This window comes from Pseudoliparis swirei, chromosome 7 (genome assembly GCF_029220125.1).
Source record: "Pseudoliparis swirei isolate HS2019 ecotype Mariana Trench chromosome 7, NWPU_hadal_v1, whole genome shotgun sequence".
NCBI lineage: Eukaryota > Metazoa > Chordata > Actinopteri > Perciformes > Liparidae > Pseudoliparis > Pseudoliparis swirei.
Genome location: NC_079394.1, coordinates 7693752 through 7837930, shown reverse-complemented (window position 1 = coordinate 7837930; position 144179 = coordinate 7693752). Strand labels below are relative to the sequence as shown.

At 41.5% G+C, this 144179-nt stretch overlaps 5 protein-coding genes across 20 annotated transcripts in view; 1 reads left to right on the top strand and 4 right to left on the bottom strand.

Annotated features, from left to right (window-relative positions):
• ncor2 (nuclear receptor corepressor 2) overlaps positions 1 to 36570 on the bottom strand; it is an 82761-nt gene extending 46191 nt beyond the window's left edge. For all 6 annotated transcript variants that reach the window (XM_056418409.1, XM_056418414.1, XM_056418413.1 and 3 more), the window contains exons 1-6: positions 36361 to 36570; positions 19367 to 19557; positions 18366 to 18481; positions 12468 to 12645; positions 5851 to 6027; positions 2035 to 2148 (exon numbers count right to left, since the gene is read on the bottom strand). In XM_056418409.1, coding sequence (XP_056274384.1) covers positions 2035 to 2148; positions 5851 to 6027; positions 12468 to 12645; positions 18366 to 18481; positions 19367 to 19465 — 684 coding nt within the window. In that variant the 5' untranslated portion in view covers positions 19466 to 19557; positions 36361 to 36570. The remainder of the gene's footprint in view (positions 1 to 2034; positions 2149 to 5850; positions 6028 to 12467; positions 12646 to 18365; positions 18482 to 19366; positions 19558 to 36360) is intronic.
• Positions 36571 to 54594: 18024 nt separating this feature from the next.
• ep400 (E1A binding protein p400) lies at positions 54595 to 88339 on the bottom strand. Of its 5 annotated transcripts, none has more exons than XM_056418404.1 (53): positions 88200 to 88339; positions 85356 to 86695; positions 85132 to 85239; positions 84939 to 85023; positions 82526 to 82920; positions 82115 to 82423; positions 81611 to 81796; positions 81357 to 81497; positions 81176 to 81254; positions 80961 to 80998; positions 80823 to 80880; positions 80647 to 80730; positions 77670 to 77774; positions 77371 to 77555; positions 77113 to 77290; positions 76865 to 77001; positions 76582 to 76751; positions 76116 to 76290; positions 75846 to 75982; positions 74922 to 75108; positions 74598 to 74767; positions 74270 to 74457; positions 72903 to 73184; positions 70743 to 70916; positions 69687 to 69839; positions 69369 to 69439; positions 68937 to 69226; positions 68454 to 68656; positions 67448 to 67617; positions 66959 to 67155; positions 66700 to 66811; positions 66188 to 66478; positions 65989 to 66063; positions 65667 to 65801; positions 65520 to 65564; positions 65171 to 65324; positions 64732 to 64967; positions 64426 to 64599; positions 64296 to 64343; positions 64065 to 64201; positions 63819 to 63875; positions 63646 to 63724; positions 59069 to 59239; positions 58919 to 58964; positions 58730 to 58836; positions 58335 to 58536; positions 58097 to 58239; positions 57660 to 57878; positions 57085 to 57259; positions 56674 to 56810; positions 56303 to 56455; positions 56121 to 56198; positions 54595 to 55741 (listed from the first exon to the last, which is right to left on the bottom strand). In XM_056418404.1, the coding sequence occupies exons 2-53, from the start codon at positions 86670 to 86672 to the stop codon at positions 55433 to 55435; spliced, it is 9255 nt and encodes a 3084-aa protein (XP_056274379.1). In that variant the 5' UTR covers positions 86673 to 86695; positions 88200 to 88339; the 3' UTR covers positions 54595 to 55432. The 5 variants fall into 5 exon arrangements, with proteins under 5 accessions (XP_056274379.1, XP_056274382.1, XP_056274380.1 ...); XM_056418407.1 differs by having other exon boundaries at positions 58112 to 58239; XM_056418405.1 differs by having other exon boundaries at positions 64732 to 64964.
• A 246-nt stretch (positions 88340 to 88585) lies between these two features.
• Positions 88586 to 101541, bottom strand: ulk1a (unc-51 like autophagy activating kinase 1a). 4 transcript variants are annotated; one of them, XM_056418422.1, is made up of 27 exons: positions 101094 to 101541; positions 100920 to 101012; positions 100788 to 100829; positions 99547 to 99579; positions 99399 to 99435; positions 97614 to 97787; positions 97437 to 97510; positions 97256 to 97357; positions 96008 to 96066; positions 94938 to 95020; positions 94797 to 94847; positions 94604 to 94692; positions 94296 to 94452; positions 94145 to 94205; positions 93746 to 93835; positions 93446 to 93574; positions 93212 to 93342; positions 92793 to 92893; positions 92388 to 92509; positions 92048 to 92163; positions 91555 to 91680; positions 91021 to 91175; positions 90662 to 90837; positions 90453 to 90571; positions 90046 to 90203; positions 89820 to 89955; positions 88586 to 89670 (listed from the first exon to the last, which is right to left on the bottom strand). In XM_056418422.1, exons 1-27 carry the CDS (start codon positions 101181 to 101183, stop codon positions 89627 to 89629), a joined length of 2748 nt encoding a protein of 915 aa, XP_056274397.1. In that variant the 5' UTR covers positions 101184 to 101541; the 3' UTR covers positions 88586 to 89626. The 4 variants fall into 4 exon arrangements, 3 of the variants coding, with proteins under 3 accessions (XP_056274397.1, XP_056274398.1, XP_056274399.1); XM_056418423.1 differs by having other exon boundaries at positions 93446 to 93571; XR_008832236.1 differs by lacking the exon at positions 88586 to 89670 and having other exon boundaries at positions 89867 to 89955; positions 90046 to 90132.
• Positions 101542 to 101889: 348 nt separating this feature from the next.
• On the bottom strand, positions 101890 to 133815 carry adgrd1 (adhesion G protein-coupled receptor D1). 3 transcript variants are annotated; one of them, XM_056418425.1, is made up of 26 exons: positions 133561 to 133815; positions 133418 to 133454; positions 132863 to 132979; positions 132077 to 132175; positions 131506 to 131628; positions 131211 to 131387; positions 128758 to 129015; positions 125931 to 125998; positions 125305 to 125454; positions 125115 to 125165; positions 123763 to 123886; positions 123320 to 123427; positions 121986 to 122061; positions 121014 to 121155; positions 110554 to 110627; positions 109938 to 110061; positions 107745 to 107848; positions 107507 to 107618; positions 106960 to 107113; positions 104852 to 104918; positions 104659 to 104725; positions 104385 to 104476; positions 104156 to 104282; positions 104018 to 104059; positions 103705 to 103797; positions 101890 to 103624 (listed from the first exon to the last, which is right to left on the bottom strand). In XM_056418425.1, the coding sequence occupies exons 1-26, from the start codon at positions 133612 to 133614 to the stop codon at positions 103529 to 103531; spliced, it is 2736 nt and encodes a 911-aa protein (XP_056274400.1). In that variant the 5' UTR covers positions 133615 to 133815; the 3' UTR covers positions 101890 to 103528. The 3 variants fall into 3 exon arrangements, with proteins under 3 accessions (XP_056274400.1, XP_056274401.1, XP_056274402.1); XM_056418426.1 differs by having other exon boundaries at positions 123763 to 123883; XM_056418427.1 differs by lacking the exon at positions 132077 to 132175.
• Positions 133816 to 134652: 837 nt separating this feature from the next.
• Positions 134653 to 143763, top strand: stx2b (syntaxin 2b). 2 transcript variants are annotated; one of them, XM_056418431.1, is made up of 11 exons: positions 134653 to 134944; positions 135045 to 135119; positions 135207 to 135306; positions 136067 to 136141; positions 136254 to 136327; positions 136947 to 137055; positions 139215 to 139288; positions 140261 to 140398; positions 141159 to 141269; positions 141433 to 141552; positions 141693 to 141778. In XM_056418431.1, the coding sequence occupies exons 1-10, from the start codon at positions 134912 to 134914 to the stop codon at positions 141526 to 141528; spliced, it is 885 nt and encodes a 294-aa protein (XP_056274406.1). In that variant the 5' UTR covers positions 134653 to 134911; the 3' UTR covers positions 141529 to 141552; positions 141693 to 141778. The 2 variants fall into 2 exon arrangements, with proteins under 2 accessions (XP_056274406.1, XP_056274407.1); XM_056418432.1 differs by lacking the exon at positions 141433 to 141552 and having other exon boundaries at positions 141693 to 143763.
• Positions 143764 to 144179: the final 416 nt, after the last annotated feature.

The following is a 144179-nucleotide window of genomic DNA, read 5'->3' as shown; positions in this document are numbered from 1 at the left end:
AGAGGGGCTTTCTTCTCTTGTGCTTATGTCCATAATAGCGATGGACTTCAGTTGAGCCATCCCCGGGTTTGACAATGGGAATTTGGTAGAAATGCGTCTGAAACCCTGTCTGGGAAAGCTGGTGACACCAGCTCAAAAGAGACATGCTGAGGCTGCATGCCCTGCATGCTGTACCAGACATGCACACATATATATAAATGTACTGTACATATATTTTTTACAAATAAATGCACACAAGAGGTTTGGCATGTCAGTCAAAGCTTGAGACCACTTACACATAATCACTGAATGCACCTGAGGCAGAAAGATGACCGATATAAAAAAGTCCCATAATAAATTCAAAAAGCATTTAAGCCAGATATTCAAAATATGTAAATACATCTCTCTCTCAAGGACGCATATTTAATCTTTGCTCCTGAAATTGGCCAATGGAAAAGGCCTTTTCAGAGGTCTGTTCCCTGTGGCCGTGGCAGTTAAAGTGACACTGAAATAAGCCATTGTTCTTCCTGTCGTATATAAAGCACAAAGAAACTGATCCAGCCATTTGAACAAATGCATCAGACAGATGGGTAACAGGCCATCGTAGCTTCTATCGGATCCATGACAGCCAAAGTGCAATTACTGAATGGCCTCCGTGGGTGAGAGAGCAGTGATCCGTATGATATGGCTAACGGAGATACGTATAGGAGGCTGAATGTAAAGAAAAGTGTCTTAAATCTCATTTACATTTTAATAACCAAGAGTAAATTAAGTCCATGTTATGTTAATTATTTGGAATTAATAAATAAAAGACAACGTTATGGTGACTAAAAGAGGCAATATGACTGCATGAGTAAATGCTCTGCGTCACTGGAGCACTGGGCTCAGCGTGAGTGAAGCTAGAAAAAAGGTGAACAAGCTGGTTCTGTCTAGAGAGAGAGAAATAGAGAGAGAGAGAGAGAGAGATAGTGAGGTTAGGGGGGTAGGCAGTAGGCCAGAGTACATCCTGCCAGTCAGAGGGAAGTGGAAAGTATTACAGAGGTCAAGCTACTTTGTGAAGTAAGCCAGGATGATTTTAGATGAGTATTGAGTAATCTCAGCACTTGTTTGTGGTTGAGCTGACAGTAAGGGTCAAAGTCATGAGGGACACTCCCTGTGCTGTGGGTTTTCACTTGAAAAGCTCTTTTGAGGATATGTTGGTTCTTATCTGGGGACATCTGTGCAGCCGTTAAGAGATTTAGTCTCTTGCTCAAGTACACAGAACAAGGTGACTGTTTGCTTGCCAACGCACAAGCTTTAAACTTGCTTCTCCATGTGCAGCATATTTTCTCGACACTACACTGCTTTGCCGTTGTTTGAAAAGGAGTTGCCTTGAATGTGTCAAGAGACGCTGTTCGACACATTCGAGAGCGCTTTCCATTTTTACTGTGAAGTTGCAACACTACTTTGAGTTTCCCACAGGGGGCTTATTCAAAGACAGTACAGTTGGGCTGTGATAAGTAGGAGAGGAGTTTCCTGCTTTAAATGCCAATTCTAAATAAAACGTGCACCACTAGGGGGACTGAGAGCACTGAGAATCACTCCTTTATGAATAAATAAATAACTCTAATTCTGCACAGAGCACTACTACATATAATGATTTCTAAACTTAACGCTTACGAATAACGTTATTGTACCTCCCAGCTGCTACACATACTGGCACAGCTGATAAAAGACAAAGATGTGTTTGTGTGTGAGATCCATCATGCCTGCTGCAATGCCCTTTAGTAACTTATTCTGTTCGGAAGAGTTCTGCCTGTCCTGACAGGGTGTGAGGCTGAGGTCGGAAGATGAATACTTTGTGGCACTCTCTGCTTTCGTTGACACGGGTTTGTTCAAAAAGGCTCAAAATCAGGTCAGTGAAACACAACATGGGGGGAAAGCTACCAGCCGTCTCTCACTCCGACATTTTCTTGCGGCAATACACTGCATATATGATCAAGTGAAAGTGTCTGGGTCCGAGCTGTGGGCCACAGTTTGAGCATGTGGGGTGGCGCGTATGTGTCATCTACTGACCCTGTTCTCGTCGTAGATGATCTGCACCAGGCTGCGGTGCTTGGCCTCGCTGGGTGGTGGCGAGATGTTTCGCTCTGGCTCGTGTGGCTTTGCAGCCTCCTCCTCCAGCTGTTGCTGTAACACACACACAAACAAACATTCAAGTTAACACTTGACCGAATCCAAAAGGGACTTAATTTTCCTGGAAGACCTGGTGTTCACCAGTTCCTGTTGTGAGGTTAAAGACTGTGTTAGATCAACAGCCCCTCCCCCGGCACTCCAGCAGGGACGAGACCAACTGTCCTATTAGCTGTAATAGCTATTAACTCCCCAGGGCCTTGTTAATCAAAGAGTTACTACAACAGCCTGTAAACAAAGCCAATGCCTGCTGTGTGGCTGGAACCTCCAATGCAAGAGAGAGAGAGAGACCACAAAAGAAAACATAATAGAGGGAAATGTGGGAAATTAACACCAGACAAAAACTGGAAAACAGCAGTGTTCCTCTAATTTACTAGTCACCCTGGAATGAAGCAAAACATTAGTTGGAGGTTGTACCTCAGAAACGGAACTAAAATACTTTCTACTGTGAACAAAACAGAGACAGATAGCAAGCAAGAATGTGTGAGTTGGCAGAGAAAGCTGCTAGGAATTAAAAGAGTGTATCTGGCATGGTTGAGGCATGTCAACCTTCATGTTTCACTGCCATTTGTCTTTGCTTCTATGTCTCTCAATCTTTCCTTGAAAGAGCACGGATAGAAAAGAGGAGATGCTGATCTGACACAAAGCATGTCGAAGGAAAAGTCGCTTGGCTCTCTCAGGATATTTACAACCATTTTGCACCTTTGGCAGATTGGATTGCGAACCAGATGTTGAAACGGTGTTAATGGACCAGTCAGGATCATTAATCCTCAATAAGCCGCATGTGGAAGTAGCCACTTCCTTCCGCTTGTGATAATGGCAGGCGATAATGAGATATTCATTTGAACATTTAAATTATTTATATGTTGGATTTTCAATGGCAACACAGAAAACTTCCTATTTTAACAAATACGGTATAAAATAAGGCGTGCTGTGTGTCTGCAGTTAGCGTATGTACGTAGCGTAGCATATCATACAAGCAAAACCTTTGTCTCACTTATTATTGTTTGTGTTTGTGTATTTTATTCAGTCAATCAAATCAAATACAATACAATATTATTCTATATAATATACAAAAGAGAAAGACTGAAAAGGTATAGGTAGAAGCAAAAAATGCTTATAAATTCCTATCCTAAATTAAAATCAAAATAAATCAGAAAATTTATATAAAATAAAGAAAAAACAACAAACAAAATATATTTATAAATACTACCACATACATCTTCCATATAAATACGTTTTTAATCACATTTATAACTCTCAAGAATTGTTTCATAAATAATTCCCTTGAAAACCAAAAAGGAGTTCACCATTCTTACATCCATTTCAACATTATTCCATAATTGGACCCCTACAACAGAAATATATCTTCTTTTAATCCCTTTTTTAGCCTTTTGTACCGTGAAGTTACAAACATCTCTCAAATCATATTTACACTCATGTATTGAAAATAAACTTTGTACACCGTCTGGCAGTGACTTTGCTTTAGCTCTGTACATCGTCTGCATTATTCAGCAATGAAACTTACAGTGTGTTAGGATCTAAACAGCATCGAGTATACAAAAAACAAGAGTACTGATATGCATTAAATCATATCTCAATTTATTCTGGATATAATACACATCCAAATAAAATAATAAAACCCTGGAGGCAGAGCCCTGTGTTGCTGTGTAGCTCGCATATAGCTGCTCTATAGTTCAGTCAGACCCCTCTATCCCATCTCTTGTCAGGGGATTTAAAAAGGGGGAAAGGCGGCCTCCAGAGGATCCACATGAGTGAAGCAAGATGGATCATCATGTGGCATGAAAGGCCAGGATAAGCATCTGGTGCAGGAAACACAGACATTCCCATAGAGACCCCCCCCCCCCACCTTCTACCCTTTCAGGGTAAAATAAAATAAACCAGCCATCCTAAGCTTGGCTGACATGACACAGGCTGGCGGTAACCTAAGCTCCAACCCCCCCCAATCCACTTACTCTGCCACAACTCATCAAATAAAGTTTTACCGTGCAACTTAATTAGTCCAGATGTTTTAATGCTTGCAGAGAACCGGACTGTAAAAAAGAATATCCATAAAAACACTGTGTAGTGAGGTCGGGTGAGTGGAAGAGTCTTGATGTATGCTTGTAAACAGGAGAGCTCAACCACAAGTTTCAATCCTGACGTTGGCATCCGATAGCAGATTTATTTTGGTTGCTTTTGCAATTTGGGAAAGAACCCAGATTAATTAGACACCATGTCTTTTTTTCCATTAACACAGGGCAACAAACAAAACAACTAGCAGTATCCTCTTTTTTATCTGGTAACCATTGATTTCATCAGGTGAAATGTTGTCGGCAACAATAAGTAGTACAAAAAAGGATAACAATGTGTCTGATCAGTATGATATGTGGATGCCATACTCCACCAGCTGAGTACTTGCAAGTAAAAAAACAAACTGGAATGTTTTTTTGTTATTATTACCAGTAACATGTATTGTGATTATCTACTTACTCTGTGTCCGTCTTCTTTTACCCCAAAATATACTGTATTAGCGTCTGTGTTGTTGTTGTTGTTGTTGTGGGGTACAGTCATTGTTATTATCAATGTAATGTTATCATGGGGAGGGTAAAGGGTTAATGGTGTGTCAATATTAGTGTCTTAATAAATACCCATTGAGTGTGTCTTTCAGTGGTCAAGATAATAAATAATAATCAGTGTGCCATCAATACATTAACCTATTGAATGATGATTTATTTTTGGTAAATGAGTAGATTAACAGAATTTAAACATAACGGCAAGATGGAGGAGGCAGGTGGGTGAAACATAAAAAGAACATAACCATACTGTTTCTTTACTAAACATGACAGGGGACAAAAGGGAGAGCGTGTGGCAGGGATACGAGTGGTTCAGCAGTCACAAAACCTCCACCGTAATCATCCTCCTCCCCCAGGGAAGATGACATTTATAGACGTCTATATTTTTAACCTACTTTTCTCCTAAATGAAAAGCCATGGAGAAGGGAACAAATGGAGTGCAGTCACCTGGAGGAGTGCATGTACAGAATCGTGCTGTTTTCAAGTTCTGTAGCTCAATCACAACGCAGCAAAGACCGTTTCAGACTCTATGACACCGACGGCAACTGTAGTCTGGCAGGGGAAATCGAACTGGAGAGCCACACATGAACACGTCAAACAAGCCAAACACTGCCACTGCCAGTAAGAAAATGCAACAAGGACGCCAGCATTGGCAAACAGTTATACATCTCCAAGCATGACGAATAAAAAATACTTCATAGTGCTTTTAGGCCTGCCTGTTGAAGAAATGTGCGGAACGCACACGCATGACATCACAAAGTGACGCAGACTACTAAACTTTCTTCACTGTTACACATCTCTTCTTGCACAAAATAAGACCTTGTGAGAACGAACGTTTGTTTTACTTAAATCATCTGCTAAAGGGTGGGTCATATTAAGTTGCATGCCAAGCAGTACCAACACATCCATCTAGTGCCACAACAGGTAAAATCTTTGGCAGAAAAAGCATCAATTCCCAAGCCAAATGCATTCACAGCGGAATATTTCCACAAGGAAACATAAATCCATCTTAAAATGAGGGCGTTAAGCAGGAAAACTTGATCGCATCAGTTTGCAATTACTATACACAACACCAGCCCATATAATCTCAAACTTATTACATCATTTGTAAATGTGCACGGACCTGTTTTTTGCGAAGCTTGCAGATCTGCTGCTCCACCATGGTGATCTCCCTGTCTACGCGGTCCATGTTCTGGATCAGCTCCTCCTTGGAGAAGCGAGCCGGCACCAGATCCAAGTCAGGGTCCATATGGACCGGGCTCACAGGGGAGATCGGCTCCAGCTTCCCCATTCCACGGTCCTACAGAAGCACAGCAAAAAGAAAAAGGGACATGCTTAGATATAAAATGTGTGCATCATTTTATGAAAAACTTTATACTAGAGCAAAAGTCAAACGATAAATTCATGTTATTAAATTAGGAAGGGAGCGGGAAGAATGTGGACAAAGATGAGAATGTCAAAAGGGAATTTCGTATGGTCGGAAATGTCGATATCATCGTGGATAACACCAATAATTGAGCCCAGGTTAGTGTAACGTATCTGACATGGAACCAAGAATAACGTTATCTTGCACAGGTTCTCCTGTTAAAAACATCCCTGTGTCTTCCTGTGATTGCATGGCATGAATGTTACTTTACAATAAATCCTCTAAACAGTCTGTGTATCCTGTGGGAAGGTAACACACGCCAGTAACTAGAACGGGCACTCGGTAGAGCGCATACCTTCGCATATCACAAGATTGGGCATTGAATTATGAACATTTTGGCATTAGTTGCATGCCAATTGGATAAAAATTGACCGCGCTATGGTAAAAAGAAGATTTTGACCTTTTCATGACCTTGACCATTGACCCGATCGATCGCAAAATCTAATCAAATGGTCCCCGGATAATAACCAATCATCCCACCAAATTTCATGCGATTCGGTTTAATACTTTTTGAGTTATGAGAGTAACACGCATACAAATAAATAAATAAATACACGGCGATCAAAACATTACCTTCCGCATTTTCAATGCGAAGGTAATTAAGTATTCTGGGTAATGAAAGCCAGCGTAGCGTCTCAGTGTCACTTGACCACACTAATGAAAATGAGGTCACAGCCTTTCTTGCCAGGATTATGTCCAAGAGCTGTGGCAGCTGGCTCCGCTCAAAGAGACTTGGTTTGAAATGTGTTTTTGAGGATGTAGAGGAGAAACATGTGTGCAGATCAAATTCAGGAGGTGCATATTCATCAACTGACCAGCTGTACTGATGAGAGAAAAGATTCATCACACCACAGATTTTTCAAGTACAGTACTCCGAAGTAAGCGTACACATTCTGTGAGTATACACTTATAACATAAACCCTTAGTCGTGTTGGATGATCACTGAAATAGTCAAACAACCTCCCAGGGATGATGGAGAAATATTACTTTTAATGGCTGCTGTGCTCTAGTTCATCACAAAAGCTGCTCAAGTAAAGAAGATTGAATTGTTTCCAGGGAATTGAGATGACGGCAGCAACTAATGATTATTCTTTTATGCCCGATTATCTGCCGATTATTACCTGGATGAATGACTTAATCGTTCAGGTCAAAACAATGTCTGATGGTGAAACGGCATTCAAAAGCCTGATTAAATATCCTTGTGTGGTTCAAATACCATGTGGAAAATGTGATGTAAATAAGGCATCTGTTTGATTCATGCATTAATTTGATGAAGGTTACAGTCTCCTCATCATGCCACAAAGATGTTGTGTTTTTTCGGTCTACAGCTATTTTTTTGTATGTATATTTCAATATACATGTTTACACATTGCAATATATACATACTACATAGGATGGCTTGACTTTGTCTAAAATTCATCCTAGAGTGCAAATAATACCACTATCTTCCTGAAATGTGCTGCAACTCAGCATGCAAGACATTTCTCTCTGGGGATAAAATCATGCCGATGTAAAAACAGGTATAGTTACACAACCTGTGTGCATGTTCATGAGAAATCCCAACATAAGATTTCCCAAAATAATATTGAAAAATACAGTGTCTTTTGAATATTGAGCGGTGGGTTTGTGAGTGTGGAAGGATACGTTCAACTGTGCCGGAGTTGATCTATATTCTTGCCTTCATTGCTGTAGTTGTCTATTGGTGATGTCATTTTGTTTTGTTTTATTATTGCCTCCTTTGTTCTGTTGCGAACTAAAGGATAGTTAAGTGTGTGCAAATGTTTAGAGAGGGTGTATAACCATGGTATGACAAAACTACAAGGTTACAAGTCGTCTGCCTTCTGGTGTTGTGCCCTCCACTGTCCTTTGTTCTTGTCAACAGTACTGCAGCACATCAACAGCTATTACACTTGTGACATAGCGTTCAAAGGCCATTGGCCCGGCACAGCCTACATCGTATATGCCCTCGACGACCCCGGTCCCATTTAGAACCTTCTGCTGCATGACGTCTCGGGCTGTGCATGCAACAGGTTTGTTTTAACCCTCCTGTCGCCTTCGGGTCATTTTGACCCGATTCAATGTTTAATGTCGGTGTTCTTTCGGGAGTCAACAAACAAACATAAAGTACCTCACACTTAAACTTGGAAAACAATATTAATTCTAATAATTTTCTGGAGATTGTAATAGCTGGGGTCATATTGACCTCAAGGGTAAAATATGTTAGTAAATATAAAGGTAACAGGAGGGTGAAACATTGAATCGGGTCAAATTGACCCGAAGGCAACACAAGGGTTAAGTTCCCTCTGGGTGTTGCAGCTTGTCTGTGTACATGTGTTTGGTTTAGTAAAAACTGGCCTATGTGACTTGCAGTCCTGTGTCTAGTGTATGCATTTTACAGTTTAATAAAGCCGTAGATATAACAGTAGGTGTAGAACGCTCTGCCCCGCTCTGTGCTTTGGGTGGAATTACTGGCATTCCTGAATATTTTCCGACACGCTTAAGAGTCGATGTGTTTTTCCTGCACCCTCCATTATTGGTGTGTCTATTTACTATTCCTTGGCTGTCTGCCCCCCATGGCAGTTTGAAGCACTCTGTGTAATGTTAGGAACACTTTCCCATCAGTGGTTCTACACTGGAAGCCAGTCGTTTTGATGTGCAGTTCACACAGTTCTACTCTGTCTTTTGAAATCTAGGTCAGCTCTATTATTTATTAATTGCTGCTTCACAGCTCTGTTATAGTCTTTCCACTGCTGCTCACGGAGCTCCAGCACCGCAGAACCTCCTTATGCAACTTATGGTGTGGTATGTCTAATAAAAGTCCTTTGTTGCTCTGAAGGAGGCTGACAGATTTAATAAAAGGCATAATATTTGAAAAGTGGTCCCCTTGTAGAGATACTGGCATATAACTGACATTACAGAACTAAATTCTATATGTTGTCTTTTTGTCTGAGGCTAAACATACAATTGCTGTCATGGAAATCTGTTGATACAGCAAGCAGGAAAAGTTGTGTTGATAGTGTGTTGCATTGTCTTGCTAATTAAAAACTTGCATAAATCAAGGGTAAATACTAGGGCTGCAACTAACAATTATTTTAATTATCGGTAATATTGATTATTATTTTTTGATTAATCTGATTTTGTTTTTAAACATTTCCAATCCTTTATTCAAAAACAGAACTTTATTCTCCCGACTGTGTGGATCATCCGCACCTGAAAGGGGGTGTGGCTTATCTTTGTTGCTTTTCTCCGTGAAAATGGTCATAATTTCCGCCATCCACCACGGAAGAATGAACCACTATTTCTGCTTTATACTTGAGGAAATCCCACAAATGTCGAAACATTTAACGCCCTCATGTTTGGGTTCATAACATCACCCATAGCCTCACAGCTCGGTGACTTCCGTCTGAATAACTTCAGCTTCCAGCGCTACTCCAGCAGCAGCATCCAGTTAGATTCACCAACGCTGGCGCGTCTCAACGCTGATTGGCTTTCGCAATGCAGCATTATGGTCTTTCCTCTCCCTCCGCTCTGCTCTTTTTCTTTCTTCGGTCAAATTCAATCAGATCGCAAATCCAACACACAATCAAATGTCAGCCCAATGTGTCAGCCCACAGCATTTTAATATCGTCGTTTTATACTTGCCGCCCACAACCAACCCATTCTCAACAAGAGGAAGCTTGAAATATGGAAAATAAAATACCCCAAATAAAATACAAAAATCAAAGATATTAAGAATCAGTTAGTTATTAGATTTTTTTTTTATTCTTCAAAAATGGTAATTTGCTATAGCGCCACTTCAATTAATTAGGCAGGCAGCCCCATTAGGCAGCCCAGTGCGCATATTTGACGTATATATATAACTATAGGTATATGTAACACAAAGAAAAAGAAAAGTCACCAACTCTTAAACTACTCTAAACTTCGGATGTCGTGATATTGATTTTTCACTATCACTGTGCAAATGCAAGCTCATCTCCACATACAGGTATTTCACTGCGTTTCCCTCCCAGCCCAGCAGCGGGCGTGCACACCATATATATATATGCAACACACTATACTTCAAGCATCAAAGCACACGAACAGCGCTGACGTGGCTGATACTCCAGGCCAGCCAGTGGCGCAGCGGCACCAACCCAAATATATTGATGCAACCCGCTGTTTAGAAGAGAAAGTATACTGCTGCTTTTTTGCGCCTGTCTCTCAGTCTGCTCCGCCTGAGACGGTAAGAATTTTCGATCCTCTCTTCTCCGTGTGTGATTGTCACAGTACTACTCAATATATGCACGAGGAGAGCTCCATGCTAATCGACCCTCGTGTCCAGTCATGACACAACACATAAATGGATATATGTTACATAAAACGCGGTGAAAAGAGTGTGAAAAACTGAACAGAGTCACGGTGTGTCTTTGAATTCACGTCACGTTATAATGATGAAGCTTGAAGTTAATATAAAACTTATTACTTCTTCTGAGTTTATCCATTCTTCTTTAATTTTAATAAATATAAGGCTTCAAATATATATTATAATTAAAACATATATACCCAAAATTTACATTTATACCAACCTTATTATTATTCACTGTATTATCTTCATTAGGAGTGAGAATGAGATGGTGTGATTCTTTTTAATTATATAGATTAATCATATTCTGACTAGAGGGGATTTACATTGAGATGTAAAGTGTGCTCATATAAATCACTGCACAAAACAACACAGATGTTTATTATTGCTAACCTAACCTCCGTGTCCCTGCTGTTCATCTCTGCAGACATAGATGGAGATTTTGGACTGCAGTATAATAAAATTATAATTGCCCCAGTTCCTGTGGACTGGGAGTAGAACCATCACCAAGACTGCCCGACCACCTTCATGAGCATCCACTGCACAGTCAATGTAATGGTGTGCGTATTAATTATTAATATTATTGAAATATTTGATTTTTTTTTTTTAAATCTGTAACTTTTAAAAAATTACACTGCAGTCTTGTTATTGGTGGACCAGCTAGGCCCCCAGAATTCCTTTTTTGAGATAGATATCACCATTTCTGAAAAAATCAATTTAAAAAAGAAAAAAATAAATATTATATTATGATATTATTTTTTTTTTATTTAAGCAAAATCTATTTCTTTTAAAAAAAAAATTACACTGCAGTCTTTTGTTGGTGACCTCCTCAGTGAATTATTTTCATGAGATATCACCATGCGGATTTCGAATGAATTCAATTTAAAGTTAGCGAAAAATAAATATTATTAATTTGTTCTTTTTTTTGCTCCGCTCTGAACTCAACTTTTTTTTAATACTCAAATGAATTTCATTAGTGATTCGTGCCAACTATTTTAATAATCGTTTATCGATTCGTTGTTGCAACCAACGATGATTTTAAGAATTCATAAAGATTAATCTGTTGATTCTTTTTCGATGAATCGGACAAAATAATAAAATTAATTAATTTTCAATCCTTTATTCAAAAACAGAACTGACAACAGTTTACTCGCCTGACTATTTGTGGTTTAAAGGCGTCATTCGCGTCTGTGAGGGGGCGTGGCTTAAATCCCACAAGTGCCGTAACATCTATCGCCCTTGTGTTTGGGTTCATAACATCGCCCGTAAGCTCACACAGCTTGATGACTTGCACCAACTTCATCTTAATAACTGCCGATTCCAGCGCTACTAGAGTAGCAGCAGCCAGTTAGATTCACCAACGGCACGACGTCAGTGATGACGGGCGGAGCATCTCTTTGCTGATTGGTTTTCGCAACGCAGCATTATGTTCTTTCCTCTACATTCGCTCTGCTCTTCTTTTTTTGTTGCTCCGCTCTGCGCTCAACTCCTTTAATACTCAAACATCTCCTCGACTTATTGAGTGACGTAATAATCGCGCAACATATCGAATCAATAATGCAATTCGTTGCCAACTATTTCAATAATTGATTTTTATAGATTCATTGTTGCAGCCCTAGCTCATTTATAATAACAATAATAAGGGGAATTTTGGTTCTACAACCTGAAAGTGAAGTACCACTAATTATGTTTTGCGTTTTGTTTAAGTGTGCCTTTTTGTTGAATGTGAAGTGTATGTTTCATGTAAAATACAATGAACATTTGTAAAACAATGAATAAATAAAAAAGTATAAATTCAAAAACATGCATATGTACGGTACACATTGTCCTTTATTATCATCATCATAACACATATACAATTTATACTTTATTGACTTATTCTTAGCCAAATGAAGTACCAATTACATGACAATCAGGCTGTGATTTACTTCACTTGTCACATCATATTCTGTGTTTCATAGTTGTTACTGACCTTTGCCATTTCATCAGCCGCTCCGAGAGGCAATTGTGGCCGGTGGGATGAAGGCCTCATCAGAGACTCTGGGTTCATCTCTAGACGAGGCCTTTTGATCTCCGCATACTCCACCTCTGATTGGCCGCTGGGCTCCGGCAGGTACATGTGCTCATAGCGGATATGCTGTTCTTGTCCCCTGCAAAGTACAGACGCAGCAGATTAGAGAAATGTGCGGAAAGCTACTGTACTTCAATGAATAGTAAGCTACAGGCAGCCTTTATCAATATAGAACTTGTAATATGTTTATAATGTAAAAGTTGATGGAAGAAAATTGCAGGGTAGAAATACTTATTTTAAGATCAATATTTTCCTTTTTATAGTACTGTACTTTCATCAGGTCTTTAAGTCACTAGCGTTGCGGCTGATTCTCTGAATTGCAAAGAAATTTCAAGCAGACATTTGTGTAAGTCAGAAGATGAACCCTAATTAAGTGAACTGACTTTTCCAAGAGCAACGTTTGCTACTACTAATTACCCACTAGTTACAGCTGTACTTCAAAATTAAGGTTAACATGACAATTAGTGTAATCTTAACATACATAAATACAGACATGCATGTTATAATCCATAAATGAACATGGCAACAGGCATGTTAGGGTACCAAAGTTAGCATGGCGTTACATTTTAAGATTATGAAAGCAGAGTTAAATTTGATAATGTCGGAGGGACAGATGAGTCACAAAGAATAAGCAACAGAAGGTCAGGACAATGTGTGAAGTTTGACTGACATGCACTTTTGCCTGAAATACTAGACAATGCCTCAGTATTAGAAAACATACTTCCAAAGCATACTCAAGTGATAGTTACAGAGCTCGAAATACTATGTGCATTTAAACCATAGTTCAGGCAAAATTTGAGCAGCGAATGCAATTCTCAGCACGACATGCACCGGTATACATCATTAAGTACAAAAACAATATGTTGAGCACAGCTCACCAATACCTAAAAAAGTCATTTATTGCACCTTCGTATCCAAGTGGTTATAATGCATGCCACATTAGCACAATTGTTGCATGTGATTCCCACCTCTTCCTCCAATTCTAGTCTGTCCCGAATAATGTCAAATAAAGGAAAACCTAATGCAACAAAAATCGTAACAAAATTATAAATACATATACATTTTTTTTATAGGTTTTTAATTAGTGTTTTTATTTGGATACAATGTTGGTGCTTAAATAATTTAAACCACAATCGTGGTTTCGCCTACAACCCAGGAGTTAGATTTCCTTTGGTTGGATTCGAGCCTCCGTCACTCTTTTCCACGATGACCTGGAGGCGGTTGCGGTGAACCACCAGAGGAAATGTGCCCGACCATGGCAGCCAGCACCAGGGAGAGAGGTCCTACGAGGGGATCCCGCCACACTGAGCGGCCATCTCTAACCCACCAAGTTTAATTCACCGGGCCGACAGCCCGTACCCGACCGGCTGAGAAGGGTACAAATATGCGTCTGTTCATTATGAATCTGTGGCGTTCCACAGGGTCTAGATAACTAATGGGAAACACTGTCTTCTGAACAGGAGACGAGGCGTGGTGCAGGTTTTTGTTAAACATGATGGCCTAACCAAATACCATTAATACAGGCTACATTTTACCACAGAGACCCATTTGTACGAAAGCACAAGACGATACAGTCGGATATCAGGCAGACTTACATTTTTACTCTGGCTTTATTTAACCCTCCTGTTACCTTTATATTTACTAACATATTTTACCCTTGAGGTCAATATGACCCCAGCTATTAAAATCTCCAGAAAATTATTAGAATTAATATTGTTTTCCAAGTTTAAGTGTGAGGTACTTTATGTTTGTTTGTTGACTCCCGAAAGAACACCGACATTAAACATTGAATCGGGTCAAATTGACCCGAAGGCAACACAAGGGTTAAATAGAATCATCATAAAGTAATCACTAAAGACCTTTTTCTTTTTTAATTGGGAACATAATCACTCAGTAGAAAGAACGGGAAGCAAAGAAATTGGAAAAGGTGACTCACTGCAACACTAGCATCGAATGTTTTTTAATTTAGCAGTATATGGTAGAGCTGCTCTTGTGTGGAGTTTTACAGGCATTGCTAGGCAGTCAATAGCTACACACACACAGCCAAAAAAGTGCCGTTTAGATTCGCAGTTGCTATGACACTCCCTATAGCATTCCCTGAACCTAGAAATTAATCTGGCTGAACGGGAATGCTAACATCAAAACAAGCCACCAGAGGAGAGGAACGCAGTATTCTGTAATATGATCCGGCCATGATCCGACGCATGTGCGATGCTAGAATAATCCGCGTTCGGCATGTGTTCGTCATTGGGGTTAGCAACAAGCTACAGTGCACCAGTAAAATGGACCCTTGGTGTGTAGTCAAATGACAGCTTCTGAATTTTTAACTGCACTAGCTACTTAGATTCTGAGACATTTTATTAGCCCACTTGTAAATGGCTCTCTGTTCTTTCTGGGGTAACGGTTTTCTCAAGTCTGCCCTGGAGGCAGATGCCAGAATTTCAGTGACTTTGCTGCCAGTGTCAAAATGGATGTGGCTGCTGAAGAGAAGAGAGAAAACACAACCATAATTGCTGGTCCAGGCCCACAATGGCCTACTGTGCGGTTTCTTTATGTGCCAAAGTGCATGGAGCTCGTCTCTGCCTAGTGGGGCGCTGTAACGATAGAGACCATCCTTGGCTCTATAGAAAAATATACGTCATGTCATATTATGTAATATGCAGGGATAAATATGCATGTTAAAATGTGTCATGGGGTGTTGGTGAGCAAATAAATGGATTGTGGATGGTTATCTGAGTGATTACCGAAATAGTATCTCGAAAAAAAGGGTTCCAACATTAATACCCAGATGGTGTGTGACTCCCCCCGTATAAATTGTTGTCACTCATTCAGTCACACACTTCCTCATCTCCATAGAGGGTTGGCACTTACATAATCACATCAAGCTCTAGACCCCCCCCCCCCCAACCCCTCCTGGTCTTCCCCCCCTCTTTCTTTCCCCCCTTCTCTCTTTCTCGCTCTCTTGTGAGCGTGCAGAATAATCTGATCCCTGGGGAGGATTTGTCTGGAGGATGAGAGACAGATGTGTGTAGAGGTGGGGGTGGAGTGTGTGGAGAGGAGAGGGATGGGGGCAACACAACACCCACCAACAGCTCCATTACTTTCTTACTGGTGTGCGCCCCATTACAACAGGAAACAGAGATCCTGTCTGCGGATAGCAGCAGCAGCCCATTTTTGTGAAAGCACTATGGCATTTGTGCGGCCGCCAATCTCTCCGCTGTTCCCCAGAGGAGGCGGCGCCACAGCTGTGCAAGTTGCAGGGATGGCTAACAGAAAGAGAGGCCTGGCTAACTGCACCACAGCTGGGATGAATGAAGTTGGGTACATGAGGTACAATGGGTGGAGTCCAAAACTAATGCCCTCAACTTTTCCCTTCATACTGCTGAATAAAAACATAATACCAAATAGAAGGGGGAAAAAGCAAGCGACAGAGATCCTTACAACTGCTTAATGGGAGATAATAATCATAATAAATACATGTTTTATTATTATTATTAGATACTGGAATAAATGCACATTATTTCTTTTTTTACAAATGAAAAAACAGGCCTTAAGAAAACCACAAATGTACAAATGTTATCTATGTCATTAAACACACAAAGGGTTGCTAAAATTGCAAAACAGCAATTGAAACATTTCATAATACCTATTTTGTACTATTTGCACAACTATTTGAAAAGACACTGACGTAACTGTGCAAAAATACAAAGGTCTGAACCCTCAGAACACTAATTCAATACACATTTACTACATCAATCAAAACTCAGATAGATGGTCAGGAACAATCACAGCTACAAACTCATTTAGCATGATTGCACCAGATTTGTTTTTTAGCCTACTCGCTGTTCTGGGCAGAAAAGAAACCCAGTTAAGAGCTTTCTCTGTCTCGTTATGCTTGCTCTAAAACGTATTCAGTCCCTTTCTCAAGTAGCTTGGGTGATCTCAGACAGATGGGAAGAGGCGGAGTGACAGAGATATTGCGTGGAGTAAAGAGGAGCATGAAACAAAAAGCTAGCACAGTGGCTCAGCAAGTGTTGTGGTTTCCTGACCTGTAATTAGGGTACATGTGAAGCATTTACTAAACTAGCACACGTTTACCTTTTCTACAGTCCAACACCATTAAAGAGGAGATGGATACATATATACATCATACTGAGAGAAAGAGATAATTATGTCCTAGTTCAGCTTCTACGGCCATGTTAGTGCTTCCATTATCTGTCAGAATGTGACCAACCCTCAGCTTGCTACAAATTGAGGCATGGTGTGAATAGACTGAAGGATTTCCAAGGCTAGAATTCTGCTATTCAGACTTTGAATGCCGGCTTCAGACTGGATAAACTCTCTGAAAGGAATGCTGAAGGCCTGATATATTCAACTGAAAGGACTCCCCTCCCAGACGTCTGCCAACAAGACCAACATATTATTTTACAGTCTCCTCAAAGAAATGTGGGCTAGCTGCCAGTCTCCCCTTTTGATATGATGGGTATTTTTTTATCAACAAAAAGCATCCCCGCTACTTTACTGTAGAAGTCTTACAAGGCATCTGCCTTGCAGAAACAGACTTCATGTACACCGAGGGTGACTGCCAAAGCACAAGTGATTGAATGAAAGGTGTCAGCAAATCAGAAGCTGCTGGGTGGCAGTTGAACAGTGTGGTGTTTATTTCTGTATCAACCCATGACCCAGTGGTGCCACATTATGGGCTATGCTAACCATTATTCAGGACCAACACACAGCTGTGGCCTTTACATTGAAGACATTAATCCCGTCTGATTGACAGTAAAAGACGTCGACACAACACGAAATGGCCACACTCTGTGACAGAGTCATTCTACCAACTACTGTATGCTGCTAAAACTTCTTTTTGTTCCAAAGGCTACACAAATTTGAAATATTTAGAAAGCCAGCGCTTACCCTACATCCGGTACATGTAACAAATACTTAAAGGAAAATCAACCACAAGAAAATAAAATTCTGTACTTTTTGCATATTTAAGATAAACAAGAAAATCTGCCTTGACAAACAAAAAAAAGTGAATTATCCTCTGTACTACATACAAAATGCATGGCATCCACATCAATTATTCAGTGCTCAAGACTCATCCTCGAAAAAAGCATGACTATAAAATAATAAACAACTCTGGTAGATACAAGACCCGAGTCTCCAGAGGGAAAGTGCTATACATACAATGCCTTGCCTGACTTACTGTTAGTCTATACCAGAGATGTTAAACACAACATTACAGAAGAACGGCTTGCGGATCCCATTTACATGAGGATTACACTGGGGTAGGGTTAACAGGCAGAGGCTTGAGCAGAATAATACTGCATACAAATGCAGTCCGGATGACTCTTCCATTGAGCATGCATTGTCCCTCAGGCATCAAGACCTAACTAGGACAAATACATTCAAGGGCATCACTACCATCTTCATGTGAATGGTATATAGTTCTAATAAGCACAGCCAACAACACAATATGCATCCATCTCATCTATAATCCCCAGCAGAAGAAGGTGTTAAATGAGATTGATCATAATATCATGGTGCAATACTTTAGTTAAAGTTCTAGAACGGATATTAGGCTAGCATATTTTTATGTTTACGTGCCATGATACTTTGTTTGTATTGTAAACACTCCTGCCCGAATAAATGTATATGACAAACAGAACCCAGTGCAGCTTGTCATTTAAAAATCACAATGTATATATTAGCACAAGGAATATAAATGTGCCATCTTAAACAACGACAATATGTTGCTTTTGAGAATAAACCTTATAGATATGAGCACGGTGCACCTACCTCTCATTTCCAGGTTGGAACTCCGAAAGTAAAGAGGGTCGACGGCGATGGGGCTGAGCCAGGTGGGAGCTGTAGTCCCTGGCATGATGAGAGTGGTAGTCAACCAGTCCCACTTCCTGGAACACAAACAACAACAACAAGTTGGGTCAGGGATGTTGTATGTGTACATATTGTAAAGAGGCAGATTTGTAATTTGTGATATTGGGCTCTATAAAATAAACTGAATTGAATGATGCATATAACCCAAGTTACTGAAAACATTCGAACATTTCTTCCCATTCCCTGCATGTTTCCAGTATCCAGTCATGTTTTCCTGCTCTTATTTCTCCCTCTCCTCGGCATTTCACACAAATAGAGTAACCCATGCAGCGACTGTAAACTTGTCCCTCTGTAAGTTAAGGATTGTGGGAGACAGCAAGTCAACTAGCGCTCAACTCAACTTTTTAATACTCAAACATCTCCGCGACTTATTGAGTGTCATAATAATCCACGCGACACAACGAATCGGAGTGTATATATTTTCCGTTTCAGTCTGTCATTTTAGTTTGTCATACATTTATATCTACTCGAACCTGGGGGGTGTATGCCTTGGCTTCTCCCACCATACAAGGACAAAAAGACTCTGCAAATGTTGGAGGTCACTGAATTAACTTCTACATCAGCGAGCGAACTCTACTATGAAGCACGGACCGCTTTGCACCATAATAAAATAATTAAGATTATTTGGTGGAAATAATGGGGAAGGCCTTTACTGTCAACTAAAACATCTAATGAGGGACTAGCTCTGTGTGCACAACATTGTAACCTGGGAATGTTTCCGTTAGGAAAAACACCACTGGAGGCCCCTGGGGTCAGACCCTTTCCAGGGGCTTAGAATAATGCTCTGTTTACCCAATATCCAAGCAGACATAGCAAGAGCTACAACTCCAGTAAAAGGGTTTTACTCTTTTTGAGGCACTCCAGGTGGTGCCATTAAACACATTATTTGCCAGGCCCCTTACCGTGTGTGCCCGTTGCAGCGGTAAACTCGCCGGGTTTGGCAGGTGCCGTGTGTCCACAGTCCTCCGGCCCGGCTGCACAGACTGGGGGTGAGAGGACATGCTGGCACAGCCGCTTCCTCTACAGACAGGAAGTGGGTGTGGCTGCAGAGCAGATGCCGTACATTATTGGCTGTTTCGCTTAGCCAGCAAACCTGCAGGGAAATAAAAAAACATGGGAAATGAGAATGAGTATTTGTATCCGAGCAAGCCCTGTGGAATTGCCTTTAACGTGTTTCATACTGACAAAGAACAAGGCATACAATATGCAATATTAAGGACCATTTCCAATTGTTTTGGGCTAACCCCTCCAGAATAGCTAGAGATGAAAATGTGCGTCTGAATCACATCACTTCCCTACCACAGCTGCTCCCTCTTCTATTGCTCCTGGTAAAGGAGTGGGAGTCCATGCACCTGCTGCACTGAACTCCTCCTTCATTGCTCGCTGAATAGTCCACTGTCCTCACACTGAGGACTCAGACAGAAATGAGCCACATCAAGCCAGCCTGTATACCAAAAATACTTTGAGTTTAACGGGGGTTGACAGGCAATATAAATAACTCAATGACAGATGTAGGCCTCGAGTCAGGCACTACAGCAGGGGTCTCTGACAAGTCGCTTGCTACCAGCTTTGGAGTGGCTCGCTAGAGGTTCAAAGAATATGTAAATACGTTTGGAAACACAAAGTCACATTGTAAACGTGTTTAAATGTCTATCCAATCAAATTCAAACAAAACTATTATTAGCCAATTAGCTGTTGATTAAATAAGTTGGAGACCTTTGCATTAGATTTTTACCTCTAGATCATGTTATGCAAACTAGATCTGCCTTATCTACAAGGAGTGTGTCACATGTTTACCAAAAGTGAAGATGGAAGTAAAAACAGGCGTGCTCAGGAAAAAGATATTTATTCTGCACACAGGTAGTGAAGAGGAAAAGAGGTAGGAGTGAAAATAGAGGCAAGAAAAAAGGGCCATAATTCTATTAAAGGGACCATGCAGATTACAGCACAGATGGCAAAACACAGCAATGTCCTGTTGAAATGGGAGATGAGGTTGGGCATGTGAAATGGGAATTACTTTCAAAGGTTCAACCAAATGTTGAGACATCTCTGGTCAGCTGGTTACAGCACCATTCTAGGACAGTAGCAGTAGTGGGTGGACTGGTACTCATAACGTGTCCCTGTGACTCTGGCCAAAAAAGCATAACGACTCTTTGAGCCTCCAACTAATGACGCCCATGTCTCTGTGTGTCTGTGTATTTATGTATGTATGTGTGTATGCATGTATGTATGTAGGCATGTGTGTCATAACCCACGTTTCAGCACTGTGCGAGCCACACAAGAGGCATGGCGGCAAAGATAGGTTTTCAACATGAAACTAGTGAAAATCTTAAGAATCTCAGCATACTTCCCTTTTGTCCACTGAAAGGGAAAGCCACCACTACTGAGACAATGCCCCCCCCAAAAAAAGCCCATGCATTGAATTTTGTAGATGACAGTGAATGACATTGAAAACTAAATACATGATTTAGTAAATGAATAATTCATAGGATATTCACTGAAAGCTTGTTCTAAGATATAGATCTTGTTACATGATCAAAACAATAATTACACAATTTAAAAAAAGACTACCAGAAAGTAATATTCTGTTGCATCATGGTAGAAGATGTTGGACATTTTGCCCAAGTTTCACAGAAAAAACCTAAATAATGCTCGGTTAAAACCTCAGACAACGGTGGTCTATAAAACTGTATAATACTAGCTCCCTGATAGTTCAGCTACCTCTGTTGGTGGCCATAGTTCCTCGTACTCAACCCGGACAGCAATGACGTCTGAACTAGTAGTAAACGATAACTTGTTCTAGCACTATGAACATTATCACTGCAAGGTGTCTACATCGTAGTGTGCCAGTCTCTGTCGTCTGACTCCTTATGCAGTACAAGGAGGGGCACTAGTATCTACCCTTCCTTCCTGCCACACCGTCACAAACACAAAGGGTCACTTGATTACACAAAGGGCTCCATTACGAGAGGCCGAACATGGCTCTGGCTTTAAAGGAACAGAGGAGCTCTGTAAACATAAGCTTAGAGAGTCCATGAGATCAGGAAAACACACCTGACATTTTCACACCGGCAAGAGACGTTGTCTTTGTGTCAGGTAGTCTAAACTGTTGCTCAAAAATGTCCACGGAACTGCTGCACACTTCTAAAAAAAAAAAAAACACACAAAAAAGGATAAACGATACCCACAAAGGGAGGAGCTGAAGTGCTGGAGCAGACCTCACTGCAAGTGAAATACTAGATGAAGAAAATGTGTGAATTGACATTGCATGCAAATATGCTCAGCAAGAAGCAGAAAAAGAGGCCAGCAAACAAAGGGAGGGAGAGATAAGCCGTCCTCCTTGGGAGCCTCTCTTTGAGGACTGTCCATTCAGAGAGATTCCCCTGAGAGGGACCAAAACAAGTCTAAAAGGCAGTCACAAGATCGGCAAAGGACAAAAAACCCGACTCAAGATGAGAGGGCCAACACAATGAGAGAGCGTTGACATAAACTCCGAGGAGAATGGGGCCTTTCCAGACGAGAGGCTAAACACATGCAATGGCACCGTTACAGACACCCACAGGCAAGTCCATGGCGACATGCCAACACTGCGAATGAACTCGGTCACCTCACTCAAACGGGCTTTTCTTCTCCCCTCTCTTTTGCACAGAATGGAGTGGGCCTCAGCCTTTAGCAGTGCAAGCCAGTATTTCATCCTCTTAAACCCCACCCTCCCTCTCCATTTTAGGAATGGCTGTGGAAATACGAGCATGGAGCACACAGACGGCTTCCAGCATGCCAACGAGAGCAGGAGGCCGAGTTCAGTTTTATTCTGCTGACAAATCTCTACGTTGTCTGATTAGCAGACGAGTCGAGCACTAAACGTCGTAGTGCAAGGAAGTGAACAGCTTCTCACACACTATTTGAGCCATTAGAGCATGGCTTGGACCCCGACAACCGAGGGCGTGAGCAGTCCTTCGCCGTAACAGCAATCATTTCCTGTTAATCAAATGCCCATAAAATATGATGCTGTTATTTTCAGGCAGAAAAAAACAAATGAGGGCATGTCGCTGTCAGCACGGGCGTCTGCAATTATAATGACAGCCAGAAGAGATGACGGCGTCAGTCAAAAGCATGGAAATGTTGGGAGACGAGTGAACTGTAATGGGCATACGGCTTGGTCCGGTAACATCAGAAGCCTATAAAAGCAGTGCCCTAGAGCCGAGCTTCAGAGAGGGGGGCTGCTAGGACTCTCAGCCCAGGAATGTGGCACTCTGTCAGGTCTCATAAGGATTTATCTCCCTGGAGCCTCATTACTAAAAGGTCCTGGACAAGAAGCCTCTCGCTCGCTTACCCTTTTACTCGCCCCCCCCCCCACCCTCAAAATACTGATCGTGGCCAATAATCATCAAACTATGTATTTAACAAAAATAAAGTTAATTTTACAGTTTATTGTGCAACACTGCATATTTGTTATGATTCATAGAATACAACAGCAGATTAATTTACTTAACAAATAGAAGATCCGTGTCAACTGGAGGGTTACATTTCCAAGAATTACAAAGAGAAACAACAGGAAAACAAATGCAATTCGGCCTGTAGCAGCACCCCCACAGTGGGACCACAGACTCCAGTATGTTCTCAGTAATTTGCCATTAACAAATAAACAATACAGACTTCAATTCACAAAATAGTGTTCTGGAACATGGTGAGACTTAATGATAAAGTACAGGGTTACGGTCACAAGATTCTGTGGCAACAGTTGTCACGCATTGCACGTTGCTCCCATCCTCCCCGCTTTCCTCAGTACCTCCATGACTCTTTTGTCGTAAAGTATCGCTGTGTTCATAAAGACGTTGAGATGAATGTTGTATCTCGGTTCTAAGGTGGGCAACATAGCGTGAAAGCTCTTCCTCAATGACCGAGTAGGGCCACACATTGTACAAATTGTTACAGGCAATCATAACGTTGAGAATTGAGTTTAAAATGTCACATTATTGAATTTTCTGCATCGAGTTCTAATTGGTCAAGAGGAAGAATCACGATGCAGCTAAGAAACCATTTTTTCCTCCCCCTTTCCATTTCACATTTAAAAGTGACACTAGGTATTGGCACACAAACATAATACGGGAAAAACATTTTCCAACTTACCCGTACCCATTTAGTCTGTGAACATGATCTATGTTGTATTCTATAAGTGACCCTGTGTTTCACTCTGGGTACCATGAACTCAAATAGTTTTCCTTATTGCTTTCTGTGTAATAAAAGCTTATATTTTAAACAGTTGTACTGTAAAAGGCATATTCCTCATGTCCCATATGTTGCGGTGAAAGAAAAACGAGGCTAATCGAAACCAAGCCAAGGAAAGAGGAAGTTACCGTAGAACAGACAATAAATGAGACGGTGAGTCCCAATACCTTCAAATTAATCGTTGGATAACAGCAAAAAGAACAGATCAATGCCCTTTGGTCTTACTTAGCTTTGTCACTCAAAAATAATGTAATAGTGAAGGGAATAAAAAATCTCGAAAAAATCTCATAAATCTAAACTCCAAAAGTGGAAAAAGAGGCAAGCTAACAAAGGTGTTAAACGGGGAAATCAAATGTTCGGTGAAAGAGGCTTTTAAAGGCAGCAGGTTATGTCATTATTGCCCGTGTGGGCAAGCTTGATATTTAGTGCCGTCCCTTGCAGGCAGGTGGCTAAAGCAATGCTATTAGTAACACAGAAAGAACACCTCGAGCTAATCTTGCGTTACCCCTGCTTAACTTTCCGGCAGGATATCAGCGCACGCAACTCACAGCCAGCAGCTGAAGACGCTGGGTGTGAACACCTGCACTCAACTTTGACACAGCTGTAATTTGTGTGACAGAAAGCGATACAATCATTTCCCTAAACCACAACCTGTCACACCTTTAATTTTGAATCTCACCGAACAACACACTTCTCGTCATGTTGGCGATAGTATAAAGAGCAAAGAAACACCTGCCACACCAAACGAGGAGTGATGAACAATACAAGTGATTGTGACACCAAAAATGGAAGGAGTATAAATATATAAACAAAGTTAAATTGCAGAGCATACACCGTTCATTTAGAATAGCTTTAACATCGTCAGACACGCTACCACCAGGGTTGGGTACCGAAAACCAGTGCCAATATAGTACCAGTTTCTATACGACTGGTGCCTATTGGACCAAAACGCAACGCAGATTTCAGTGCTTCTTTTCGATGCCTGAGAAGATTGAAATACTTTTGTGATACTACTCTGACTACGCCCTGGCAGCAGGTAACGATAGCCTGTCGTTTATATAGCTACAGTAGCTATCTAGCCGTCAACCTTTTAAATAGAGAAAAGGCTTAAAGGTAAACGGTCAAAAGTGTGGCTGCATTTAACAAAATGGAAAAAAATAATTGCGTGTCAAGGGGGTGACACTTAAAATGTAATGAAACATCTGGCAACGCATAAAATACACTTAAAAGCAGAGGCATGCAGCGTGTTCGACCGCCTGCATGAGCCCCTGCCACATCAGCGGGGAGTCTGGCGATGAAGAGACCGGTCCCCCTGAAAACATGGAGACCGATGACAACAGCAGCCGTAACTCAGGTTAGTACCGTAACGTTGATTGCAAGTCTTACATTAAAGTACGATTAACTTTATTATTTTGTAAAGTTTCGGTTTAGCACCGGTATCGTCAAAAAACGATACCAATCACTAGCTACCACTGAATCAGAAGACGGATGAATTCAACATTTTCAACAAAAAAATGCTGAGAATTAATAGGGCTGTCTAAAAGATACTGACATGCCGTATTATCGCAATACGTTTTTTCAATGATAATATATTGATATGTCCGCGACTGGTATCATTACTTTCTTTTCAATCCCGTTTAAATGGATTATAAATGTCCTTAAAATTGCCTCAAATATACCGTGTCAAACAACCTCCTCCTCCACTCCCATCGCTCTAGATGTCGTTGCCTATTGCCCTCTTAGGCCAGTCACATGATCCGGCTAATATCACAACATGGCATCTCGCACACAAGTGACGACATACTGTCGAGTCGTGCTCTGGGATCCCATCTTCCAACACGTGATGGATGTATAGCACTGTAGTGCCCCGGATTTACAAAGGAAGTAAAGACGTTTCAAAACCTCCAATTTTGTCCAACATTATACCGCTAAAGACAACAAGAAAATATTCCGGCCTTGAAATCAACTAATACTTGTGTGATATCGAAAAATAAATGTTGGTCGGGCAAAATTACATGGGATATTTCTATTTTGCAACAGATCATATCCATCATTAGCATTCCCTCAGCACTGTAAAAGTGTGTCTGACATTGATGGGGGGGGGACAGAGCACAGATGAACAGGGCCCGTGATTGGCTGGCCTGTACCTCCAGATGTGATCGTCCAGCTGTTTCTAGGCTGGACAGCAAAGCAGCTATCGGATTTCCTGCCCGTCCGCCCTGATGCTGGCCGCCTCAGCGACACTATAAAATAACATAAGCCTTTCCCCTCCCCCACGCTTTTGGCCAACGTAGAACAGAGGCCTTCACTGACTGCACATCAGTCCTGGTTCTTGGTTCCCAGTACATATTTAATGAGAAATATCAACAGACTTCGCCTAAAGTGTTAGTTTTCTTCTGGGTCTTTTAAAAACAGTAGTCCATTGTTATTGCGGATAAAAATATTTGTAAAACTATTTACTTTTTGTTTTTAATTTAGAATCCTAAACCCCTAAGTGGGCTTTCTAACGCCACACAGCTGTAGGTTAAAGGCTCAAATGTACCGTGTTGCCCAATGCGTTTTCCATTTGCAATGGAATGCACAACAAAGATGATAGCCGACGGCGAGGTGACAACATGGGCTGTGCTTCCAAGAGGCAAAGACATAATGTGAAACTGCACTAAATATGGAGAATAATGAATTATCTATGCTGAAAAGGAAGTCAGGGGGCTTTCTGTAACAAACTGCTTTCGCCACATGCTCCATTAAACTATTCACCATAGTTTTCTGGTGGTTTGGGCTACATCTGACGAGGCCGAGTCAAACCTCAAGCCGATATATATTTGTGTCTGTTGCAATTTACTTACGCAAAAGTTATTTTATGTCCGTTACTATTCACACTGATGTATTATATCAACGGTGTTCCAGAAATATCCATTCAGACAGTCAAATAGCTCTTGTACACGTGGTGTATTATTAAATGATGCATAATTGATTAACCTACAAATCTAGATGATTACCTGAATGTTAAACATTTGTTCATCTTTAATCTCCAAAATGACTATCGACACACCATCTTGAATGGCACCCCCAGCACACAATGGGACAGCATCGCTCTGATGCACGGGGTCTCGACTCACAGATCCCTCTCTTCTCGGCTGTCTCCGTTCTTAAAGCCCACCTGACATTCAGCTCACCATGCAGAGGAGCAGGAAATAAAACCGAGTGCACTTGTCTGCTGGGCTGACCTACTTCCTCCTCACTGGTACTCAATTATTCAAGACCTTTGAAATGTTCTTCTCCATGGCAGCATGCAACCCGAGTGCCTCTATTTGGCCCTCATGACAACAGACTCTCAGAGCTTCTATTTATGCATGAGAGGGTTCAAGAGTATGCGTGTACAGTTTGACGGTGTCCATGTGTGTGCAACGCCAAACACTGATGGCTATAAATGCTGCTGTTATTTATACAAACAAATCCAAACTAGATTTGATACACACTGTTTTGAATTATGGACGGAAGAAGATTCAGTGGGGAAAATACAGATTATATATTACAAACCAGACGTCCCACCAGCCACTTGATGGTATGATGCACTCAGGGGACTTATTTGTTCGAAACTGCACCGTCATGGATCCAGTCCCAAATCAAGACAGGAGTCTAGACATGTCACATCAATTCCCACCACAAGCGCACTATAAGCTGTAATTTCACTCTACTTGGGCCATCATACTGGGGATGCACCTCTACTACTTTTCTTTATTACAAGTACTTACATTTTAGCATTTTGTCAATCCAGTGCCAATATGAGACCCTAAAATACCATTACAGATCTAACAACTTATTTATTTTCATGAGATGTTCCTCACTTTCTGAATGTAACAAATACAATATTACATTTTTATATTGCATTTTGAATATTCCCAAAACCAACATATCATAGTTGGCATAAGCGATGTTCCCCTTAAGGGCATCCACATTGTTGTGGCTAACTTCCTTCGCCAACCCCCTTCATTTTAAATTGTCAGCTGGCTGTCAAGTAAGACATGGGAACTCAGCGTGTGTCTCTTCGAGGGTCTTGAGGAGCTGTTGGATTTAATGAACTCCCCACACACCTGTTGACCGGACAGTAGTTCACTTTTCACCGGGCTTACACGACACTGGCAGAAACACAGTATGCCAGGAAGAGTCGCAGCTGACACGATAATGTAGCCGACTTCCTCGGACAGGAGAACCGTTAGCGCAGTGGTCGGGAACCTATGGCTCTTCCGGTGACGGCATATGGCTCCCAGACCATTTTGAGTTGAGAAAAAAAAAAAATCTCCGCCCACCACCCTGTAATTTTCTCGATGGCTCCAGATTACAGCAGATGTAATTTAAGGTCCCTTTTCTTAAAGAGCACGTCTTTGTTCTTTTATTAATGCTAAAATTATACGTTAAAAATACTATATGGCTCTCTGAAATATATTTGGAAATATTTGGCTTTTATGGCTCTCCCAGTCAAAAAGGTTCCTGACCCCTGCGCTAGCGCATACACTGCAGCTGGCAGAATGTGATGCTTTGAACCAGTTTGTGTTTGGTTATCATTGCAGCTGAGTCATTAGATAGATAGATATATACTTTATTAATCCCCAAGGGGAAATTTGTCGTGACAGTAGCAGCAACACACAAGAATAAAAAACAAAACACAAAATATAAGAAACAGGGATGAAAGATATAGAAGTATACAAGTAAGATAAAAGTAAAATACAAAACAAAATATATATGTAAATATACAACACACATGCATACACAACACACAACAACACTGACAAATCAAATACAAAAATATTAAATATAGACAGAGTGCAAAAAGCAAAGTGTGTGTATGAGTGCAGAGCAAATGAAATGAAATGTGTGTGTATGTGTGTAGTGCAAACAAATGAGATGTGTGAAGTGCAGATCAACATAGTGTAAGTATTCAGTTATTGCACTATGATCTGGCAAGAGGTGATCTGTTATAGAGCCTCATAGCCGTCGGCAGGAATGTTCTCCTGTATCTGTCCTTGTGGCAGCGGAGCGTGAGGAGACTAGGCTCAGCTGACGAGAGGCTAACATCCCGTTGCCATAATAGTATCGGGTGTGGTTGTATCGGACCAATACCTACTTCACACGAGTCAGTCACATGACACTCATATTTCTACTGTAAGATCATCAACCCCTTAAGCGTGTGCCCTTGGCTAACCGTACTTACGTGGTTTGCAGAATGTGAAACAAACTATGCTGTAACACATTACTAGAATAAAAAAGGTAGAAAGGTGTGTTTAAATACAGGTGACTGTTTTTAACAAGAACTCCATTTCATAGCAAATTTAACTTAATTTCTAATAACACCAACATGCAATCAAAGGGATAATATAGAAGGCTTTCAAATGACGGTGTTTTGGAGTATGAACAATAATGGATGCAAGTAAAAAATATGTCACCTGTGTTACATATGAGGTCCGGGTCTTGATCATACATTAAAAGATGACATTTAAGATGATCTACAAAACCTCAAACTAACTGAGAAACTCCTTCACCAACTTAAAAAGGTTGTTAGGAAGAAAGAATTTTGCAGTCGACCAGTATTTTAACATTATTTTTATAGACAACTATAGCATAGACTAAAAGATAGTTAAGTAACTGACGATCGTGAGGACAGTCTATTAAAGCACATCAATACAAATGGAAAGGAGAAAGACTTCAGGCTTCAAGAACATGTTATAACACATATTCAAAAGGAGTAGAAACATCCAACGTGACCACAATATGCGAGCAGAGAAAAGTAAATAAACTGTTTCAGACAAAGAAAAGGCTTTAAAATGATCCGTTGTTTCTTCAGGTGGAAAGGTCTCAGAATGTCACGGGGTACAACAGTTAACTTGTGCACATTAAATGTTTCTATTGGAACCGTATTTGTCGATTAAAGGATGTAGTCTGAGAGCTAAAATTAACTAATGAACTCGGGTTGCATTTGCATTCAAGCTCCATTGAGAAAGAAAACAGTATTGGACTTAGCTACGTTATACCACCATCATGATGCGTTCAAATGTAGGCTAATCTATAAATCAATAAAAACAGCGAGGGGGGATTATGACTCCTTTAACATAAACAACATAAACATAAACAAACGATGCAACAATGGTGTATAATACACAAATGAAACTTCTATTGCAAAGTTTCATTAGAGGTATTTAAAAAAAAAAAACTACAATACGTTACTTCCCAATCATTTGAAGTGGTTTTTTTGGGGCAAATAACCAGATAGCAATTAGATTAAGATTTCTTGACAATTTATACAAACTTTGGAAGTTGAAATTGTTTTGTTGAAGCAGTTCCAAAATAGTGGTGATAAAAGTTAGTCTAAAGCCCTGCTGTAAATTATTGTTCTTAAAAATATCAGACTGAATTTTGAATCTGAAATAAATTACAATCTGTACATCTGAGGTTGGAGATGAATTCTGTTTAATGTCAAGAAGCAAAACAACATTTTGACAGACTGCCTTGACTCCTTTTCTGTGATCATAGCTCCAGATAAAAACAAGTGTGCATGGCGCATGTTCAGACAGTTAATGCAATTGCAGTTGACACAGCACCAGGTATCAGTTTAGTCTCTCACACAAGCATACTGTTACTGCAGCTTGACAACAGGACTGGTAAGTCTTTCACACAGGAGGCAAATGCAAGGCCATAAGAAAATAATGTTTAGAGAACAGAGAAAATGCTATTATAAAATACATTTACTCAAAGAAACTGCATTCAGCACTAAAATGAAATGAGATTTAAAAACATGTTCATGAACATCAATATCTGCTCTGCTGTTTCAGTACCATCTCACCTTGTTTTTCTGTTTTCCGACCACTGAGGCTTGTGCAACTTTGCTTTAAAAAAAAAAAAAGATATGTAAAGCAATCGATTTTCAATATGCAGTAGTATGGAAGTCAGATTATGTGAAGTAACAAATTAAACCAGCCTTAGTGCAATCCCAAGTGAGCTGTATTGGTTTAGTGAGATTTGAGTTGGTGGCTCTTGTTTGGAGCGATTTCACACAATTGAGTGACGATGGTTTTGAATTGAATTTTATGCAATAAATTAATAGTCAACTAGTTTCTATCTATAAAACTAGTTTTATTATGATTTGATTTTGTCATGCAGAAAGGTTGAATCCACGACAATGATAACGCTTACACATATTGCAGGGGTAAAATGCATTTTGATTATTGCAAGCATCAAACATTCCTGGAGGGACATATAAATCACCGCGTGTCTTTTTGAGCTCCGAAGAGTGACAGACGCTGAATCCGTCCGACCTATCGACCTCACCAACCCTTCGACTGGCAGCACCAGCCTCTTTGATGAATGCATCCTGAATATTAAAGTGGGAAAGTATAAGAAGTGAGGAAAAAAACCACGAGGCTAATGGCCACTTGCAGGATCTGTATGGGGCCATATGAGAAGGGCACGTTCCTCGAAATAACATGCCGATTGTTTTCCATTTGGCAATCCCAGGAAAAAAAAGTACAACTGTTCAACCTCAGCCCCAGGGCGGCCACTGGAACCGAGGTGGTACTATGTGGTACCAGTTCATTGGCACGTTGGCAGAGTAATTTGAGGCACTGCAATAGACCAACCGTGTCTGATCGTAATATTCCACCACAGAGAGTCAAGCGTAACATTACCCACACACACAACCTACCAGATACAGTCCACTAGTAAGCAAAAAGTGCTAGACAGCTGTTACTCACTCTGCAAGAGGGGAAAGGGTTAAGAAGGAAGAGGGAATGCGCCTGGCAGGCAGTTTCATGGGGACGGCCTTATATTTCCCTCTTTGGTTTCTGCGTGTTAACTCAAGGGTTTATCAAATCAACCGCAGCAATCCAAAGTTGAGTTATTTACGTAGGATCGTTGTTTTATGTGCTGTGATTTCAGTCGGCTTGATATACATTCCAGTGAGAAATGCTGTGAGAAATGCTCATTGGTAGAACAGTGGTTATTTGAATTGCTAAATTAAAAAAAGATCACTGTTGAAGTCCTATCTATAAATAAATTCAGGTTAAGATTTCAATAAAAACTGTATCCAAAACAAAATAATGTGACATCCAAAGGCAACCAGAGTTGGGTTAAAGGCGTTCAGCCGAGTCGACTACAGGCATGTTGGAACAGTTTTTTTAACGCTTCAATTTAATTTTTTTATGTTGAACCATTTCTAATAAACTAGTACATTTCCCCATGGCTTTACCAGAATGCTAGTATCCGTCAGGTGACAAGTGTCATAACATTTGTTTTCTTCCATGGTCTGTTCATTACTTGCCGACAATTGTAAGTAATCACTAGGTCTGCAACTAACGATTATTTTAATAATCAATTAATCTGTTGATTATTTTTTAGATTGATCGATGAAGCGGAGCCACAAAAAAAAGCATTAATTTTCAACCCTTTATTCAAAAACAGAGCTCAGTGCTTTACTCATGCGAGTGTTTAGCCTTTTAGACGGATACCCTTTGTGAATTGTAATGGATGTAATGGTTTTCTTCCCACAATAATGCAATTTGAGGATTCTTCTTACACAGACAATAAATAAGCAAGGACTCTCCCCTTTCCAGTTTCGTAACCGCGTTGCGTTTCATAATATGAGCAGAAATGTAACCACCACTGAAGCGGCCTCCCTGAGGCACCACACTGAGCACAGGATTATCTTTGCCCCCATTACCCCTTTGAATAAGGGAGATACATCTCCTCACTCTCCTTTAACACTTTACAATCCAAACAGCTAAGCGGATGTTGTACTATAAGTGCACAAAACTTATGTCAGCAAAGTCACACCATTAGGATTTATTGGCAGACTTGGTTCTCTCTAGGCTGCCTTGTCAGACACACGTCTCAAGGTACTAGGACTGGGTGAAACACCAGAATACTGTAAATATAGAAGCATAAAAGTATGGTTTTCATTAAACCTACTTCAGTTTTATCACCACCCAGGTGAGTGCACACACTCTTAATGTTGTTTCTGATGTAAACAGCTACCATTACCAGTCGAGTGGAGGCCCCACCTTTCCCTCCTCTGCGTATCTATTGTAATATTTTCTGAAATCATGATCTTAAAAAAGTGGTCGCCCATAGTGATCAATCTAAAAGAGAAACATCACCGAAATCTGCAGATCCACTCGGCTTTAAGGACCTTTGGAGCAAGTATCAGCCGATTATTAACCTACCCGCAACTTCAGTTATGGTTCACTCTCACCGCTGTATTAAAGTTGTTTTGGATTTACGTTCACCAGGTATCCTGGATCATGACTCCAAAGTTAGGATAATGTCGACACTAGAGGTTTGATTGCTAACAAGTTTGCCAGATTAAATTTGATTGCTTTAAAGGCCTGCTGTCCAAGTGCCCAGGAAAAGTCAGTTATTGAAGGTTCATGTTCCAAAAAAGCTCTCAAAAGAAAGCTTTTAGGGTCCGATCACACCAGACACGACTTGTAAAAGCGCAGCCACTTCAAAAACGCCTTGGCCTGTTGAGGGGTCTGTGCGCACAACCGGGCGATAAAACTTCATCTGCAAAATGGATGCAAGCAGACGTCGCGCTCTTGCCCTTGCTGCGTTGTGGGTTCACGAAATTTTACAGCGAATCCGTTACACAAATTGTGTCTCGATGACAAGCGCTTTCAGTTGTAATTAAGCCCGCCTCTTGCTTGATTCGATTGGCTGCTTTGTCTGACGAGCTGTGCGACTCCGCGCCGTGCGTTTAAAATATTTTAACTTTTATGCGGGCCTAAAAAACGCTACAAAAATCCACCGCGCTGCATTTAAAAGGGGCTCCGCGCCGTACCATCACAGGGTTTTTCCTTTGTCAAAATGAGTCTTCGGTGCTCCCAAAAAAATGTCACGGTCTGTGTCACTCTGTCCATTCGCGCACCTCACAGTTGCGTATTGATCAGACAAGAAGACACGCTTATCAACTCGATTACTATTGATCAAAACAGAACGAGGGTTCGACTGTAGCCTACTTGAAACATACTATTGAGAACATATTCGCTGTCATGCACGTGATGAACACAGTTTTTTTTTTTTTTTCATCGCAGACTATTTTTTGCCTTAGGCGCTCGGGATTTGTCATAGGCGTTTGGGGAAACGGCTTAGGCGCGCGCCCAAATTTTCTCTTTGCAGGAAAACCCCTGCATCAGGAAACAATGGTTTTGCTAGCATTTGTGAGTCACGTCTGGTGTGATCGGCCCCTTAATCAACACAAGGCTACTGTTAAAAGCTGGCATGTTGATGTCACTTATCAGACATAAACACCTAATTTATTTTGCGTAATGCGTAGTAGTACGGATACTTGTGCCACGGCCAACCATATTTGAACCTGTGATGTGGGCACAATACAAGTGCACGTGGTCATTTCCTTCTTTGCCAATATGACAAAACGTCCATATTTATGTATTTCACACATGAGTGGCTTTTGTTCATGTTGTTGCTCAAGGCTTCAGGAATGTGAAACTGATTCTTAATAAGAACCCTTATAGAAGTTGGAGGAAGACTTTATTTGTGTTGCAAGGTTTCCCAGTGTTTTATCCTATAGCAGAAGCGGGCCCCATGGCCTGAAACAGAGACCACCTCCACTCACCTGATCAAATTGAATACACTTCTGTGAAATTACACATTTACGGCTTCACTATTGACATTCAGAGCATTATCCAACAGCCATTTGCTATGTAAAGAAATAGTGGCGCAATGTCTACCTAAGCAGAGAGTAAAGTTGCTCTCCCTGTCTGTGTGTTGTTATTTGAGTTTTTGTGGTTTGTTTACATAGCCGGGCTGCCATCTCATGCTCTTTAGAGCGAGCTTCGAAAGATGGCACACAAGGCCCAATTATGAACGGAGGGGTGTCCAGAATGCCAGAGAGCGTACAAACAAAATGAACTATGAAGAATCATAAAGACAATGAGTTTAACTCATAGATATGACAATAGACTAATTGTAAGCCAAAATCCATACATTTGGGAAAGTTAAGTGTCTGCGCACCAAGTTACACAGATTCCGAGGTGCACAGCAAAGTGTTGCGCCCACTTGTCATCGAAGTGATTACTTCATGTGCTGGCGGACTAGCCGCTTTTAACTTTTACACCTAGCATATGCTCGGCTATATTTCTAGGAGCGTGGCTAGGTTCATATGTCATCAACTAAGTAATACGCTTTTGGCAGAAGTATTTTTTTTTTTTCCGGCTTAAACGTTACCCCCTCTGACCCAAAATATGCTTTTGTTTCGACTTAACAAACTAATTGATCAGTGGTTCGGTAGAAAGTGCCAACAAAAGATCAATGAATTCCAGTGCTGTGCTTTTAACTGTTATAAAACACACTATTTGTTCTCAATAGCAGATCAAATGCAGCAACACAATAATCAAATATGTGGATGAAGCTAAAATGAAAGATGTAGTTGCATGCAATACAAATGTATATTCATGTATGGGCACTGAAGACCACATTCGGTTGTCACAATTTAAATCGAGCCACCTAAAATTCCAATGACAGTGATAATAAAACTGTTAAGTGACAACTAAAGCGTAGAATGTATGTGAATACTAACCATGGAGGTGTTTTGGAGATTGGGCAGCTAAAAAACAAAAACAAACATCCGCTTTTTTCCACAACACATGGTTACTTTGTTTATGTCAACAATCACCTCAAGGACAGCATTTCACAATGGTTGGTTGTATAAAAATGGTAACTATTTCTGTAAAGCCGTTCACTAAAAGTTTGACAACAGTTTGATCAGTAAGCAAATGAGACTGCACCTCAGAACAACGCATGCTTACTCGTAGATGACTAACTCTAAAACAGCCCACCGTAAAAAAATTAATTACAATTTGAGAAAGAAACGTGAACACCACGGTTTTGCATGATAGCTTTCCCGTTACCGTCACACAAGCAATGCATCTCTCCGAGACACCATTTAACGTTTCACTAACTCAGATTACGTTTCTTTTAACCCGACATCAGTTTATCACCCATCTGACAACAAAGCAACGCGTTACCAGCTAACGCGAGATTAGTCATCCCCCGAAGTCAACTTTATTTTAAAACATATATAAAAACGCATACATCCGTGTTAAAATATGTGTTAGCAGGCTAACTCGGTTAGCATGATACAACAATATATAATACGATTATTGACACTTACTGAGCAATTGGTATTATGTATTAATACGGGGTATTGGTAGCGTGGTTTGAAACACTGTGTAACTCAATACGTATGACACGATAAATTAAGATAAATAAAATTGACGTTGGCTAGTCTATAGTTATGACAGCTACCTTGGGGAGCTAGCGCCGTTAGCTACTAGCTAGCTTAGCCTAGCCATGTAGCACGTGTTCATGATTTATAAAATAATTAACCAACCGACGACAGCCAGCCGACCATGAATACAGATGGTGTGTGGGGAATGGGTTGGTCGAACGGTTCTTTTAATAACTACGTTCATCAAATGTTCGACGAACAACGTATTGTTCGTTATATTCAATGCAACGTATAGCCTCGAAAAAGGTACATTATGCTATGTAGGTTCCTTCTCCAAAGAATAGCCGGACCCCGTCGTCAAACAACACAGACCCCCCCCCCCCCCCACCCCCCACTCAACCGACGGACAACCAGCAATGGAAGCTAACCAACCTTAGCGGCGGAGCAGGAGATACCATCCGGCGGTGTTATCGAACAGTAGCCGATGTTCCGATCCTCGTCAGTCGATCCAAATTCGCTTAAAGAGCCTCTCGCTTCGTTTGACTGTCTCGCGCCTCAATTAATCCACAGGAAAGAGTACTTTTCGTTTTCATTTGTTCCGCTGGCGGGTTTCAGATATGTCGTGCCTGTTCCTGCACAACACACAGTGGTGTAGCACTATTCTCTCTAAGCCGCCTCTGCTGAGACCACAACGGGGCTGAACCGCCTCTCTCTCTCTCTCTCTCAATAGGTCCGCATGCTCTCTCGCCCCTCCTCTTTACTCAAGGGCTATGCTTTGCTTTTCCCATGCCCGCAACACATGCAGTGCTATAGCACTGTGACGTTCAAGTCAGTGATCGTCATAAGGAACCACAACAAAATATAAATAAACAACAAGTAGTTTTTTCCACCGTTCATCTTTTTCTTTGACTCTCCACCAGCCTACTTGCTACACATAATGTAGCATGTCTGATATGCACTGTATATCGGCACACAACCTTTAAATATCATCCCATATTTATGGATTTACGTAAGTGTATGTATGCCATATACGATTTGATATTGTGAACATGTTACACTACTATTAATTGCTTATCTACACACATTTATTTACAAATATATAGATACATGTAGCATTCATCACCATCAAGGTGTAGGCCTGTTTATAGCGTTCCACAAAACATGTAGATACATGTAACACATACAAGTTGAATCTATCCATCTATCTATCTATATATCTATATATCTATATATCTCTATCATAAATCAAATCTGGCCAGATCCTCCTCCAATTGAATCATTACATTACATTACATGTCATTTGGCTGACGCTTTTATCCAAAGCGACTTACAATACTGTTACATTCATTCACCGGAGACACAGCTACAGGGAGCAACTCAGGGTTAAGTGTCTTGCTCAAGGACACATCGACTAGGGCGGGGATTGAACCTCCAACCCCCTGATTGAAAGACGGACCTGCTACCCACTCAACATCAATAACCCTTGCACGGCTTTCACTATACACTGTATACACTTTTCATTTTCTTTATTATTTTATTTTCCTACATTTAATATGTCCTGCTTTGCTTTTTTAATGTATTGTATATATCGGGCATTTTTTTAGACTTAATATTAATATGAATATGTTTACTTAGTAACTTTGCTTGCTGCTGCTATGCACACATTTCCCTGGATGAACACAGTATCTATCTATCTATCTAAATAGATAGATAGATAGATAGATAAATAGAAAGGTAGATTTATATGTGTGTGTATATATATATATATCTCTAAATATATATCATAGTATAATAGTACAAATAAAAACAAATTTTGAATAATAAATTAAACTCGCTGCAAGTGCCTTGACAAACTGAAAGCCTTTATAAAGCTTTTTTTTTTTTTTTTTTTTTTAAATATTAAAATTAATTTTTTTATGAGAGATATTTTAGAGTTTTCTTAAGCTAAAATATAAATCAAAAATATTAAATAAAAAAAGGCACAATATTTCAGTTGATTGTAAAAAAATCAGAATGCATGACATTTTTTTTTTTTTAATTGCATTACAGAAAATAAAGAACTTTATCACAATATTCTAATTTTCTGAGACAGTCCTGTATATATATATACAGTATGTCTGTCTGTCTCTCTGTCTATCTCTCTCTCTCTCTATCTATTGTTAAAGCTCTCTCTCTCTCTATCTATTTATTGTTAAAGCCCTCTCTCTCTCTCTCTCGCGATCTATCTATCTATCGCTCCATCTCTCTATCTATCTATATATCTATGTATCTTTCTTGGTTTTTCCATCGCCTGGATATATCACTCCATCCTTGCTGCTCAAACATATTTTTGCACATATTGTCATTTTATCAACAGCTTTTATTGTCCCAGTATCTCACACTACATCTTTGAGAACAACACCCTCAGTATTCACTCTCCCTTAAAGCTCCAGTCGGAACTCAGAGGTTTTAGGAGGGGTCAGTTGAAGTGTTGCCACTCCAGGAAGTCTCCATCTGTGCTGCTTGATGCCCGTGGAGAAGTACAAGCTGTGAATACAGCAACTTAACATTGAAGGATAGTATTTGGGAGTTCACAACATCCCATGCTGTGTACATAGTTGATGACTCCGCTAAAGCCAGTGCCTTCTAAAATCTAAATGATCTGTAACATCTTTTGTCTGCTTCACAGCTATACTGGCTTCTAAAACCACCACCCAACCCACACTGCAGCTAGTCACACAAAAAGATTTAGCTTTAAAGTATTTAAGTCAATCATTTCCGAAAGAAACCTGCTGCTACGTAATCTTGGTTTTGGCAAGCTCGGGCAATTAGTTTCACTCAATGTTACGTTATGTGTACTTTTGATTTTGTATTGTATCATTACATTTGAAAAAGGTGTTAGCAATCCGGCACATTTCAGGCAGGCTATATCTGCAACTAACTCTCAGGGGCAGCCTTCCCTGAAGTCAGATGGGATTGTTATTCTTTCCTGTGTTTTTCTTTCTGCTCTGTAGTTTGGGAGACCCCCTCTAACCATCAGGATACCGATCATCTCTTCATTCAGCCATCACAGAGGAGGAAAGAGAGCTGTTTATTTCAGCTGGGCTTTCTGGACCAAGGCGCATGGTGGAATAATCTATTCCCCATCTCCGCAATGCCCAATTTGTCAGCTCACTGATAAAGCACAAATGTTTCGCACTTGCCAGTTTTGATGTCAACAGCTGTGTTTCATCTGCAGCCAGAACCCCTGTAGAGTTAAATGGAGCATCAGATAAAGCACAAATGGCCAAGTGAACTTTCTTGAGATCCTAAAATACATGATACCTGAACAAGGGACTTTTCATGATTGCAACAAATTATTTGGAGCCCACCTGAGGTATCTCCTCTACAAGTTATTAAAACATTACTGTCGAGGATCGTTTCGATAGATCCAGAGTCTACATGAAAGGCAGCACTAAGAGTGACTTCCCCAGCTAAGCAAACATCTGAGATTTCAAAGACTGTCAGTTGATAGATGTTCTGCAGATCGTCATTAATCATAATCTGTTATAAAAGATGAACAACATAAGGAGGAGGCTGGAGGGGAAATCCTCATCAAAACAGCAATCTTAAAAGACGCGGTCTACCAGATTAATGGAACTACTCTTTGTGAATGATCTGCTTTGATTACAAATTAAAATACTCCTTCGCTAGTGCCATCTACCCAAACACATTATTACACTCATTCTTAGTTTTTTATTGTCTTCAGGGATAGTACTTAAGGTGTGTTCAGTTCAACTTAAACTAGTTGGATTCAAGTCAAATTAAATCAAAGTCATATAATGGTGAACATGAAATATCTCGAACTGAAATCATGTGTTTAATTTTTTATGTGATTTTTAGATTAAGCTGATGGATACTATTTGGGAAAGGCTGCTATTTATAACGCTGGTATAATTACATATCAAGTTCTTCCTTTGGCTATGATATACATTTCTAGCTGAGACATAATTCATCTTGCCACATTGCTGGCCTTCATTATTGTCAAAACTGGGCTCGAGTCAAACAGCCAGGGAAAATGATCTGTCTCTAGATATCAGAGAAAGGGAAAGACAGCAAGCAAGGGAGGATTTCTTTTTCCTTTTATAAAAATCTGCTCAACCTTGACAGTATTTTCCTTGTCTCATTCACAAATCAGTCTAGGTATGCAATGCAAAGTCGGGGCTGAACTTTATTCATCGCCACAAGACTTCACTTAACTACCTCCTCCTCGCCACAACAAGGTCGGCACTGAGAGCAGAAATGACAGCATCTCACAGAAGAGTCCAACTACTGCCGGCATTGTTGGAATTCCAGCTTAACTTCCTGATTCTGTCCACACCTGGCTGACTGCCAGCACCCCCCCCCCCCCCATTTCCCTTCTCTTTATTAAGATCATTTGTCGAGTAAATGTTACTGTTGAGACATAATATCAGTCTTTTCCAACCTATCTATCTCTCTATCTATCTCTCTATCTATCTATCTCTCTATCTCTCTCTATCTATCATCTCATTTTTCTATCTATCTATCTTCCCCTTTTCCTTCCTTTTATCAATATCATAAAAAGAGTAAATGTTATTGTTGAGGCATAATCAGTCTTTTCCAACCTATCCATCTCTCTATCTCTCTATCTATCTATCTATCATCTCATCTTTCTATCTATCTATCTTCCCCTTTTCCTTCCTTTTATCAATATCATAAAAATACTAAATGTTATTGTTGAGACTGTCAGTCTTTTCCAACCTATCTATCTCTCTATCTATCTCTCTCTCTCTATCTATCATCTCATCTTTCTATCTATCTATCTTCCCCTTTTCCTTCCCTTTATCAATATCATAAAAAGAGTAAATGTTATTGTTGAGACATAATATCAGTCTTTTCCAACCTCGTGTTTTGTGTCTTTCCTATCTCTCTCTCTCTCTCTCTCTCTCTCTCTCTATCTACCTATCTATATATATCTCTCCATCTTTCTCTCTCTCTCTTTCTCTCTATCATGCTATCTATCTATCGACTGTGGCTCACTGGTGACCAGGATCGTCCTTCAATCAGAGGATCGGCATTTTGATCCCCGTCCAAATGTCGATGTGTCCTTGAGTAAAACACTTGACCCTAAAATTGTTCCTGTATCTGTGCCGACTGTTTAAGAATGTGTATGAATGCTAGTTACTGCTGATGTGCAGGTGGAACCTTAGCCCTTCCCATCAGTGTATGAATGGGTGTGAATGGGTGAATAATGTCATGTAGTGTTAAAGCCCTTCGAGTGGTCGGAAGACGAGAAAAGCGCTCTTTAACTTCAGATCCATTCACCATTTGTCTATCTAAATATCTAAATATATATCTCTGTCTCTGTCTCTCTTTCTCTATCAAGCCAAGCTAACTACCTCCCTGTCTCTCTCGCCCTCTACATGCATTAACATGACGTATAATAAGGCATCTCATGTATTCTCTGTCTTCATGGGGCACATTGTGCCTGAACTTTGTCACTATCTCTGGCTGCTGTGGGCGTGACAGACATATTCACACTGGTTCGCATGTCCAACTGAACCCCTGTAATGAAACTGGCAGTAGCAGAGCATCGGTGTAGCTTAGCTCAGTCAACCATCTGTTAGGTTGTGTGGCTCCATGCAGAGCGAACCAGAATGAACCTTGTATGGACATGTTCCTGCATGACTCCCATGGCATCCATGTTCACCATTTAATGAACAAAAAAACATTCCTGTCATATTCTAATGGAAAAAGCATGCAAGGAGAGTACAAATCACTGCCTTCCATGTCTAATCCAGGTTTCAGTACATAAAATAAATCAATACAGAGACATCATACAGCATATATTATGCATAAACAATTGCCTTTACACATGGAACTCATTTTGGCATTAATAAGGCTTATCAGAAATGTAATATAGCACGTCTGACTTGTTATTTGGTCTCCGATAGCGTGTCACAGCATCTACTGACAGCACGAGCGGTGATACCACTATGCATTATACGGATTAAATGACATTGTGAAGAAAGAGCTAAAGGGTATTAAAGTGGTATTCTGTTGGCTTGGATGTGGGAGTGACGTGAGAGCTTGTTTACCTTTTTTAAAGCAGGAAGTCTGCTTCCCAATAATAGACGCCATAGAACTCATGTTTAAGATAAGAGTTCAACTTCTTTCCAGCAAGGACACATAAGGCATATTTTCTCTTCCTTCAAGGACGAGGCCAGTTATAGCTGCATTTTTCTCGCTCAATGGCTGAGCCATAAGCCCAGAGGTGAATTGCAGCTGCTCAGCCAACTTAAATACGACTCTGCAGGAAGTGCTGAGCTGGATGGACTTTCACTGCTGCGGCTAATGTAAAAATCTCAGCCATTGCTGAGTCCTTCGCCACTTCAGAGCACAACATTATCTATCCAACCCTTTGACCGTCGCATGATAACGTGCTGTCAGTTCTGCTCACATCTTCCCATCCCCATAAACTGGGAATAAGATGTGTGGGAGAATACTAGGTGTTCCTAGAAAATTGGAGGAAGGAAGGAAAGGGATGTATATCGGTTGCCATAGCACTATACAAGGGAGGAAGCAGAAGAATAGTGGCATTTTTACTGGGAGGACTGAAAGGGGAGGGGTTCAGAAGAGTGCAGAACCCCCATAAATAAAGATAATGAAATGGAAGTTGAGTCTGGAAAGAGGTGGAATGGCTGGTCGGGTCTTACCCAGTGTCTGATTTATCCTCAGTGTGAGCACAGCGGGGAGATCCATTACCTCACCTCATCAATAACATCCCATGGACAGGGAAAAAGGCCTGCTTTCCACGCCGACACCCACCCCAGGGACCGCTCAGAAGGCTTACTCAGTTGGGGAGAGGAAGCTGGCCTAATGTAGTCACACATAGAGAGCAAAAATGTCTCTGTTGGGGGATGGGTTGCTTCAGGCTGAGATATGTAGGGGGTAGCTCAACATACAGCACACTACGTACTCAACATATTATATATTGTCGCAACTCACAAGCACACGCACACTCATCTTACAAGCAACTGAAATGGATGCCTTTGCCGTCTCCGACATGGACACCGTGTCTTATTTCTATTCTGTGAGCGGATGGTTGAAAAGATAAGCGTGCATTCTCCGAGTCAGTTGACGCAGGGCCCTATCATAAATGAGAGTGTCAACACACAGAGATCAGTGTCACCTGATTCATGACAAATGTTGCCAATAAACTATAGAACAGTCGAGGTGTACGCACGCCTGAGTTTATGATGCACGATAAACAGAGCAATGATTTAAATGATCCCCGAGAGACTGAAATAATGAAGGTGGCAGGAAATAGTTATCTGATGTAACAGAGAGTGGTGGAATTAAAACGTGGCATGTGATGAAGATAATATGGCTTTGGTATTGTAGACCAGAAATTAGGTGAAATGTCAACAGCTTCTGGTGTACAGAGAGTTGATAACAGTACAGCGATAAGAACAGAGAGCAATAGCAGATACTGTGATTGGAGTAATCTCTGTCACACACTCCCTTTCTTTGTATGTGTGTGTGTGTGTGTTTGAGAATTATCTTTCATGTGCTTTTTCTAGTGAGATCACAGGGTAGTCGCAGCGTCTGTGTCAGGGTTGAGTGAGAGACACCCTGAGGGAAAGGCTTTTCAGCAGCACGGCTGAAAGGAGGAAGCTCGACACTCAAACAAGCCTCAGAAAGTCACAGAATAAAACCCTCATCAATCACTCCTCATTTCTGACTCCCCGTTTTACCCCCAACTGCTCCAGTGTCAGCTACTCAAATGTTAAATTATGATCATGTAATTGAGGATTTGAGCTTCTCTCAGGAATCCAGAAATGCCCTTGGGGATATGCTGGTGTTTGGACTGAGAAAGCACAGTCATTTGAGGTTTATGGAGAGTGATATTTAGTCAATCGAGTCTCTCGCTCCAAAGCTAAGCCTCTAAACTGTGCTCTGTCATATGCGGCTGTCTTCTCCGTGTTATGAGGCAGCATAGTGAGCCTTAGCGGGGACTTTCAGAGTTTAGTTTACTACTCAGTGCAAAAACAGACAATCTGAATACATCAAATACACCTAATAATTTCACTGCCAGCTGTAGGTGACTCAGATAAGCACTTATCATTTATTTAGGTCACATAGCCCACGAGAGACAAACAACCAAAAATACGATAAATAAATTTCCAGACATCCTATCAGATGTTACAGGGCTGTTCAAAGACGTCAAATAACCCTTTTGTCAAACGGATCGAAAAGAAGAAGGTGGTTTCACATGAATCAATTAAAACAAAAGCTACGCAAAAAATCTCTATACGTGAATGTATCTTGGTTATAAAGCCTACAATAACTTAGCTTTTGGTCACTTTGCGGCAGCAGAAACAAGCTGTGAACACAACGTTGTGACTTTGTCCTGTAAATGGATGGTGGACATGTTGTCGCTATTCAACATATGTGGAGCAATAACATCCTGTTTCTGGCCTCCAGGAGGATGTAAATACAGTATTCACTCTCCTTTTATCTTTATACTTGGTCTCTGGTATTTACTCTAAACACACGAGGCAAACACAAAGGCGCGTGATGCCGTATACGTCCTTGAGGAAGAGGAAGATATCCTATTCAGCAGCTTCTGTCTGACTCCGCTGACACCAAGGTCGAAATGTACACAACCCTTCTCAGATGGGAAGGAGGGAAAATAGTCCATCAAACAAGCAGCGGACCAAGCGCCTGCATCCTGGAAAGCGTTGACGCAGGGAAACAGGGTCCTCTGAGAATAGAGGGCGCACTGTAAGCATCGACAACGCTCCCAGAGCAATCACAGTGCATGCTACTTCCCGCCCTGACCTGGCCTTCTGTCCTCCTGCACAGAACCAACAACACTTGAACTGTGTTTTCAGAAAGGACTTCTGACTTCTGCTCTTGTGAATGCTCCCAAAAAAATCTGGAGATGGTATGCCACAGATCTATGTGAAATAAACTATCACAGCTGTCAGATGGCATTCATGTGAGTATGATCAAAAGCTTATTTGGACAGTGTAAAACAGTGTGGTCTTCCATGACAACAACACACATCAGAAGAGTCTATTGTGTTTGACTACGAGGGAAGAAATGCATAAAGGCAGTGGAAAGAGCTGAGTGGTCATTGTGAGAGAGTAACAGAAAAAGAATTTAGCCCTCGACTGCCAAAGCTAGTGAGTCACATCCGATCTGGGAGATTCTTGTCAGATGTGGGAGAGTGGGAGTTATGTGTGGGCTGCAGAAATATGATATATAGCTGTGAACCAGCCTGCAAGTGTTTTCTCTTGAACATTCAGAAATGAATCCATCCACCTTGGAAAGTCCTAAAAGACTTTTCGCACTGAGAAATGCAATGTAAGTAACAGATTTGTAAAGGCTCTTTGTGTGTTTATGTCATGGAGACTATAAAGAAGGGAAACAATATACTGTGTATGCTGAAAAGCTTGTGCGGGATGCATGTTGCCGGTTTTGTTTGACATCGCTCAAGGACAGCGATATCCTCTGCTTGGGCTCCTGTGTCTCTACTGGTGTGTAACTTGACAACAACTACACAAGTAGCTTTGCACTCAGTGACCTTTGCAACAATGTCAAGTGCCTTACATTAATTATCATCTTGATCTCTATGTGCTTTTTGATGTTTCATCTTTTTCTTGTCATTATCTTTTGCTATAAACATCCTCTCTATTCCCACCCACTCACTATCTGTGTCTCCTGGAAGGAACGGCCCTCATTTTGATCCCGGTAATGATTGGTGCCCGGCCAGGTGGCAATAATGTGCCCATTCTACTGTGTTTCCTTCCAGGGGTCAGGGGTGCTGGGTGATTAACACACAGGATGTGACCTTTAATCCACTCGCAGCTCCTCACAGCATTAATCTCCCCCTGCCAGCATTCAGCTCTGATAATGGCATGTTAATTAATGACGCTCTTTTGAGGCGGCGTCAGCCGGCACTGGAAGCTCCAAGGATTTGGTTAAGGCCTCGCACATGTTCTCAAGCATGCAAGTCACCTCCAGAATTTCATATATAGACATGCATACTCAGAGCTTATGATGTGACAACCCACTATTTTTTGCAAATGTCTTTCTCAATGGCAGTCTGTGGGCATAGGATTAAATATCCCATTGTTAATATCTTAATTCTTTATGTCAGTGCTGTAGAGCGAGATGCATACGTTATCTTGTAAATACCGACGTAGCCACGAATGCACGCTTTTGCAATTAAAATGTCAAACCGTTCTCTCTTTCTGTCTCTTCATATCTCTTTGATGCAGCTAATGCATTCACAGACACACATGCATGATCCACCCAAAGGATTCTCTCATACATATGTAATCATATAGGTACATTTGCTTGTTCACTAATTCAAGGTGAAAGTGGAGGATGAGTTGAGGAGTCTCAAAGCCTGAGCTGTATTGTCATATGGCAGCTGAAAAATATGATTCGCTCCTTGTTTTGAGCCTCTTCTGTTCACCTCCCCCAATTGGCTCCACTTCTCCCCCGAGGCTTTCCACTCAGTGGTTTTTTGGAGGAGCCGGCATATTGGGTGGTAGCTTAGTCGGCCCGACCTCCCTGTGTAACTTCATGGTAGCTGCTCTCCTCTGATCCAGGCCTGGTCCCCAGCTGGTGTCTGGCTCTGTGGCCTCTTCCAGCCGTGGACCAGAGGCAGTCGGAAGAGGCTTTTACTGACACACAGGTACATGATAACTAATGTATTGGAAATGTTTGTGGAAATGTTAAAGACTTTTGGAAGAAAGTCACGTTGTTGTTTTTCACTTATTGTTTATTATAGGCTTACTTTGTGCCCTAGGTTATGTTAATTGTGTATTCTCACTTCTAATTAGCGATTGTCTGTTTGAATTGTCAACTCGTGCTGACATATTTTATCGGATTTAGCTATAAGTAATGCTAACATTTGCTCTTCCTTGTATGTAACATGTACAGAAAGACATTTTAAAAATTTATTTAAAAACACAATTTCCCAGATGCACAAGGTGATGTCTTGTGGAAATTGCTGATTTTGTACATCAACAGTTCAAAACCCAAACCACTGTGAGACAAAGAGGAACCAGCAATAAACCAACGCAGACAGGGACAACAAGCAAACTCCCCCAAATAATAAAGATATAGAAGAGTTAAAAAGTGTAACACTAAAGAGTCACCCCTCCCTTTTCTTTCTGTTCCTCCAGACCTCCCCTCTTCTTTGCTTTTAGCCCCTTGCAACCTCTAATGCGAGAGAAGAGGCCCCTGACCCAGACACTAGACCCCATCGCTTCCTGACATAGCAGTACTTGTGTGTGTCTGTGTGTGTGTGCATGTGCGTGTGCGTGTGCATGCACGCGTGTGTTTGTGTGCGTGCATGTGTGTGTGTGTGTGTCTGTGATTTATGTGTCTTGTCCAGACTCAGTGGGAGCTGGGAGTACCAACCCCCCATTCCTCCTGACAAAGCTCTCTAAAAATGTGTGTGAGAGGTTTGGGGGAGGTTCCTCTGAGAGGCAAATAGAATTAGGGAGCCAACTTGAGTCACTGAAACTATGCTATAGCTCCTCAGCTGACAGCAGGAGCCCACACCCAAGACTTCCCTCTCACCAAAACCTGCATGTTGTTCCTTATCATTTTACACTGTCATTAAAACGGAGAAGAATCCATTTGGATCCTCATTTTGATCAATATGTTAGACTAACACAATGTATAATCTGCATACATGCCTCTAATCACACATTCTCACATAAGCAATGAATAAAGCAAACACACAGTAACACCATCAGTGGGCTACTTCCTCAAGTGTTATTCTCACACACTCTTTCTGGTCAGTCTGCTTGTTGGCAGGAATCCATTAGGATATCTCATGTTGCATATCAACACTTCCATCTGTACAGCATGAGGTTTAAGTAGGTTAGAGGCAGGCACGCACGCTCCACCTTCGTCTCCAAGCCCTCCAGGCTGTAAACGATTCTGTCAGAGAAGCTGCTGCTCGTTATCGACGTGCTCGCCGGCTGGAAGCATCGCCGACTCTGCCGCACAGCAGCCACGGGTGATCGAGTACATTATGGATCAGCTATAATACCATGCACAGAGGTGTAGTCCAACTCAAAAGGGCCTCTGCTGTGAAGTGAATTTGTATTGATTTGAATGTAGCACACATGAGTTGACAGTAGTAATTACATGAGTATGAGCTGCACGCGTCAGGATGTAATGCTGGATGCAGCACAGTAATTGCTATGCTGTCTACCGGCCTGTAGCAGCTCTGTGAGGAGGCTGTTTATAACAGCAACATCTCATGATATAATGTATAATGTTGACAGTGTATAACACGCTAACATATCATGATTAGCACCAGTGCCGCCGCTCCCTGAACGCGCACTACGCGCTGTGCGTAGGGCACCAAGTCCTGAGGGGGCACCACAAAATAGGCAATTCAAAAAATCCTCATAGTTATAATAATTATAATGCCGATATTATTTCAGTCTAGAAATATTAGGCACCTTTTAGGCATGTATATCACAAAACAGGCAGAACAAGAGATATATTTAATATGAGTTATGCTTAGGGCACCAACATGGCTAGCGGCAGCACTGATTAGCACATACACAAAGTACAGCTGAGGCTGATGGATATGTTGTTAGTTTCGCAGGTATATGGCCATATATTAAAAAAATTTGACACGTTCAAAGGGAAGCTGAACATTTGAGTGATCAACAAAGTTATTACAAGTTGCCCTGAAAGTGATGAATGTGTGCACCAAAGTTTGTGATAATCCAATCAATATTTGTCAAGACATAAAAGAAAAAAACGTCACAGTGGTGGAAAAGAAATCAGGGGTTCCCCAAAGTCATTGGGATTCATCCACTGCGGACCAACAATGTTTGGAAATATTTGATGGTTCTTAATCTGCTTCCTCAGGCCAGTAGCTGTAGCTGCAGAAGAGGAACAGGGCAACCAACACGGTGTTAGTCCTGTTCTTCTGCATTGCTCAGACTCAGAGTATTTGTGGCTGCAATGTGTGTAATGGTGCCTATATGTATATCTAATATTGGGGTATGTGTACTTTATCGACACAGCACACATCCTGTCCCATTTTCACAGACGAGTGCACACTGCGAGGGGTTGCAAGTGGATTATGGAGCAAAGTTAGCTGAATTGTCCATATGTTGCACCTGAGATGGCTGACTGGAGCCCCCCGAGGCACACAGATATGTGACAGTGAATTCCATTATCTCCCACCAACCAACCTTCTCATCTAACACACATGTTTCCCATCATGGTCGGGACATTCCAGGCGCTGGCCAGCATTCCACAAGAGTGATCTATCATGTACCGAGCACGTTCAGATAGAACAAAGATAAACCACGCGGAGGAAACCTGCTTGGATTTCCATGTTTGCGTGCAGGATGTAGAACAATAAAGATGTGGGCATTAAGCGCACTCTGTACTGAACTCCTAATCCCACGATGGAGAGGGGAACGTTCCTGGTGAAGCTGTACAGCCCAGCTCCATCCGACTCTTTCCTAATAATAATGACTTTACTTTGAATTCCCCTAAAACATCATTTTTTATTGCCTGTTGTCAAATAATTTAAAGTGACGCAAAAGCACTTTCTCCATTTCCTCTGGACATCACAGCAGGAGCAGAACGCTTTTTACACAATGTACATCATGAGAGGAAGACAGGAGGAGGAGGAGGAGCAAGAGGAGAGTCTGCACAGCCATCCGGGGGGCGGATCAGGACAAGATCAATGGGAGTGACGGGGAGTGCAGGAGGCAGCAGGAGAGTCAAAGTAGGCCAATAAATAACATCCTAGTGAGACAGCAACTGCCTCCTCCTCAGCCGCCACTGCCTCGTCCCACCCCCGCCCCCCCCCCCCCCCCCCGGGCCCTGCCGACTGAGCCCCCTTGATTACTGGCCTCCAGGGGGGGTGGGGGGGGGGGCTGCACAATACACCTCTCACATGGGGCCCTCACTCGCCCCTTGCCTCCATTTGTTGGACATTCATCTTTCAGCATGTGTGTGAGTTTGTTTAGGGGGTGGGGGGCTCAGTGGAAAGATGGAAGGGTGTGTGTGTGTGTGTGTGTGTGAGTGGTATCGTGGGGGGTCTTCCATGTTTTTTTTACATCTTCTCCCCTCTAGCCCATCCCCCTAAACATTATTCTCTATTCCATCTGGCCCCTCCATGCCCACATCGCTCGGCTCTGGTCTGTGATTTCACTGACTGAGTTTGGGGGTTTGAACTTTTGCCGCTTTGTTCTTTTGCTCCTTAGCATCCAAGACGAAGAACAAGAGCTCGTCTGCTCTTCAGCCTGGCTGCCACCTTTAAGCCCGTTTCGTCTCCACTCCCCTTCCCGTACAAATAGCCCGATAATGACTTTTACAACAACGCTGCTCAGCTTGCTCACCATCGTCTCAACTCAATCTCATCTCATATATGTTTAAAATCATCAGATGTTTCTATGAGATGATGTGTCGACATTCAGGGTGAATCCGTCACACTTTTGTTATCCCCTAATTTCACCTCGAAAGGCACTAACAAGTAACACGTTTTTTTTTAGGTAGACTCGACGACTCAGCCGGACCTCATCTTCAGTGTTGGTTAGCAAATGTTAGCACGTTAACTGAGATGGTTAACATGTTACAAACACAAGCTATAAAACATCAGCATGTCAGCATTCTTACTGCGACCCTGTGAGCGTGCTGATGTTTGCATGTCGCCCAAAGTCGCTCACGGGGCTGTTCACTCTGCAGTCTTATGCTCTCTCCAAACCACTTGAGGGAAATCAACGTAGGGTCAAGGAAAGGTGACACAAATAATTCATAGAAATAATCCCAAAGCAAGACAATCTGACTGTATTTAGATTAGGGTACATCATTATGCAACAGCAATGTTAATCATGTGGGTCTGCAGCAATTGTGGGGCATTATCTCCTTTCCCTTCATAAAGGATGGCCCTGTGTACCCTATGGTAATAGGAGATAAGAAAGGAAGCATTAAAGCACCTTTCCTTAGCCATTTAATAATGTGACTCTCATCATGGTTGCCACTTAACCCTCCTGTTACCTTTCGGGTCCATTTGACCCCATTCAATGTTTAATGTCGGTGTTCCTTGGGGTCAATTTGACTCCATGGCTGTTTTTCAATGTGTCAAACATATAAGAAATATCAACTTTTTTATATATTTAAAGGGCTATTTAGGTAGTCAACAAACAAACATAAAGTACCTCACACTTAAACTTGGGAAACAATATTAATTCTAATAATTTTCTGGAGGTTTTAATTGCTGGGGTCAAATTGACCCCGAGGGTAAAATATGTTAGTAAATGTAAAGGTAACAGGAGGGTTAAATGCATTTGGATCATTTCACTCAGCAAAAACAGAGGACTATGAGTATTAGTGACCAAATGCAGGTCATTGTTCATAATAATCTAAACCTACATCACAATATATTACAAAAATTGACAGCCTGAGACTGTAACCCGTCACGAGTGCTGAAGAGGAGATCATGATTGATGCTCCAACACAGTATAGTGGATACACTTAATTACAGAGGATTATTACATTTGGCTTGCACCTATAAAGGAGACTCTATAACTCAGGAGTGCAATTCAGGTTGGGGGACTATCTTCCTTCACTTCAGTGAGGGGTATCTAAATATTTCTCAAAGCACATACGGGACACATAAGATTGTCGCCGAGACTCAGAGAGAAGACAGAGATTCCCATTGAGATTCACAGCCACTCACGTACATCACTGTCACACCACGAGACGCTGGCATGGAAGATGAGAGCAGCTGAGCGGCGGGAGCTGACAGGAGCAAACAGAGAGGAAGAGGCAAGCTGGGAAGAAAGAGAAGCCCAGGGAGAGGAGAGAGAGAGAGAGAGAGAGACTCATGGAAAAAGAGTGGGAGGTGGCTGCACAGCGTGGCAGACTCATGCAGATCTTGGTGGCATGTTTTCAAAGTGCCAAATGACACTTCCTATCACTGTGTCGAGGGGAAGTGGAGCGTGTCAGCTCCGGTGCTCTCTCACCCCATCTTGCATGCAGAGCAGTTACCGCTGGGACATAACTCCCCCCCACCCCCCACCCCCCACCACCCCCCAGCTCCTGCAATTCAGTGAAATCCACCGACAGACCTGTGAGTCATCATTTAGAGTATTAGGCCGGTCCTGTATTGGCCTCAGGAGTCTCCACGCTTGTAGGAGCACGGCGAGATGACTAAACTGAGTGAAATCATCTCAATACAGGAAGGAGGACATCATAGAAATCATCTCAATACAGGAAGGAGGACATCACAGAAATCACCTCAATACAGGGGGGAGGACATCACAGAAATCATCTCAATACAGGAAGGAGGACATCATAGAAATCATCTCAATACAGGAAGGAGGACATCACAGAAATCATCTCAATACAGGAAGGAGGACATCACAGAAATCACCTCAATACAGGAAGGAGGACATCACAGAAATCATCTCAATACAGGGAGGAGGACATCACAGAAATCATCTCACCCTTTTTCCTTATTTGTATGCATCAGAAAGTCAGCATATTAACATAATTGAAAAGCTGCTGTAGCCATTTTATGAACTGGAAGATGCTCCAGTCAAACACTTTGCTTGCGAGCCAAAATATGAAATCCACATTTTGGTCCAAAAAGCTAAACAACCGATTATTTATTGTGATTGATTTATTTAAAGAGAAGCGGGACCGAGAGATGACCGAGAAACTGTAGTGCCAGTGTGTGCTACATAATCCATTGTTCCTCCGGCTCTGGGATTTGCACTAAAAGGGGTCGCCGCGGTGGGTTGCCATGGCAACCGTTCAGTATAGATGGCCCTGTTTCTTTTCCAATAGCGGTGATCATCACCATCATTGGAGGAGCATCATTAGCAGAGAGCCCCCCCCCCCCCCGAAGGGCCGCGTGATCAGTTCCCGGCCAGGACAATTAGAGAGCGTGGAGAGGAGGATCGTCGGAGGATTTGGGCCTTTATGGTCGACCAACCGCCCTGGGTCCTCTGTACCTGGATGCTGAGCTTGCCTCTGCATCTGTTGCCTCCAGCTCTGCTCCACAACAAAGCCCTGGCATGTTGGATCTCTTGACCGTTGCCGTGTCGACTCACGTCGTCATTGTATCACCCATGCTGCCAGAGACCGTCATTCACACGGTTACTCTACTTTCTATCATGCTTAGGGGGCTCTTGGTCACAGCTCAGTGCAAATGGAGAGAAACACCCAGCAGTGAAAGCTGCCCTCATCTCCAGCTCACACATTTGACATTGTTCAGAGGCTTTCAAGAGCCTCCCGAGGTCAACACTCACAGTGAGACGGCTGGTGTCTGAGCAGAAGCACGAGATCGACTCCGACAGCCTCCGCAGCCGTTACCTCACTCTGCTCTCCCTGCACGATGCTTCGAATGGAGATAAATATACCACAATACAAGCGCTCCAAAGTGCAGCCGTGGGGGTTCCCTACACACTAAACGTACAGCTGTAAACTTCCCTCTCAGCTGCGCTGGATCACAGAGCGTGTGTTGTTCCTCTGGTTTGAAATCAAAGCGGGAACAGTGCGTGTGCATGTTTACAGATGTGTGCACCTCCACGCATCCCTCTGTTAAACATTGACGTTTGAATAAAAGGTGGGTGGAAGGAGAAGTTAGTGGAGAATGGTTACACAAGTGTTTACTTTTGCTGTTCCTCTGCAGCTTGTTGCATCGAGTGCACACGTTCACAGAGAGACGAGTCACTGAAGTGGTGTGATTCATCTCCTCTCCTCAACCGCACCGTGACAGCTCCTCTGCTCTGAAGTCTGCCTGCTGGTTCTTCCTCCAGTTCAAAAGCATTAATACCAGTATTGAGCTTCTTGTTTCCAACCTTCACAGTAGGCTATGCCATAAAGAAAGAAAAAAACTCCTGTTTACGTTCAGAGTTCTTCTAAATAGAAATACGAGAGTCATGCTTAGGCCAAAGGAACCAGCTGGGCCCATCTGTTCATCCCTCGCTCCTCTCTTCCACCTCACCTCCCTTGTCTCACTCATTTAGTGGTGAATGTGGACCGGCCACCAAGTGCCAGTGGAGAGAGAGAAGACAAGCACCAAGGAGCAGATGGGACATTTCAATGAGCGGAGCTGTGGGCCTTCAAGCCTGCAGGGTGATACTGATACAACAGCGCCCCCTTGTGGAACTTTAAACATCTGCATCATTTTTTTAATGCAATCTTTTTTGCTAGGTTCTTTTTTAAGGTGTTTTTGAAAATGTATTAAGTGTTTGCAAAGAGCAGACTAAAATGTGCACGGTGTCAATATGCTGGCTCAGCTCTTTCGCCTTTGACTCATCATCCAGCCAGGCCAAGCAGACTCTGCCGAGGGCCGCCGGGCCCCTCCTGCCGGCCACTGTGTGAAGATGCTGAAGACTTTACAGCAGCCTTTAATTAGGACAATTTCTCTTTTGTCAGGCGTTTTTCTTCCAGCTGAAAGTTACTGGTCCAGATCCTGCTTGCCTACAGGACTTTTTTTTAATGAATGACGAAGAGAAAAACATATTATATTAATCCAAAACCACTAATCTAAGAAAAAAAGTTCCATCAAACTGTTGAAGCTCCAGATCCTAGACTGCAGAGAACAGGATTGTGCAGACGCTATAACAAACCAGGGAATGTGTTCGAAGAATTCACAAGATTTCCAAGTAGTTACAACGGATTTAATGAAAAAAACAAAAGGAAAAAAGATGAATCTGTGTATAAAAACAAAACACTTTATTACAATTAGGCTGAAAAAACCCAATGAAAACACGCCTACTTTACAAGTACAAATGTTTTTCATTGATATTTACAGTTTTTTTCCCTTGACATCAATAAAAAAAGACAATTTATGAGAAAACACAAAATACTAAAGTACATGTTTACAGTGTTTTGGCTGCAATAAAAAACAAATGACTAAAGGAACGTGCATTACTCTCCATTCAGTATCTATAGACAACAAATGAATTAGACATAAAAGGGACTATTTATGAATACACTTATTCTAGAGGAAAGCTCTTTTCCCAATGCAGAATTACCCATAAGCCTCAGATATCTCAAGTTATAATATAATCAGAACTTGAAGGCATGACTGTTGTGTCTGTCGTTTGATGTTTTGGGCAGTAGTCAAGGGGAAAGTTGTGGTAATGTCAACAAATGTCCACATCTCATGACAGACACAGATCAGAAGTAACAATGTTGACTCAGAACAGCAACATTATGGATCCAACAGGAAGTATGGAAAGCAGTGCTGTGGTTGAAATGCCAGAACATTCTAGGTATGAGCACTGTAATAATGATGGCGAACGCAGTTGTAATCAGTTCGAGGTTGGGGTTAGAGATGTTTGGGGCAACGGTTCAATGCGATTAACAATGCGATGCTGAATCTGTTTCTGGCGAGAGCTGCTGTGGGATCCATAAGAACGCCTCCGCACAACTTCAGTACCGTCACATCCGTGCTGCAGGAAAACAACGTGGTCACTTCACTTTCATCAGTGTGCGTCTCCTAAATGCTTCCCCCGCTGGGCTTGGCGGGAGCTTTGGCCCTGATGCCGCCCTGCCGAGCCTGACCCTTCGTGGGCTGTTGGGTCTGAGCGGCCTGCTGCACTGGGGACTCTGCAGAAGAGGGCGCGGCGGGCTGCTGGGCGGGGCTGTGGGGGGGCGGCGTCTGGATCTGGGGGGAGGTGGCCGCAGTCACCACCTGCTGCTGGAGGATCTTCTGCTGCACGACCTGGGCCGTCGTCGTCCCAGCAGAAATCATCTGCAGCTGTGACGGCGCCGACGCGGCGGCCTGGGTCAGAGTCACAGTCTGAGTCTGAAGAGAAAGCACACGCGCAAAACATCGGCCTGATTCTGAGGTTTGATGTGACCCATCCACTGCATTCAAAGGTTTGACGGTGCTTTTACAAAGAGCTGACACAGCTCATATTGATACAAATAAAATATACAAACAAAGTATATGTCATAGTTTAAGCTTTTAGAGCAAACTATGAAAACATAAAAGCATGTAACATTTGACAAAAAGGCAGCATATAGTACAAAAGGTTATTGAAATAAATATTCCGATGCCAATTCCACGAGGCCCTAGTTGAAGACGTGAAGCTTATGAAGAGGTAAAACATTCTAGGATGTAAAATGATCAGCCAGGCAGACGTTACCTTTGGCACCAACGCAGCTGAAAGAACAACATTTACCTGCTGAGGAGAAGACACAATTTGTGGAATATTGGCCACGGTGGTTTGCTGCTGCACTATTTGTGGGAGCTTAGCCACCTGATAAGAGAAGTCAACAAGAAAATCTCATATCAACAAACAAACAAACCCAATGTCAATCCTCAAATATTTATTTCGCGGTCGTGTATTCCACTGATGGGTACCTGGATTTGTTGGGCCCCTGTGGGTTTCTGAGCCTGGGAGATGGAAGTAGTGAAGAACTGGGTCTTGATTCCTTGTTGGAGTTGTGTCGTGGTGGCATAGGTCACCTTCTGCTGCTGCTGGGCGGGCTGCACTGTGACCTGCTGGGTGGCGATCTAAGGAAAATAACAGAACTCGTGTCCTTTATCGTCCCAATAGATTATTATTTACTATGTTCACTACAGTGGTAAGCACACCCAGCTAAAGATGTGAGCACATGTATGGAAATCGGTTTCTAAACTCTTTTTGTTGCTTCTTTTGTGAACTGAAACTGAAAACAGACTCATGACAAATGATCATGTGTTTCCAGAGTGCGTTGGCGTGTTGCGTTTACCTTCTGCTGCACGGTGGCCTGTCCCTGCTGCGTCTGCACGGCTTTCTGCTGAGCTGCGGTCGCCGCCTGCTGCTTCTTCATCTGAAGCAGCTGCTGGACCTGCATCTGTGGGAACGACGGCGTCAGCACAGGCCCGCCTGGCAGAGAGGAGAGAGAAGAACACATGGGAACTTTAGGATTTAGACATTTGTGAGAATGATAACAACAGCATGGATGTCACAACAAGGAAGTCCAGCACAATGCTCTCTATCACTTCATATGTTTTGATTTGGATTATAATCCGTGGTGTTTCATAGATTGAGCAAGAACAGGCATAGTGTTATAATAACAGCTAAACATAATACAAAGATGAAAGTCAAAGTCACGGAAACAATGTCTACTGTCAAAGAGATGCAATGAGACTGAACACACCTGCTTTCTGGGGCTGACCAATAGCCACACTGATGCCCGCTACCGAGACTGGCAGAGTGGTGACCCCAGCCGATGAGGCAACGGCAGGCACAGAGACCACAGGAGGCTTGCTGAGGGTCACCTGGGCCGTCTGTCCCGCCTGGGCTTGAATCTGACCCTGAGTTGGCACTCGAGTCTGTGAAGAGAAAAGAAAAGGACTTCAAATTAAACACCACAAACCGAAATCACTTTCCCAGACATATTGTTGACATATTTTTGATTGCATCACAGATGGAAATATCTCTTTTTCTGTGAACATTCTTTGACCATTATTATATCAGGTTTCTTAATTTTTCAGTTCTGACATCTTTTTCAAGTCACTCCTAACAATATTCACAAATAACCCAATAATGGTAATTCTCCACAATGAAATGAGTGTTTGTGTTTTTTCACGTGACCCGAGATACAATCCGATATAATCCCCTCACTGTTTGTAAATTGTGAGACAAACACTCCTCAATCCCTTCCACAACTTCTTCTGAGTGTTACAGATGATAAATTCATGGAGAATAAAATAATCTTTTTAACAATCTTACCAGTCTGGCCACCTGCAGGTTGGCGACGGTCGTGCCGGTCAGCACGGCTCCAGGTCTGGGTGCTGCCACAGCTGCTAGCTGAGGATTGGCTTGGGCAGCCTGCGCAGCCTGCTGCCCCTGGGTGGCCTGGGCCCCGGCAGCCTGCTGGCCCTGGGCTGCAGCTACCTGCTGCTGCTGCTGCTGCAGCTGCAACTTATGCTTGTGCATCTTCAACAACTCCTGAAAACACACATTCTACCAGTTAAAGGTAAGGTCATTGTAATAACCCATACTATGTTTCAGTGTATTGTTTCCTGGGTAAATCCCTGTGCTCATTCTATGAACGTACAGTCACAGCTGCTAGTGGGTTTGATTTATCCAACAGAGACAAACAGTGATTGACATTTCTCAAAGTGAGCCGTACCGTTGCATGTTGTGTTAATATGCTGGTGGTGTACCTGCGGTTTGCCTACAGTTTTGATCTGCGGGGACGTGGCCTGCTGCTGCTGCTGCTGCTGATGCTGCTGCAGCTGTTGCTGTCGAAGCATCTGCAGGTGGGCTGGGGTGAGAGTCTTTCCTTGGGGCAACTGCATACCTGTGGCTGGACGGAGGACAGCAGATAAGTCAGACCTGTCGAGCAGTGATGGGTGCTCGAGGGGTGTCTTGTTAGAGAAAAGCCGGTGATCAGTTACGTACCTGCTGGGGCCTGAGAGACCAGCGGGCGAGTCTGCGACTGCACCGGACTCAGAGTGGGAGAAACTACTGCAGATGCCGTCACTTGGGTAACGGCCCGAACACCCTGACCCGTAGCTAAGGCGACCACCTCGGCAGGGGCAGCTGCAGCCGTAACGGCCCTCTGCTGCGCGTGGACCACCTGGGCTCCAGCCGCACCAGCAGACTTGACCAACGACAACACAAACAGGAACACGATGAGCAATGGCGTTCACACTCGCAATGATCATTCGCCCTACAGGATGGAGCGGTTGTTCATTCTGCTTCATGGCAATACGGCTTCTTGCGTCATGAAATCCAGTCAGTCAGTCGGAGGCGGAGTTAAGCCAAAGCAGCAGTGATAGATGAACATGACTCACAGACAGGGTGCCTGGTGTGACTGGAGGCGCCAGGCGCTTGTTGGCCTGGAAGGGACTTGGAGGAACTCCAAGTACTGTGTTCACGATCACATTCCCCCCTGCAGCCGCTGGGAGAAACAAAAGAGGAATGAGCGAACTATTCAAACACCAACAGCTCTGTAATGTGAACCGAACCATATGCCAGCCTACCAGGCTGGAGGGTTGTGCCCACAGTGGCATCTTTTATGGCTCCAGCCTGAAAAACACAAATTGTAAGTGTATTAACTTTCACTAGGTCACATTTTGGCTTGTTCTATAATATTGGTTGGATATTTAGTTTTTGTTTGTTTGTTTACTCACCAGAACAGCTGCATTAGGCACCACAGCAGCCCCTGTGGCAGCCTGAGGGAGCTGGGCCTGAGCCAGACCAGCAGCAGGAGCCTGCGCCAGGCCAGGGGCCACCAGGGCCTGGGGAGCTCCAGCCTGCTGCTGCTGGACCAACTGCTGAGCCTTCTGCTGCTCCGCTAGGGCCTGAAAACACACAAACACAATCAAACGCATCAGTAACGATGAAAACAAGCACTGCTTGGATCTGACAGTGATGAAACGCAAGTTACGTATGTAACTATGGTTCTATGAATCCTGGATGACCGCCAGAGGCGGTGCTTAGCACTGGATATCTTCCGTCTTGCGCATAGCAGGTCGAGTATTAATAACAACAAAGTCACCCGTGACCTCGGATGACCCGCCCACCGGGTATAAGTTCCGGTGTCATCCCGAGATCAGTTCTACGGAATCTTCTCGCGAACTCACGAGATTCCGAGTGACTAAGAACTCTGGCGGTCATCCAGGATTCATAGAACCATAGTTACATACGTAACTTGCGTTCTATTTCATCCTTCCTGACCGCCAGAGGCGGTGCTTAGCACTGGATGACTTATACCAACAGAGTCACGAGGAATCCCAAGGAAACTACCTCATATGACTCAAGCAGAGGATTTGGACCACCTGCAATGCATGGAGGGTGTTCCTGTTCACTCTGTAGTCTCTGGTGAATGTGCCAACGATGCCCCTGAGGCTGTTGCATACATATGCACCTATATTCCCTACGGGCATACCTCTTGGTCGCCCGTGATGTGGGAACGCCGTTGGTAGAACAACACACTGCTCTCAATGGCAGAGCACGGACGCTCACCACCTATGCACAGGCAATGGCCTCCACTATCTAGTGGAACAGGCACTGTTCTGCAGTGGCATAGCCCTTCTTAGATCCACCCTAACTGACTAGTTATGGTGGTCAAGCTGTGCAGGCTGGACAGGCTGGTTGAGACCCGAGCGTGCCAGCACCTTTGGGGGAAGCCACTGCTTTAGGCCGCAGTGTGACACCCGAGCCCTCTGAGTTCCCCTCAGACAAGGCTCATTGACCGACAGGGCGTGTAGCTTGCCTACTTGCTCTGCCGCAGTTATGGCAAGGATGAAAGGTCTTTGCCGACAGCAACCACAGCTCTGCCTCTGCCAAGGGAGGCGAGCATAGGGTGTCCAGTACCCCGGGCAAGTCCCCTGGAGGAGCCCTCGGGGGGCTCAGGGATAGTCACTGAGGCCCTCCTTATGAAGAGGGACACCAGCCTGTGGCTGTTCGGCATCATTGTCGGCTTTAGCATGCTGCCCTGAAATGGCAGCTATGTAGTCCCTCAGGATAGAGGCAGACATGCCCTTAACTAGAAGGGATGACGGAGGCGTGAGTACCGTAGGCACGAGGCACCGTACTGGGTCCCTCCGTCCGCTGGTCGGGAAGCGGCTTCGGTCTGCACGTCTCGTAGACGGATGGCACTCCGGCATTTAGAATAGTCCTCTGGACTGATTCTGTTCAGCTGCTTCTGCTCTCCTGCGGCCAAGCCCTTTGTTGGGCACGGCCGGGATCGGGATGGCAGGTCCCACCATCTAGCTGTGCTAGGGGTCCCGCATGTCAGCGAGGCACCGTGGCGTCTCACAGCGAAGTCTGTGCAGCCAGGGGAACCAAGTCCTGGCTGGACGCAAGGGGGCCACCAGCAAAATTCGGTGGCCCTGTTGAAAAACCCCGAGTAGTTGGCAAGATCAGCGGAAATGTGGGGAACGCCCTGGTTCCGTTCTCCTGGTCGCTACCTCGCCCGACAATTGGTCAGGTGAAGGGTTACCGGAGTAAGAAAAATCAGAAGGGCACGGGAGCTTCGTAGCAGCTCTGCCGCCCTAGGGGCCCCTGGAGGTTCAAGCCAACACGTGGTTGAGGCGATGTCTCGCCCAACAAGTACCTATTCCCTCCCAAGTATGGCAGGAACTGTTTGAGCGCTAGGTGCATGGCCTGTGGCTCCAGACCCAAGTGTCGCAAATAGACTGTCCTCTGGAAGTCCTGTACCGCCAGACTGCGCCCCACTTCGAGAGGCGGAGTCTGCTGTGGCGACCTCCCGGTGGGGCGGACCCCTTCCTGGGGATACCCTCTGATGGGTATGCTCTCACCCTCACGGGATAGAGCCGAGGCACCACTGTGACCCCCATCTTGTGCCTGTGGCCCCTGGCGAAGGCTGTTAGGCCCTCCATGCGAAGGGCACCGCGACAGCAGCCCAAGCATTTGCCCCATAGGCAAGGAAAAAAGGGATAAAAGACCACTGCCTGCCCCCTCAGAGAGTACCTACCTGCTTGAGTGACGGGCAGGCCCACTTAGTGGCTGCCTCTAGAGCTATACCAACGAAGGTTGTGCTCCGAGAATGGCTCAGAAAACTCTTTATGTTCACGAAGGCCCAACCGGGCAGCGTGAGAAAGAGTGTAAGACAGCTGATGCAGCTGTCAATTTACCCGATAGGCAAGAAGAGAGGATAAAAGACAGCCACCTGCCCCCTCAGAGAGGGGAAGGCTGCAGAGGATGCTGTCCACCTGTCTGAGTGACGGCCAGGCCCGCTTAGTGGCTGCATCTAGAGCTACACCAATAAAGGTTATGCTCTGAGAATGGCTCAGACAGTTGTTTGTTCACGAAGGCCCAACCGGCGGCGTGAGAGAGTGCAAGTAATGCACTGTGTGGCCCTAAATGGGTATGGCGCACATAGCCAGATCGTCCAGGATGGCAGTTTCCTCACGCCCTGGTGATTGCAGGGCGGCAGTAATGCCCTTTTGTAGAAACTCCTGGGGAAGTCCACATGGAAGAAGCCTGGGAATAACAGCTTTGGAAAGCATAACAGAGCAACCGTCTGTGAAGCATTCTAGGAACCTGACAAAAGGCCTCCCTTAAGTCGACAGACATGAGCCGATCTCCTCTGGAGACCACACAAAGGATGTCTGCTGGGCTCAGCCTGAGAAAATCAAGATGTGGCGCCCCCGAGTCTGCGGGGTGTGGACACGGTCCTGTGAAGACCAGATAACTGCTGCCTGGTCTAACCCGCTTTCACCGTGCGCTGCTGCGCCTGTAGAGCAGGTCCCCTGATTTCACTGGGACAGTAGGGAGGTTGTTCCTACATGCCTCCGACAAGGGTGCCTGCGCCGGCCAAACAGCTGGTCTGAACCCTGGAGAGCATTAGGCGCCCAGGTTCTCGCGACGTAAGTGCACATGCCTGCAGCGAAGCATCACTGAGGCTGTAGTCAAGTATGACATATGAGGGGGAGTTGCCGTGTAGTAAGCACGGTAAAATGGTCACCTGAGAACCGACTGGGCTCGAGGGCACCGGTCATCCGCCTCGGAGTCCCTTGGGAAAAACCGATGGATGCGATAGTCAGCTCAATGGATGGCATGGGACGAAGGCCACATTTGGCCATATCCTGCATGGACGCCGGGTTCGGTGATCTATCGTAAGATGGTAACCCCTCAGATAGTCTCTGGAGGAGACTGAAAAGGTGGCAGGGCCGGAATGCCCTGAGGAATGCACTAGCGTGCGTGGGGTTCCGGCTGCTGTATATCCAGCAGTTCCTGTGCCCTGCGAATGACGAACCCGATGGGGTCGTCGACTGCCCCCTACAAGGGGCTACCACTGGGATGTCCTCCCTTGGGAATGGATCAGCCGTGGGTGGATCTGATACTTCAGTCCTCCCTGCACTAGGGTGGCGACTTATCTGAGCTAGTTCTGCGGTCAGCAGACCTACTCTATAAGCTAGCCTGCCCGATTGCACTGCTAGGGGAGCCCCTGCGGCTCCTAGCCGGCGCTTGCAACTGGTCGGCTGGCCTCTCGTTAGCGCTGTAATCGCCCACAAGTAGCCTGAGCGAGAGCGCTCCACTACTTGGGCCGAGGTCCTGTGGAACAGGAGGTAGCTGTCGGATTTAGCGTAGGCTCCGTTAGCCTGAGTGGACACACTCTGCTAGCTATGCACGGCGGCAATGCTACCAAAGTCAACACACACGCTATCTCAATCGCTACAGAGAGCCGGTCGCGCCGGTGTAGCAGCACCGAGCGGACGTGCTCCCGTTAGCACACAGTTAGCAGGAACGAGAGCCCTGCTGTTGTGGGATATGCCGTCATAGGCAACAATTGTATTCGATCTCACCCGATTGAAGCTTCGCGGTGAAGGCGCTCTGGTGAAGACCGAAAAAGACTCGTGCGTTCTCCGGTCCGCCTCGACGGACCGCCGTAGAGAAACGCAACGTCCTCCTCCGAGGAGGAGAGCTCGTCGCAGCCTCTGGAGGGCGACGGATCGCAACTCCGACCATTTGGTCACAAGGCTCCCCGCGACGAGCTTCAGTTAAACTTCAGCCTTAGCTGATGCCTGCTTGCGAGAAGATGAAAAAGAACTGATCTCGGGATGACACCGGAACTTATACCCGGTGGGCGGGTCATCCGAGGTCACGGGTGACTTTGTTGTTATTAATACTCGACCTGCTATGCGCAAGACGGAAGATATCCAGTGCTAAGCACCGCCTCTGGCGGTCAGGAAGGATGAAATAGAACACAATGCAGGCGCTCCTCATGGTCAACAGTCACCTTTTTCTCCTTAGCAATCCTTTCAGCACGTTGAGATGCCACCTGAATGGGAGGTAGGGGCTTGTCGTAGCTTATCCCGCTGAAGAAGAACAGAACAATGTTATACTTTGTACTTCCAATTAAGATTCAAGGTTTGGATGTCAAAAGTAGAAAAATGTTGACATTAAACACACCTTTCTGCTAAAACCGAGGCATGTTTGGGATTCTTCTGGAATGGATTCATGCCCAGCCTGTAAGTAGTGTACATTTAATTAATACAATTGAAGATGAAATATCCCATCTGAACTTGATTTCACTCTTTTCATCAGATAGAACATATCTAATGAATTGCATGTCATGAAAGTCTTTGGTTCAGTGTAGTAAATCTCCTGCTTTACGGGAACGTAAGCATTCAGTGTCGACAGAACACCGGTGCTTACAGTGGTTTGATTGGTGGGCTCCTCTTGCTGGCAATAATCTTCATGAGTTCAAAGCGGCTGTTGTAGAGCTGGATGTGAGTGGCATTGTCATCCTGAGTGTAGATCTGACAGGTCCTCAGAGGACGGCTGTTCTTCGACTGGGCATGGACACAAACGCATATAGAAGAAAGGTTAGGCCATGAATTAAAGAGCAAAGAAACGTCTATCAAATACAAGGCACGGATAGGGTACCTTGTATATGCTCTTGGTTTTCTTCTTGGGGTTTGCCTCATACACCAGCTGAAGAAAAATTAAACAACATGGTTTAAACAAACAGAAGCGTAGGGTGACCCAACATCATTCACTGCTCACTCTCCATTACCTTGCCCTCTTCTCTGGGAATGATGACATTCTCGTAGCGATTGCGGCACTGTTTGGGCGAGCGGTAGATGCGGCTGCAGGAGTTCACCACATCGCTCACCAGATCCCAATTCGGGGTGTGAGCAGGAGAGACGATTGACAGGTTCAGAGGCAACTCCAGCAGCTGCTTTACAGCCTGTGAGACACACAAGAATGATATATGGACATTGAATGTACTAATAATATAACTTGTTGTATTAAGTAAAGTGCAATTAAAGAGATATTTATTTCCATCACAGTTGTGAGAAACGATGAGTGGAGCCAGTACCTGAAGCAGAGCCCAGTCCTCACTGATGAGCCACTCTGGGTTGTCCTGGCTAGCCTCCATGACAGGTTTAACCAGCGAGGGGAGGGGCTTGGCAAAGGGCGCCTGTTGCTTGAGGGAAAAGTTCTTCTTCTGGTCCTTTCCCTCTCTGCGAACTTTCAGCATGCTGGCCTTTTCGAAAAGGGATCGTGGAGGAATGACTGTCTCCCCATGGCCCTTCTTCTTCTTTCTGGCTGCTGCTGGATAGACACACTCGAGTAAGGACTAAAAAGGCTCCATATGTATATATATTCTTAAAAAGGATCCAAAAACCATTTCACTTAAAATACATTCAGGATTCACTAAAGAAATACTGCGACGAGCAAAACCAGAGAGCGTGCAGGACTGACGTAATGTTGTACAAAGGAGATGATCAAAGCCTTGTTGACTCATCGCATTTTACCTGAGGGATCCATCTTGAGTCTTTTGTGCTCCTTGCGGATGTAGATAGGAGGCAGCTTGGACTCTGGCATGGGTGTGGCGTCATACATCAGCATCATCACAGAGTCAATGTAGATGTCATTGTCATCCTGTGGCGGCGTCGGTGGCGTCCAAAGCTGTGTCAGAATACCACAAGTCAGAACAGTGGAGGAAATTAAATTTGAGTGAGAAAAGTGAAGATCCAAAACCACATAATACAAGGATTTGCGTAAAAATGTGTACATGTGGTAACAAATTTAAGACATTTTAGACAAAATGTAAAATATTAGGCATCAGAATAGTTTCCGATTACATCACATTCTGTGTCTTACCGGCATGATTTCCGAAGTGCCGTCCTCTGCATCAAATACGTACTCCTGTTGAAACGTGGAGAAAAGGTCAAGGTCAACCACCGTGCGGCACAATCCACACACACATCACTTCACGTTTGATTAGCAGAGGCCGCAATGGCCACCCACCATGTTGTAGGCATCCTCTCTGGTGTAGGTGAAGAGATCTTCATCTCCCTCCGTAATCTGTCGCTCCTCCTCCTCCTCCTTCAGCTTCTGCAGCTGCTTCAGCTCCCAGCCTCTCTTAGAGCACTTCAACCGCTCCTGGGGAACATAAACATGAATCAGTCAAATGTATCACGGGGTAATAGTACACTGAAATACCAACACAGTGGGGCAGAAATCAGAGATGATTAATGGACTGATGTCTACATCTATACCACACAACATCTGGATACAATATATACCTCAAATCTATATATTAATAAATAAATAATGCAGTTAAAGTTACCTTGATAGCAGTTTCATCGTCACTGATGTGGAGGTACTCCAAGTAATGCAGGGCATACCTTTCAATTGGTGTGAGCTGTTTAAGAGAAGGTAAGCAAATGCTAATTTAACCTCAGCAAGACAAAGAACAAAAACAAATAATCATGATACATGTATTTGTAGTTTTCTTGATGAAGACTGGACTATAAACGTAAAGCAACCTGTTCCATGACGGCGTTCAGCTCATCTTTATGAGCAGGCTCTTCTTTAGCTTGGCTCTCTGACTCTTGGTTGTCCTCCGTCGAGTCCTTGCCTGCTAAGGCCTCATCCTGCTGCTGCTCTTCCTCCTCGGGCAGGGCCTCCAGGTTTATGCTGTGGAGAGCCTGGATGTAGGGTCTAGCCACTCTGGGAGAAATGGCCTCAGATGCCGATGGCTCTTGGTGAAGAACCACAAACTCCTCCACCTTTTCTCCTGAGTCAGCCTCCACCTCAAACAGATCCTGTATTGTTCGCTGAGAACACAAAATATCAGGTCGGTATTTATATGTCCCCAGTTGAATTAAAGTAGTCGTGGGTCTCGGTTCCACAGGTGAAGAACATGACAGCTTTACTGATTCACGCACAGAAGCCTTTCATAGTTTGAATAAATGTAGCTTTGTGCAAAAGCAAAAAAAAGAAGTGTGTAGAGTTTCTGAAACTCCAGGACAAGAAGACCAGAGTGAATTTATCTTACCTGTGTGAGGAAAGCCAAGGTGTAGTCAGTGCCCTGGGCAGCCACCTCTCTGATCAGGTCCTTGGTGCCGTTCTTCAGCAGCTTCTCTTCAATGGAGTTCCCACTCTCCAGCCTGGCAACAAAAAGTAAACAGAGTAGCATCGAAGACCGTCAATATTAATGTGGGTTAGTTACATTTACAGTATTACTCTAATATTATGTGTTGTTGTACACAAATAACGAAGACCTGGAACAGATTTCACAAAGTTGATCATATTACCTGTATATGTGTATATCCTTGGAACGTCCTATTTTGTCACACCACTCTTGGGTGCGGGCATCCATGCTGGGATTGAGGTCTGTGTCGTAGAAGATGATGGTGTCTGCATCAAACAAAGACCCAATTGCAGAGCAGCAGCGGTTGGTCAGGATGCTGCAGAACACCTTCCTGTTCCTGTTGAACTTCTTCATATTCTCCTGCAGGGACAAAACACCAACCCAGCGAACAGACTGGTAAACGGAGGAAAGACATAGAACGTACATATACTCTTGCCCTTCATGGCACATGAAGCATGACGACGTGATCACATGATCACATGAAGCTTGCCCACTACTGGTCAACTGTTATACCTGGCCCCATCCGTCTCTATTTCTACATGTCCTTGCCAGTGGCACATTGTTTCTGTAGGTTAACACTGACATAATATACACTTTGAAGTGTGTTATATAGATGGCTTGTCAGAACCAATGTTAGTGGTGGGGATTTTACCTGTCGTTCGTCAGGAGAGAAGCTTTCATCGACCCGCACATAAGTAAGCTGTCTGTAATCGAGGAAGGCCTCCAGGATGTCGAGCATCTTCACCATCTGAGTAAAGATGAGGACACGGCGGCTCTCTGACCTGAGCTTCTGCAGCAGAATGGCAAGAGCTTCCAATTTACCTTTGGAAAAGAACAATATTAATAAGTGTAATTCTTTGTCGTTGAAACACCACCGGGAGAATAAAGTTATAGTTACTGTAACTATAAAGAGCAGTATGTGTGCAAATTAGCATTAGCATTTGTGTCTGTATTAGCAGCAGTTTATACAATATCTACATTCATTGAGAATACTAGATGGGAGTATGGAAAAAAGGCAGATTTAATACACTTTTTCATTGTCTTGTACATTGTATTCTTCCTTTAACCCTTGTGTTGCCTTAGGGTCATTTTGACCCGAATCAATATTACACCCTCCCCCCGCCTTAGGATTAATTTGACCCCATTCAATGTTTAATGTCGGTGTTCTTTCGGTAGTCAACAAACAAACATAAAGTGCCTCACACTTAAACTTGGAAAACAATATTAATTCTAATAATTTTCTGGAGGTTTTAATTGCTGGCGTCAAATTGAACCCAAAGGGTAAAATATGTTAGTAAATATAAAGGTAACAGGAGGGTGAAACATTGAATCGGGTCAAAATGACCCATAGGCGGGGGGAGGGTGTAATATTGATTCGGGTCAAAATGACCCTAAGGCAACACAAGGGTTAAACTGTTCTATAGGGCAGACAGATGACAACAGCACCGTTTCTTTTTAATTATATTAAAATATTGTAAGCAAAGCTTGGGATAAGACGGGTCATTCCCCCTGTATATGCACAAGGATTACAGTGGTGTTTTCACAAAGATATATTTTATTAGTTATATTGTGGTTATCCATACATGTTATTAAGTCATTATTTTTGCAGTCTGAGCTTGCTGCATGTAGGAAATTAGCCAAAAAGGTGCTATGCTTACCTGAGTCCATCTGCATTAACTGCAGGTCAGAAAAACGAAGGAGTGGCCTGGATGACAAGTGGTGGATTTCGGCGCTGTGGGGAGCGCAGGCCTCCTGGAGACGACGGCGAAGGGATTTCTGCTCAAGGCTGAAGGGAACCGGGGGATTGGCTGCATACAGGTGAGCAGGAGTGGCTTCAGCCGGAGGCACCACGCATACTAACCTATAACATGACAACAGTCCATAGGATAGGCATTATTTGGATTAATAAATAATACATATGGAATTGCATTTTGATAAAACCCTTAGTAAATTGTTACTTTTTTTAGTGGTAGAATTTGTGATCATTTATTTTATATTGCTATAAAACATCTTACTTTTTACTCAACAAATGCAGGAAGCTCCACATAACCACCACACATGGATTTACAAGGTATTTCATGATGTTTCAATGATTATGTGCTATACAGATGAAAAGAGACTTCAATACTCGGCTGAAGTACCTCTCGATAAGGCTGTTGGCAGCCCCCAGTCGGTCCTCCACAGAGAGCAGAGTGGACTGCAGTGCAGAGGTGGTAGCCACGCAGTTTCTCTGGGCCCTGAGGCAGCTTTCTCTGCCCACCCACCTCCAGCCTCCAGCAGTCATGGCAGAGTGAGCAGGTTCGGTGCTCAAAGTGCAAGCCTGCAGCAGGTCTGACCCATACAGCACTCTGCGGCTACAACGCCGCTCGTTGGCTGCAAACAGGCGGCACAAACGCTCCTTCAGCTGCTGAGTCTTTTCTTCTGAAGACTCCTGAAAATTACAGCGAGAGGTGGTAGACACAACCACAATTAGTAATGTTTATCCAAGAATGTCTGCAAAATGCTTCGTCTTTAGATTATAAAACAAGTTCAATCCGGGATTATAAACATTTGCTTGAAAGTGATGAACTGACCTGAGAAGCAGCATGAGTTGCAGTTGTGAGCTTCGTGGGGGTTGATGTGGCATTTGTTGTTACACCCAATGCTGAAAAAGAAATACACAGTGTTAATGATAACGATAAGAAAAAGCTGTACTTTTGCGAATGGCAATGTAAAACCTATTGTACAGGAACAAATGTGTAGTTGTGGAAGGAAGCATTTTAAGTCCTAGAAAAATAGATTAACTCTTAGAATTAAAATAATATATTGGTACAGATGATGTGACTAAATAAGTGATTGGGACTTGATTAATCGAAGATAACAATGCAATATCTTAACAGTGAATGAGTCACCTTGATGGGCTGTAGACAGGGTAGGGTGAGGTGTGCCAGGTGTAGCTGAGGTATTGGAGGCAGGGACAGCTTGTGGCATTGTTTGCATGACCATGGATCCCTGTGGTCTGATGATCTGCTGCCCCGGAGCTGACACAATCTGCAGGATGTTGCCTAAATCAATGACACAAATTAAGCAGCAAATATAAGAGGTGCCTTATCAAAAGGTAAGATCCAGCTGGCCATTAAAATAAATGTAAAAAATAAAAACAAGTCATGCAATCAGCATTGAGGTTTCTATAACAAGGCAGAAACAATAGTACATCAAGGAAATATAGCGGCGCATTTACTACATGCTGCGGTCGGTAGCTCCCGTTAAGTGTGCTACTCTTTTATCTATATTTGTTGACTTTTTCATGTTTATCAAAAATGACGGAATACATTCATCAACATCTGAAAAGGAAGTGTGGGGATTGAATTAAGTGCAGCCGACTTTGAGACGATCACCGCCCACAGCGGACCAACCAGCCAAACCAAAAGTCACCAAACTGTCCCAGGGAGGAGGGCCGAGATGGGAGAGAGAATGCTGTCTGGCTGACCGCCAGCTCTGCCTATGATGGAACTTAGATTGATACCTAACGGTATTCTGTTGCAAAAATAGAAGGTGCAATGAAGAAAAAATAAATAAATACAAAATGTTCCCCATAGCTTTTCCTCAATGGAGAACGCAGGACAGGTGATTTACTGTGTGGATATATGCATGCTGTAGCACACACAGTGTCTACAAAAGGAAGACAATATGTTTATCTTTAACTATATTAAAAACTGCTGAATTCTTTTTTTGTGTGCATATCACCCTTATTTATTCATTGACAGCTAATAAAAGACAGACGGGACCCAAGGGGAGAGATGCTGATGACAAGAAACAAAGATCCCCCAACAGAATCACACTCGGGAATTTTAGATTATATGGTACCCAGCTTAAGTGCTTCCAGTGACTTGAGGACAAATAGAATAAGTGGACACAAAGGAGAGCATTACTTTGAGATAAAAGTGTGACAATGGGATGTACATTACCGAGTGTACCTTGGAGCTGCAAGGGCTGTCCGGTGGTGAGCTGGCGCAGCTGGCTGGGGGACAAAGTGAACTTGTTACCCTGAAACTGCAGAGTGACAGGAGTCTCTGGCTGGGAGATACGATTCTGACTGCCTGCTATGTTGGCCAGCTGGGCGATCTTCACCACATCTCCACCTTCAATGGAAAGGAAGAACAAACACTTTATCAAAGTAAGCATTCAAAAGTTTAGGCTGAAATGTCTGACAACTAAATACTGAAATAATCAGTTAGTTTAAGGGTGAAAAAGAGACAAGACATGCTAAACCAGGGTGGATTAATCAGAGAAACGAGCACAGCCGCCCTCCACAACTGAACTATAGCAGCTCCCACTTTTATAAACCCTAAAGGGAAAAGAATATGGCTGTGAGGGCAGTCCTCAGGTGAAACAGAGAACCTGAAACATACACATACATAAAGCACGCGACTTGTTGCACTTTCAAGGAAGTATACTTTAGGATTTTTGTCAAACAATAATATCCATAATAACAATTACATCCCTATTCAGTCAGTCATTATTTTTCTTTTAATATAACATTTTTAAACACTGCTTTTAACCCTTTCTGAATAAGCAAAGCACTCATTTGGATAGCCCGCTTAGATCAGCAATTATATAGGTGTAAATGAGAATCTTTTAATTCATAAACATTATCTCTTTATTTTTGGAAAGCACTAAAAGTAGTTTGGAAATGGCATGATTGATTGATTTTCCAGTCAATTTCAAATTTAAGGTCACCTGCCTCCATGTTTTTCATTATGAGAAAAACAAATATGTTTCATCAATTCCTAAAGTTAAAAAAAGTCAGGGATTACAGTTACACAATGATATTTGTCCTTTTAGTACCATTGACTCTACAGAGATTACAGTAGAAAGTCAGACAGATGAGGGAAAAAACCTTGATTTCACACCCTGAGCCGACTGAGGGGTGTTTGGAAACCTCTGCCTAGTCTACTTCTCAGTACCATGCCAATTTTAAGTAACAACAAAGTCATTAAAAAGTAATCAACGGTATTAGTACATTTGAAAATGTTTACGAAGGATATACATTGTGGTATAAGGAAAAATCAATGCACACACATTAATGATAACTTAAATTAATACAATTTAGAGAGCCCAACAGCTATTAGAGAAAATGTATTTGATAATTTGTTTGCACAAATTAGTATTAGTGATGTCAACACATTGTGCTGCGTAAATACAGTGACAATACACCAGGTAACGGTTTCTAGGCTGTGGACAATCTAAACTGTTTACTTATACTTTAGATAAACTCTGGGTTTTGATTGTAATTATTTGTGGCATCCCTTCATAGATTGTTTCTGTTAATTAAATTATTTCCTGATTAACTGCATGGAGTATTTACAAGGAACACATGGCTCTTTAGTGGGCACAAGAACTTAGTGCGCAAGAGTCAAGTTTACACAACACTAAAATATGCTCGCAAATGATCACTTCATGTACACACTGAGCAAAAATGTTATGTAGAAGATATGCAAGATAATGTTTAAAAAATGTTTTCCCTATTTAGGTGGAAAGGGTTGACAATTTGTGGGACTTTTTCCACATGCCTTGCAGTGATGCTCAACATCAGGGTGAAATCATAACATTAGCAAAGAGAAATTAAACAACCAAAGCGTTGGGATTTGTTCCTGCAGCTGGGCTGATGCAAGAGACGAAAGAATATTAGTAAACTGGGAGAAACAAATATATAAAAAAAGGAGGGGGGTAATCATAATTGAGTTAAATAGTATAGTGGTGTGTGGTTTAACATAAGTGGGTTGTTTATAGTGTACATGCAGGTATCAAGAAAGAAATTGGAGAATGCTGAGGCTGTAGAGATGCTGCTGATATGGCTACAGATCTAATCTGATGGGGATATCTTTTTTAATCACTATCGGTTGTGTAACTATTGATATGTGGCATCTCTGCCATGATGAGAATTACTGCACCACTAGTGCTACTACTATTTCAAGTTTGAGTCGATGTACAAAGCCATTTATCTGCAGGAGTGAAAACTGAATACATATCAGCAGTGCCTCAATTAAAGGCCTCAGTGTAGAGCAGCCCATTCTGCTGTGCCAGAGGTGGAGGGGAAACACTGAGAGGGAGGGGAGGCCACTTACTAGGCAACCGTGCCTGGGCCTGAGATGTAAGAACCAGCCTCTGGGACAGTAAGCTGGGTTGGACGGCATGGCTGGAGGCTAGAGCTGGCCTGGGGACCTGTGCTAATGCAGGCTGGCTGATGGGAGCTATAGATCCCACAACTGTGCCAGCTAAGGTCTGGCCCAAGGCCACTGAGGGAGCCCCCAACACATGCTGCCCAAGGCCACTGCTCCCAGAGACAGTGTTGCTGCTGCTGCTGACAGGAGGGGTAGTCTGGGCTCTCTGAGTGGCTGTTCCAACTGCTGTGAAATACAAGGCAATGGGGTACGGGACTACATGTTAGGGGGAACCCAATATTTAGTCAAATCATCGTTACGATCAAACAATTTAATCCATAAAAATCCCTCAGCAGTAGTGGGCCAAAACACCAAGCATAACTAGAGATGTTATTGATTAATAACGGAGAGATTAATCACTGCTAACAATCTGATTGATGAAAATCTATTACCGGACAATGAACACAGTAGGTGTGACAGAAATTGTTTATCTCTAGCACCATCTGTGTGGATGAATTTAGTCGAATGCAAGTGCACCTCAAATGTAGGAAAAGCCTTTTGCCTGCAGCTCTTAATCTGAAAATCCTACTGCCTGTTGCTTCTTTCATCACATCCTGAATGTGCTGCCATTACGTCAAAACATGAGGACAGCCCACCACTACTGCATATAAATCTAAACAAATGAAACCTCTGTGACTACTGAAGGGTGTCCCAAACCTCTCCATAAAGTGCATAAATATGTACACACTACAGGATTTCAAAATTTGCTCCAAACACTACCGACAACAATATATGAGAATATGGGCACAGTCTGAATTTATATTTTAAGCATGACAAAGTAAATCAGGTTCATTTATATCTCTAACAGTGTCACAATCATGCAGCATATATGCAAACTACACTTTAACCCTTGTGTTGCCTAAGGGTCATTTTGACCCGAATCAATATTACACCCTCCCCCCGCTTTAGGATTAATTTGACCCCATTCAATGTTTAATGTCGGTGTTCTTTCGGTAATCAACAAACAAACATAAAGTGCCTCACACTTAAACTTGGAAAACAATATTAATTCTAATAATTTTCTGGAGGTTTTAATTGCTGGCGTCAAATTGAAACCAAAGGGTAAAATATGTTAGTAAATATAAAGGTAACAGGAGGGTGAAACATTGAATCGGGTCAAAATGACTCAAAGGCGGGGGGAGGGTGTAATATTGATTCGGGTCAAAATGACCCTAAGGCAACACAAGGGTTAACTCAGTATTTAACACAAGGCTAAAACTAGAACATTAGGTAAATGTTCTGTCCTCTGCTGAATATTACTCCTCACTTACCGTGAGTGGTGGCTGTCGTAGTTGCAGTGGTGACGGTGGACTTGCCCCTGGCCTGGGCCGACTGGTTGGTGGTGGAAACAGAGCTGCTAGTAACGGGAGAGCTGGTTGGAGGACGCTGGCCCGGTGTGCTCGTTATGGCAGCCAGGCGACCTTCTGGCTTTGTTCCATACTGCACTGGCTGGAACAATCTACTAAGAAAAATGTGTATTATGATTTGATACCAGATTATCAGTATTACAATAGGGATTTTACATTTAAGAGCAAACTGAGAATGTCCATTTATCTGCACATCAACCATGTCAAGAAACTTGGAGCTTTTATTGCTGACCTCAAGGGTTTTATTGGACATGGTTTGGGTCGTGGTGCTGGTTCTGGACCAGTGTGGATCTCCTCTATGAGCTGTTGAGTGATCTTTAGTTTGGGTACCGCCTCTTCAGTCTGATACCGAGTCAGTCTGTTCTCGTTATTGATCAGATCAAATATGGACATGTTTGCAATCTACGAGGAGAATAAGATACAAGACAACATCAGAGGCGGATCAGTGCAGATTTATTATGAATCTAGGTTGCCAACACAACATTTTTGAGTGACAGTTAAACAGGGCTAGCAAACATCTTGGTGCACATTAGCAATGAAAAGAACACGTGTATACCTTGCTCGAGTCATTCCGAAGAGCTCCCAGCACCAGTGATGGGACGTTGTATTGCAGAGAGGAGAAGAAGTAGGAGCTACTGGTCTCCCTGGGAGCCACCAGCTCAGGGTGGTTACACACTCGCTGTAACTGCATCAAGACCTGAAGCACACTGACAAAATGACCCGTCTTCAGCGCCTCCTGAGCTCTAGGAGAACAACAGACAGAAGACATGATTTTGAAATGTTCAAACCAAGAGAAAGCTGCATCCAATACTACAAAACATAATATTGACCCATTAAAATGCATCTTCAATCTTTTTTTAAATAGAAAACGGAAAATAAAGGTCCTTCCCTGTACAAAACCAATGAGCTAAAGCTAATCTTGAATAAGTGTTGGTACTGGTTGCAAGAGTTACACCATTTAAAATGTAAAAACAACAACATTATTCTAGAAAGAAATATTTAATGAACATAATGTGTTGAAAGTTGCACGACGATAAACATGTTGTAATTAAGCCGTTTACAGTTTAATGTTAGATCCGTTCAAGCCATGGATGCACAAAGCCCATGTTGGAGCCCTGTCCCTTCCTATGAAATCTGCTCTGTGGCACATGAAGCAACAAAGTTTGACTTCATAGTATAAAATTGAGATGCTCTATTCAGTAAAAATGTGTATTATGCAAAGGTTAATAATACAATTTTCAGAGTTCAAATGCATTCTTGCAATTTGGTTTTAGGCATGAAATAATGAATATCTGTAATAATGAATTAATACAGATGTTGTAAGAAGATGCTTTCCCAGCAATAAAAAAAAAGGTAATTATGACCCATTTCACTCCAGCACGTGTAAATTCCCAATTCATCCATGGTGAGTTTTCTCAGCGCCAAGAAAGCCGTACTTTGATATCACAATATAACTATCCATGTGGAGCAAATATCTCACCCTGGTTGAGTGAGGATGTCTTCGTAAAGGCCTTTCTGTCTGGTCGAGAGACGGCACTTTAGAATATGCTCGTACTTCTTGGGCAGTTGTTTCTCCACGTCCCTTTTGGAGCGCCTCAGAATGAAAGGCTGGATCATCTACAGTTAGGAAAAAGAAGATCAATATGTAATGTTGCAAGGATCTGCGGTGAGGCAAAATCAGTCACGTTTAAAGAAAATCTTAACGTGGTACAGTTTGAAAGGCCGAGGAATTAGCAGGCGCTATACCCACCCGGTGCAGGCGAATGACCAGTTTGTGGCAGTAGTCCTGATTATGGTCGGTACCCGCCTTAACAGGAAAGTCAGAGTACGACCGGGTGATTCCTGGCAAAAGGAAGTGGATCATGGTCCACAACTCCTTCAGAGTATTCTGAAGAGGAGTGTTGATCAGGAGAATCCTCTGCTCACTGCAAGATGCACAGAAATGTTTTATTTAAAAAGCATCTGGCAGAATATCAAAGTGATTTAACAAAGAAAGACAAAAATACAAGGAAAAGATCACATCAGTCTAATAATTTGCACAAAACTACTTGCATAAATGCACAACAGCTCTTAAGTGCTGTGACCATCAAGAAAACCCCCAAACCATGTTTACTGTGATCCACATTACAGATGACAAATTAATTAACAAAACTGAAGAAAAACAATCCTGGTTCTTGATAAACTTGAATTAGTATCATGTTTACCACCCTGCTCACCTTCTGAGAGCAAATATTGTTTCCCAGTGTTTCTCAGTCATGTTTTTGATGAGCTGCACCTCGTCTAGGACAAGGTGCCTCCACCTTCGTCTCACAAAATGGCTCTGGTCTTTCATCAGCAGCTTGAAGGATGTTACACAAACATGGAAGCTGTTGGCCTCCCCCCACCACTGTAGATATCAGAGATGATTTGTTATCACATTTACAGCTGTTAATTGAAAGGAGATGCCTGCTATATTGGGTAATGTTTCCAATGAGTGTTGTTTAAATACAGCAGAACTACCATTCTCTTAGATCTGCGCTCCCTTCTGTCGCCAAGGTACAAGAGGATCTTCAGGCCAGGACACCAGCGCTTGAACTCCACCTCCCAATTTAGCAACTTGCACGTCCTTACTACAATAAGGTGGGGTCCCCAGATGCCTATGGACAAAAACAGACAGCATCTTAATTAAATTCACTTTGAATAAATAAGGATAGTGAAAATATTCACTATTTAAAAAAAATGGAGTTTAGAGTTGCAGAGAGGCGTACCCTCTTGGCCAGCTAATTGCGCCATGTAAGCCACTGTCTGTACAGTCTTGCCGAGGCCGGTCTCATCAGCAAGAATGCCATTGAGGCGTTTCTTGTGAAGGTTTACCAGCCAGTCCACACCGATTTGTTGATACTCTCGCAGCGACCCGTGCAGTAGAAAAGGAGCTGGGGTGCGGGTCTAATAAAATAAAAGATTATAAATTAGTTGTAAAAGATTATAAAATAAACAATGTTCTTTTATCTGTGCGTGTGTCTTACAGAGGACGTGGTCCTGAAGCTGCCCTTGGGCAGGATGAGCTCTGTGGCAGCAGCCACTTCAGCTATGTCTTTAGCAGGCTTCTTATCAGAGGAAGTGGCTTTGTCAGCCCCACGGTACTGGTCCACACTCAGGAGGGAGTCAATCAACACGGCCTCAGCGATGCTGCCCGTAGGACGAGCCACTTCTGAAAAATAAAGAATATCAACTGTTTCACACATCACATAATTCACAACTGCTAAACCAATAAAACCGTTGTGAGGATGAACGTGACAATTTCCTTTTTAATTAAAAAAGGCACCTTCAGTCTCTTCCATGTCATCCTCATCACTAGGCTGAGGCCACTCAAAGCTGTCCACGTAGGCACCAGCATACTGCTTCTTCAAAGTATCAAGAGGCATCTCCGCTAGAAAACAAATACAAAAGCATTTGCAATACAGACACATTCACAGATATTCTGGTACTTTAAATGAGTGAAACATTGAGTAATAATTGTAATTCATTTTTTAATTAGTTGAGAAACAATAATTATGTTTTTTATATACACAACTTTGGGCAACAGTAGCCTATAGCAGGGTTATTAACAAATGTGTGCAACATAATGTGGACAAATGAATTACTTACTAACAATTACATAAACTAACTAAGCAATATGTTAGCAATCTGTAGAGAACAAATGAGTTGTTAAGTTGTCTTGAATAATGTAATGTACACACAGCTCACGGTATGTTTTGATTCAACCGAAATTCCATAGTTATTTTAAAGCGTTGCGCCTCCATTGAAAAAGGCATTTAATAAAAGCTCTTTAACTCTATTTTATGAATTGATATTGGATCAATCAAATGAAGACTGATTTGAAACATAAAATAATGCAGACCGTACCCTAATAACTTACAAAAAAGAACAGAAACTGTCTATATGCAGTTAAGAGAAGGTAACTCCACTTTCAAGCACTCCCTGTAGAAATTCCCCTGAAACAATTCTCTGAATTGGATAAAATCATTTCAAGATTTATCTGGCAAGGGAAAAAACCAAGGATTAAATTTAAAACTCAACAACTTCCAAAAGAAGAAGGAGGAATGGCTCAACCCAACTTTAAAAATTACTTCTATGCTGTTCAGATTAAACCCTTAATTAACATGTGTACCCCATCTTATTGTGCCAGGTGGAAAGATATTGAACTCTCTATTATGAATGACCCCCCAATTCAAGCAGTATTAGCACACAAAAACCTGGGAAAACTTATAGAAAATTTACAAAACCCATGGATCAAATTCAATTTAAAAATCTGGAACATGATAAAAAGAGAATATAAACTAGATCATAAACTACAAATACTTCAATGGTGTGCCTATGACCCGGGGTTCAAACCAAATGAAATGGATCATAGATTTAAATCTTGGATCCCAAAAGGTATAACGACATACTATTCTTTGACAGATAAAGGACAACTAAAGGACTTTGAACACCTAAGGGAAAAATATTGTCTTCAAAAATCTGATTTTTATAGATATCTCCAGATACGCAACCATTTCGAACTTAACATTAGAAATACAATAGACCTTGATGAACCAATACTAAGAATATTTCTCGGTGCCTACCAAAACGAATCAAACAGAGGTATTATCTCGAAATCCTACAAGGGCCTTATGACAAAAAAATCCCACACTGCAATATACAGGACTGTCTCAGAAAATTAGAATATTGTGATGAAGTTCTTTATTTTCTGTAATGCAATTCAAAAAACAAAAATGTCATGCATTCTGGATTCATTACAAATCAACTGAAATATTGCAAGCCTTTATTCTTTTAATATTGCTGATTATGGCTTACAGCTTAAGAAAACTCAAATATCCTATCTCTAAATATTAGAATATCATGAAAAAGTATACTAGTAGGGTATTAAACAAATCACTTGAATTGTCTAATTAACTCGAAACACCTGCAAGGGTTTCCTGAGCCTTGACAAACACTCAGCTGTTATAAATCTTTTTTTTCACTTGGTCTGAGGAAATATTAAAATTTTATGAGATAGGATTTTAGAGTTTTCTTAAGCTGTAAGCCATAATAATCAGCAATATTAAAAGAATAAAAGGCTTGCAATATTTCAGTTGATTTGTAATGAATCCAGAATGCATGTTTCTTACATTTTGTTTTTTTAATTGCATTACAGAAAATAAAGAACTTTATCACAATATTCTAATTTTCTGAGACAGTCCTGTATGTAAAGGAAAAATGGAAAAGAGATGGCAACCTCTCAATATCAAATGAAGACTGGTTAGATGTGTGTAAATTCCAATGGAAATGTACCAACTCTCATATATGGCGGGAATTTGCATGGAAGTGTGTTATTCGTTTCTTTATTACACCGAAGCAGAAAGCACGCTTCGCGGGAGGGGATGCCACATGTTGGAGACGGTGTGGGGCTCAGGAAGCAAATCACTGGCACATATTTTGGGAGTGCCCTGTCATCAGGCCTTTCTGGGCAGACTTTCATCAAATATTGGAAATCATACTTAACACTGACTTGCCCCTGGAATTTGAAACTTTATTCTTTGGAAAATTTGATTTTCAAACAGGGCGACAAGATAAATACATGTTTGGCATTTTAATAACCGCTTGTAAAAAAGCGCTCACCAGACGCTGGCTGCTCCCTGAGCCCCACGACTCAGGAGTGGATAGACATCGTAAATGACATTTATGCTATGGAAAGGATCACCTTCTCCCTCCGCCTTCAGAGAAGTATGTTTATTCAACTCTGGGACAAGTGGGTGAAATATGCAAATCCAATACGGACAGATCCTGTGGAGATAATAAATGAATGACCCTGCAACGCTGCTTTAGTTTAGGAAACCTCTCCGACCTCTATCCCTCTCCCTCCCTAGTCTCCCCCTTGTCTGATGTATTTTTCTGTTTGTATGTACACTCTCCCAAAAATGTTCAATGTTATTTAATTTGAAAGACAGGATGGTATAATCTGAATACTACACCTGTGCTGTTGTATACTTTATAAATTAAGATACTATCCTAAAACGAAAAATAAAAAATTATTTAAAAAAAAGAGAAGGTAACTCCAGGCAACACCTTCAGCCGTACAGTGTCAGTATGTGCTCTGTACCTCAATCTAATGTCACGTTATTACAATAATTAACACCACCAAAGCCTAATTTGCTGATAACCTCAATATATAGTATGTTGTACACAAATGGGGTTTGGGAATATGCCATAATCCTGCCACAACACATCTGCATAAACAGAGAAGTGAAGTAAATACCTACCATCTTTGGCCAGGTCAACCAACTCTGCTTTGTGGTCTGATTCCCCCTCCATGGCCTCCTGTTCCTCGATGGTGCTCTCTTCATCTGTGACAAAAAGAAAATACGTATAGTAAACAGCTGCAAATAATTACACGGAGTAGATGCCAGTGTCCACATTATCATCATCATCATCATACCGTGTTCATCAACTAAGGACGAACTTGATTTTCTTTTTTTAGCTGAAATCATAACCTCCTAGAAAAAAGAAGAAAAAAACATTACAAAATATAAATAGGATGGAAAATGTGCATTTGTTTTGTCAGTGCAGAACCTACCTCTTTTTCAGCTTTCACTCCTGTTGACTGACCTGGTACTGAAACACAAGTTATTAAAATTCATTACAAAAACTGGTTATCAAAAAAGTACTTTCAAACGAGATAGACTGGCACCGTTAGACTTTGAACCAGAATCAATGGATGAGAAAGTAAAAGCTCATGATATGAGGCAAATATGTTCGTTATGTTTGTGGGAGCTGCTCAGTGTTACGTACCTTTGGTTGAGGCTTTTTGTAAGCTAAGTGCTTTGAGCCTCTTCTCATAAATTTCAAACTGGAGTTTGATTTCCACAACCTTGTGGAACAAATATGAATTACAACTGGAAAAACTACTGTTTTTATTTGTAAATGATTACAGCGTTGGGTATAATTAAGAAAATTAAATAACTAAACATACCTGCTCAATGTTTGCCCAGAAGAATTCGACCTCACGGGCGATGGTGCTGGCAATGTGACGAAGATGAATTTCCCTTTCTTTCTTTGACCTCTCTTCACTTTTCTTTTGCTCTTGATGGTAACGGGCACATGTCCGAACCAGCTGCAATGAAGACACACAAGAGTTTGGCTTTCAACAGAACATCAGTATTTCATGACTCCTTTTGTTGTGCTGATGTGTAATTTCCATTGTGAGTTATTCCATCTCTGCCTTACCTTCTTGGCAGCAGCTTCTTTCCATCTCCTCTCCTGAGCAAAGTCAGCTGCCATCCACTGCATCTCTTCCAGGAGATAGTCCCAGTGAGACTTTGGACGTGAGGCTTCCGCAAGCTTTGGGAGCCTACTGGCTGACCACTGGCCCTCCTTCCTTAGCTCCGAGATGCGCTGATGCACTTGACTCTCCTTGGAAACAGAAACAGCATTTTAACCAAATAGAAATCCAGAATATGTATCCGTATCCCAAATTTAAAACCTGAATGAGCAAACTCAAATGCAACACAATGCACAAAAGCCAAACACAACACCAACAACAGATATCAATGGCCATTATCAGTAACCGTATGCCAATTATTCTTATTAATCAAATGACATTATAAGTAACTATGAGAAAGTAAAAAGTATACATCTTTGCTTTCATAAAAAACCTGCAGACATCATTAAAGATTCACACAACACATAATTGTATTGAAGACTTTTGAAGAAAAAGCTTTAGGAACTCACCATTTTGGCCTGCTCAACTTGTTTGTCTTGAGAACCCTCCTGTGAGGACTGCATGGCCGCACTTTGACCAAAGCCACCCATTTTGACTGTAGATATACCGTTGGTTCCAGTCAGTTTGGACTGGGTGCTTGGGTTGATGTTAGAGCCGAGAGGGCGGAGCGGACTTGTAGTATGGGGGGTTAGAACAGAATTGGGAACAGAGAGTGGAGCAGGAGACATGGATGTCATGGATGTCATGGATATCGAGTTGGTCATAATCCTCTGAACTGGCTGGTTTGATTCAGTACCAGGGCGAGCAAGTGCCACCGTCTATAATAAAGAGTGGAAAACCATATTCTTATTAGATACATTTGCAGTATGACAAGTTTAAACACATGAAAACTGTATTTGCATGGTTTCAGGTTGACTGACCGCTTGTCCTGACTGCAGTATGGCCTGGGATGGTTGCTGCTGGGGCTGCAACTGGAGATGAAGACCAGGCTGCATCTGCTGCTGCAGTTGGGCCTGGAGCTGTGTGTGGGGGTTTATTGTGGGCATGACAGGCCCACCAGTTTGCACCTTCACTTGTGACAGGAGTTGACCACCAGGGTGAGCTGTGTTCTCCACTAACTGAGCCTGCTGAGAGAGTGTCATGGACAGGCCTGACATAGGAAGGGCACTTTGGGGCAATCGACTAGGCAGCTGGGGAGGAGGGGTGTGCAGGCTTGCTGCATTCTGCACTGGAGGTCCCTTGGATGGGTCGTATTGTTGCTGGTCCTGCTTCTGTCCTGCAATCTGGATCGCTTGAGGTATAGGCGGCATCCCGCCTGTACACACAGTAACCAAATTATAGGACAAACGGGGGTGGTATAAAAAGTGACAAAAAGACAGTAAAAATCAGGTTGAAAATCACATCACCTCAGGGAAGTGAAGTGGTTTAGGTCTTTTTTTGCGGTTGCTTGAATAAACGGTTTGAAATGCTATTAAATTGTAGCTTTCACTTAAAATACATTTAAGAGACCCAATTTCTAAAGTTTTTCTAAGCTATGAGTAGATAATTAAAGGGTAATTTGAAATAGTTAAATTGCAGTTTGAGCTTCAGCTATTAGGGCTCCTCAGAACCTTGAACTAGATGTACTGTATGAATAAACAGTAAAGTACTACTTCCTGATGATCAGAGTGGAAACTAATGAAAGTCATACAGCAAAATGATTACAGAAGAAATTAAATCAATGTGAGAATCTACACGTCTCTCAAATAAAATACTAATTTGATAAATGCAAAACCAAAATATAGCATTTCAAGTGTTGAGAGAATATGGTTAAAAACATCCAAACTAATACATGCAATAAGATAGGTTTTTAGAGAGGAAGAAAAGGAAATGTTACAAAGGAAAATGAAAAAAACCAAACATTTTATGATAAAGAGAGAGGGAGAAGAAAGGGGAAATAAAAATATAGAGCGGACACTTACAGAAACACCATATGTTTGGCATGCATGAAGCAATATCATTCTAGCGGTAACCAAGGCATCTGGGTGCCTCACATAGCGACAAACCACAGAGGTGAGCAAAAGGACACACATGGGGTCTTGCAGACAGCAGGCTTGAGCGGAGCTGTGCACACTAAAGCAGCACCTGCCTTACCTCCCTGCACATCACACCACCTTGCCTAGACGCCATCAACACCTGGCCTTGACACACAATCGCAAAAACCTGTGCCGTGAACGCAAATCTTCGACATGATTCACCTCCTACTTAGACCGAGGGAAAGAAGCCAAGTCAGAACAAAATGCCATGAAATAACATGGAAGGAAAACAACTAAATGTGAACATGAGATAAAAAAAGACACTCTTGAAGATGTAACTGATGAATTTAAGAATGATGATTTTGAATCCCGACGGATGATGCAAGGACGGACAATCGAAGAAGAAAGGACTAGTGAAGGAATGGCAATGGGAAACCAAAATGGAAGCATGCCACGTGGTTTCATAAAATGGGAAAACAAGCAAAACCCATTGGAAAGTGAAGTTATTCTCACTGTGATCCACCTCCAAAAAAAGATGAAAAAATCCATCAGCACTGGAAGGTCTGTCCAAATAATGATGACTAACAGGAACGAACTTCAGAAAAGAGGAGATGAATAACGACGGGTGATCGATAGTTAAAACAAGAAGGGGAAATCATAAGACATGGCATCTTCCCATTGAGTGGCTTTTGTTCTTCAGACTTCAAGTCTTCTTCCCCATGTATGCTGAGAGAGAGCGATGGTGTTGGTACAGCTAAGCCTGACCTTCCTGAGGACTGCTGACAAATCCAGCAGATGGATGAAGATCTGTTCGTGGATGTTGCTTGAAGTTTGTTTGTCGAAGAGGAATGTTGCGATTCCCTTTTTTAAATCTCCTTAGTTTGAGGAAGGGGCTACGTCCGGCAGCATCGAACAGAACACAGAACGGCCTGGTAGTAGCACTCCTACCTTGCGCAGTTGGCATAAGCTGCTGGAGTGGAACGCCAGGTGATCCTAGAGCTACACCAGGATGCTGGAAAATCAGCCCATGGCGACCAACGTCAATCCAGGACCTCTTAGCCTGATCTGGGATTTAAAGCACACAATACCCTCATAACGCAAAAAAAGCACTCGGCACAGAGCAATGACCTTCGGAAGACCTTACAGGTCACCTCTCCTTCCTTGGGTTAAGACTTCAACACAGAGCGCTAGTAGAGGGTGCCACATATCTAAAAGCAGAAGCAATTCGAGGGAGAAAAGAAGACAAACAGAAAACAAAGCCAACGGGGAGGAAACAAAGCAACATAGGAGAGACAGGAGTCTTTGTCCCTTGCCCTACCTGCGTGCACCATAGCCTGTTGCCTCTTAAAGACATCCATGTCACCAGGGTTTGTCATGGTGCAACCAGGAGTCCCTTGGTGTCCCTGAAAAAACAACCTCTCAAGGAATTAGCAATAGAGATTCAAAATAGATAAATTACAATAAAACTAATTATTGTGCCCAACTGCTCAAACAGGTGCTGCCTCCATCACCTGAAACTGTTGCTGGACAGAGAAAGCTGCAGAAACATTGGCAGGAAGCTGTGTTGCTATGGCAACTGGTGTCACTGCTTGGCCATCCTTTCCAGTGACAACCTTAACCTGAAAAAGGGAAAGATTTAGAGAATGAACTATATTCCTGAGATGACACGAACATACCGTTTTCTAATTATAAAATTCCTACTTGATCTCACGATAGGAACTAGCCAATGTAATACCTCATCATTAATGACCTCCGATTGTTCTTCTTCTTCCTCTTCATCTTCAAGGTCCAAATCGTTTTGTCTCAAGTAAGTATACAGAGGAACACAGGGCTTTTTCTTAAAAGCAACATAGTCCATCATGTTCCCTTGGAGGTGCTGCAGAAAGAAAAGCTCAATCAGGTATTCTTTGAACACTTCTTTCAGGCTCTCCATCTTCTTGGTGTGGTGCTCCATGTACAGTTTTCTCAGCTGGGCAATCTCTGGAGTGGAAGGAGCAATTTGCTCTAACCTCTTGGGAACCTGTTTCCTCACAGTGGCCACAGCCATGCTGTTGGATACAAGAGGATTGTTGGAGATCCCTTGGTGTGGATTTGTGAGGGATGGGCTCGACGTTGTAATGCAGGAGGGTATATTGAACGATGCTGTGGCTGTGGTTCCTAGTCCAGCAACCACACCCTGCTGTGTCTTCTCAAATATCATCGGGCGTGCCAGCTGCCCTTGAATGATGCTGCTAATCTGTGGAGGTAGGTTGGAAGTGGTGATGTGACCAGGACTGCCCAGAGTGGGGAGAGCAGTACCCGTAGTTACAGGACTTTGAGGTCCGTGGTGGTGGATGGTGCCTCCAGTTTGAGAGTGAGGCTGAGAGAGTCGGCGTTCCCTCACAGAGCCGGGTACTCCTGGAGAGGCCAGCTGCATCTGGCCAGGTGTCGCTGGGGTGATCTGGGCCAGTCCTGTTCCTTCCTGGTAAACAAAGTGGCCACTTCCCGAAGGACTGCTCAAACTGATCTGCCTCACGATCATACCAGCTTCAACAAATCGTGTTGGACTCTGTCCACACACACCCAATGCTGTTGCAGGTGCTCCTGGCCTTGTCACACCTTGCAGAGGGACTGGGCTGTGCTGGGTTGGACTTAGGGGCTGCATGGGCTGGGGCACAGGTGAGGTGACCTGGATGTACGAGGATGGAGCGTGCTCAAACCTCCACTGAGGTGTAGAATGCTGGAATCCAGGGGATGCTGGGTTCTGGATAGGAAGTGGGGTTAGGGTGATCTGCTGGTTACCAGTCACCATCTGTCCCACATTTTGTAATGTGATGTTCATGTTCTGGCCAGTGACGGGGCTACGACTCATGATTATCTGATAATTGGGTGACTGGGGGGCTGAAGGGCTGGCCGCAGAGGAAAATGTGGTCAAAGGAGATTGAGGATGGTTAACTGTAGCTTGCTGTGTAACTGCCATGGTGGGCTGCTGATCCTCGGCTTCAGCCCCACTGGCAGACTTGGACCTCTGAAGCTGTCGTTGCATATTCTGTGATCCACTTCCATGTTGCATTGCGTGACACTGTTACTAATAATCTGTGGAAAGGGCACAGCAAAGCACAACAGTAAGTGATTTTAACTATTGAATGTGACCCAAAGAAGCAGTTGTCAGCAGACTGTGTCTGGTAAGTCACCCAAGTATGGCATGAATTAGGAGCATAGATACATAACTGTAATATATCCAAGTTGGAATGACTTGTTATTTAAATAGGGTTCTCTATTAACTATTTAGGGTGAATTTGACAGCAGGATTAAAGCGCATAAAAAGAAAATATGTCAGATTATGCAATACTGTTTATGCCTATGGAGTTCCCTTAAAAAATCTCTGGGTATATGAGGTAATAGTTGACAATATTGCAGCGAAATAAACTTGCTTCACTGCAATATCGTATTTTCTTTTCATTTGATTTTATATTATTGTGATGATTGCGTTGTTGCTTATTTTGACAGCTATACAATTCACTAAATTATTCGAGAACTATTCGTATACTTATTGTTATTTTATATTATTTTTCTCAAATTATTCAACAAAAAAGGAACTAAATCATGATATATAACAATATATTGATAGATATATTTCAGAGGTCTTGCATTATTTTTTTGCACATCATCCATTTCTAGTATTAAACTGGTAATCTTAAAAACACATATAGAGGTCCACATGGATTTAGATCAATGTAATGCAGAAAAAGAGGTCAGAATGTGGTCAGTAAACTTGACAGCTACACACTTCACAGCTGGCACATCTTCACACATTAAAATGTGATTATTGGGTACAGCTATGCCTTAATAACAAAGTGCGGAAAAAGGCTTATCTTTAACACCAGACTATATACATTGCAAGCAGCCAATGTTGTTAAATTACACATTTAGGGCATAACATAGCTACAACCATCTCTACACTTTGGTATGTACAGCTACCGTTATGTGCACGTTGACGTGTGTGCAGGACAACACATCTATATCGCCAGTTTTCATGTAATGGAAATGACGGCGTAGATCTTGTTTACCGTTATGAATAATCAGCCAAAGCCAACCTACATAGCAAACAAAAGGTGATAATATACACATTTTTACTATGTGTACATCACAGTTAAATGAACGTCAGCACGTTGAGACATGATTGAGATGTTTGTAGACTAACGTTACTCGTTTTTACACCGCAATGACGTTATACGTACCTACATAAAGCATTAGTTTCATTGTGTGTTACGACATTAACGTCCCTCTGCCAGTTTCGCACCGGGGTTTAACGTTAGCTAACGGTATATTGTTGGTAGCATTTCAATAAGACATGAACACCCGTCATTTTACAAACAATTAGGTTTTGACTCGGGGCTGGGTGATACATATAGTCAGATCAGTCTACAAATACTAAACTGTAACATCTACAATAATGCTGTCTGTGTCATTTAAGCAAATACACTGACTCTTGCGACGGGACGCGTTCTAGCCAATGCTAACGAAGGTAGCTTGTTATTGCTAGCAGGCCAGCTTCCAATGAATAAATAAATGGTATCACCTAAACGGTGTTACTTACAGGGAATGGGACTTCTGCGGTAGTTTCATGAATCCTAAGTCATGTTTACAATGAGTCACATGCTGTAACAAATGTTAGTCCGCGAGAAAATAAAATATCGATATTGCTAGCGGCTATTCAATGTTTTGGAGCTAATTTCATTCACCAACATGGCGACGGCGGCAACCTTTTGTGTGACCCGGATGTCGTTCCGTCTCCAGGAAGTGGTGGAACCATGAAACGAAAGCTTTGTGTTTATTCATTAAAAACTGATTAACGCCCCAATAAAAGGAGTATTTTGGAGATTTGGCAGTCAGGAGAATGTATAAATGCAACAATAAATTACAGATATTAAGGCGAATTAAGGTGCAACATGACTTAAGTAAAACAGACTTGAAGAGAATCCATAGTTTTGACAATAAATATTATTTATTTTCATCACACAGTGCGGAACCATTATTTTAGCAAAATTGACTGGCAGTCATTAAAACAAGTAGAAAAGATAAAGATACATTCTAACAAACTTTCGTTATAACAATAACATTTTCAGAAAATATTGAATTGTAATAAACTGTCACACAGTCATGTACAAACCTATTCACAAATTAACATTATTTTTCCATTAATCCATTATCAAACAGCCATCCATCCAAACAGCTGGAGGAAATAAACTAATGTGCACACATACACACACAAAAACAGCAGATACACAGGTATTGTGGCATGCAGTTAATGTCGCTAAAGTACATCACCACAAACATTGCTGGATCGGTTGAACACAAATCTCATTCAAAAATCAAAATATACTTTTTTCAGTCTGTGATGTAAGTCTATATGACTGTAAGACAATCATTCTGTATGAGGTCAAGATATACTTTCATTACCTTTACATCCACAACTCTGGTGGGATGAACAATGTAATAAAAAAATAGGCACCGTATAAATATTACTGCTACACATTTGGTCATCTCATCCAAAATATTCTGACTCCTGTTGGCTGGTGTACTTTTACAGGACACATAACACCAACCCTTCAAATACAGAAAACAGCGCAATAACATTTTCTTCAAGTAAAACACATTAAAAATGAGTTATTATTTAATCTTATTATTCTATGTGCAAAACACAAAATAACACACTAACATATTCAATCTGCAACTAAACAAATGCTGTGAACAATAAACCTGATCAAAGCATTCAAACAACCATGTCACAATCTGTCTTCTAGAATTTGTCTAAAACAGGACTTTCAGTCTTTTTGTGCATTTATGTAAAGATTACAGACTGGCTGGTGGGATAAGAGGAGATGCTCCACTGGTCATTTCCCTTAAGACAGATCAAAGTGCTTCTGTGTATTGACAATCTAGGAGGATCCATCTAAATGTCAGGCAAATGAATGAGACGGGATAACGCAGGTGTGGACGCAGTTGTAGAGCCCATGGCTACTGCTAAGTGTGCAGAGCAGAAAGGCGTCGCTCGATACACTGCTTACCTGAGAACAGAAATATTGAAAAATTCAGATTAGAATAAAATGTAGTCAAGTCCAAGGCAAGATCATACGAGGAATCCATTCCTATGGAGTCTGATCTATTGTTTCAAACTACCATCTGCTGGTTTGTGTGTCGTAGTGCTGCCACATACATTTCTCTATGCTGTCGATGTCCTTCTGCTCTGTGATGATTCGGGACAGACCCTCCATCAGCAAAAGGGCTTTGTGGTAACGCTGGACTGATGCTGTGCCATAATGGAACATCTCATCTAGGGCAGCACACTGTATCTGAATGCATTAAGAACAGACACATTCAGGCTAAGATGAAGATGTATACTGGATACATGCTGGAAATAATCTGTTGTCAGGTGAGCTCACCATGTGCACAGTGTCGCTGTAGATGAGCTTCTCTGCTCTGAGTCCATTGAAGCGGTCCATGAGCTTTTGTTTGTCAAGCAAGAATGTCTGCAGGCGATGGTTGAGAGTGCGACAGTATGTTACACAGCTCTTGTACAATTCATTCAGCTTCCTTATCACTGCACAAAGGAAATATAGTATTTTATTATCCTAAAAAATACAAACAGACTCTTGTTATCATGCTTGAACCAGGAATGCCAATTCTCATCCAGTAAGACTACCTGGATGGAACAAACTTTAAAAAAGACAATAAAAGCCGAAAGCTTTTGTTCTTCCCGAAGGTCCTCAAACTACAATCATTTAACAGACATATTTAAAGTCTACAAAAGGAGTGCTTGATACAATAAAATCGAGGTCAATGGTCTCACCTTGTTTGACTGTTGCAGAGGGAAGGAGTCGGCCTTGTTTGATAGTTTCTTTAGCAGAGTGCAGTGCTGATGACAGAAACTCTTCAGCCTTCATGTACAACACTAACTGCTCTGCATAGCTAGAATACGCACATAAGAAACATCAGTCAATTTCAAGCAGATTTGTGGGAGAAGGGAGCTGATGTAGTGAAAATTAAAAAGCCTCTCACCTCCATTCTCTACTCAGAAGGCTGATCTGATCAGTCACCAAGCTCTGCTCTAGAAAGGAAATACCAGGAATGCTGATGGCATCCAGCCCTGAGTCCTTAGACAAAGCCAATTCCATGACACAGTGGACAAAAGCCACAGCGAAACGCAGTTCATTCAGCTCATCTGTGTGAGTTTGCTGTGAAGACAAGACAATACTGTACATTCTGAAACGGTCATGTGGAATCTGAATTTTTCAATTTAATGTTCATCTAATAATAATAATGGATTCTATTTGTAAGGATTCCATCTGCAAATGTCTGTGATTTCAAAATAACCTGGAGGGTTCAACTCAAAGTATCGTCACAGTATTTCTCTCTACCTCCATCAGGGTTTCTTCCGGGAGCTCTGGGGGGAGAAAAACCAGACTGCTGTGTGGAGTAGCGTCCATAGCTTCAGTCTCACTGTTTCTACGGCTTCCTCCCTGGAGAAGGCGACTGTTCAGTAGCCAGGCTGAGTTAATGTAGCTGGGGGAGCCTGCAAATAAAACAAAGACAAATACAAATACAGCTGAACAGCAGAAATAAGAGTAATTAAGAGAGCATCGGAAAAACGGGTGACATGTTTTAGGTTTTTTAATAAGCTGCTGGCTTTTAATATTTGTTGTCTTGCTGATATTAATATATTGATTCAAAAACTTGAATATAAAAAAAATTATGAATCAGTTTTTTCTTATACCTACACACTGTTCAAATAGTTAAAATGTACCTGATTAAAAATGACTTACTGGGCAGAGAGAAGTACATAACAAAAATACAACCTCACTAGATCACTCAAACCTCCTTCAACACAGGCTAAAATAACAGTTTCAATGAAACTGAACAGTAAGTCAATCTTCAGTGCAGAAAGAACCTACCCGAGAACATCCGGGGCCCCGTGGCATCCGGAGGAGTGTTTCCTCTGGATTGAGAACCCATTGTGAAGACTGCAGGCGGTGGGCTGTCTGAGTACTGAAAGCCTCTATGACGACCAGTAGGTGGAGCTGTCGGAGCAAATAAAGATGTCCTTGTAAAGTGTAGCCCACCTGAATGCAGCCCAGTAAATGACATGGCCATCATCATAGTGGTAGACAACTCAAAATATGTAACTATTGTAACTTCTGCATGTTACAAACAAAGTAATACCGTACCTTGGTTCACAATGACGTGTGTTCTTATTTCACAATAGGGATTGATTTTATTTTCCCATTAAGCCTTCCCTTTTCATGACTTTAAAGGGTTGTTTAACCATAGATCGTATGAAATATATATCCTAATCTACAACAGCTACATAAGTCTTACATATTTGTGAACATAGACAAACAGTATCAGTAGAAAACACAAGACTGGTCCTATTAGTGCCAATGGTACCTGTTATATCCATGCTTTTCTCAGAGGTGAGGCACTCGTCGCTGTCCTCTTCAAAAAGGTGAGCTCCAATGGCCGCCTTCAATAGCATGTCAGACAGCCTGCCTGTGCTCAGTGATCTGGACATCCAATACAACCACAGACACCATCCAGAGCATTACATTATTCATCAGATGACTTCTTTTGTACTGCGTAACTTCTCTAGGTGCCATATGTCAGGTTTAATATGAATGTCTCAATGTGACGACAAACACAAGCAAATCATATAATTGTGCTGGTCACATTATCATACAACTGCAATTGTGAGATTCATAAAGTGTTATCACTATTACACTGTTCTGACCTTCTAAAAGGGCCATTTGTATTGGCTGATTTCGGGCTGAGGTTGACCCGAGGCGGAGGAGATGGGTCAAGGGATTGCAGGTCTTGGACTGTCCTGTTACGGATTGGCATTCTTGATTTAACCTGTTGTTGAAAAGCAAATTATAGTTCTTATAATATATTTTAATTGCGAGCATACTTACTGTACTATCAGGTATTGTTGGATTTCAGAACTATTTTACGGTGTGAGCTGCTTGTAGTTATTCTACTCTAAGTATTTGCTCTTATAGAAATGTAAAGAATTAGTCAGTTTGGCTGTTTTGAGAGAGGGAGAAACACAATTGCACTAGCTAAAAACATGCTGTGTGCATTATTAAACAAATGCACATGATGGTGTCTGCCTGGATACAGATGTTTGAAAGCTGACCTTGGGACTGGAGGTGTCCTGCCTGTCTGGAGAGCCGGCCAGCAGTCCAGTTATTGTGCTGAGAGGGAGAGTCTGTTCTGAGGTCTTTGGGGTCATTCCCACTAGAGTACGAAGGATTATAAAGATTGACCTATTACCACTCGACTCAGGCAGAGGAAAATGGGTACAGAAGAATCAAATGGCAACACATCACAACGAAACAACTCTGTGAATGTACAGAACATGACATATTTAAGAGGGTGGCATTTTATTTAACACCCAAACAGCCCTGGTGGCCAACAATAAGTGACATTGCACTGGCAAATTCCTACGTAGTGTGTTAAGCTGTCGGAGTGTGACCTAGAAGGTTGCTGTAAAAGAGCTCTGCTTAAAAAAACACTCCCTAAATGGGTGAAACAAAAGCCGATTGAGATGCCTACCAAGCGGGGAGGACTGTTGTGGTTGTGCTCCTCCTGCTGTCAGCCCTGGGGAGTTGAGGATAAATCCTGGACTTGGAGCTCTACAGCCTCCACATTGTGGGGAACTGCTGCCAGCACAGCAGAGTGTGACCCTGAATGACAAGAGACATGGTTCTTTAGACAAAGGCAGAAGAGAATGGATAATACCAAGACAGTGAGGCTGGAGCAGAGATAAGACAGCTGAACTATACATGCCTGGTGGAGCCATGCAGGCCAATGGATTGGAGGTTCTGTTCCAAACGCTGGTAGTTGTGGATCTGAGTTGGGACAGGAATAGGCGCCGAGGGGCTGCACTTACGGACAACAATTGCAACAGGCTTGCTGCTAAACAAAGGACACAAAGGAAAGTGATGTTACACATCAATTAAAACAGTGGATACGTTCCTAACCCATCATTTCTCATATTGGAAATGAATTAAAATACTATTGGTTTTAAGCACTCGACTGACTCATCTTCAAGCCACCAAACTCTAAACCTGCCTGGCCTTCTCTTACCTAACAGGCTTGGAAGGAGAGTGTAGCAGGGTAGAGGGTGGAGGTGTCTTTCCTGCATTTGTGGGAACTCTCTCAGCTGGTGGTGAGCTTCTAAAAAAGGGAAATATACGTTAGATTAATCTGCACAGTGAATAATATACTTTAATGAACCAATATTCATATCCAAAACATTTGTAAACTAATATGTTCTGTAGCAAATGAATCCTTCGATAAGATATCAGTTTCCTATATCATCACTATTTTTTGATAAATGAATGCACACTTCAATCATCTACATAATATATTAGTGTGATGTATAAGGTCCCATTTCATATTAGTCCATACAGCGAAACCATGTTCTCAACAATAATTGCTGAATAACTGAAAAGTTAGGATGCACCCTTCAAAGTGACTACTCACCCACTGTATATCAGGCAACTGTCAATGGGTGACCCAACGTCCAACTCACATGTGCACCCACCTACAGGAGCAGTATACACAAAATAATCAGATTCCTTGTGCTGATAATGATGAATAAAATAATCCAGATGTCTATAGAGTGATGTCTCACTTGGAAACTGGGCATGCACCATGACATAGTCCTCTGAGTAAGATGAGGCGTTCCGACTGTCTTGATTGGCTATTTCTTTCAGAAAGAAGCCGTGTGTGTCCTGCGTAGGCGAATACTCTGCTTTGGGTTGAAGTCGGTGCATTTCTCCACCGGAATGCTGGTAGAGAGTAAAATAAAGAACTGTTTAATCAAATATAACTATGATAGATAACACAAACTATGAGCTTGTTTTTAAAACCAAATTCAAATTTCACATCTTTGACAATGGGATTTTGTTTGATAAACCCAATAAAGAGAGCTGTACACACTTGAGGGCAGGTCAGTTGAGATGTTGTAGAGCTGCTAGAGGAACTGACTGAGCCTGAACTGGGGAAAGGAATCACGGGAACTGGAGAACCTGTAAACAACAACAACACATAGATATTGTTGTGTTAGGACCACGGCTACAGCACCTTTATTGATTCTGAAGCTGGAGAGAGACAAGTAAGATACAGTCCATACATTTCCTTGTGGATGAGTTCTTCTCCAAGAAAGGATGGTGGAAAAACTCATCTGCAAATGAAATAATTGAGATGTAAGAGAGGCTTTTATAAAAATGTAATTATGAAAGGAGTTTCAGAATTACAAAGAGAAGAAGCTCACCAAAGCTGATCCGGTCTTTGTGGTTTCTCTGCAGCAGCCCCAACATTAAGTGTCTTAGGTTAGAAGAAGTCTCCTTTGGGATGCTGGGGAAAGAGGTGGAAGGATTGTTTAGGTTAGTTTCTGCAATCAGCTTTATACGCCGTTTTGTATGTGGAGCCTTCATGTTGATATTATTTTTAGCGATTACTATAGTCATATTTCTAACTTGCCAATATGTGGTTCTAAATAAATAATATTTAGGTCTTTTGTGTTTCAAAAATTTAGAGTGAGCTGTAAAATGTGTAATTCTAATTTGCAGCTTCAGTTCCAAACCTCATCATGAGACAGAGTCAGTACACACAGTGTGTGTGTGTGTGTGTGTGTGTGTGCGCGTGTTTGTTTAAATCGGCATGGAGCTATGTGGGTCATGTGGAAAATGATAGCTGTACAAGTTAATGGCTGGCAACTTGGAGCAGGTTATATATAGAATGACAAGAAAACAACAAACCATGCCCCTTATGCTGCATCTTATCACGCGGCTTTATCACTGCAAAACATAAGCATGGCCGCGAGCCAGGAAAAGTACACTATAAAAACAGTGAGAAAATCACCCCACTGCTTTCGAGGCACGTCGGCTTAAATGCTCAAAATGACTTGAGATAGCCTAGAGAAATAACTCTAGAGGCATTTGTCAACTGAGATGAAGGGAGAGATATAGATATTCACATTACACATGGAGAATATCTCATACAGAGAATATATTATTGACAGGACACTTGATTTAGCGTCATACATTTGTTAGCTTTTCAAATATCAACTGTGTGAGAGTGGACACAATTTGCAGATGATTGGCCCTGTTAGGAAACGGTCCATCTGCTTCCACATTAGGACTATATTTAATGGGATTTATTGAGTGCCAAACTCTCCGTGTGCACGCAATCATCCACATACACCCAGTCATTCATCAGCGAACTGAGTGCAGAGCAGGCAGCTCTCACTTTAACCCGTTTACGCCCTCCCTTTTATCTTCTTCCTGTGTGCATTGTCTGTGTACTGTAGAGATGTGTGTTGGCGTGGGGTCATCCACTAACCTGGGTAAGACGGTCATGTTACTTTCATAAAACAGACGGAGCTCCTGCGGCGTGCTGGCCTATAGAAAGACCACACACACACAGGAGTTACACTTTACGACCATTTATATGCAAACACAATATGATATGCATCTTTACAAACAAGCATGTGAATATATAACAGGGAACGTTTGACTATTTATTTTGACTACATTATTGCAAATATAGAAAAAAAAGGAGTGATGCCACATGAGTAATATGTGGGTGTTTGATGATCCCACCAAGGGCAAAGGGCAATGTTTGGACATGCCAGCTAAGTAAACGCAGCAGCAGCAGCTAACCTCACACTGACCCTTGGACTTATCTCAACTCATGGACCTGCATGGCAGAAATAGAAATATTGCCTCTCATTCTCAGGGAAAATGCTTTCAAGGAAACTGCAACATAAATAGCCTCAACATGTACATAAGGTCAAGGGTTTCTTCTTTATGAACTGCATTCAGTATATATAGGGATACAATGGACTTCAGAAAAAGGGGACCAAAGAAAGGGCCACTACATTATGTGTCGATACATACATTTAAACTGAAGAAATATTCAACAAACGGTTATACGATATCCCCTGAGTAGCCACGTGAACAGCAGAAAGTAAGACCCAGAGTTGTGAAACAATATGTGCTCTGGGTTGGGGAAAATGGCTGGCAGCCATTTCCGCATGCCGCTCATCTGTAAACAAGTGTCCTTTCCTAACAAGTTACCAAGCTGTTCCAGCATTTTCCAATAACACTGGAGATCAGGGAGAGTGTCACCCAGCAAGCAGGTGGTGTTTAATGGTTGTGCTGTGGATCATGTGTTGTGAAACGGATGAAACATGTTTTCTGTTGACAATAATGTGTTTCTAGGATGTAAAGCAAAACAATATTCAGAGTACTTGTTTTTTTCATAAGGGAGGGTTATAATAATAATAATAATAATAATACATAACATTTCTATAGCGCTTTTCATAGTACTCAAAGACGCTTTACAACACATCATTTAAAAAATCCTAAAAGCTATGCATTAAAAATTACAATAAAAACAAACGATAAAAGCAAATAAGAACGTACAGAGCACACAGTCACACATTAAAAGCAGTTTTGATTTGTGATTTGAACGATGAAAGTTCGGTGCAGTCTCGGATGATTTTGTTTGGGGAGAGAGTTCCAGAGGGAGGGGGCAGAAATGGAGAAGGCTCTTATGCAGGGAACCTGCATGTATATGTGTACTCACGTGAAATGGAGCCTTTCCAGTCAGACACTGGTACACAATGGTACCTATGCTCCACAGATCAGCCTTGGCATCATAGTTCTGGGACATGATGACCTCAGGAGCCTGTGTCCAGACAAACACGGCTCAGAGACACAGTGACCTTACACTTGTTGGTGAAAAAAAAAAAACTCACAGCACTCACCATGTACATGGGTGAGCCACACAGCGTGGCCGCCATCGTGTTCGTCTGGAGATGACGTGCAAACCCAAAGTCAGCTGGAGGAGGAGTTAACAAGGTGAGGCACTTTCAGTGCATTCAGTAAGAATTTAACGAATCAACATATTTCCAAAGACATATTGTATATTGTGAAGGGATTACCTATCTTAATAGAGGTGTTGATGGGGCTGGACCTGCACCCCTCTGGGTGGCAGAGCAAGATGTTCTGAGGTTTGAGGTCTCTGTGGAGAATGTCTTTGCTCTGCAAGACCTTCATAGCCTGACCGATCTGCTGCAGGAAGACGCGGATGGTGTCCTCACTTAATGTGCCCTTAGCTGAGGTTCAGAGGGATGGAATTAGAAAGATTAGCATGGCAGTTAATATAAGGGTCATCATATGTCACGGTACCTAGATACAGGTAAAGCCGTGAAGGTGTGTTACACACACACACACCTGTTAGCATTCATTCCCAGCATGTTGGCCCCGCTAAAGTGCTGTTCTGTCGTGATGCAACTATTATATTAATAGTAAACTTGGTTAAAAGGTTATTGGAGCGTATTAGCGTCCAGATGTTATTAGAGATTAAAGATTAGTCAATCAATATAACATTAACCGGTACTATTTGAATAAATGATGAAAGTCTCTTTGTAAGCATAAAAGTAAAATATTTCCCATCTATAGCTTTTGAATAAATGAATCTCTTTTTTTATGTTTTTTGTCTTCAATGATATTATACATGCACACATTACTACATATTTGGGGCTGTTAAACATTTGGACAGACAAAACAAATAGTTTTAGTAAGTTAACTTAGGTTTTGGGAACTTTTAATAGGAATGATTAATTCAGAAAATAATGAACAGGTAAATAATAATTAACGTAATTATTGTAGCCCTTGATCTTATTACAAGATATATTGTCTGTCTAGCATTCTCACCAGAAACTCCAATATTGTGTAAGGTGAATAAGCAAAAACTCTAATCATATCAGTGTCACTGCTGTCAAACTTTGTGAAATAGAATTTTGTTTACGAGTGTTTTTCATTTGAATATTAATGTCAGGACCGTCTGACGCGCTCGCACCCCCCACTACCTTCCCAGGACATTCAGTATTTCTAGCTGCAGTGTTTTTCCATCGGAGCACAGGGGATTAGTGAGTGGCAGATGGGTGAGGTCATGTGGGTGCTCCGTGAACCTTGCCAAGTGTGAATGACTGTTGTGCTGCAAATAGCTGGATGTGCCACCTTGGCAGGGACAGACTGGGCAAGTCTTCAAAATAAGAGACGCTGGCGAGGTGACAGAATTAGACCGACGATCCACATTTAAATAGACACCACAGAGGTAGAGAAAAACTTCAACTCCATGCACACAGCTGCGTCATGATGTTTTGGAGCAGGGTTTGAAACTTGAAGCAGGAACATTTTCAGCAAGATAGTCTAGTGAGAAAGTTGTTTAATTTTGAGATTTGAAATGTCTTACAATCACACGCGGCTCTTCCAGGCGATGAACTCAACAAGACAAGCCGAGAGTTATTTTGGCAACTTATAACTGGCTTCTACATCATTTGTAGGAACAAAAGTCACAATCACTAGCAAATTCTAGGGGTTTAATTGTATCTGGGTTAAGCTCTTGGGGGTATTGGTATTAGTGACAATTTACCCAATGACCTGTTGAAACCTATGGTCGTTCTGCTATGTCTCCTCAAAGTCCTATCATTCCACCAAAACACTGACAAAGCTTAGCCAAGCCTCTTAAAAGCCAAATTGACCTGCCAGTACAACAGTAAGCCGCTCCAAACATGTTCACAGATAAATATCTCTAAGTTTGACCCTCTGATGAGGAGTAGCGTGAATCTCCCAATTTCTTGCTTTGTCTACAGATGAAACAGAACACTTTACAGTGGTGAGATGTGAGTTATATGAAGACCGGCAGGATGTAGCAAACTCACAGTGAAGATACTCCGCCAGGTCGCCTCCATTGCAGTACTGAAAAGATGATAGGAAAGTCTGATTAGACGCCTTTGTAATGCTGTAATGTTTAGTGATTTGCGTTTCCATTCTTACACACCAGACATTGCCATTTCCAATAAAACTCACCTCCATGACGAGATACACAGACCCTCCCATTTCCTGTTGATAAAAACAGAATTCAATAATTTAATTTTCCAAAACTAAGCTTACTTCGAATAAATTTAAAATATATATTTATGTCTATAAATCTAATCTATCTAATTTAGAGATATGGAAATGAGAATGTACTCCAACAATCAATCATTGTCTTTGCAGCTGTGCCCCAAATTAAACAAGTGACTTTAGTGACATTCCTGAGACTGAGTTGATCTTTTTGGCTCGTCATCAGCAGCACAACTCTGGGTCTCCTAACCGCCAACCCAAGGGCCTGACACGGTACCCCATCTCCAGTCCTGCCCTCCTAAATCATCAAGGACCAAGTTCCATTTTAAAAAGGTCACAGAGTGGTGATGTGACCCAGGGGGGAGTAAAAAGGTTAATACATTTAAGTAAGTAATGATTGGGGGGGGATTTGCCTCTTTTTTTGTCTTTTGCATCAAGTTGAAAAGGTATAAGATTCTGTGTATGAGTGAAACTCAATCATTTATACTTCTGGTTACACGATGCAGTACATATCCCTATAACAGAAAACATAGAGAGCAGGTTGTGCTGAGGACAGGTAAATAAATTCACACTTTGCGGTCAACTAAAGGCTCTGCAGCCTGACCTCGAACGTATCTTTTAAAGTCTTAGGCCTTGCCTGCTGGTGTGTGTCAGCTGTGAGACGCTACTTACTCGCACTCCGTGTTTAATAAGCTATTGTTTAACCGGCTGCACCCTGCCATCTGTCAGGTGTCGTGAGAGATCAGCCCACCGCTGTCTAGTGTCCGTAAGGTGAGAAGAGGGGAGCGCGCACACACTCACGCAAACTCCCATCAGTTATTTGCTTGGATATTCATTTAGTGGAAGGCATACAGTGAGCAGTGAGAAATCAATATCATGCTAATAAAGCCGCCATACCACCAGTTTTACATCTTTTATAATGTTTGTAGAAAGACATATAAACTATAGCTCCACTAGTCCCATACAAAAAACTACAACAGCCAACAATGTTGTGCATCACATGTTCAATTCAATTAAACTCAGTTTATTTAATATAGCCAAATATCCAAAATTTAAAATTCTGTCCCAGAACCTCACATCGATGTTCAATGTTATGTCAGCATGTGGTAGCAAAGTCAACACTATTGCACGTGTGGTTAAGAGCGTGGTCTGTGCTGATGTGAGTGAGAGGAGAGAGGGGGGAAGAGAAGAAACACTGTCTTTACCTGGAAGTCCAGAAGTCTGACAATGTTTTCATGTTTGAGTTCCTAGAGGAGGTGGGAGAAACATTTGAGTGCAAAGTCAGACAGAGAGGCAGGAACCAAATGTGTGGCAACATTCAAAGTAATCTTAAGTACCTTTAATATTTTGATTTCTTTACCGAGCAAAGACTGCGATTTGGCCAAGTTTTTCTTGTTGATACATTTTACAGCAACTACCCAGTCACGTTTCTGGAAAAGTACAACAGAAGAATATAAATACCCCAGTCTTCCACGTATCAACAAGGACAAAGACGCAGATATAAACATTACCTCTTTATGTCTGCCTTTGAACACAACTGCAAAGGCACCGTGACCAATCAGGTCTTTCCTGTTGAACTCAAACTTTCCAACAGTCTCCATAATTAATACTAATAAACGCAATCAAGTATCCGAGCGGCTTCACGGGGTTGATTTACCAGCTGAAATAGACGAACGGTGCCACGACACTTCCCTCGTACCGGTAAATCCCATTTTAATGATGGAAAACGATGTCTTCACACGTGACACGCTTCATACTCGAAGAGAATATCGATGACAACATACCGAAGTTTCTGTCAACACAAAAAGTAAAAAACAAGGTGGAATAAACAACTGTACCGAAACAAAATATTAGCGACCCACTGTGCGTAAAGATGAAAACGACTCCTTGTTACTTTCTTGATGCAGTATAAGTGAAAAGCTCACGTCAGTAGGCCTACTGTTTGTTTTGAAACTCTGAGGTCAGACATTAGCGTCTTACTCACCTTTCTAGCCAAACGCTGGAGTTATTCATATCTCTCCGCGAGCATGCGCAAACAGAGAGGCAGCGATTTGATGATGGCGCGTTCAGGGACACCTCGGAAAGTTGTAATTCAATGTCTTAATTTGGCCATCTTAAAAGACCAGCTAAGACTTATTTATAAATGCTGTTTCACGAAGGAGCCATTATCCAAAAATAGAATAATGGTGTTAGCAGTAAGATATACTTTATACATAATGAGTGTGTTTGTGTGTATATATATATATATATATATATATACAAATGTAAACATAATGGTGAAGGGCATGTAATGTAAATTATGCAACATTATTGTCATAAACATTTTTTAATCAAGATAATTGGAAGCACAAACCATAGTACCATAAAACAACAATCATTAAAGACCTTAAAAGCATAGAAATATTGAACATTACATTTGACATGAAAAGTGAGCGCAGAGTGACTTACAGTAAATCCTGCTTCAGGAAACTTAATGTTGGTACAGTGTAAGATCAATGACATTTTTTAAATTTGCCATCTCCCTCCATCCTCACAGTATTTAAGAAGAGAGCAACAACCGTATCAAGTCCCTCTGTTGTAGAACACATTTCACTGTACACAAAAAATATGAAAATGTAAAAGAAATTAGCAACAGAAATAGCTAAAGACACCATACAACTTCACAGAATTGTGTCCAAAACACACAACCAGTATTGACTATTCCTCAAAAAGCATAACATACTGCAGCTAACTAAGATGTGAGGTACTGCACACACAGTTCATTTCAAGAGAGAAAACACACACAAAAACACAGAATTTAACATGAGAACATACCGATTGTTAAGCTGTGAGAAATGAATTGATACAGAATCACAAAATAAATAAATACATTATATCAGAATTACAATTGCTGCTTCATCCATTGATATCATGCAGTTGTTGTGTTTCGCTGACCCCAACACTGGATTAAGGTTGCATGAACCAGGTGAATCTTGGAGAAGTTCTTCCACGTAAAATAAGCAATTTGACGTTTATGGTAATGAATACTCTTAACAGCTCGTAAAATCATTATTTCTTTATTTTTAAGGACAACATTTAAGGAAAATGTAGCCTACTGTTTATATAGCCTTTTTGTAACCTATCAGACCCTGACATTACTTATTCTCTCTTATATTACATTTTCTGCAAGTAAATTAAAGCAGATTGAATTGCTTTATTGAAGCTTATCTGCTTTCTTGCAGAGAGTTTGAACAAAAGGTTGCTACTACTCTCACGTCTGTACGTTAAACATCCCGCTGTAGCTGCAGATTATCTTAGGTTAGTTTGGCACAAATTCTGGAAACAGTGGAAACAGATAGCTAGTCCGGCACATCCATAATGTGTCATTTTTACATGTTTGTTTTGTTATATTATGTGTTGATTTTTACAGACAGCTTAGCTGTTTCCATTCTTTGTGCTACACTAAGCTAATTAGCTGCTGGCAGTGGCTAATATCCACTGAACAGACATAAAGGTGGTATCCATCTTTTCATCTCTCAGCATGAAATGGAATTAGAGTGTTTTCCAAAATGTTGAACTAAAATCTTGCCAATTAGTAAATCAACTGCAATATACAGAAGGGCCATGCAACAGACAATCCCAGACGCTCCACTACACAGAGCATTTTCACCAGACCCTGCGCTCCACTGCTGGATGTTGAGACTCTCACTGACTTCCTCAGAGGTCAGTGCTTTGGTTTTTGGGAACACAATATGTTTTTATGAGACAAAAAAAGGCACAGTCCTAACAGTCTGTTTGTCTTTAAAGGTGAAGGTATAATTCAACTAGACGACATCTCCTTTGGTATCACTTTCACGGGTGAGTGTTCAATTCATTGCATAACATAGTGGGAGAATACTCTGGCCAGTGTTTGTCATTCTACACTCGTGAGCTGCAAATTGCTCTCCTGCCACAGACAGAAATTACTCTACACGGCGGAGAGGTCGATACGATTGGCCGAGTTGGTGCTTTTGTCCCACGTGTTCATCTGGGTGGGCGTCACGCCCTCCTTGTTTCCATTCATCTAGGATGGGAAGGACAAAGTTAGATTTAAGCAGAACAGCTCATTTATATTTGAGAAAAATCTTGAACAGCAGCACTCACAATGTCTGAGTTGAATTGCTTCACATTGATGTTTCGGATGGAGCTGCTAGTAAGAGACCACACCTTGGTTTTGTGTTTGAAAGCAGCTCTGACCTGCAGAAAGAAGCAAAGCCAGAACAGATGGTGGCAAATGTCAGACAGAATACATCTCATCATCCTTAATCAGAAATTGGGGTTGCAGCAGAGAACATCGCCACGTCCCCGCTAATTAAAATACATATCTAGACTAATTGATGGTTTAAGCTATGTACAATTTTCTTAGATAAGACATCACATCACAACATTTAAATATTGAATATATTTAGCATCATACCTCAGAGTTAAGAAGACAGTGAAACAAGAATACAAAGAACCCCTGCGGAAAAGAGGGAAAAAGGTTAACTTTTGCATCATTTTCAGAAATAGCTTCAAACATTTTGGAAAAGAAAAGATCCCAGAGTGAAGAACTTACTTGTAACGAGTTGAATACAGCAAAAATATACAGGAACAACAAAGAGTTTTTGTTGACAGCGAGAACTCCAAAGATCCAGGAAATGCCGAGTATGGGCAGGAGCACAGCCACTGCCTTCACAGTCAGCCTTGAGAGAAAGCAAGAAGCGACCACGTTCACATTTTTTACTTTTGATAAAAGAACAACATCAAAAGAGCACTGGTCTGATCGTGAAAACAAATGAACTCACTTGACTGAATTGGCATCTCCATGAATCTTGTAACTCTCTCCGCTGATTCGAGATATGATCCTTGTCACAGATATCAGAATGCCAATGTTCACCTGGAGATCAAAAAGGAGGTGATATACATTTAACACAGTGACACAGGAGGTAGAATCTCGTAGTGTTCCTCCTCAAATAGACCACACGTTTACAATGACTGCAGATTCAATTCTAGATAAAAATTACGCTGCAAATTGGATAATGTAAAAAATGACAAATGCTAATTGTGCAAATATCTCACCACAATGACAAACAGAGCCGGTGCCACAAACGCCCAGATGGCTCCGTTCGTCAGTGACAGCCAACAGCTGAGAAAAGCAAGGAGGGTGGCAGGGGCAAAAAAGAAGATCAGACCGTGTTCCTCTCCAAACATAACATTGAACACAGTTATATATAATTCACAGGATTTTTTTCAGAGTGCAGGTCCTACTTACTTGTCAACCTCGCCATAACTGTTCAGAGCTGATGTCATGGACACCACACATATCAACAATGGGGAGCCTGATCATATACAAAGAAACAAACATGTTACTTTCACTTAAGGTGGCACAGCACCCGTGATGAGTGGATTAACATGCTGTGGGGCCCCTTTGACCCCGTATTTCTCCCACTGTCTTTGCACTATATGTATCCTGCTGCGTTCCAACAAAGAACACATTTATTTATGAATAGTACGGTTGGTTCCTTCCTCATAAAACTAACCTGCATTGTTACCTTCGCATTGAAAATGCGGAAAGTAATGTTTTGATCGCCGTGTATTTATTTTTTATTTATTTATTTATTTATTTGTATGCGTGTTATTCGCATAACAAAAAAAGTTTAAAACCGAATCGGATGAAATTTGGTGGGATGATTGGTTATTATCCGGGGACCATTTGATTAGATTTTGGGATCGATCGGGTCAAAGGTCAAGGTCAAGGTCATGAAAAGGTCAACATCTTCTTGAATCGCATGCAATTTGGTGGGATGATTGGTTATTATCCGGGGACCATTTGATTAGATCTTGGGATCAATCGGGTCAAAGGTCAAGGTCAAGGTCATGGATAGGTCAAAATCTTCTTTTTACCATAGCGCGGTCAATTCTTATCCAATTGGCATGCAACTAATGCCAAAATTTTCATAATTCAATGCCCAATCTTGTGATATGCGAAGGTATGCACTCTACCGAGTGCCCATTCTAGTTCATATATATGTTTGCATGCCAATACCTTTATTATGGTATTGAGTACCTTTAAATTAAATATCATAAACATACATTGATACACACTAAACCTGAAGCTGTGAGGCCCCTTTGGACCAGGGCCCGAGGCATTTGCTGCCTTGTTAATCACATCATCAAAACAAGTTACAGGCACTCTCATATTCTGGTATCAACAAGACTGGAATCAACAGAAATACTTAAGAATAATCTCAAAACAACAAAGTGAACCGAAAAGGCTTTGACCACGACCACAGACATCCCTGTGTGTTGATCGTAACCTGTATGTGTATTGCTTTTTATTATGTTTGTGTGATAAACATTTTCTTGAAATTTAGCCTTAGCTAAGACTGACACATTTACCCCTGGGTTGATTGATGTGTACCGTCCTTGTTCAAATAAATAAATAAATGAAAAAGTAAATGAAATATATTTCTGATAGATCTAGGTTAAATAGTGATGACAACACAATTCATACAGTATTTTAACCTTCACAGTGTCATCTAAAAGTATACCTCAGTTAATTTTAGCAAACAGCCCCGTGGCCTTGTTAAACATCTCGTTATAGTGTCCAACATGGTAAACTCTACCCTTTGGATATAATTTAACACCGTGTGCTGGTTTAATTTATCCGCTGTGCTGATGATTGCCAATTTCCCTGAAAATAACTTTTGGGATTTTGGCTGGCCTAGCGCAAAGGTTTCCAGCATGCTCTACAAGGAAACATTTACTGTAAAGGAGGAAAGATAAAGTCGTCAAAATCAAAGCTAATAGCAGCAGCAATTAATTATAAAACAAGTATTTACTTTTTATGCATAACAGCTGGACTTCTAACTGTCAGCCAAGTCTCCAGTTGGCCAAACAAAATGAAAAATTACTCTGGCCTGAAGAAAGAAGTAATACAAAAAGGTATAATTTTTCCACTAATGTGTTCAGCATGTGACGGAGAGACTTTGCATTCTCCAGCATACGTATGTCCCAGATTCATTTTTATCTGTCCATCAAACACCAGTTCACTCAGATCAGGAGAGGCAATTGTCATGTTGCAATGTAACTCAAATCAGATTTATTCAACATAGTTACTTACTTTTTGTAAACAATACTGAACCAGTAAAGTTGCATAAAATGGATCAAATTAGATTTACAGTAATGGCCTGGTGTGAGGTAGAGGAAGGACATTGGGGGAAATTAGGGTCAATAAAATAGGATGACATGATGCATTATGGAACACACATATGAGAATGTTACACCCATGGACTAAGATAGGCATCTTTGATATCCTCTGAAGAAAATATGGCAGCTATATCATCAGTGTGGTCATTAAATACTGAGGAGCAGACCCACCCCAGCCAATGCCGTAGTAGTAGAAGTGTTTGCTGCCCTCAGAGCCAAACACCTTGACCACCATACTATAGAGGTGGAGGCCCTCCACCAGCATCCAGGCGAAGGCGCTCAGAAAGAAGAAGTGAAGCAGGACAGCCATCACCTTACAAGGCAACTGACACAGGGGACACACAGGCATTTTAGTCGAATTTCATCAAAACCGTTAGCATTATTTATGAATACATTATTATTTTAAAAGCTTTTTGTTATCGCTATTCATCTTTTGATCTTTTAATCCTCCGTTCTACTTTTCTGTTGCACAGTGGACTGTATCTTTTTATTTTTTTATTTACTATCTTTTATTCTTGGTATTTATTAACATAGTGGTTGTTTAAATTAACCACATTTGACATTGTAGCTCACTCCATACTTAATCTAAATATAAATATTAAATATAAAGCGAGACACTTGTCCCATCATTATCATTAGAATTGTCACAATTAATTTGATCCCTTATTGTCAATCATCATAATCGTCTTCAACAAAACAACTTGTAATGTGGACGTACGGTGCCCGGGTCGAAGCGAGAGCTGATGAGCAGTAAGATCTCAGCCACCAGGATGGCAAAGGACAGGTTGGCGTGGATGTGGTAGCGTTGGTTACGGATGGTACTCACTGAGCTGCAGAGGGACAGCGTCACATTAACATGCTGTAGTGCGCAGGTAATAACAACACCTTGTAAACATAAAAAGTGAATCATTTGAATAGAAATGTACAGCACAGGTTGTTAAAGTGAAGATACTCACGACAGAACTGCAAAAGTCACCAGAGTGATGGCGAGACAGAAGATGGAAATTGAGCAGCCGACATAACCGATGGTTGATAGTGCCACCCTGTGGCCAGTTGTGAGCTGTGTACAAAAACAATTCACCATGAACAACGACCAAGACAACATGCAATAACGTTATTGTTCCCACATGGTGGATCGGTGCCACAAAAGCCCACGCAAAACTCGTTTCGACTATTTCATTCAGTCTATATCATTAGGCAGGAAATTCAAAGGGTTCCTGTGAAGTTTATGATGGATAACACAATAGGATACTGAGTCTCATTAGTATTTATCAGGCAGGCTACTCTCCAACACTGGGCATACTGTCATAAAGCTTTCGCATAATGTTTTGATTCCTCATGTTGAAATTAGATAGAACACAGACGTTGGAAATGTTTCTAGATGACATCAGATTATCTGTATGTTTTACGATAAATGTTTTAACAGTTTAGGAGCTTAGTTTTTTTTACTGTAATTGTGCAGTCAAATTCATTTTTGTTATGATTATTGATGATGCAAAAAGTGCATTGCCTGTGACGCTGACACATTGTGTTTCTCCAGATGCACATATGTCTCAGTGCATTGACTTTTTTTTTGGAGTTCAGGCTATTTTGAGGGTTTGGATATGATTCTCCATTAACTGTCTTCACATGCGCCTTGTCATTAACAAGGGCAGAGGAGTCTCAGCCTTCCAGAAATGGGATATGTGGGCTGTTCCCTTGCAGCTGAGGGATGAGGCAGCCCACTAATTAGAGACTGGCTCAGGGAAAGTAGAGCATCACACAGACTTCTGCACCTTAAATACTGCGCTGGCCCTCTTCGCTACAGTAAGAAGTCCTCTTTTCTTTTTAAAGAAGCCATCGGGGATGCTGACCACACTCCCATTGCACATAGTCTCGGAGAACAACAAGTTATGTGTGACTGCTGTGACAATATACACAGGGTTGGTATTCCAAACGGATGTAGATAAGATTAATTCAAAATAGTGTGCAGGACAGTGTTCAGAGAAGAAAAAGAGTGTTATCCCATATGTTTTAAGGAGACCGTTTTCGGATGACGGTTCAAAGGGATAGTTTCTAGTTCCTTAAAATAGTTTGGTCTTTGAGGAATGGACCACTGACCTGTGTAGCGACCCAAAATTACCACAATTAACCATGGTTGTCTGAAGTACTTCTGTATAAAACCACCAGTAAAACCGTCATTGGGACTGCACAGGTTTGCTCACTATTGACCAACAGAGAGGAACGATACACTGTCCAAAGGCTGAAGAGGGGACTTCTGGTTGGTGGTTTACTGTCTGGGTAACCACTGCTTCCTGTTCAATTATGCTCCTAAAGATGTACTTATTTTGTGACAAAGACCCAGAGGGAGGAACAGACTTTTGAATATGTCTGGGGTAGATGGATAAACCTTCCTGTATATAGTTGTGGGAGGTTCACTGTTTCTAAAAATGTCCTTACAGCAGATTAAATGAAAAGCACTGTGGGGAAAATCATCAATAGGACTTATTCACAGCAAGCATTTTGACTTTTCATCGTGGGAAAAGCACAGGTGTTACTAATAACAATGGCTATGCTTGATTGTTTAAGGCCATATAGTTTGACAATGAGCTGGCAGGAAAAATATCAGGACCACAGATGTATTATAAGAACTAACAGATACAAATATGGGGCCCATGACAATTTCTTGCCAAGCACAAAACCCAAAAGATTTTCTTGATCCCGGGTTTGCCTCGTTGTTGTCGGCCACTGGACGTAAGTGTTTCTCCGGCTGGCTCCACCTGTGTGTTTGCACGCTAGGCCCATGGACTTTTTATTGTCTGATATTACTTTTCAAGGGTGTGGAAATGTTTTCAAATATTAAAAGTCATAAAGAAAGCAATGATTAACAGTGTTTGCAATTCTCCAGCTTTTACAGAAGTCTCCTTTCCAATGTTGGTCTGTGGGGTAAAAGCTTCTCTTGCAGTTTCCTGAGTGTCAACTGGGACACAGCAAGGCTGAGGTGGCACCACGTGCAGCTCCCTCAATACGTTCATCACCAGGGCCCTGAAACTAAAGCAGCTAAATGGAATTCAGCTGTCATTTTTGTTATTTACACCTGTACTTTTCCTGCTGATGCAAGTTAAGAATTTTTTTTTTAGCAGATTTAAAAAGTAGCAAAAATCTCATACCTTTAATGGCACCACTTGCATAAGTATGGCAAAGTTGGTGAGGTGGTTGCACAAACACACCGAGTATGTCATGTTTCCATCAGAGCGTACACAACCTTCATTGGACCATACCACCTCATTTGAACTGAAAAGAATGACAATTGTTTATTATTTACAGAGACTCCTGGCAAGGGTCCCTCAACATGAGCCATTGTGGGAGGCACACAGAGAATCGTTTTTCTGAATTTACTAGGGCAATCCAATAATTCACTTTTTTTTCTTTTGAGCTTCAGGGCAAAGGGGAGTAAGGAGAGGATGCCTTTGAATCCAACTAAAACATACTCCCTTTTCAAATGATTTATGCTTTCTTAATAGTGCTCTGGCTCGATTTGTGTTATTTATTTTACAGAGGGCTGTTGCTCAAGATCCACCAAACTGAAACAGTAACACATGTAACACTGTGTTATTTGAATGACAAAAGGGAAATGCACCTTTTCCAAATTACTGGTCATGACTTGTGATTTAAAGACATAATATAAGAAAGTATACAAAGAGTCGAAAATCAAGATATCAAATATTTTTGGCTCGACATGAATAATTGAGACATGCTTCATCTAAATCAGGAACACAGACCCACCTGTAGTCCAAGAAGGCACAGTAGAGGAAGACTTTATTGCTCTGATTTAGGACTTGTTCTTGCTGTTCTTTAGTCTGAAAAAGAAAAATGGAGTAAAATTTGATCTGGAATTACCTGAGAAAAAACCTGTTTGGAAAATGTACTTTGATCAAGCCTACAATGTGGAAGACTTATATATCTTTTCTTTGTGCCCCTTGGCTTCTTTTTCTATTCATATGCTGACTGATCAGATCTTCATATGATAAGTAAAACTTAAAATACTGCATAGTTTTCTTTTGTATCTAAAGAAAAGCAAACCACTCAAATATGTTGCATCTGATACAAAATAAAACCCCTTAATCAGTGCTTAAATGCCAATACAAAATACTAAAGAGGTCTGAGATCATACTAAATGACAGAGAAGATGCAGACCGACACCCAGTTAAGGTGATGATTACTCTGATTGAAAATCCCTGATGTCTTCAAGAATCTTATTTGATTATAACTCACTTTTTCCGTGTCATTCCTTAATATGAGATTTGGAGTCTCCGGAGACAGTGAGCTAATGGCTCCAGTACAAGAATGCAGTAATTGGTGCTTGGCCCTGGTTTCAGGTCAAACCACTACCCTCCTCAATCTGTCATCTGAGGAAAACAACACTTTCATTGGCAGGTTGGGTGTATACTGAGAGACTGCACACCTCTTCTCATTCCCCAAGCCTTGACTCTCAGACTGAATAAGAGTATGATTAGATGGACTGTGTCTGCACTATTTCCTTCTGGAAAAAGTGAGCGAGAGAGAGTGAAACTGACACTCAGGCTGTCTGTTTCCTGGCACATGTGCCCAGTGATTCATATTACAAAGCATAGCACAAACTAGAAAAAATATATAAATACGTTGACTTCATTGCGTAACCAAATCGTTGCTCCCATTCTGTCTGTTTTGCACACGCAGCTCTTTAGTCATCATGTATTGTGACCCTCGAGATGAACACAATGGATGGATATGCATATGGCCATTGCAGCAGGCAGCACACTGAGTCCAAGACCCTTAGGAGTGTCATAAATGCAACCCATCATCACAAGCCGGCTTCCAGCTTTGAGAAGCTGCAAGCAACCCCCGGGTTGAATTTGCTGCTCCCCTCTGGGTTTTATTAGTCACATTGCTTGGTGGGTGTACATGAAAGCAGATGGAAGAGAAACAAACTGTAAGTGGCACACAGTAAGACTTGCTTTACAGTATCGTGTTTGCTCTTTAACAATCGCTGAACCTTTAATGGTCCTGTGCAATGAAGGAAGACTAATTGACCACATTAAGAACAAATGCAAACATTGGCTCATGGGAAATAATCAAAGAATAATAATAATCTAACTATGACATGTACCAGACACAAGCTAAAGTATGCATTGACTAACAGACCATCACACATAAAAGGAGTGCTCTTTGGCCACGCTTCCTCTCAAGCAACTGTCTGTTTGTGGTAGATCCCGCGTGTTTCCAGTTGATTTCTGAGGAGAGGTGCAAGAACTTGAAAGTCATTGGTGAGTGTTAAAATGCACTTGGAGATCTGTCCGAGCTCTGCGCGCACACCGTGGTTCCCTCAGTGCCCTGAGGCCTCAGCCACCAGCCAAGACTAGAGCGGGCGCTCCAACTCTTTATTAACAACAGAAGGCCAGCAAACACCGCCTTGGAAATCACTTTGAGCCTCTTAAGGAGAATAGATGTAGAGAGCAAGAAGAGAGTGAAAGCAGAGTGATAGGGAGTTACAGCAGAGTGATACAGAGTCAAAGCAGAGCGATACAGAGTTACAGCAGAGTGATACAGAGTTATAGCAGAGTGATACAGAGTTATAGCAGAGTGATACAGAGTGATACAGAGTTATAGCAGAGTGATACAGAGTTATAGCAGAGTGATACAGAGTTATAGCAGAGTGATACAGAGTTATAGCAGAGTGATACAGAGTTACAGCAGAGTGATACAGAGATACAGCAGAGTGATACAGAGTTATAGCAGAGTGATACAGAGATACAGCAGAGTGATACAGAGTTATAGCAGAGTGATACAGAGTTATAGCAGAGTGATACAGAGTTATAGCAGAGTGATACAGAGATACAGCAGAGTGATACAGAGTTATAGCAGAGTGATACAGAGATACAGCAGAGTGATACAGAGTTATAGCAGAGTGATACAGAGATACAGCAGAGTGATACAGAGTTATAGCAGAGTGATACAGAGTTATAGCAGAGTGATACATAGTGGCAGCTGATAGATGAGAAAGGGTAGAGAGAGCGCCTGATTCGTCTTAGATTGTCAAGGTGTCTCCGGTGCTTCTGTGTCTCTGTGTCTTCCATTGGAGTACCTACAGTGCTTACTTTAACCACAAACATGTTAGTGAAATACAAAATTGTAAAACATTGTTAATGATTAAGTACAATTATTCATTCTGCAGACAAATGGCCCCTGTGAGTGATGAATGCCATTATTAGATTGTTATTAGTGATGCATCATTCCAGATGGTGACCTAACTATTTGATATACATTACAGGGAGGTAGTCTAGTTCAGTTGTAATGTGGTAAGAAAAAAAAGAGATACTTAAGTTCTGATATTAATTTTCTTCTACTTTTCTCTAATCTTTGCTCTTTGAGAAATATAGGGTAGTTTTACCTCTTTGGGATTCAAATTGTTTGTTCAATGTTATAATATGTTTAAAGGGTGGACATAACCTGTTGGAACTGCTAACAACTCATAGAAATCTGAAACTTACAAGAGGTGTAAGATGTACACCGGCCAAAAAAGGTTGGGAACCTTTATTTATTTATGTTGTAGTGAATGTCATATCATAATTCACCCTTGTTCCTGGTGGAGTTCGATACACAATTATTAAGGTAATGAGTCACACGCATCAGTGTGACTGTTCCGGGATCGCGGTTCCTTTAAGTGTTGTGTTGCTGTTTGTGACGTCGAGCCCCATGCGGGTTTGGTATCTGGGCAGCGCCATCTTGATTTCATTCGTTGTTATTGTTAATAAACGAGACACACACACTTGTGTGCTCAACTTGAGGAATTGTGTTTTGCCTTTTAATGCAACTTCCACAATGTATTGTTTAAATATGTGATGAAAATAAATTAGTAAAATATATGGTTCAGATTAAAAAGCACAATATGTCCTTCTTAAATGTAGTGGAGTAAAAGTATTTAAAGTAGCATTAAATGGAAACTCAAGTAATATACAAGTAATTCCTAATTGAACTTAAGTATGATACTGGAATAAATGCACTTACTCTCCACCACTGGCAGATGTACATGGAATGAGAATTGGGTGTTGTCTTGGATTTCACTTGAAAAAAACCTGTATTTTATAATGCAAATGCCTTGTGATCGTCAATACACGTATAGTCTAACATAATGATGTTTTGTGTAATATATATGTAATGGTGTATCCTGATGACTTGCTTATAGCAACACAGATCTACCAGCTAATTACACCACCAGGAATCAGCTGTGATCGAGAACAAAGGACCTTCAACATCAGCGTTAGAGTGAATGGCTGCCGTCTGATGTGTAAATCTCTCTAACACAAAGCACACCTCGCCCTTCCTCTGTTTAATGGGCACGTTGAGCCTGTTGGATAAAACGATGAGGGATGAAAAAAGACACTCATGCATCACAAAAGCATTTGAGTCCCAGATGTCATGCAGTAACCAGCAATTTGTATAAGTGCACGCTTCTCTGTCCTCTGTGGTGTCTTTCAGACCTACCACGACTAGAAGTGCTGGAAGCCGGAGCCCCGCTGTGGTTGAGCTAACTTCAAGAAATAGCGACAAAATATGCCTCTGCAAATCCCAAGAAATTGGGCAACTCTGGGCTAATTTAAATCTGAACTTTTGACAGCTGGTTGTCAAGCAAGGCGCAAATAAAGAAAAGATGGATACATCTACACACCAATCATCATTCTTGTTACAACAGTCAATGCCAAACCGACAGGCTGGCGCTGGAAGAAATACAACCAAAAGCATACACACACACATGCACGTACGCACGCACACACACGCAGACGCACACACACACACACACACACACACATACACACACACACTTGTTTATTGAAGTAAGACTGATTAATCTGCTGTTTTGCATTCATTTAACTTACAGTATGCTACAGTGCAGTGGACAATAAAATGTCTGAAATTGAATGCGTGCCCTAATTGATAGATTATTGAGCATGACGGTTCATTCTTAACTTTAATTTGGAAACAGTAATTTGACATAACAAAGTCTTTCGCTTGCGGTCCATTAACAATCTTTTTCCAGAGCTTGATATTAGCTTGAGAACATGAGATGCAGTTGGACACGACATAAATGGTTAGTAAGTGGACCTTAAATAAATATGAAATATCACTTGCAAAAGAAATCCTGCTCACACCCACTCGTTCCATCCAGCATTGGTACAAGAATATGCAGCCACAAGAGCAAAAGAGCAAAGGAATCTAAATACAGGCTTTGGTTGTGCTAAATTTAAAAAAGTAGGGGAAAAAAGACACGACTGAATAAATAAGCGATCTTCTCCTTTTCCTTCAATCGTTCCAAATATTTGAGAGCACAGAAAGCCACGGTGTAATTTGCACAGCACTTTCTGCATTTGGTATAGATATCAATTTTTTAACAGTGAAGTTGTCAACAGAGCCCATAACAGCCTTAAAACCCATCAGTCACACTTTACATAATGACTACATATTAATTAAAGCGACCAGCATCTTCTGTTTGTGTGGACGTGTACAGTAGTGTCAACAGGGGTGCTATGATGTTGCCAGGTTTTGACAGTGGCAAAATTGTTCTGCATAAAAACAGAGACGCAATACATGCATTTCCCAAAAGCTACATTGACTGCTCTTAAATTTAGTAAAGGAAGGAAACACTTTAATACAGTATGTCTGGGAAAGGCACACCAAGGTATAGTGTAACATTGCTCAGTCCAGGAGGCTCAAAAAAGAACAACCACAGCTCAAACCTTCACCCGGCGTTTGAGAAGGACTTGTCCTTTTGACCACCATGAGGTCAACATATAAAAGGAAATCTGTGGCTCTGATGGGGTACAGGTCTCTGGGTTCTTGTCACAGGGTTTTTCAGTCAGAGGTCAGACTTAAGCTGATCCACATACAGCATGTGGACTAACAATCGGAGTCCATGCAGGATAACACAACTGGCCTTGAGTGAGATCATGCCTTCAGGGGAAATGTAATAAGACATGCAGCTGTGGTCTCAGCTCATGCAGGCTCTGAGGTAGACACTTAAAACAACGAGACGTGTTGATAGGTATGTACTGTATGCAGGGTGTGAGGAAACTGGGGACAATTAAATCTCCCAAAATGACAGTGGTTTTTGATAAGGTGAGCATGACGAATTTCAGAAATAGGACTTTTTACAGAATTACAGAAATGGGACTTTTTGAAGTAAACTCACATTACATTGGAAAATGTTCCCCATGCATGAATGCAAATGTTCCCACAGGCTTTCATTATGAGACCACTGTTATATTTCTCTGGTTTCTGGCTTGTTTCTATAGGAACATGTTTGCATTCATAAGTTGAGGGCTGTATATTGAGCCTTTGCAGAGAAGTTTCAACAGGGGAAATACATGAGATCAAATAAGGGTAAATACGATTTTTAGTTGATGAAGTTAGGTGATATATTTCCAATCCTGTGGTTGAATAACGCTCTTTGAAAAGCTGTTAAGAAACTCAGCATAACAACTTATTTTTGTAAATACCTTGTCAAAATAAAATTTTACAAATTATATCAGGTTACTCAAAGAAAAATCTGAATACAGACTCAAAGCAGATAACAGTGGTACTTTAAGTACAGTGAGACACTGAAGATACACATGAACTTGCTTACAAGTATGACATGTATTTCTGATTTTATATTAGAAAACAAGGTAAAAGTTAGCATTCATTTTAGGTTTTGACAGAAAATATACTATATATACAGAAAATTAGAATATTGTGATGAAGTTCTTTATTTTCTGCAATGCAATTAAAAAAACAAAAATGTCATGCATTCTGGATTCATTACAAATCAACTGAAATATTGCAAGCCTTTTATTCTGATTTATTGCTGATTATGGCTTACAGCTTAAGAAAACTCAAATATCCTATCTCTAAATATTAGAATATCATGAAAAAGTATACTAGTAGGGTATTAAACAAATCACTTGAATTGTCTAATTAACTCGAAACACCTGCAAGGGTTTCCTGAGTCTTGACAAACACTCAGCTGTTATAAATCTTTTTTTTTACTTGGTCTGAGGAAATATTAAAATTTTATGAGATAGGACTTTAGAGTTTTCTTAAGCTGTAAGCCATAATCAGCAATATTAAAAGAATAAAAGGCTTGCAATATTTCAGTTGATTTGTAATGAATCCAGAATGCATGACATTTTTGTTTTTTTAATTGCATTACAGAAAATAAAGAACTTCATCACAATATTCTAATTTTCTGAGACAGTCCTGTATATATAAGTTAAAGTTGAGATTTTGTAATGCTTATAGCTCTTTTAAATTCCTTTTATCATCAGATAAGATAAACAGAAAATGGATGAATGGATAGATGAATGACACAAAATAATTAATTTAAATTCAATAAAGTTTTAACGTCTTCCGACATCTCGCAATCAGATACAAAATAATTTGCTAATTAATATTACTGCTTATGGCTAAGACTGTTTAATACCTTCTAAGCCATTTTTATAAAGGGAACACACTTTTTTTTTTAAAGACTTGCAAGCTGTTATGTATTTGTACAACCTTGTTATTGATAGAATTTTAAGTTTTATCTAGAAATTCTCAAACCTTTCTACACCTACACATCTTTTTGACACAAACAAAAACAAAAGATGATTTAGAACCACAGGTTTTGAAATGATTTGTTAACATTTTCTGAGGCCATAGAGAGAATCATATAAACAGAATCAGGACCCTTTCTACTTTATTCTGGGCTCAAGCTCTGCTCTGTTCAGCACTACCAAGAGGTGGTGGTCTTGAGGTTTGAGGGGTGCTGAATAGGAGGGGCCGTATAGAGAGACTCTAAATCTTTTGGCAAGGGAGGAATAGCTGTAGCCAGACCTCCATCTGTGATTGATCAGCATGTTGGCTCACACAGCTTGGTTTGTATGCGTGTTGGTGTATGGATGGGTGTGGGTGAGAGTGAGAGCGAGAGAGAGAGAGAGAGAGAGGAGAGTTTGTGACCACAAGTTTTAAGCTGGGTGTGGTCTATGAGTTATAAAAAGACTGGCAAAAAAGAGCACTTATTATTGCTTAAGAAAGGACTGATACCAGCATTGGCATACACAATTAACAGCATTGCTATCGGAAAGTGTAAAATAACCTTTGCATGTTTATTTTCAAAGTTGCTGAACAATTGATCCACCAGCTCCAGCAAGTCTAGACCTCTTTGAAAAGCCACCCTGTTTCCCCTTCTGCCGTTGACCTCTTTTCTCTCTTTCCTGTTCTTTAAATCATGGGAGGCAGCCGTTGGAAACAGCTTAATGGACGGCAGTCACGAACAGTTACTTGTCCAGTTGCTTGGTGAATTTTTGAGTAATGGGCAAAGAGTAATGTTCTTTTTGTAAGTAGAAAATAAGTTATTGTTTGAGGAAACATTTTGGGAAATACTCTTATTTGCTTAGTGGAGGAGAATTAGATTAAAAGATTTGACTGTCTGTTAAATGTAAAGCTACAGCTAGCAGTCAGTTATCTTAGCTCAGCACAAAAGACTCGAAACAGAGGAAAAAAATCAAACCAAGAAATTGACTTGCACATAGGAATTGATATCCAGGAATTAATTAGTGAGCCTTAAAGGTGCTTATGGGTGGATTTTGTTTTGGTTTGCTTTGGAGAGAGCCACGCAAGCTGTTTCCCCCTGTCTTTAAGCAAAGCTATGCTAAATAGCTGTTTATCATTTATTTTTATTTATCATACATAACTCTCCAGCAGAAAGCAAATATTAAATGTTAAACAATTCTTCTCACGTTGAAATGATATAAAGGTGAATTGAGGGACAGATAGAGGCCTCCTGTGCTGTCGCCGGGTTCCACCCTTTTATCTTGGCCCTTCTTAAGAAGCCGCCAACCTAACACATTGCTTTATAAGCCCGTAAAGTCAGACCCACATGTCAAAATCTGTTTTTTAGAGTTTTTACCCTATACATCCACTTTGCTCATGAAATCAATCGTTCCGTTCATTCACTTCATACCATCAGCGTGATGCATTGACGGAAGACAAGGACAGCGAGGAGGTGTCTGTCTTTTGTAATAATCTTTAACTACGCACCCTGATGCCTCCCCCCCTCCCTTTTGTCTCCATAGGCTCTATCAAACTGAACCAGTCAGACAGCAGTAATAAATCACTGATGGAGCCAGGGTCCAATCAACACCTTTGTCGAATGGCGTGTGAAAGTATGTGGGTCTCCTGCAGCCTTGATAACATCTTGTCTGGGTATCAAACCTGCTCTGTGCCACATAACGTGTGATGGCTGCACCTCGGCTTGGACTGAGTCAGCTGGGAATGGCATGGCCTCAGCAGGATGTTTCAGTGTACTCAGAGGGCATCAATCAAGACTGCAAGGTACCAACCGCATGACTTTGACCTTCAGTGAGTGGTACCTGCCACGACACAAAGCTCTTCACAAGTATGTGACCTCATCAATTCACGATACAATATATCTTATCATGGCAGGTGTCAGATAGAGAAAATGGATGACATTTGGTTCTGAGCCATGAAAGTAGGCGCCTGTTTGTACAGAACAAGAGATGGCACCTAGGACTTGTTACCATGACAGCACGAGAAGACAGATGAGGAGGATGACACATTTCAGCTTCAGGCACACTCAGTCCCCACCCCCCCCTCCCCGCTAAGTCATTGGGTGTTTGTCTGCTTTCTGAGGATAAACAGAGAGGTTGAAAATAACTTACTCTCGGCCACTGAACCGGTGCTATGAGAGGACATCTTGGAGGTTCTCACTTTAACACAGCCAAGAGCGACATAAACAATGATGGGAAAGGTCGGCCTCATACCGTGTGAGCCACCCTCCCTGCCTCCAAGCTAGGGAGGTGATAAGTATCAACCTGCTGCCAAAGACATTACAACTCCAAAAATAGTTAGTATTTAGCCTAAATCCAACAACAGGTCTGTGCAGCAACGCAGTTACAGCAAAACAAAACGTTTTCTGAACGCAATCACAGCCACAAGTGCTGTGTGCCAAATTACGATGCAGATCCTACATATAAATCTTTGTCTGAGCTATGCTGGCCAAACTTAAATTTAAATATGCTGGTATGTTGCATTCCAGTTGGTTTGTGTCGTGTTAGTAATATGTAAAACAGCTTATTCGAAATGGGATAGAGGGGAAAGAATGTAAGAAAGCTGATTCATCCTTACATCAGAGGAAAAGGCAATCCAGTTAAAATAGAAACACCTTGACTCAACAGACAGCAGAGCTGGTGAGCATCTCCAGCACTACCATAACAAAGGACATAATAAGCCTTCTCCCTTGGTGTCTGCTAAAACAAATACAGTAATCATTGTCACAGGAACCGAGCCAGATGATTGCAGCATAAACATTTCTTTCATGTGGGAAAATGAAAGCAAACAAAGCAATATTACCATGGTTTCATGAAGCTGCATGGCTTTCATTTGTGCTCTTACGAGTAAGGGGAGAACAACAAGTTATTGGTCATTTACTTCAATAGAAAGTGAATCATTATTGTAGGACTTATAAATGAAACAGAACCACATTGTTTTGGGGTTTAGTCAACTGCCTCATTAATGCTATTGTAGGAAAGTATAATATACTATTACCACACATCATTGACACATCATTGAGATGAAAAGGATGGCTTCAAAAATCCTGTTGTTCTGAAAAAAATAAAAACTACGGTTTTGACTTTACAGGGAAGCAAGCTAATTCAATACACATTTTTAATTTTCAACTGCATTTCCCATGGAAAAATGGCAGCCTCTGCCATATGGCCAAGAAGAAAAAACAAAACATGCTGTTCATAAAAGAAAGCTATTGTTCCATTCAAAGCGCCCTAAGTCTGCAGTTCAAATGTACATAATCAGCTTGCTTTCTGGAGGCCATGTTTCGTGAGGCAGGCTAATGAAAACCAAAATAGGCTTCATTCTTTGTGATGGTGGTTGCCCAGCTGCACAAGCATTGGTCAGTGATAGATACTCATCTTCTTACATAAGAGAACGCCAAAAATAGAGCTGATAGATTTCATATGGGGTTGATCCCGCTACTGTAGCCACAAGCAAACCAGGGCCGTCTTTCCTCTGATAAGGTGAGTGTCCCACACCCAACAACTGCGCCAGTCAACTTGAAAAACACCAAATGTTCTCAGTATGACTGACTCACATAGAAAGTAAATAAAAACATGAGTTTACAAAGAAGAAACTGGGGCATCATCCGGATAGATTCTTACCAGGATGTGGGTGAGGACAATCTTGATGAGTGGCGCTCCAGAGAGGTTCACTGACAGGGCCGGTGAAGGCTCCACTTTCAGAGAGATCAGACAGCTTGCTACCTGGATCATGTGATCCTTAAAATCAACTGCTGCTTTAATTCTAAGTGACAAAAAAAGAAAAGATAGAAAGGCAGCATTACTGATACAAATACAAGAGAAAGAGTCCAAAAAAAGGAAGGTCAAGACAGACGTATCAAATACAGTCAGATATGTCAGCAAAATACTGTAATCTGGTCCTTACATTAACACATACGTGTTAAACACCGGACCAGAGCACTAGCATTTAAGTGGGACTTCGATCATCTGACTATATAATTAATCACACTGACAGGCAGTGGCATTGCATGAACAGTTCAGGCAACCTGATATGTGACATTGGGATTATACAAGCATCACCTCTCTATCGTGATACAGAGGCAACATTCTAACCCTTAGTGGGTGAGCCATATAAAAAAATGATCAGTTCCAAACACCTCCAAATGTATTGTCACAAATTTGAGATTTTACTTGAAATATAAAGTGGGAAAAAACGGTTGCTTAAATGCTGTTATGTCGGGTTTGGTAAAAAAAAAGAAACACTGCGGCACGAGTGGAACATGCTGTGCCAGTGATGAGACAATAACGGAGGGGGATAAGTAGAGCTAATGGCAGGGTGTATCAGTTAGTAGGTGGAGTGGTGAGATGAGAGATAGGCAAGACGACAGATAAGGCCCTGGCCCCAGGCATCAGCCGTTCTGTGAAGAGGCGCCTCAGTGCCAGTGGACCTGATTCACCACACAGGAAGTACATGGAGAGAAGCCAAATCTTTTTTGTTGTTGAAAGGCTTCACCAATAGAGTTTAGAATATATTTCTCAGCAACAACAAAAACATGGTCGAATACAAAGTGGTTTGATTGACTTTTCACGTTGGGTGTTTTCCTCTTCTCTTACCGGTTCTTGACGGGGCTGATCTCTTTGAAGTAGCTGTGCATGTTGTGGTAGAAGAGGCCAACGATGGTGGTTTGAGCTAAAGAAAAAGAGACAACATACGGTAGTTGAACGCTTTGGGCGACGGGCTGGGAATGTAATGCAGTGCCGCTAAAATGCTCACAAAGAAGGGAAGTTAATTAGTGCTGCCTTGTCGCCGCACGCTGGCACCGAGAGGCTAATAGGACGACCGAGTGCTCGCACAAGGGTGAAAAGTAGAGGGCCGCAAATCACGTGGATGCTGGGGAATCTTATGAAACCTCTTCAAGAATATACCAGTCGAGCAGGGGGTCTTCCCCTCCTCTAATCTGATCTATCATCCAGCTCGGTCCACACTCAGTACTGCAAGATAAACAATGAAATTGGAGGAAATCCTTAATGGTTTTGTTCCAACTTTCAAAGGCCCTCAGCCCGGGCCCCGCTGACTGGCACGACAACAGCTTGCTGATGTCAAACAAATGTGTATTTGCCGCAAGAGAGTTTTAAACCACAAACTTATTTCGACAGAAAGCCCTCCCGGCAAGTTCCCAGGAGATCTCAACGTGGCCAGTTTGCTTGTCGAACTCTCTTAAGGAGGAGAGCGCATAAGGAACAAATATAATAATGTATTCAAACACACCAATGTGTGGCGTGCTTTCCACTTAATTGGGTTATAAAACCTCCCCTCGAGTATTTCATATAGCCAGGTATTCACAGCTATGAGGTATTTTGTCTTGACTCTTAATGTGTTAAGCAATAACACATATTAAATGTCTTATAACAATACTTTAATGAGTTATTAAATAGATGTCTTCCAGTGATTGTATGGCAACACAGTGCACGCAGTGACCAGGTGGAGCCAAGGGAATCTGACCTGAACACAAACTCAAACAAGCAGAGTTTAATGCCCACCGTAATTACTGCTCTCCCTCACTCCACTATGTAAGTCCATTCTTTTTAATGACAGAACAAAGTGGAGAGAAAGTGCTCTCTCTCTCTCATTCTTCCTGTTTTGAATAAAAGGGTAACTGCCAACATTAAAGTTGTAGCTAGATTTCTACGGTGCACCATAAAGTCACACAAAAACTCTCATGGCCTGTCCTACACTGTATGCTATTTTAGCAGTCTTAAATCTTAGCATAATAAATCACTGGTAAATAACAAGAGCCTCCAAGTTGGACCATTTTCTCTTGGCAGAATCAGACCATGAATAATGTGCTGTAGTATAAGCTACTACTTTTTAGTAGACTATGACACGTCCACCTTGTACATCACTCAAGACATCTGAACATCTTTATTACTGTAATAGTTGTACTTACACTGCAAAGTGAAAGCCTCTCCAGGCACTGAGATGTAATTCTTGCCTTGAGTAGGGAAGCGATAATGTGGCACGTTGTAGTTCTGCGGGAATTTCATCAGCGAGTAGTCTGTGGGGGGTCAGAGATTAGAGAAAGCAAAAACTCTTGAGAACAACAGACATAGACGAACATGTCAAGACCAATCTGTTTCATTGGGGGTGGATAAAAGATGTGAAGCCACCCTGGGGAGAAAGACACAAGCAAGCTTAGTGACAAACCAAATATTATGCACCAAAAAAAAGAATATAGTGGGGAGGTGGAGGGGTTCAACCTCTGCTTTTCTGACCCGCATGTGTCCTCTGATTAAGAAAACTAATGATGTCAGCTTGGCGCTCCATGTCCTTCTACCCTAACACACAATATACAAACAGTGAGTCACCTTATGGAGCTGACAGCACACTGACCTGCAACAAAAGATGTTCCACCGAGGGAGATGAGGGAGTTTGGGCTGGGCTCCAGGTTAGTCACCATATGTTCCATCACTCTGTCCACAGTCTCGATCAGACCGCTGACCACAGGGATGGACTGCTCCTCAACAATGACCACACAGAAACATGTTCACGGTCAACTCATAGTCGCTGCATTCAGTGTCCAGCACTGTTTCATGGTAATCTGGTTTCACATCTCCAGATAATCGTTTGTCAAATTAAATTCTCTTCAGAGGTTCCATTTACAAATTTGCTTTTCATGGTGAGGGTGTCTTCTGTGGCTATAGATGGAGCTTTCCATGGTCTAAGAAAAATAATCGTGATCATAACATCTGCATAAACTCAGCACGAAAGCCAGTGCTACAAATCATGGGGAAATATGTCAGCATTACCAGATAGAATGAAACAAAGACCTGATGATTTTGTTTGCATTATGGAAAAAGCTGTATTATCCCTTATGACCAGCGACTTCTCTGGTTGCAAACAAAAGTCTGATTCTATAGAGATCCATCAGAAAATTACTCTACTTCTCACTTGATTTATTACCTCTGTAAACATTGTAAAATTTGTTTATGGGCTCAACCTCTAGTTTCAAGTCTTTTTCAATGCAGCATGATGTTAATTTAGTCCAATTTAGCGGCCACCGTACATACTTTTTAGTAGTTAGCTATAATACTAAGCAAAGAAGAAGAAAAAGTAACACACATGGACTAACTTAGATCTACTTCAATTGAATTACATCAAGTACAATCAAGTACAAGAAAAATGAGCACAGCATACAAAGCATATGATGTAGCTTGAAAAGTCATACAAATCTTGATAAAAAGAGATATTTTTCTAACACTCAGCATGAATCTGATCAGAGATGGTAATCACAAGGGGCTTGACTGTAGATAATGTCCAAGTTGTTGTGTTCTCATATGTGAACATCTGTTTCAGCTTGCTCCTACTAAAACAAGCACGCTCGCTCTGAGAACTCAATGTGCTGAAACCCCACATTTGCTGAAAATGCCTTTCTTCCGTTTGTCTATAAGAGCCTGGAGATTATGTCGGGTGAGTGTAAAGTTAAGGAGGCTCCTACTTTACATTCAAAGCAATGTGTTGTCGGCCACTTTACAGTCAGCAGTGCTGTCTTCACCACTGTTGACTACAATAATCCTGTGTGGGTAAACTGCGAGTTACTCTTTTTGCTGCTGGCACCTATTGTGCCAAAATACGCTGTGTTAAAATCTCAAACTCAAAGACTTGGATTAAAGTATTCACCAAATTGGTTATGTTTCATTATGCCATGTTTGAACATTGCACAACAACTGTGTGAACTCATTTACCTCTGGCAACCCCGGAGAGGACAGCACTTCTTCCACACTTTTGAGAAAAGCCTGGATGGAAGAAAATAGACATCACGCAACTGTTGCATCATATCCACATGGGTGGGCATTGTGTCTATATGTGAACTGGTTTTGAAAGTGCAACAGCGTGTGTGTGTGTGTGTGTGTGTGTGTGGAATGTGCTCTAGACCTGTGTGAGGTTGTTGGCAGTGTTGTGAGGAATGGTCCTATTGGGCAGCGCCTTAAGGAAGCCCAACACCGGCAAGGACTCCGGACCCTGGGAGCTTCGGGCCTCCTCTTGCTGGCTGCTGACGACAGGAGGACTCACTTCAGGGGCGCTCTGGGGAGACAACACATCAGGAATCAACTGAAGTTTACAATCAGGAGGTGGTTTCCGACAGAGCACCCATTTCCAACATACACAGGATGCTAAGCGACTGAGTTTGAGAAATTCTCTTTGGACAAATGATTCAGTGTTGCTCTTTTTCAGCCAATTGCCCTACAGGGAGCCATTTTGTGCGTACTGTTTAGCAGCTGTCTCCACTTTCTTTATTTCTGTATCCGTTTTCTAGCTCCAAAGCCCTTTAATAAACAGGATGGATCTGTACACATCGGCTCTCAATGTCCTTTTTGTTCAACTCCTCTAGAACAGCTCAATAAGAAATACACTGTTTGCAAATTGTTCACACCATTTCTATGGTGATCCTATATTTGTGAACAAATGATTCAAACATGTAGTTCATGCTATTAGATGAAGGTATCACATCTGTTTTTCTTCACCAAAGAAACTTGCAAAGTCAGAGTTGACAAACTTACGGCGGTTGGTGCAGTTGAAGTGACTTCTTTGGAGACTCTGGGTGTTGTGGCAGAAACCATAGCCTGGCCTAGAAAATACATAACAAAGGGGACTATTACGATGTGTAAGGAACCACCCTGGTGACATGCATATATTGTGTTAAATATTATAGTTTAGATCCCCTTTTTAGAAGCATTTTTGTTATCAGATCTTTGGTAGGACCTAAACTTGCGAGGCTGCTGTAAAGCAGCTGGGTTTTATCAGCTTACAGTTTATGAGGCTGAACTATGCCCAGTCATGAAAGAAGATATATTACAATGCCACAAAACTGGGATCATCAACAACCACGAGCTTCTGTACAGATACATTTGATGTTTTTGTTGTCGTTTATTAAAAAACGCACTAACTAGCACCCAGAAAATGACCTTATATGGACCTACATTAGAGGTATAAGTCTGGATCTTTCCTGCTCTTCTATGGTTCAATGCAATATTTTATAGGAGTGCGCTGCAGTACAAATATTTTTCTGTAACCATAACAGTTGGGCTCTTTGCGTCTGGTAATGGTCTCTGGAATATACTGCTTTTGGTAACTACTTCGGAGAAAAAATTAAGGCAGCATTATCTTTATGCTTTATACATTGTGAGCAGTTGAATGTTTAAGAGTGTAGTCATAATAGTTGTCATACCTTAATCATCTTTAATCATCACTCATCAGTATGCTTCACAAGCAACAAAAGAAAATTGCCTACTTAATTAAAAAATACATTTCCTAAGGTTTTGACCATACGTCTGACTACAGTGACATGTATTAATATGAATTATCACACGTCATAATTATTTTATTTAGAAGTTCTCATAAATGTCAACATGATTTGTCACTCCACTGACTAAACAAGGTTCACAGTGAGAGAACAAAAACAGTCAAGTCAGAGTTTGTTGTCCTCCTACCTGTCAAATTAAATCGGAATGATCCCTGCGACCCAACACGCCTCCTCACTCTTCTAAACACTTATAAGGCAGAACTATGTGAGCCAAGTCACTTACAGTGCATCCAGAAAGTATTCACAGCGCTTCATTTTTTCCACATTTTGTTATGTTACAGCCTTATTCCAAAATGGATTAAATTCATTATTTTCCTCAACATTCTACACACAAAAACCCATAATGACAAAGTGAAAACTGTTTTTTGCTAATTTTTGCACATTTATTAAAAATAAAGAACGAAAACATAACATGTACATAAGTATTCACAGCCTTTGCTCAATACTTTGTTGAAGCACCTTTGGCAGCAATTACAGCCTCCAGTCTTCTTGGGTATGATTCCACAAGTGTGGCACACATATTTCTGGGCAGTTTCTCCCATTCTTCTTTGCAGAACCTCTCAAGTTCCATCAGGTTGGATGGGGAGCGTCGGTGCACAGCCATTTTCAGATCTCTCCAGAGATGTTCAATCGGGTTCAAGTCCGGGCTCTGGCTGGGCCACTCCAGGACCTTCACAGAGTTGTCCCGAAGCCACTCCTTTGTTATCTTGGCTGTGTGCTTCGGGTCGTTGTCCTGTTGGAAGATGAACCGTCGCCCCAGTCTGAGGTCCAGAGCGCTTTGGAGCATGTTTTCATCGGGGATGTCTCTGTACATTGCTGCATTCATCTTTCCCTCAATCCTGACTAGACTGCCAGTTCCTCCCGCTGAAAAACATCCCCACAGCATGATGCTGCCACCACCATGCTTCACTGTAGGGATGGTATTGGCCAGGTGATGAGCAGTGCCTGGTTTCCTCCAGACATGACGCTTGGAATTCAGGCCAAAGAGTTCAATCTTTGTTTCATCAGACCAGAGAATTTTGTTTCTCATGGTCTGAGAGTCCTTCAGGTGCTTTTTTGCAAACTCTAGGCGGGCTGTCATGTGCTTTTTACTGAAGAGTGGCTTCCGTCTGACCACTCTACCAAACAGGCCTGATTTGTGGAGTGCTGCAGAGATGGTTGTCCTTCTGGAAGGTTCTCCTCTCTTCATAGAACAACGCTGGAGCTCTGTCAGAGTGACCATCGGGTTCCTGGTCACCTCCCTGACTAAGGCCCTTCTCCCCCGATCGCTCAGTCTGGCTGGGCGGCCAACTCTAGGAAGAGTCCTGGTGGTTCCAAACTTCTTCCATTTCCGGATGATGGAGGCCACTGTGCTCATTGGGACTTTCAATGCTGCAGAAATCTTTCTGTACCCTTCGCCAGATCTGTGCCTCGATACAATTCTGTCTCGGCGGTCTATAGATAATTCCTTGAACTTCATGGCTTGGTTTATGCTCTGATATGCACTGTCAACTGTGATACCTTATATAGACAGGTGTGTGCCTTTCTCAATCATGTCCAATCAACTGAATTTAGCACAGGTGGACTCCAATCAAACATCTCAAGGATGATCAGTGGAAACAGGATGCACCCGAGCTAAATTTTGAGTGTCATGGCAAAGGCTGTGAATACTTATGGACATGTTATGTTTTCGTTCTTTATTTTTAATAAATGTGCAAAAATTAGCAAAAAACAGTTTTCACTTTGTCATTATGGGTTGTTGTGTGTAGAATGTTGAGGAAAATAATGAATTTAATCCATTTTGGAATAAGGCTGTAACATAACAAAATGTGGAAAAAGTGAAGCGCTGTGAATACTTTCCGGATGCACTGAATGTAGCAGACGGTCATGATAATGTTTTCGGCAAGAATGTAGTGAGGACAAGGAAGCAAATTGCTTTATAACCCATTTCCTCTCACCAGCGTCGAGAGGGAGGGCGCATCATAATAGATATACCACATCATAGAATGAAGTAAAACACGATCTAGCAGAGCGGGATGTCTTACCTACGGCTGCACTGTAGTAGAGCAAGATCTCGTTCGGAGGAAGGGCCCTTTCCCAGATGACAAACTCATCGAAGGCGCCGGTTACAAAGTGACCATATGCTCTGTCATTGCCAGTTCCAATGACAAGGTCAGGATAGAGGTTACCATAGGTCTCTGAGACACTGCCAGCTCTGTCACCAGCAGTGAAGGTCCCGTTGATGTAGACCTCCAGACCATCCTTTTTTGTCCATGTGAAGAGAATGTGGGTCCAGTAAGGCCCTGAAAAAAGAAACATACCACTCAAACAGTATTGTGGTGATTTACACTTCCGTTCAAAAGTTTGGGATCACCCAGACAATTTTGTGTCTTCCATGAAAAATCACACTTTTATTCATCAAATGAATATAAAATATAGTCAAGACATTGACAAGGTGAGAAATAATGATTAATATTTGAAGTATTAATTTTGTTCTACAAACTTCAAGCTCAAATGAAGGCCAGTTCTATAGCTTATATCACCAGCATAACTGTTTTCAGCTGTGCTAACATAATTGCACGGGTTTTCTCATCATCCATTAGTCTTCTAAGGCGATTAGCAAACACAATGTACCATTAGAACACTGGAGTGATAGTTGATGGAAATGGGCCTCTATACACCTCTGGAGATATTTCATTAGAAACCAGACACTTCCACCTAGAAGAGTCATTTACCACATTAACAATGTAGAGAGTGTATTTCTGATTAATTTAATGTTATCTTTCTTGAAAAAACAGTGCTTTTCTTTGAAAAATAAAGTCATTTCTAAGTGATCCCAAACTTTTGAACGGTAGTGTATGTAGAAATGGAAGAGAGTTTGATTCGAGCAAAAGACAGAGAATTATCAAAAACTGCGCAGGATACAGGAATTCGGGAATTCAGGTACCAATATAGCTTTTTGTCTCAAATTGTTTTTGTTGTTGCTGATAGTGACGTAATGCACCGTCACCACTCTAACTCTTTTAGGGTGCTTACCTGTGATAATTGTAATCAAATAGGCTATTAATATGCTGATTTTTTTTCTCGATTAGTGTCAATCATTTTTTCTAAAAAATTTCCAAAAATCATGAAAAATGTTGAGTGTAGTTTCCTAAATCATACGGTTATCATTACAATTGCTTGTTTGGTACAAACAACAGTCTAAAGCCCAGTCGAAGCATTAACAGTCCACTGTTTACAGTGTTCCCCATGGTAGTATTGAATGTTAGCATGCACAAGTTTGCTGAATAACACATAACACAAAGTACCACTGAGTCTGTCATTAGCTCTGCAGATTTATCTACGTTATTACAATTAATCTAGAAGGAAGCTAACGTTAACTGATTGTAAATCCAAATAAGTGCTGATCAGGTTAATTTACTTCCTGGTGAGCTCATGAAATGGTTGTCTCTGAGTTAGATCAAAACATTGTATTTGTCTTTGTTATGTTCTGACAGAGAGTAAATACTGTGACACACAAACTTGAGGTCAGGTCAGTTCTGTTCCTGCAAGCTCTCTCCACTACACTACAAAGAACCTGCTTCCCTCTTGTAGCTCTGAAGTAAATTGACAAAGAGGGGAGTCCCATTAGGCAACACATCTGAAAACACTTCCACCAGGAGAGAAAAACACATCTCAGTTGCAGTTAGAATATAAACCATGTGTGCCAAAGACCCATTTGCATGTTTTAACCCTCTATTTCTCTTTTTTTATGCAAGGAGATGTATAATGTTACATTCGCAGCTTTCAGTGATAACTATATTTGGTTGCATTTCCAGGTTAAATCTGTCACCAAAGCTTTTCCTCCCACTTGAGAGGAACTCACAGATGTCCTGACACTTTGACGACACACACATGAGACCCAGATGATGTTCGATCCTCTGTAACTGAACATTAAAATCAAAATTATGTTATGACGCCCAAGCACAGAACCGTGAGCAACTGCAGCAAAAACAAAGATGACATTGGACATTTGAGAATAAAATACTGTCCGTAAACATTTCACATAACACTAACCCTTGTGTTTATTTCTCGCCATTTTGTAAAAACAGTTTCATCTAATTTAAATCAAATTTTTATTTTCAGAATTGAATTCAAAGTATTAGTCACACTCTGACTGTTATGTTTCAAATTTCATCTAACATCACCAAATAACATCACCAAATAATCTTGTGGCCTATTTAAGAAGAAAACAACCGCATTTCATTAAACCTCTATAATAATTGTATGTTTTGTGATACAGCAAAAGATTTAAGAAATGTATCCTCGACTTGCCAAATCAACTGTCTGCGGCTACGTCTGGTTTCAGTTAACCAAACCATGAATGCAATTACATAACAATTTACGGTTGAAGCCAAAAACATATATATTTCCGAGACCAAAATACATTCCTCATGTGTGCTGATGGGGAATACTGTGACTAAAAGAACACTGGCAAAGGCAAATTCATCTGCAATACCTGGGACTTTAATGTTGGCCTTCCATCGATGGTTGTTGCCTCTCGTGTAAAACTCCACATATCCTCCAATGGGATTGGTGTAGACAGAGAAGCCATTGGAGATAACTTTCCCTCCAGAGGATACAGCAAAACGGGACTCTACCTCTTGGTTTTTCCAGAAAAAGGAGAAGGTAATCCCTGGAGAAGATAGAGGGATGAAAATTCACCTGCAGCCATCAATACAAGAGACTCAAATGGTTTGAAAGTAATTTGTGTTTTGCCAAATTATCATATGCATAAACTATAGTGCACTCACCCTCCGGACCACACCATATAGGGTCACTAATACAAGAGTTCTGGTAGTTTCCAAAGTGGAGAAAGGTACCGCCGTTATCTCCATCTAGAAAGATGCCTTTGTTGACCATTCCCTCAACAATATCTGCAGCCAAGCACAAATCAGTGGCATTATTTCGCTTGAAGATTATGAGCAGTGCCTGTTAGCCACGGGGTTATAGGGTTTCCACTCAAGTGACAACATATTGCAAATGTTTAGTCCTCTGTTCAACAAATCCACCAAATTTACCCAAATGTTCTGAGCAGTTAATTTCTTTGTATATGCAACTGATGAACATGAACGTTTTACAGTCGTCTTGGTATCTTGTAAAATAATATACAAAGCTATTCAAAAAGTGGCCTGGATGCTAATACAAGCTAATGAACAATACAAAACATGTAAAAGGTTCAGATTTCTTTAGTTGTACCGAATGGACCAAAGACTCAACAAACAAAGTGAACAACTGAACCGTATGTAGACACAAAGAGGACAACAGAGAGTGACAGGTGATGCATAAATGAATTTCAGTGAGCGGAAAGTGATTGATCCTCACCTACTGTTGCAGAAATGTTAGTGTAGGCAGAGTCATTGGTATACACATAGGAAGAGTTATGGGAGGAAGGGAGCACAGTGTGGTTGTGGATTCTGAGAGCTGGACAAAGACAACGGAGAGAAACAGTGATTCACACCTAGATAGACACATAACAGAGGACACAAGAGAACAGTGAGAGGAAGACAACAGGAGGGACGTGATGTGCAGGTATGAGACAGAGTGATGCTGAGCTGATTGCACAGTGGCAGCACTCAAAGAGTTTCAGCTCACGTGAGGATTTTCCTGAACTCAAGAGTGACTCCACATCATACTCAAGTCTATACCTGATCCCTCTTCAACTTCAACATTTTCATAAAACCTTGCACCGACTTATGGAGGGACAACAAGGCTGCAAAATCTATGCATGTGGTCTAAGTTATTGTCTTTCAGTCTGTCATCAATTAAAACAACTCTAAGCGGATAATAATGTTCTATTCCCTACATTTCCTGACTTATTTTTTAAACATTTACCACCACCATATCATTGGGATAATGGATATAAAGCAGTGCAGAATTTAACATCCTAGGTTACGTCACACACCAGATATTCTGTTCTACAATTTCAGTCATAAATCTGACCTATAATATGAACACTCTGAAAACAGCAGCACATTTAAAAAGAACAATGGCTGTGACTGAAAGTTGGGTGATGAAAAAAGAAGAAGCTTAAGACCATGCAAAGAGCAAGACACTTAAGTGGTGCATTCCCATGAGTATGTACACGTCTGTTTGCATGTATGCACATACTTATGTTACTTCCGTTAACATAACCTGGTCTGTTTCCAATCTGGTCCCACAGCTCATGGATTCCATCCACAGCGTCGAGAGGCCAATAATGTGAGGCCGTGGACAACACCTCCAGGCCTGGACGGAGAGTTTACGGGTAAACAAGCATCCACAAAGGGCTTTCCCCCTTTTTCCTCCCATTACTCAAAATGTATTTTCCTGGCACTCCATTTTGGATTTTAGGGGGATTTAAAGATTAAAGCCCTTTGTGGCAAATTTGTAATTTGTGATGTTGGGCTATTTACAATAAACTAAATTTAATTTAATTTAAATTAAAAGATTGCTAATAATGAATTCAACAACTGTTAAAGTTATACAAACTATTCAACAGTGAACTAATCAACAGCATTCTCTCGTTTTGCAGTGAGCAGACAGTAGCACACTTATTTCACTTCACATTGCATTTCAGATTGCACAGATGTATAATGTAATCTTATTTAAATTTGGAAATAATTAAAAACAGCATAGAAAAACTGAAAGCAATCGCACCACCACGCATATAAAATACATTACTACCTGGATGCTTTGCAGGTTGTACCACTTGAGCATAAACCTGTAAAGAAATAGCATGTATCACGATGCCATACAAGAGACGATCAGACATGTGAATAATATGAAAGGATGAAGTCAAAATGTGCTGTATGTGTGTATTAGCTTACCTTAATACAGGAGACAAAAGCTGTAAAAAGGTGAATTTGAAAAGAAAATTCCATATTTTCGGTCAAAATGTACTATATTCAGTCTGTTCTAAAACAGCACTTAAATCCCCAAATAAAGATGAGTCCAGGTGGAGTAACTCATTATTACAAGAGATGAAAACTTTTTTTAAAGTTTCCAAACTTAAAATTACTGATAAATAAGAAACAGTACTAGAACAAAAAAAGAACAACAATCTGAGCACCAACTTCCATGCAGAAAACTGTAATCCGTCGTGAGTCCCACAGTGAACTATTACTTGTTTCTTTGAGTTTCTGTGGCTACATCTGGAAATGGCAAGAAGCAGAGAAGCTCCGTGCTGGCTTGTTGGACCGAACGTGGGAATTGCAAAGCGTGATGTCATTTTTGGATCTTCCGAGGAGGGGCGTTGGAACTGCGCGTAAATGGCATTTCACTTGTGCGTAATTGGAGATTGCGCAGGGAATGCCTTCTTTCAAACCACTAATTTAATTAAATAATCTTAATAATGTGGGTCACATTTGGTGTTTTCGTGTGTTACTTTTTGCAAGAGCGATACTGATGTTATAAGGAGGAAACCAACAGGTGGAGAAGTCATCAGAACCCCTTCTAGTTCCGTTACAAGCTGCCAAGGCCAATTTACATACATACCAAGGTAAATAGCGCCACCGTGTGGTTAGATTGACGTGTTGATCTATTATTTTTTATTATTTATACCGTCTCATACTGTGTGGCGGTGGGATTGCTGTCAAACTAATATTCATCATTTGATAAAAAAGGATTACATATTCAACCACAAAAAACTCATGTACTGTGTCACAGTGGTTCCGTAAGAGACTAAGTGTGGAGTTTTTAATTAATTTAGTTTGCTTATCGTGGATCACCTCTCCGATTAAATGTAATTGAGGGTGGAACTTGATTCCCCCCCCCCCCCCGGGACAGAGAGAGAGAGAGAGAGAGAGAGAGAGAGAGAGAGAGAGAGAGAGAGAGAGAGAGAGAGAGAGGCGGGTCCCGGAGAGAGAGAGAGAGAGAGAGAGATATTGTGGACCTGTTAAGCTTGTGCGGTGAGAGATATTGACACGGTGTAGAACAAAAACAGTTTTTACTTTTATTATTATTTTATAACTGCTAGTTTTGCTACAATTCCAACTTTTTTTTTGACTCTTCCTATTTCTGCCGCATTGATAACGCGGCTGATCGACGTTGTGTGTTCCTCCTCTCGGTTATTCGACAACCTGGAGTGCACAGTAAGCTGGAACCATGTCACTCTACACATGGAGACTGACAGGATGACCCCGCGGTTGTTTTACTAGAATTATCTGGGCAGAAGGACGAATGATGAAGGACCGACTGGTGGAGCTGACCTCCGTGAGTCTGTTTTCTTGCTTTTCACGCGTTCAACTGGACAGGTTCAACATGCTGGCACCACTAAAAGTCACTCTCATCTTTCCTTTGTACACCCGTTCAGGGTACACCACAAGCAGAGGAGGATGTGGCAGTCGCAGTGGACAGAGATGGTTTCATGGAGAGCTTTTTCAGAAGGGTCGGTTTCACTGCTATACTCCAAGGATGTGCACAGGTTTGGGAGCCGCCATGATTCAAGACACTCATGTGTTATTGATTGATTTAGGTGGAAGAAGTCAGAGGACTCATGGATAAGATCTCTTACCAAGTGGAAGAGGTGAGGAAGATGCACAGCATGCTCCTGTCTGCACCCCACCCAGATGCCAGTAAGTGTGTGTCTTTACAAATAATCTGGATAAAGGCAGAGAGCATATGGATTTCAATTGTAACACGTTTGTTATTTTAACGGATTCACGTGTGCATTCGTTTGTATTGACAACTGCTTTGCTGGAGTTTCACAGGGTAACAATGTCTCACTTCCTTTGTCACGTTCTCCTCCTCCTCATCGTAAATATATGGCTGCCCGGCCGGAAACCTGTGAAGGAAACAGCTCATTTCCCCCTCAAAAGGCGCAACCCATTGTAGTTTAGGCTCTGCCTTGATCTGTCAGGAACCTTTAAACCACCAAGGGTTCGCACATGCTGCCATTTGCAGATGTTTACAGACACCGGTGTTTTAAGTACTTTTTTTTCTTACTTATCTTACATTTATAAAGTATTTCCAATGATGCACAGCTCTACAAGAGCCAGAGCAGTGTTACACTCAGTTCCTGGCTTTGTTCAGTGTGTGAGCCTCAGGACCCTGCAAGACAAAGAGCCAGTTTACAACACCATGGCATCATCCGTGATTATGTTTAATGTAACACAGCACAGTGCTTTAAGATCCATGATGCTGAAATGGTCACTGAGGAAGAGAAACAAAGAGCTCTGTGCTGTGTGACCTCTGCAATATTGCCACAGGGTTGTTGCCAAGTTACCAGATGAAATCACAGTAAATCCAATATTTACATGTGAGAGAGGCGCAGTGATTATTTTTCCTCATCAACAAGCCAAGTGTGACGAGTTTCCTATTTGTGTCTGTGTGAAGGAACAAAGGTCCAACTGGATGCACTGACCAACAATATCAAAGGCAATGCCAACGTGGTGCGAACTAAACTGAAATGTGAGTTGAACTATGATGTTTTTAGTCATCACACTTATTCATTGACTTCACCTTACAAACGCTGATGTCGTCTGCTGCTGTGTAACGCATCATAACGCTCTCCCCCCTGAAGCCATGGAGAACAGTATGCCCAAAGACGATGGAGCTAACAGATCCTCTGTTGACATCAGGATCCAGAAAACGCAGGTCAGGAAACAGATTGATGGTCGCCAACTCCTCACAAACACACACATTAAATATCTGGCTCACACATAGATAGATAGATAGATAGATATGTACTTTATTAATCCCCAAGGGGAAATTTGTCGTAACAGTAGCAGCACCAATAAACTTAACACACAAGATTAAAAAATAAAATATAAAAAAACAGGGATGAAAGATAAAGATGTATACAAGAAGTATCCAAAGTAAAATATAAAATAAAATATATATGTATCTATACAACATATATGCATACACAATACACAATACACTACTAATGACAAATTAAATTAAATTAAATTGATCATCATCACTCATCAGCCGTCTGTCAGTTGTACACAAACATCAGGAGGGAAATGTTTTTGTATCGGTGTATCCACGATGTGGACAAATACGGGACATTTTAATTATTCACTGTGAAATTACCAAATCTACTTCACGAGATGTGTTTGTCATTGTATTTCTTGAGTTGAAAGCACTTTTGAACCGTGGAGATAATTACCCATTACAACGCGGTTTTAATTCCATATCTTGTACAGAACTACTTTCAGGGCTGTTTAGTCACAACAGTCTGAAATCCCTCTGTGTTTTCACTTGTCCTCAGTACACAGTGCTATCCAGGAAGTTTGTGGAGGTCATGACCCAGTACAATGAGACTCAAGTGTCCTTTCGGGAAAGAAGCAAAGGAAGGATCCAGAGACAGCTGGAGATAAGTAAGTAAAATAAGAATGGACTCCCTAAACCCTCACAGGTCCAGGAATTATGCACTACATTCATAGAGTCTTTAAAGCTTTGTAATCATAATGCATGTAAATTGCCACTACACACAGGAAGTACTCCGGTTTTTGTTAACACATCAATGGCTTACATGTGATTGCACAGACACAGTTTGGAAATCGAGAGATAAAAGAGTGACACATAAAACCTTGAAGCTGTGTAAGGACAGGATCCAGGAAACAGACCGCACCAATTTCTTCTCTGCTAGAGGATCTTTTTAGATTTCTTCAAGTTCTTTCCTCAGAAAACAGTCATAATTCATCTCATCTAAACACTGGATTTTCAATGTGTTATGAACTTAAATGAGCATAAAATACATAAATGACAATAGTTAGTTACTGACAAAACAGAATGAATGAATATGTCATTTTTAATAGAATGGGTGAAATAGAAGTATCCACTAATCTCTGTAATATGTATATAAATGTATAAGCATTCATACAAGCTAATTCATTTTAACTTGGTATTTTCCATCATGTTTGGTCATCTCTGTTCAACATTACAGTGACAAACAAATGTAAATAGTGCATCGTATTGTGCACATGAAAAACACGAGACAATATGACAAGAAAAAAAACAGGCCTGTCTCTCACAGTCCCTGCGGCCAGCATTAATGAGCGGCTCCAGTTCGCCACAGTGCAAACGAAAGAGCCTGATATTGGAGACGCCTTGTTGTGTTTGCGTTGCCCGGGAAACGGGCAGAGTGCTCAGCGGCCAGTGTAACAGTAGTTCACCTGCCTTCGACGTGGCCACATGAACCTGTCTGTGCTGTCGTGGACTTACACCCTTTGTTTACGTCATTCAGAAGCGATACTTTTTTGCTCGATGTGTATTGATGTGATGTAATGGCGAGGTGTTTTTCTGTGTTGGGCTCTGGCTCTCTGGGGAATATTACAACAGGTGTGTGACATACAGTAGGCACAGAGATCGGCCTCTCCGGGGAGGGTGTTGTACAACAGGAGGCATAGCTCCAGAAAAAGAAAGCTTTCTGTTCATAGAGTCTCAGCAGCTGTTTATCTGTGAGGGCTTCTGGCTTCCTTGTTCCTCAGACACGTCTAATCCTAGTCACACATACAACCCCCACTGATGAGTGCTTTGTTAACTGTTCCACTGAGATGTGTTGTTTAATTTCCCCAAGTTTATATTTAATAGCCAAAATGAGTCAGAATTATAAAAACATGTTCTCAAAAGTAATCTTAATAGCATCCCTCAGTGTGCCGTCAAATGCATTATCAGTTATTTCACATTTGTCTTAACTTTCTGCTACATTAAAGGAAACACATATCACTACTTGTGTTAGTAGCAGTGTCTCCAGGCTGGATAACAGAGACATCATTTGTACGTCCTCACACAGCTTGCTTTATGCGCAGATGTATTACCCTGGAATTAAGCACACAACAGAAAATATTGTACATACCTTTGTTGTTTACATTCTTGACATTAGAGAGTTTTGTCTAGTAAATGTCAGTGTTGAGTTTTTATGTTTTTAAAAGCATGCACCAAGAATGACGAGCACACGTCCCTTATTAATACAGGATGAGATAGACAGTCTTTTAATCAAAGACAGCTGTATAAACCATAACCAGAAGTTATAGGCAACTCGTTATCTGATAAATAATAAATCACGACAGCTCAGTCCACTGGCGTTCTAGATCTACGTATTCTTTATTACATTCGTTATATACATACAGGTACAGACATGACATTTGACCTCTGCATTTAACCCATCCTTCAGTGTCTCGCTCAATGATACTTCGACATGCGGACAATAGGAGCCGGAGATCGACCATTGTGGTTAAAGGACAAACCATATTATACGTAAAAACTAAATTTTCTCCAAACAAGCTATCAGAGCTGTTTCAGGACACAATCTTCACAGACCTGTACATTATATCTTATTTTCTCAAATTTCAGAAACCACATCATGCCTTTGTTCCAGTTTCTGTGTGTTTTGGAAGGAAGTGCAATCAGGGCCCTCTTTAGATCTAGCATCTAGTCTTATTTGAAGGTCATTACAAAGCATTTGTACATATATAAACAGGAGGTAGGTTCTGTTCATTGCTGGATAATCATTGCCTGTTATTTATTATTTTAGCTGGAAGAGTGACCACCAATGAAGAACTAGAGGGCATGTTAGAAAGTGGAAATCCATCTATCTTCACATCTGATGTAAGTTTTCTCTTAAGCTTCGCTGTGCAGTGCTAGAGTTAGACCCGACCTCTCTTTTGAGGATCCTAAAGTGTTGACCCGTGCCTTTATTAATGGCAGGGCTGGCAGGAAGAGAAAACATATTATGTATTACTAGCATAATTACACAGGCAACCTGTAACGTTAAGGATTTATTTGAAAGTGATTGTACTTAAAAAAAACACTTTGATTGTTTATCTGAGGATGTTCCAAATCGTTCCCAAAGGTCATTTAGTGCTGGCTGGCTCAATGTGCCAAAAAGGACTTAGAAGAAATATGATGAAGCATCCTAATATTGTTTTGCACTAAAGGTTTACAATTAAAACAAGAAACTTCTGTTGATAGCTTTAAGAAAAATCTCAAAACCTATTTTTACAATGTTGCTTTAATGTAATTTCACTTTTCTATAAGGCATTGTTATTATTTTATGTTTATTTTATATTTATCATACTTGTGTTCATGGTTTATATCTTAATTATTTTTACCATTATCAACTTGTTTGTTTATAATAATATGATCCTATTAAATATCTCTTTAGGATATTATCATGCTTGTTTTTGCTCTTTGTTTCTACTATTTTTTAATACCTGTGTTATTGATTAATTTATCGTGTAAAGCCTTTTGAGCTGTATGGTATGTTATTATAGATGTTTATTATAGGATACTATTGTTGCAGGGTTAAAAGCTATTACTGCCATCTAGTGGTGGAGGAAGAGTACATCATTTGGAGTGGGGGACTGTGCTGCCAGCTGTGCACACACACGCACACGCACACACACACACACACACACACACACACACACACACACACACACACACACACACACACACACACACACACACACACACACACACACACACACACACACACACACACACACACACACACACACACACTGCAGGGAGCATTTGTTTGATATATTTGGATGAATTATTTCACCTTCTCTCCCTCAGATCATTTCTGATTCCCAGATCACACGTCAAGCCCTGAGTGAGATTGAGTCCCGACATCAGGACATCATACGTCTGGAGTCGAGCATCAGAGAGCTCCATGCGATGTTCATGGACATGGCAATGTTGGTGGAGACTCAGGTAACAGTGAGATCGAAGTGGAGAGGTTCATGTCAAATCTACTCTTTAGTCAGCCAACGTCTAATTACCTTCGCATTGAAAATGCCGGAAGGTTATGTTTTGATCGCCGTGTATTTATTTATTTATTTGTATGCGTGTTATTCGCAAAACTCAAAAAGTATTGAACCGAATCACATGAAATTTGGTGGGATGATTGTTTATTATCCAGGGACCAGTTGATTAGATTTTGGGATCGATCGGGTCAAAGGTCAAGGTCAAAGGTCATGAACAGGTCAAAATCTTTCGCAGAACTCAAAAAGTATTGAACCGAATCGCATGAAATTTGGTGGGATGATTGGTTATTATCCGGGGACCAGTTGATTAGATTTTGGGATCGATCGGGTCAAAGGTCAAGGTCAAAGGTCATGAACAGGTCAACATCTTCTTGAATCGCATGAAATTTGGTGGGATGATTGGTTATTATCCGGGGACCATTTGATTAGATTTTGGGATCAATCGGGTCAAAGGTCAAGGTCAAGGTCATGGAAAGGTCAACATCTTTTTTTTTACCATAGCACGATACATTTTGATCCAATTGGCATGCAACTAATGCCAAAATGTTCATAATTCAATGCCCAATCTTGTGATATGCGAAGGTATGCGCTCTACCGAGTGCCCATTCTAGTTAGGTTATGCGTTGTGATACTTCCTCACACCTCACAGGTGTACCATTTTATTTACTAATGCCACCAAGACAATATTCAGATTCTGTCATTTACAGGGCGAAATGGTGAACAACATCGAGAAGAACGTCTCCAATGCAGCCGAATACATTTGCAGTGCAAAGGAAGAAACCAAAAAAGCTGTGAGATACCAGAAAAAATCCCGACGGGTATGTGTTCCTTTTCGATTCTGTGTTGCTAAATTGTAAAGTAGTTCATGTCAATTGTACAGAATATCACATGTGACCACTTAAGACTACTGCATTAATATATTTATAGCCTTTTAATTGACATTTAAATAACACCCTTTTCTTCTTCTTCTTCACTTGACAGAAATACATTATCATTGCCTTTGCTCTGTTGATCCTGCTTGCTCTCATTGCACTAATTGTCGGCCTGTCTGTTGGACTAACCAAACCACCTGTATGAGAACTACTGTGATCACTGCGTGAGGTAACACACCATCCACAACTTCCATTCCTTAAACACCACATCTAACCATGGAGTTATCCGGGAAGTCATTCACTCATTTAGACATTTATTGGTTTAGAGGATATGTAAAGAACTTGTTTCTTTCCTTCTCTTTTTGACAGAAACTTCTCGGCCTTATCATGTGTGTGGCCGCTGGATTACTCCTTTTACTTATCATAATAGTTGGAGTCTTTGAGTCATGAGTCACATCATCACAGCAGTCAGCTGTATGCAGCTCCAGTAGTGAAGAAACAAAGAAGGGCTTCATAAGAAGACAACAATAAGTCATTCACTATCCAGGAGCATTACAGAGGGGGTCTCTTGACTGCACTGGAGTAAGTATAATGTGTGTGATCCACTTCGCACCAGTAACATCAGACCTCATGATATACCGTCCTGAAGCAAGTCTGTACTGTACAGCTAGAACAAAGCATCCTGTCAGCACACGTCCTTTTCCCTTCGCGGTCCTAGAATGAAGCCTGACAGCACATCAGATTTGGAAACTGTTGCACATTCTGTTTTGCTGACCTTTTTTCATGTAAAAGGTAGGGTTGGTAATCTTCTTTAAAAAAATATTTTTATATTTCTGTTGAAATTGCCATTACAACTATCAATGAATCTAAAGAAATCCAGTATGTTATGACAGGCTACCTGCCTGTCTACCTGCTGCCTGTCTACCTGTCTACCTGCTGCCTGTGGACTCACACAAGCTGCCCACTTGACAGCTGTGAGTACTCACACGAGGCGTGTTCATTGTTTACGTCCATAATGATAACTTTGGGGTAGTGGCTTTGGTTGTAAGGCGGTCAGTGATGCCGACTCTTTTGAAACTAATGCTGCTTCCTACTTTCATTTGAGAGAAGAGTCAGCGACACGAGGCTGGAGGTTTTGGGTTGGATTTTTTTTTTTATTTAGCCTATTTTTTAAAATGTAGCCTATTTTTGATATTTTCTTAAGATTACCAGCTCTAGCTTGAAACATCATTTGTGGATATTTATTTGTTAAATTATATGTTGGTAAATTAGCTCATTCGTCTTCTTGGCGAACGTTGTATAAGAAGATTGCTTTCCTCTCATGTTTGTACCAGCAGCAGCTGTGATAGCTTAGTTTAAGATAAAGCTTAGCATAACAAACATTTAGCGTGGCTCTGCCAAAAGTAACAAATCACTTTACAGCTTTACATGGGAATATATGCCAAACTGGCCAGGAGCCGTGACTTCCCAAAGTCTTGATGTCATTGTGAGGTTGCCAGGTAACTAGCAGATGCTCCAGGAGGCCACTTTGTCTGCCACATCGGCCTCCGTAAATCCACAATGTGTCGTTTTTACACTTCTGTTTGTGTACAGATTAAACAAACAAGATATGACGTGGTTGTAGGCTGATTTTGTTCGCTTTGGCAGAGCCAGGCTACCTGCTTTGTTCCCGGTCTTTGTGCTGAGCTAAGTGACTGCAGCTTCTGTTATTGTCAATTCGTTTTAATTGACTACTATACTGCACTTTTTGACCCTTTGTCTGTGAAAAGTGCAATATAAATAAACCGTACTTACTTACTTAGCCTACTTACTTACATGAGAGTGATATCCATATTCTCATTTTACTCTGAACAAGAAAACGAACTAGCATTGAACGATAGAGATATCGTGACAATTGTCTTTATAAATGAATTGCATAATTTGTGTTTACATGTGCAAGTGTATTCTCCTTATTTTCTCTTTCTCTTATTTATACATTGTCCACAATTCATGTGAATTGAATGTAAAACTACTACAGCTCAGGAAGGAGTCCTTTACAAATAGAACATTTATTTTCTCTGTATTTCTTGTTTCTTGTTGAATGTATCTCAATCACACTAAATATTTTCGTATCAATCAAATTAAATTGATTACCATATTCAATAAAAACTCAAAATCACCAACTGTATAAAAGTTCCTTGTTAACATTTACCTTAACTTATTTAATATTATATTCTTATTATTCTTATTATATTATATCACAATCAAGTTGTGTCATGACTGAAATATTGTTTGTGAAAAGAGTTACGCTACATTGTAGGACTCTTGGATTATGTTATTTCAAGAGCACTATTTGTTATTTTGATACATTTCTTGTAAGATATATCTTGTATTTTATATTGAAACAGAATAATTAAGTCATGTAATTAAATAATAAAGAATAAAAAGACATTGCACAGTGTATTGTTTGTTTATTTCATTTCACATCCAAGGTGCTGAAGTTGAATTCAGGACCACTTTTAAACTGCACGTCTGAATTCGTCAGACGGAACAACTGGTTATTTTCTGTGTTTATTTTGTAGTCCAAACATTTGGGGGTTAAGTTTGTTTAGAGGAAAACAGAAAGTAGCAGAGGCTGCTGTTTACTTGAGGACTAATGAGCACTTTGCACAAAATGCTTGACTTCCGTGTAATCAACCAAACGAGATTAGTGAAGAAAGTGGAAGAAAGTCCCTCGAGGGCAAGCTCCTTGCTCTCTTTGAATTAGATCAAAGGAAACTTCAGAGGTGCACTTCGAGTGAAATATTGAATGTCCTTAAAATCTGTACATGAGGGTGTTTTCAGATCACTGAGCAAGACATCCGAGATGTCAAAAGT

Coding starts and splice junctions, on each gene's coding strand:
- ep400 (XM_056418404.1), bottom strand. CDS start 86,672: ATGCAACATGGAAGTGGATCACAGAATATGCAACGACAGCTTCAGAGG. Junction 67,156..67,447: donor TCTCTCCTGACGAACGACAG/GTAAAATCCCCA, acceptor TTGTCCCTGCAG/GAGAATATGAAGAAGTTCAA. Junction 65,802..65,988: donor ACGATGAAACTGCTATCAAG/GTAACTTTAACT, acceptor TATGTTCCCCAG/GAGCGGTTGAAGTGCTCTAA.
- ulk1a (XM_056418422.1), bottom strand. CDS start 101,183: ATGGAGACTGTTGGAAAGTTTGAGTTCAACAGGAAAGACCTGATTGGT. Junction 96,067..97,255: donor CTGGAAAGGCTCCATTTCAC/GTGAGTACACAT, acceptor GTCTTTCTATAG/GCCAGCACGCCGCAGGAGCT. Junction 91,681..92,047: donor GAAAAGCATGGATATAACAG/GTACCATTGGCA, acceptor TTGCTCCGACAG/CTCCACCTACTGGTCGTCAT.
- adgrd1 (XM_056418425.1), bottom strand. CDS start 133,614: ATGGAATTTTCTTTTCAAATTCACCTTTTTACAGCTTTTGTCTCCTGT. Junction 129,016..131,210: donor GGCCAACATTAAAGTCCCAG/GTATTGCAGATG, acceptor TTCTTTTTTCAG/GGCCTTACTGGACCCACATT. Junction 123,887..125,114: donor CCTCTCCGGGGTTGCCAGAG/GTAAATGAGTTC, acceptor ATTGTTGAGGAG/CAGTCCATCCCTGTGGTCAG.
- stx2b (XM_056418431.1), top strand. CDS start 134,912: ATGATGAAGGACCGACTGGTGGAGCTGACCTCC. Junction 135,120..135,206: donor TGGAGAGCTTTTTCAGAAGG/GTCGGTTTCACT, acceptor TGATTGATTTAG/GTGGAAGAAGTCAGAGGACT. Junction 141,270..141,432: donor ACCAGAAAAAATCCCGACGG/GTATGTGTTCCT, acceptor TTCACTTGACAG/AAATACATTATCATTGCCTT.